The sequence below is a fragment of the Heptranchias perlo genome, chromosome 20, assembly GCF_035084215.1.
Source record: "Heptranchias perlo isolate sHepPer1 chromosome 20, sHepPer1.hap1, whole genome shotgun sequence".
Taxonomy (NCBI): Eukaryota; Metazoa; Chordata; class Chondrichthyes; order Hexanchiformes; family Hexanchidae; genus Heptranchias; species Heptranchias perlo.
In genome coordinates, this window is record NC_090344.1 from 40,842,195 (window position 1) to 40,966,534 (window position 124,340).

General features: G+C 45.6%; 1 protein-coding gene across 1 annotated transcript; it reads left to right on the top strand.

The window, feature by feature from the left end:
- Positions 1-13,045: 13,045 nt before the first annotated feature.
- On the top strand, positions 13,046-113,367 carry LOC137335735 (SMC5-SMC6 complex localization factor protein 2-like). Its single transcript, XM_068001062.1, has 18 exons — positions 13,046-13,641; positions 18,585-18,654; positions 21,796-22,829; positions 27,221-27,291; positions 33,093-33,215; positions 37,443-37,610; positions 42,454-42,556; positions 44,754-44,841; positions 46,351-46,492; positions 54,386-54,494; positions 67,620-67,796; positions 75,898-75,995; positions 84,441-84,528; positions 85,513-85,647; positions 109,340-109,417; positions 109,550-109,636; positions 110,271-110,339; positions 113,148-113,367. Exons 1-18 carry the CDS (start codon positions 13,081-13,083, stop codon positions 113,238-113,240), a joined length of 3,294 nt encoding a protein of 1,097 aa, XP_067857163.1. The 5' UTR covers positions 13,046-13,080; the 3' UTR covers positions 113,241-113,367.
- Positions 113,368-124,340: the final 10,973 nt, after the last annotated feature.

A 124,340-nucleotide genomic window follows, 5' to 3' on the forward strand; every position in this document is an offset into this window, starting at 1 on the left:
TTTGCCTGTCATGGTTGAATAACCTGCCGGACTCACTGTCTCGGCTTGTGCGTGAAGCACGCTCACTTGGCCGAGGTACCAGAGAGTGACTGTCTTCCCCCAGCACAAATCATCACCTTCAGGACAGGAGGCAAGTAAGTGCGGAGACGAGAGGCGAGCTTCATGCCATTCAAGTTGAACCAAATGCTCATTCCCGTCAGACGCGGGTTTGGGAGCTGCCTGTTCATCTCAACACTGCGCTGTTCTGTCAGTAACTTTAAAAACCTGTTAGCCAAATATGATCACTGAATTTACCATCTCGTTTTAGCCTGCACTTTGTTTTTTTTCTTAAAGTTGGGAGCCTGTGGCTTTAGATGCTGGAATATTCCACTGTGTACTTACTCCAGCTCAGAATCCTAACAAATCTTAAATGCTTGTAAGGGAAAAGGGTGAGTGTGTTTCGGGCAGAGGAAAAGCTTGTGCTTTTTTCCCTTCCAGTTCTCTCCCTTCTCATGAAGGTACCTTGCTTTGCTGGGTTAAACTTCCCTGATAGCTCTCCAGAACCTCACCCATACATGAGCCTGAACAGTGCCAGCCGGTTATTTGACCACGTAGGGCTTTGCAGCTGAGCCCAATCTCATCCTCGCCTGACTTTCTAGCAACAACCGCCAGAAATTGATCAGGAGCAAGGATGAAGGTGATTTTCACCTCTCTCCCCGAGCCACTGATGCTAATTTTAGCACCCTTGCTACCACAGCGGCCTGGATAAGCTAACTGTGCAGGCCAAGCATTGAACCTGGGACTTGCCCTATCTGATATATAGAGAAGGTATCTACTAACTGAGCCATCAGGGCACTCACATCCTGGTAATCCATTCAAGAATGGTTTGATTTTCTAACTGAGCGGGTGTCCTGCTCTTGGACTACTTTGTGAGCACTTTTTGAGGCAGCGGGACATGGCGGATAACACAATTAATATTGTATTGTGTTTTCTTCATTGACAAACCTGGGTGAAGGGCTGGGCTCATAGTGCAATGCACCACCAAAGTTGAGCAGAGAGGCAAAATCAGAAAGTAGCATTTGGGCAATGCCAAGTTTACTTTTTAAAAGTCTGCAGATTGTCGCAAGAAGGGGAGATGAGGAAAGTTATGCATTCCACAGTTTAGAGCTCTTGGGAAGACTTGAGTTCGAAGTAGAAGACTGTGTGAGTCACTATTTCAATACACGGAGGAGGAATAGGGTGTATTTGCAGTTCGGGAGGAACAATGAGCAGAGTAGTTTCAATGTAATTGGCCTGCAGTGTGCCAGTCACTAAGCAGGGGAACTAGTTCCATAGACTGGACTTCAAAACAGTCAATGGAATCTAGTTCTCTCAGCCGAGTGCTCAACCTGATAAAAGTTTTGCAAGTTGTCAGTTCTTCAGCTCTGAAAAATGGAGAAGATTTCTGTTAATAATTGTAGTGTAGCCTTTTGTGTGATATCCACCCATGCCTCCTTTTTTTTCCCCTGCTTATTCAGGTGAGGGATGTTAGTGCTGGGGAATGGAACATACTGCTCCAGTAATGTGCCTTTAGCCCCAACCTCAGGACAGTACACCCTACTGCATATATTGGCATAGGAGGGAGTGCAGCGTAGATTTACTAGAATGATATCTGGACTCCAAGGGTTAAATTAAGAGGAGAGATTACACAAAGCAGGGTTGTATTCCCTGGAATTTAGAAGATTAAGGGGTTATTTGATCGAAGTTTTCAAGATATTAAGGCTGAACTGATAGGGTAGATAGAGAGAAACTATTTCTGCTGGTTGGGGAGTCTAGGACTAGGGGACACAGCCTAAACATTAGAGCCAGGATATGCAGGAGTGAAGTTAGGAAACACTTCTACATGCAAAGGGTGGTAGAATTTTGGAACGCTCTTCTGCAAACGGCAGTTGATTCTAGCTCAATTGTTAATTTTAAATCTGAAATTGATAGATTTTTGTTAACCAAAGGAATTAATGGATATGGGGCTAAGGCGGGTATATGGAGTTAGGTCACAGATCAGCCATGATCTCACTGAATGGCGGAACAGGCTCGAAGGGCTAAATGGCCTACTCACGTTCCTGTGCATCAGTGTGGCGCTGTTCCCATTTCTCAAACCAACCGTCCTTGGCGCTGCCTGACAATGTCAAATCGTGCCAAGTTATGGGATTGGGACTGTTAAAATTCATCACCTGTTGAACCTTTACAGCCAACAGACACAGATTGTCATCATCCCATCAGTCTGGGCTAGATTTAAAGCCAGATCCCAGAGGTGAAAGGCCAGTGTAACACACTTGACCTTCCATTCTTGCTTCTACCCTGTTATCTTGAGGAAAATTTCCCAACGCAAGCTCGTGATGATTAATGCATCGGAATTCAACACAAGCCTCTTATTACAGTACTCTCTATATTCTCTATCACCCCTCAATTTTCTCAGACTAGGGTATAGTTCAGTGGGTCCTCTTGCACCTAACATCAAATGGTCAATCTTCACTTATTTGTTTGCTTCACTTTCATTTTTAATTTTCTATTCTTTTCCATTAGTCTCCCCTGAGTTTGCTTTTTTCACTGCCAAATGCCAGGTCCCTGACCATCCGGCCTCTTTGCTCACCATGGACCCTGAGTGCAGATACGTGGCAAGGTCCAAGTCCGCTCAGCCTCCCTGCTCTGCTATCTACTATCCGCCCAACCCACATTTTACCTCTCCTCTGAGCCCTGTCCCAGACCTGAGAACTTAAAAGTAATGAGTGAATTTAAAAAGCCAAGTGGACTTACAGTAGTATACACAGAGTCAAAGGAGGAAAACGTCAGAAGGAAAAGAGGAGCACAAAAGATGAAAAAGAACACAGTGAGAGAGAAGTGTGTGACAGCCATACAGAAAAAGTGAGTCATACAAGCAGTAGAGAGAGCGAGAGAGACTCACTCAGTGAGAGGAGACAGAGGGAAGGGCAGACTGACAGAAAGGAGACAGGAAGAAGTGAGAGACTCAAAGACGGACACATACACAGATGATGAGAGAAAGTGTGCGTCATATCGACAAAGAGACAGTGCAAGAATACAGACAGACGAGCAAAAAGTTAGTTACATAAAGAGGATAATCTGACGAAGGGGATAATCTCCGAAAGCTTGTGATTTTAAAATAAATTTGTTGGACTATAACCTGGTGTTGTAAGATTCCTTACATTTGTCCACCCCAGTCCATCACCGGCATCTCCACATCATTACATAAAGAGGGACACAGATTTTGTTCTCTTTGTCAGTGGATAACCAGTTCTGTATGTAACCCATGTGAGCCCTCGATTTAGATGCCAGACTGTACCTCACTTGTGGTGTTGTCTATTCTTAGTATAAGACATGCCTTTTACTCTGGACACTCGTTTACATTTGATAAAAATTCGCCTTCGTACACAGGACATGCCTCTGATCATGAGGTGTACTCCCTCTAGCTTTAAAAGGGACAACATTCCCAAAGCATGAATTTCAGACCTTGAGTAGCTCAACAAAAAAGCTTCTTTCCCAACTGGCTGATAGCGATGAAAGGCCACATTCAAATGGCCAGTCGAGGGGGAGAAACAGAATGGAAGGGCCCTGAAGCAAAGAAGCAACTCACAGAAATTCTTTTGTCAGCAATGAATAAAAACCCAGTGTTCAGTCACTAAAAATATCATAAATATCTTTGTTCAGATTTTCAGGAAAGATTTAGCAGGCTAAGTTGTCACTGTATTTAAACAAAGTTTTTTCTCCTGTTCCTCTGTGTTTGATACAGCATGACAGTTAATACCCAAGTTCCTGTGTTTCAGTATTGAAAGTCCCTTACAGACCAGAAGATCCCAGATTTGATTTCTGACCTGCGCTGAGTTGGACGATATAAGCTAGGACAGCAACAAGGATGTGACAATTAGCATCAGTACCCCGGATTAGGGAGGACAGGGTTCCCACTTCTGGTCACTATGTGGAGATCCCGTTTTTTAAAAAAAGTGCGCATGTGGACTGTGATGCCCTCCTTTGTCAAATAACCAGCTAGCAGCCACTTGGCTCCAACATAAAGAATAAGCACTCAGACGAGGCAACAGTTGGTGCCATGAAACCAAACCACTACAAGAGTAGGGAGGAGGAGAAGGAAAGAAAATTGTCACATTTGTGACTTTTCACTGTTAGAGAGAAATTCAGTTCTGCTCATTTTAACAATTTTTTTTGTATATTCCAAAAATGCAAGGAGAAAGCTGAAGTAAAGTACTGAGAGTTCACCTTCCCACAAAAAATCCTGCGCTCCATCCCTCAATGATCGCTGATCATTGCAGCTTTTAAATAATAGTATTTTATTTTGAAAGTCTTGATAGTAATGAAGTGACCTATTAAAGCTGCCTTACCTGGTGGTGGTGCACTGGGGCTGATTGGATCCTCCTTGGACTCTACAGAAGGAGAGACTGAGCAGTGCAGGCTATGAGTTCATGATGACTTTTGCAGGATGTGTATTTGCATGAGTCTTGTTTTAATTAGCTCGGGATTTTCCCCATTCTCTCTTCCTCATACTCAATCAGCTGGTCACTGCAGGGCCACCTGAACAATGCTGAGTCACTGTGATTTTGGAACAGTTCTCTCAGCCTGACTGTCTGAAATCTCTTTTCCCTTCTTTCCGACCTGACTCGCGCTGTGGATGTTTTCTTGACTGCCAGCTGCTCTCCGGTACCTTGCTCGATTGTCCATTTTTCACGTGTGATTACAGGAGTGTCAGGTGACTTCTTAAGGACATGCAGATCGGGTTAGATGAAATAGGGTGGGAGGAGTCTCGTGTGGAGCATGAACACTGGCTATCACCAGTTGTGGAGATGCCGGTGATGGACTGGGGTTGACAATTGTAAACAATTTTACAACACCAAGTTATAGTCCAGCAATTTTATTTTCAATTCACAAGCTTTCGGAGGCTTCCTCCTTCCTCAGGTGAACGATGTCGACATCTGTAAACAATTTTACAACACCAAGTTATAGTCCAGCAATTTTATTTTAAATTCACAAGCTTTCGGAGGCTTCCTCCTTCGTCAGGTGAACGATGTCGACTGGCAATGAGAACCCTGTGACTGGCAATGAGAACCCTGACTGACTTCCCCCCCTAGGCTCCCTCCAAGTATTTTCTCCATTTTCCTCCCTTGGGCTCCCCACATCATCTCCAACAGTGAGTACAACCAGGCAGCCTAGTCCCTCGCCTCTGCCAACGATGGTCTACAAGTGGGGCTGAGGCAATGGTGAGAGCAGCCATTGGGTGGGGAAACTTGCCCCCCCATTGTCCTGTCCCCTTCCCACCTTCCCTGCCCTTCTGATCAGTGACAGGTGCACTTGTGCTGCAGTGCTCCCTGCTGCTTAAACATTGTGGGAACTGAACGAATGGGGCAATCGGCAAGTCCTGTTTCTTCCACAAGAATAGAAAGTACATCCTTGTGAGATCACATTTGTGACACAATGAGCCTGGAGTTCAGTAAAGAATTTGAAACCACAGACCCATTCCTGAGCCATAGCTTCCCACGGTGGATCAATCCCAGGTGTGACATTTTCAGTCAGAAGCCTGATGCCTAAGATGTTACCAAGTGCGACAAACATGGATGTGGTTAGTAGCAGGTACGGTGGTGTAGCGGTTATGTTACTGGATGAGTAATCTGAAGGCCTGGACTAATAATCCCGAGTAAATGAGTTCAGATTCCACCATGGAAATTTGAGAGTTTGAATTCAGTATTTAAAATATCTGGAAACAAAATCCTGACATCAGTAGAAGTGACCATGAAGTTGTCAGATTGTCATAAAAACCCAACTGGTTCACTCTTGTCCTTTCGGGAAGGAAACCTGCCGTCCTTATCTGATCTGGTCAATAGTGACTTCAGTCCCACACCCATGTGGTTGACTTATAACTGCCCTCTAAAATGACCGAGCAATCCACTCAGTTGCACAAGGGCAAATTGGGATGGGCAATAAATGCTGGCCTGGCTAGCGACATCTGCATCCCAAGAATTAATTAAGAATATCTATCAGTGGCTTCCCCCCAAAGACTTAGCGAGTTTCTCCAGTGAGTAGCTGCAGACTGGGAATTTCTCAGGTTAATCCCTGGTCTACGATGAGTTAGCTGATCTCAATCTGTTGGGCAAATGGGGTACTGCAATTGGCCTCAGTGCCTCTGTGTTTGGGAGGAGGTAAAATCAGACTGTGTTCCTGCTCTTGCTTGCTATCCAGTGACTACTGTGTCAGCCTTGGCTCAATGGGTAGCATGCTCACCTCTGAGTCAGAAGGTTGTCGGTTCATGTCCCACTCTAGAGACTTGAGCACAAAATCCAGGCTGATACTCCCAGCGCAGTACTGAGGGAGTGCTGCACTGTCGGAGGTGTTGTCTTTTGGATGAGATGTTAAACCGAGGTACCATCTGCCCTCTCAGGTGGCGTAAAAGATCCCATGGCACTATTTTGAAAAAGAGCAGGGGAGTTCTCCCTGGTGTCCTGACCAATATTTGTCTCTCAACCAACACCTAAAAAAACAGATTATCTGGTTATTTTTTTTTTATTCGTTCACGGGATGTGGGCGTCGCTGGCAAGGCCGGCATTTATTGCCCATCCCTAATTGCCCTTGAGAAGGTGGTGGTGAGCCGCCTTCTTGAACCGCTGCAGTCCGTGTGGTGACGGTTCTCCCACAGTGCTTTTAGGAAGGGAGTTCCAGGATTTTGACCCAGCGACAATGAAGGAACGGCGATATATTATCACATTGCTGTCTGTGGGATCTTGCTGTGTGCAAATTTGCTGCTGCGTTTCCTACATTACAACAGTGACTGCACTTCAAAAGTACTTCATTGGCTGTAAAGGGCTTTGGGACGTCTGAAAGGCACTATATAAATGAAAGTTTGTTCTTTCTTTCACTGCTGGAAGGTGAATGAGTGTCGATGTTGGGTGAGGAGTGGATCAGGCTCAGTTGTGATGCTGTTGTCCTTCAGAGTCGCCACTGACAATCTGGAATCATAGATTTGCCAATTAAGTGAAATACCGTGACTCATGGAATTGTGCCCTGCAGGAAAAGACATTTTCCACAGAGAAAATTTACAAAGTGGAGGAGCGGGGGATGAGGCAAACTGTGCTTTAGGGGTTACAGAGGACATAAAAACAGCTTTAATTTTCTTCTCCCCTGCTCTTGTCAAGGCACTGATTCATGCTATGCTATGGTTGCTTGGGACCAGTCTCCCTTTAGTACCTCACAAGTGCCCAGTCGTCATGTGTGAGCCTCAACAGTGAGGTACTGCAATTATACTTGGGGCACAGAGTATGGGTTAAGTGGAAGTTATCTTTTTCTTTCTTTGTTTAATGTGTGCTCAGGAATGCACAGCTCTATTGTGTTCCAGTGTTAAATTACAGTGGGTCAGTCCACTATTATTTTGCAAGTGCACAAAGCATATTTCACAGCTTATAGTTGAAGAAGTGATGTTCTCACAACATATTCTCTTGGGAGAGCCAATGGCCAAACAAGCAGAGGCCATCATTCAGACGATGAACACACTGAACCTGAGGCAAGTGCCTGGCCTGAAGACAAGTACAAAGGTGAGCATTGAGATTAAATGTGAACAGCCTGAAGCTGTTGTGTATGAATATCTAGGTTTATGGTATGTATCAAGTGTGTTTGCTTGAGTAGCTTTAAAAACTATTGTTAATGCCAAAAAATCCAGTGACGTATTAGAATTGCAACAATAGTGAGGGAACTTGTGATAATTTTTGTATAGTACTGCAGGCCCTAAAAATGAAACCTAGAAAATGCAGGTGAGAAATTTGATCAATGTCTATCATTGTGCAAACCTACAACTGACCACACCAGTGCATTCAACAGCAGCAGCAGCTTGTATTTATATAGTGCTTTTTAACGTGGAAAACTGTCCCAAGAAGTCAGACAAAAATAGATGCCAAGCCAAAGAAGGAGATATTAGGAGTGGTGACCAAAAGCTTGGTCCAAGAGATGGGTTTTAAGGAGGGTCTTGTAGCTGGTGAGGTTTAGGAAGGAAACTCTGAAGCATGGGGCCTAGGCGGCTGAAAGCACGGCCGCCAACGGTGGGGCGAAGGGAGAGAGGGATGCATAAAAGGCAGATTTGTAGGAATGGAGAGTTCTGGGAGGGGACGTAGGAGTGGGGGATGTTATGGAGTTGGGTAGGGGTGAGGCCATGAAGGGGTTTAAACACAAGGATGAGCATTTTAAATTGTAGTTGTTGTTGTTTTAAAAAGCCTGGGTACTTTACTTTCAAATAAACAATGCTTAAGGTCACACTCAATGTCTTGCAGCCACAGATGCTCACCATAAAGTATCTACTCATTCAACATACATAGTTACTCCCCTTGCAAAAGAAGGTGTCGTTCGACAATAGACAGTGATTCAGGCCAAATAAGACCATTAACCCGTTATCTGCTTTAAGGAGGCTTTAATAGAGATAATAAGGTTGGGAGATCATAGAGTGTTTACACGCTGCACAAGCTGGAGGAGACAAGTACATGCCTGTTGGTTGCTATTGTTACATACCTCAACTGTGCTACTAATGTAAGTTTCAGCAGATTTTAAAGCAGTGATCATGAAAAATGGTAAGTACCGTCTGAGCAGCATCAACATGTGTAATTATAACTAGTTTAGTCTGATGTAGTATCCTCTGTGTTTCACTGTTGGCTGTGAGGTCGGAATCATGAAGTGATTCTCTAGGGCTTATGGTGTTGTTTGTACTCGTGATGGGGAAAACACGGTGACACATATAAAGCACACACTGCATTTTCATTCAAAAAGAAACAAACGTTTCATTTGAAAGGGTGAAGTAATTGCTTTATTTATACAGAAGGAATAATGAAATTAAAATGAGACATGAAGGTTTGAGACTGAATAGAATTTTTCCCAAACGTTACTTTGGAGGCCTCAATGGAAGACTGTGATAGCCTTTCAAACCCTGCTTTCTGTTGGTGTCTTGCTTTGTTTCTGCTGATGCTGCCTTCTCATCCTCCTCCAACTGGTCATTTATCTTATTACTGTTTGTGGGACCTCGCTTTGCAAATTGGCTGTCGCGTTTCCCTATGTTACAAGAGTAACTGCTCTTACCAAAAAAAAAAGTACTTCATTGGCTGTGAAGTGTTTTGGGAGGTGCTGTGGTTGTGAAAGGCGCTGGATAAACACAAGTTCATTCTTGCTGCTGTTCCTCATCCACAGACGACAGAGCTATGCTTCTAACCATGACTGTCTCTTGCTCTGCACTCTGCCACCTCCCTCTGCTGCTTAACTACCAGGTTTGATTTGAGTATTATTAACGCAGCCTGAGTAATTTCTTGCAAATCCACTTCATTGTTGCTTAACAAGCAAAAAAAAATGTGGAACTATGCGTGTTAACATATATTGTCTGTTTACTCCGAGGAATAAGTTTAAGTGACAAGAACAACTGCTTTTTTTGCTCTAACTTGCAATGCTGCACTTAAATGAACACTTAATGGGGGTGCTAGCTCAAACACACGCAGCAAATTAACTCCCTAAATGGCAGGAAACTTTTTGACAATGGCAGGCACCACCCCTAAGTCTAATCCTGACCTCACCCGCCATTGACACACGTGCCCTTGCCAACCGCAGTCATTGGATTGTGACTAGGGTTGCCAATTCTAGTGGACATATTCCTGGAGGTTTCATCACATGACCTCCTGTCTCCAACCACTCCGCACGCACACTACCGACATTGGTCGACCAACATATCCATCCTCACGTGCCCCACCTTCCTATGCCAGTCGGAAAGTGAATACTCTTCATTGTCCGATTGGATGATTCTTGACTGTCAGTCAAACAACCTTTTTCCCCGTGCCTGATATTTTTATAACAAAAAAAGTGCTCAAAGAATTTAAAAAATTTTTTTTAATACCCTTATGATTTTTCTCCAGGGATTGCTCCCAGTGGTGTCCTGGAGATTAATCTTTAATTCATGGAGACGCAAGGGCATCCCTGGGGGGTTGGCAACCCTAATTATGGTCTAGGCTGGAGTCTGGAACTAGGGGGGCATAGTCTCAGGATAAGGGGTTGGCCATTTAGGACTGAAATGAGGAGAAATTTCTTCACTGATGGTTGTGAATCTTTGGAATTCTTTACCCCAGAGAGCTGCGCATGTTTAGTCCCTTGAGTGTATTCAAGAGAGAGATTTTTGGACTCTTAAGGAAATCAAGGGAAATGGGGATCTGGCGGGTAAGTGGAGTTGAGGTCAAAGATCAGCCATGATCTTATTGAATGGCGGGGTAGGCTCGGTGGGCCGTATGGCCTACACCTGCTCCTATTTCTTATGTTAAAAAAAAATGTTCAAACATTTTTAATGCACTGATGATTTTTCTCCAAGGATTGCTTCGAGCAATGTCCTAGAGATTAATCATTAGTTCATGGAGACTCCAGGGCATTCCTGGAGGGTTGGCAACCCTAATTGTGGCCAGGAGCAGGAAACATGACTGACTTTTCTCCTCCCCAGCCCAGTGGTGTGGAGGCTGGAGTGAAATCAGCTATCAAATGGGCACCAACGGAGGATGGGATCTAGGTCCATCCTGGTCTATATATGGCTGAGCACCCACACTGGCTGGGTGTAATCACACACACGCAGCCATTATGGGAAGGAGTGGGGGGAACCTCTCCTGGACTACACGCCATGAATGGTGTGGGGTTTGCTCCCACCCATGGGGCATTTTGCTATTCTTGAGCAGACCCACTGGGAGACGGCCAGGTAATGCGGGGGTGGGGGAGGGGAGCTGATGGCTCCTTCTTTCACGGTGCGCAGACGCACTCGCGCGCCGAGTCGCGCGCTTTGAGCGCGCATTTCAAACCAGGCGCGCGCGCGCTCGCGGCCACCCTCTTCGTTGCCGGGAGAAACGGCCGCAGGCGGGGAGCGGCGCCATGGAGCGGGTGAGGACAGGAGACGCACAGTACACGGCAAATAAGTGGCACTGGAGAGTATTTCTTACCGTGTCATTGGCAGTCAGCAACCCGTAGTCGTTATTTTAATGCGTCAGTGACCTTTATTGTAAAGTATTGGAAATATATAAACGGCCGATAAAGAATGTTCGATTGTAAGTCACTGTTAGAAATAATTGTACATGATTCCAGTTGATCTCAGATATTGTCGGTAGAATATTTTCTTCAGCTGGAGTTTGCAGCATCTGTGAGAATCTTTACCTCCCCAGAGGCATTGGTTTGGCCAGTCTGCTTCCTTCTCCCCATCAAGTTACTTAGTCTCTTTTACTGGCCCAAATCTTGCTGGAAAAATAACGGCCAGTTCACGGTGCACGCCGTTATGAACGCACGAATCGGCCAGCAGGTTCAGGCGAAGAAGAGGTACGACCTGAGTTGGGAATCGCCACAACTTGCTGGTCGATTTGCCTCGCACCAACGGCAGGGCACACTCAACCTCCCCATTATTTTTAAGAACTTGCTGGATTTGCACATTAAGCTCGCCGCAGAGAGTTAGGGCTGGTACTTAACAGCGTAAGTACCCTTTTAATGCCATGATGTTTGTTAATGCAATGCCAATCAAACTCTCCTGCCCAGAAGGGGAACAATTTAAACTGTTGCGTCTCATTCCTGCATTTGGTAAATCCTTCTTAAAGATTTGAAAAATTTAAATTAAAAAAATTTCTTTTCCTTTCTGTTTTTTTTCTCTTTCTTAATCCAATCGTTCTTTCCCACTTTATTTCTCTTTCTTTAGCTGATTTGGCTCTAATTCACCCACGTTATTTTTTGGAGAAGTGAATCTTTTTTGCACCAAGGATGATACCAGGACTGAGAGGATATACTTCTTGGGAAAGGCTGAACAGGCTGGGGTTCTTTTCTCTGGAAAAGAGAAGGTTGAGGGGTGACCTGATAGTGGTCTTGAAGATAATGATAGGGTTTGATAGGGTAGACGTAGAGAAAATGTTTCCACTTGTGGGGGAGTCCAAAACTAGAGGTCATAAATATAAGATAGTCACTAAGAAATCCTAATGGTGAATTCAGGAGAAACTTCTTTACCCAAAGAGTGGTAAGAATGTGGAACGTGCCAGCACATGGAGTGGTTGAGGTAAATAGCATAGATGAATTTAAGGGGAAGCTAGATAAGCACATGAGGGTGAAAGGAATAGAAGGATATGCTGGTAGGGTTAGATGAAGAAGGGTGGGTGGAGGCTGGTGTGGAGCATAAACGCCACCATATACCAGTTGGGCTGAATGGCCTGTTTCTGAAACTTGATGTAACTCTGATACACCCTCCTTCTGTTCCAAGAACAGGAGGGAAGTTCTCCCAGTATCCTGTCCAATATTCATTCCTAAACCAACATCACTAAATCAGATTATCTGGTCATTATCACATACTCTTTGTGGGACTTTGCTATGACCAAATTGGCTTCCATGTATCCTACATTACAACAGTGACTGCACTTCAAAAGTACTTCATTGGCTGTAAAGTGCTTTGAGGTGTTCTGAGGTTGTGAAAGGCACAATGTAAATGCAAGTCAGTCTTTTTCTTTCTTTCGCCCTGTTTCTTCAGTTGTTTTTCTAATTCAATCGCTTTCTTATTTAGTCTTTATTTTTCTTCTGCAGTCTCTTTCTCTTTCTGTTTCTCTCAGTTGTTCTTCCGCTGTCTCTTATTTCTCCCAGTTTCTCTTGGATCCCCTTACCGTCTTTGTTTTTTTCCCGCAACCTTTTTCTTTCTCCTCTTATCATCTTTGTCTGTCTCTCAATTAATGCATAGAAGTTTTGCTTTCCAACATTGTATCACCACAACCAAGGTCTGATCGATGCTTTGATTCTTCATAATTCTAATGGAGACAGCGAATAATTGTACTTTCCTTTTGTGTCTTTGATGTACAGTGATTATTTGCCTCTATAACTATAAACACTAAAGATTTGCATTTTGTATTGGTAGCATTTTGCAATTTGAGCTTTAGTTCAGTATAGGTAAGGTTCGGGGTGCATTACTCTACTTCCTTTCAGAATTCCCAGTACACCTTCAGGCAAATCCCAGAAGAAATGGATTCAAAAGTTAAGAAGACATTGAGTTTACCCTCGTCAATTTCTTTGAAGGATGTTTCATTTAAACCATTGATGGAGAGCGCACTTAGAAAAGAAAGCAACCAAAGCATGCATGATCGTGGAGATGGGGCCAGATATTCTGGTTGTTGCTCTCCACAGTTACAGGCAAAGAGCCTGCTGCCACTTCAGAGGGATTGGATGGAAGAAACAACTGAGAAGCTGGATATTGAAGCCATGAAGAAACCTCAGCCTCTGGCAGCACCCAGCAAGATTACAAAAAACATTAAGGTGATCAGACCTAATTCTAGTTTGGAGAATAACTCAACTTTGAGTCCAATTAGAGGACTTGGGACTTCAAGGAGGAGATTGAAGTTGGGTTCCTACCACTTGGCCCCATGTTCTTCTCAGGACACCAGAGAGATCTTTATGGATATGCGTTGGTATGAGATCCCACTCTCTTCCCCAAGGAAGCATGAAACTGGTTTATTGAGTGAAAGATTTCAGACAAGCCTTCAGGAATACAAACGGCAAAGAGAAATAAAAAGACAGAGAGAACCTACATGTTCTTCTTGTTACCTTCCTTTGGTGTCGTCCGAAGGAATAGTCCCAGGGACCAGTTTCCAAACTGACGAGGTAAGCAAAAATACAGCAGAAGGTCCCAGCTTTGATTTCAGATCTGTGCTGAGGTAGCTGATCTCAGCAGGGACACCAGTTCGGGTACTAGTATTGGCCTAATCAACCCTTGGCGAAGGAAGGGAAGATCAGTCAAGGCTGCTGGTTCTGATTGCAATCCAGTGACCCCAACTGGAAAGCTTGAGTGAGTGTCCAGTGAGGAAAGGATTCAGCTCGTCAGCATTACAGTCCTGGTTGAATAGCTTGCCATCCACCACTAGCTGTCCAGGCTCATATGTAAAGAATGATCACCTGGGCAAGGTACCAAAGGGCTAACAGTACCTGTAGAACCATACCCCACTAGATTGATGCCTTCAGGAGAGGAGCAGAGAAAATTGGGAGGGAAAGGAATTAATTGGCAAACAAGAATATATCTGCAGGTCATTTGTTTAAAATTGGAATGATGGAATAATTTTTAATAACTTAAGAAAGGCCTGCATTTATCTAAGTTGCCTCTCAATTCTGTGAGAAATTGAAAGTTTGTTTTCAGCTTATGTTCCCAATTTCCTAAAGTTTCTTTACTACCTCTATAACGGGAGGAGGAGGCTCTGCAAACATCCCCATTCTCAATGATGGCGGAGTCTAGCACGTGAGTGCAAAAGACAAGGCTGAAGCGTTTGCAACCATCTTCAGCCAGAAGTGCCGAGTGGATGATCCATCTCAGCCTCCTCCCGATATCCCCACCATCACGGAAGCCAGTCTTCGGCCAATTCGATTCACTCCACGTGATATCAAGAAACGGCTGAGTGCACTGGATACAGCAAAGGCTATGGGCCCCGACAACATCCCAGCTGTAGTGCTGAAGACTTGTGCTCCAGAACTAGCTGCGCCTCTAGCCAAGCTGTTTCAGTACAGCTACAACACTGGCATCTACCCGACAATGTGGAAAATTGCCCAGGTATGTCCTGTCCACAAAAAGCAGGACAAATCCAATCCGGCCAATTACCGCCCCATCAGTCTACTCTCAATCATCAGCAAAGTGATGGAAGGTGTTGTCGACAGTGCTATCAAGCGGCACTTACTCACCAATAACCTGCTCACCGATGCTCAGTTTGGGTTCCGCCAGGACCACTCGGCTCCAGACCTCATTACAGCCTTGGTCCAAACATGGACAAAAGAGCTGAATTCCAGAGGTGAGGTGAGAGTGATTGCCCTTGACATCAAGGCAGCATTTGACCGAGTGTGGCACCAAGGAGCCCTAGCAAAATTGAAGTCAATGGGAATCAGGGGGAAATCTCTCCAGTGGCTGGAGTCATACCTAGCACAAAGGAAGATGGTAGTGGTTGTTGGAGGCCAATCATCTCAGCCCCAGGGCATTGCTGCAGGAGTTCCTCAGGGCAGTGTCCTAGGCCCAACCATCTTCAGCTGCTTCATCAATGACCTTCCCTCCATCGTAAGGTCAGAAATGGGGATGTTCGCTGATGACTGCACAGTGTTCAGTTCCATTCGCAACCCCTCAGATAATGAAGCAGTCCGAGCCCGCATGCAGCAAGACCTGGACAACATCCAGGCTTGGGCTGATAAGTGGCAAGTAACATTCGCGCCAGATAAGTGCCAGGCAATGACCATCTCCAACAAGAGAGAGTCTAACCACCTCCCCTTGACATTCAACGGCATTACCATCGCCGAATCCCCCACCATCAACATCCTGGGGGTCACCATTGACCAGAAACTGAACTGGACCAGCCATATAAATACTGTGGCTACGAGAGCAGGTCAGAGGCTGGGTATTCTGCGGCGAGTGACTCACCTCCTGACTCCCCAAAGCCTTTCCACCATCTACAAGGCACAAGTCAGGAGTGTGATGGAATACTCTCCACTTGCCTGGATGAGTGCAGCTCCAACAACACTCAAGAAGCTCGACACCATCCAAGATAAAGCAGCCCGCTTGATTGGCACCCCATCCACCACCCTAAACATTCACTCCCTTCACCACCGGCGCACTGTGGCTGCAGTGTGCACCATCCACAGGATGCACTGCAGCAACTCGCCAAGGCTTCTTCGACAGCACCTCCCAAACCCGCGACCTCTACCACCTAGAAGGACAAGAGCAGCAGGCGCATGGGAACAACACCACCTGCACGTTCCCCTCCAAGTCACACACCATCCCGACTTGGAAATATATCGCCGTTCCTTCATCGTCGCTGGGTCAAAATCCTGGAACTCCCTTCCTAACAGCACTGTGGGAGAACCGTCACCACACGGACTGCAGCGGTTCAAGAAGGCGGCTCACCACCACCTTCTCGAGGGCAATTAGGGATGGGCAATAAAATGCTGGCCTCGTCAGCGACGCCCACATCCCATGAACGAATAAAAAAAAAAGGTCCCCTATGAGAAGTGTCTCTTTCAGATTGAAGACCTCCAGCTTATCCAGTTGTTCCTCGGAAATAGCTCACACCTCCCAATCCAGGGGATTAGCCTGATTGCTGTCTGCACTGCCTGAATGGCCTCCTTATGTCAGCACCAAAACTGCAGCAGTGCTCCACCCGCCACCGATCCAAATTACCCCAATACCACTGATAGTCTGGCTCTCAGAGACAAGTGCCCCTCTACATTTTCACACTTGAAGTCAAGTAATCATCTCCCAGCTCTGCTGATTCTCAGCCGCCGTATGAGCAGAACCTCGGTGCTTTACCGCCCGCCCCCCCCCCCCCCCCCCCAACCGACTCAGACAGGCAGTTTACTGCTTGTGCACCCTCAGAAAAGAAAAGCTTTGGTACTTTAATGATTCCTGGAACTGTTTCCATCACTGGAACACTTTCGGCATCTTACTATTTCCGTAGTATTCTCACTGAGTTTTTAAAATATTTACACTGAAGCACCTGTTCAACGCTGTTTTCTGTCTTGGGCCTATGAGGTCTTGGGGTATTTTGGAGTAGTGCCTCAATTTGCACCTTTTTTGAGGTTTGGGTCAGGTGAGCATGCGTTAAATGCAAACCTCAAAAAAAGGTGCAAGTTGAGGCAATGCTCCAAAATACCCTAAGACCTTATAGACCCAAGACAGATAACAGTGTTGGGCAGGTGCTTCACCAGTGTAAATGTTTTTTTAAAAACTCAGAGAATAGCATGCAAATAATAAGATGCTGTGGTGTCTGCTGGCCGTGAGGTTAGAGAGCCTACCTTGGATAAGAAAGGTCCTAGGTTCAAGTCCAGGTTAGGAATAAGATGGGGCATTCCAGGAAAGGTTAGTTTAATAAATTAATTTCGTGGGGGTAAGTGAGCTGAAGACTTGTTTGAGGAAACAAGATTTAAGGTGATTGGCAAAAGAACCAAAGGTGACATGAGGAAAAACTTCTTTACACAGCGAGTAGTTATGATCTGGAATGCGCTGCCTGAAAGGATGGTGGAAGGAGATCCAATTGTGGCTTTCAAAAAGGAATTGGATAAATACTTGAAGGGAAAAAATTTGCAGGGCGACAGGAAAAGAGAGATGAAATGGAACTAACTGGATTGCTGTTACAAAGAGCTAGCATGGGCTCGATGGGCCGAATAGCCATCTGTGTTGTAACAATTCTATGATTCTAATGCTCTCTCTATACTGTCATATCAAATACTCGCAAATCAGGTACAGCAAGCTCCCTCTACACTGCTCTAATAACAAGCCTCAGCCTCTAACTTAGTAGAATGCCTCCTACTGCACCAGTGTGACTATTTCCATCAGCAGTACAGCCAAGCATACAACATATATAAATACACTTGTTGTCTCTTGGTGTGGCAAGTCAGCTGCTGCAGTGCAAGTTTGCATTGCAAGGGCTGGTTGATTCGATGCCCCAAAGGATCTGGCCAGGAAACTATTGCACTCCATTCACTGACTTTGTATTTGATACAAAAACAGAAAATGCTGAACACACTCAGCAGGTCAGGCAGCATCCATTGCATTCCTTTGTATTTGATGCTGTTGCTTCATTCCAGGATCAAATTCTTTGCTGCCAGTAAAAGGGGAAATTGGAGGGAGAGAGAGAGAGTGCCTCTGTGAAGTAGAGAGCTGGGGTTAGAAACAGAGAGCATCTCTGTGAACTGGGGGAGAGAGAGAATGCCCCTGTGATCATTTGGCAAGCTCGCAGAGGGCTGCTGGTGCCAGTGGGACTGTACTCTGGTATAAGTTAATGCCTTCGAGGGGTTGGGAACTGGGAAAACAAAAGTTCAAAAATAAAATAAAATGACGAAAAAACATGCCAGGAGAAATTGTCATTCAACTCATGAAGCTTACTCTTTCTGTAATTGGGCTTCTGTGGCCTCTAATTTCTGGATGGAAAGTCCTTGATAAATACTTCCTGATTCCAAAAGCAATTGAGCAAAACTCCAGAATATTCATCCCTCTGCATTAATTCATAGAATGATACAGCATCGAAGGAGGCCATTAGGCCTGTCGTGCTTGTGCCGGCTCTTAGAAAAAGCGATCCCATTAGTCCCATACCCCTGCCCTTTCCCTGTCGTCCTTGCAAATATTTCCCTTTAATTGAGTTCTGCTGCCTTGTGTTCTACCCTTGATTCCTTTCTTGCCAATTTACTTCCTCCTTTCCTTTTCAGTGAGGGACGGATCAATGGATAGTGGGTGGGCTCCAGTACTCTCTCCACCTGTGGCTATTCCTCGTTTATGCGTCTCGACAGTGAGTAATGTTAAGGCTGTTTACCACGGGCGCATCATTAGCCAAGCCCGATCCTGTCCACTTCCAGGCTGATCTGCTGAACGGAGAGATCAGGAGCAGGCACCTTGGCAGATTGTCCTCTACTCCTATCACAGCTGAGATAAGCTAACTCAGCATGGACCTGAAGATTGTATGGTTCAGCAACTCATTAAATAAACCCACTGAATGATCGGGGAGGGGAGGGGATTTTCTATTTCAGAATCAGATTACTTTTTGTCTGTTATGCTCAAGAGAACATTGTCACTTGTTTTACAGACTGTAAGCTGTGGCTGTATGAAAACCATCAAAACCAAGATCCATTTTCTCCAAAAGGCTCAGGAAACAGGTCAGCAATATTTTAAATTGAATTGAAAACAGCCATATTATTTTTCGTTCATTAGATTTTACTTCCTTCCCACTCCTCGGCTGAGAAGTTCGTTAAGCCACAGACCCCCTAGCCCCAAACAAAAATCTATTCATCTTCGTGTTGAAAATTTCAATTGACCCAGGATCCACAGTCTTAGAGGAGTGAGTTCCAGATTTCCATGACCCTTTGTGTGAAAAACTGCTTTGATTTGACTGCTAAGTGGCCTAGCTCTAATTTGAAGATTATGCCCCCTTGTTCTGGATTCCCCCACCAGAGGAAATAGTTTCTCTATATCTACCCTATCAAATCCCGCAATCATTCATAGAATCATAGAAGTTACAACATGGAAACAGGCCCTTCGGCCCAACATGTCCATGTCGCCCAGTTTATACCACTAAGCTAGTCCCAATTGCCTGCACTTGGCCCATATCCCTCTATACCCATCTTACCCATGTAACTGTCCAAATGCTTTTTAAAAGACAAAATTGTACCCGCCTCTACTATTGCCTCTGGCAGCTCGTTCCAGACACTCACCACCCTTTGAGTGAAAAAATTGCCCCTCTGGACCCTTTTGTATCTCTCCCCTCTCACCTTAAATCTATGCCCCCTCGTTATAGACTCCCCTACCTTTGGGAAAAGATTTTGACTATCGACCTTATCTATGCCCCTCATTATTTTATAGACTTCTATAGGATCACCCCTTAACCTCCTACTCTCCAGGGAAAAAAGTCCCAGTCTGTCTAACCTCTCCCTGTAAGTCAAACCATCAAGTCCCGGTAGCATCCTAGTAAATCTTTTCTGCACTCTTTCTAGTTTAATAATATCCTTTCTATAATAGGGTGACCAGAACTGTACACAGTACTCCAAGTGTGGCCTCACCAATGCCCTGTACAACTTCAACAAGACATCCCAACTCCTGCATTCAATGTTCTGACCAATGAAACCAAGCATGCCGAATGCCTTCTTCACCACCCTATCCACCTGTGACTCCACTTTCAAGGAGCTATGAATCTGTACTCCTAGATCTCTTTGTTCTATAACTCTCCCCAACGCCCTACCATTAACGGAGTAGGTCCTGGCCCGATTCGATCTACCAAAATGCATCACCTCACATTTATCTAAATTAAACTCCCATCTGCCATTCATCGGCCCACTGGCCCAATTGATCAAGATCCCGTTGCAATCCCAGATAACCTTCTTCACTGTCCACAATGCCACCAATCTTGGTGTCATCTGCAAACTTACTAACCATGCCTCCTAAATTCTCATCCAAATCGTTAATATAAATAACAAATAACAGCGGACCCAGCACCGATCCCTGAGGCACACCGCTGGACACAGGCATCCAGTTTGAAAAACAACCCTCTACAACCACCCTCTGTCTTCTGTCGTCAAGCCAATTTCAAACATGTTAATTAGATAACCTGTCTACCATCTAAACTCAAGGAAATACAAGCCATGTTAATGCAACCTGTTCTCGTAATTTAATCCTTTAAGCCCTGGTGTCATTCTGATTAATCTGCTGTGTACCACTTACAAGGCCAATATGTTTTTTCTGAGGTTCGGAAACTGAACGTAGTATTCCAAAATGAGGTCCGACCGAGGCTCTGTCTAACTGAAGCATCACTTTCTCACTTTTGAATTGCAGCCCCCTTGCGATAAAGACCAACATTCCATTAGCCTTTTATGAGTACTTTTTGCAACTATGCACTAGTTTTTAGTGATTTATGTGCATGGACAACTAAATCCCTTTGCTTCTCCACAGCTCCCAGCCTCTTGCCATCATGCAAATATTCTGATTCGTCTTTGAGATCAAAAGTAGATGACCTCACACTTCCCCACATTGAACTTCATTTGCCATAGTTTTGCCCGCTCTCTCAGTCTGTCCATGTCCCTTTGAAATGTCCTGCTCCCTTCCACACAACTTACTGTGCCTCCCAACTTAGAGTCATCTGCAACCTTGATTGTACAACTCTGTTCTTTTCATCCAAGTCATTGATGTATATTGTGAAAAGCTGAGGCTTCTGTACAGATTCCTGGTCTTAGGGCACTAGACAACTTTTGCATGACTTTATCTGAATTTTGCATTATTGTTTTGGCTATATACAGCTGCATGAACAACAACACTTGCATTTATGTAGCAACTGTAACATGGGAAAATGGCACTGCACAGAAGTGTAATCAGAAATAAATGGATGCCAAGCCAAAGAAGGAGATATTTGGAGGGTGACCAACAGCTTGGTCAAAGAAGTGGGTCTTAAAGAGGGTCTTAAAGGAGGCGATGGAGAGGCGGGGCTTAGGCAGGGAATTCCAGAAGGTAGGACTGCAGGTTTTTTTTTTCACTCTTTAGGTTGGTGGAGCAAAGACCAGGGGAATGATCAAGATTGGAGAGAGTAAAGGTTTTTCTGGGGACATGGACATGAAAGGTGAAGGTGAGGGAGCGGTTGATCAGATCAACAAGTGCAGAAGTATCGTGGTAAATGTCGGGGCAATAGTTTAGCATTCCATTGATTGATCCTGTACAATGATTGAACATGTTGAGTGTTGAATCTCTAAAACCCACTAGATCTCTTTCAACTTCACCTGTAGCTATTTTAACGCCAACAATATCAGACATTGAACTGGAAGTAGATTGTCAAGAGTAAAGTGCACAAGACTATGAACTTTTTTCAAACGTTATTTTTGGGTCCAAGTTTTACTCAGTACAAACATGGCACTGCTACATGGTCAGTGCTACATCAGACAATGCATCTACACACTGAGTCACTAGAGGACCTCCGTAATCCAGATAAATTTCAAGATCCAATTTGAATATTTTTCATCTTTGACCTGTCCTGTCCTGAAATGTCATCTGTCCACTTTTGGCTGAAACAGAATCAGTCCCAATTTCCAAGTTCATGTTTAAACCCAGTCATCATTTACTGCACAAGGCAAAGGTCTATTTCACAAGTAAAAGACTAGCATGAAAGAGGCATTCCTTAAGTTTAAACTAACTTTTTCTTAGTTATTGAAACATCTACTGCTTAGAGCCTTGTGTTAATCCTGGTGAAGAAAAATAATCACAGATTGAAATATTAAAAGGAACACTTAGCTACAGAAATCTTTCTTTACTTTCTGCAGAAATCCATTCAAATCTTCTTCCAAGGAAATCTCATGTCACAAGGATATCCAAGTGTTCTTCACCAAAGGATCAATTGGAAGTCTGTGATGAGGGATCGAAAACACATCAGATACAGTCTGTGAATCCCAGATCTCCAAGGACCACAACTCAATCCAGACTGCCATCAACATCAATTGGATCTTTGGAACTTGCACTTCCCAAAAGTGTGCTGAAGGTTCTCCCTAAGGAAGCAAGCCTTTGCAGGAAAAGAAAAAGGAATTCACCTCACACGACTAGCAAAAAGAAAGGGATCTTAGAGGCATTTTGTTCAAAAGTAACTCCAGGAAGAACGGAGCTTGCTATCCAGGATGATAACATGAAGGTTGACTTCGACGATGGAAGCAACAGAAGCTGTGAGACGTTCATGAGAGGAAAGAGTGGTGACACAGAAGAGCTGAAAGTCTCAGATGCTGTGGTTGGAAGGGAATTTCCTGCACAGTGGTGCCCTCCAAAAATGCATTTTCTTGCTGAGAGAGAAACCTCCAATTTAGCACGTCCCAATAAGAAGAAAACTGTGAGTTGTGATTCTCATGGAGAACTGAAGGTCTTAGGAAGGTCCATATTGGAAGAAAATTGCCGACAACCTTCTTTGGCATACAAAACTGGCATCTCTCAGGAATGGAGCTGTGGAGACCACCAAAACTCTACGTCACGCGCTGATGCTAATTGGAAACCTTCTTTCCGTACCATAGAGGCTGGAGTTGAAAAATATCGACCAAGGCTGCTGATGCCAGAATCATTGGCTGTATCTTTGTGGCATCAACAGACAGATTTCCAGGATGCTTCAACCAACCAGAATGATTGTCGAGCGAAGTGTTCTGATGACTGTAAAAGTTCTGCAGAAGGATTTTCTTGTAACAGTGAGGAAGATGACGATTTAATTTTAGTGAAACCTGAAGACATTTTCACTCCAGTGGTGAAAACTGGAGCTGACTTCTCAGATCAGCCCAAGGAATCTTACAGATTTATCACAAGTTCTCCAGTAATGGAACTAGTAAGTTGCATTAATAACTCATCTGATTTTCCTTCAAATCAACAAATGTCTGTATCTTTTCTGATGGTTTAATGGGCAAATGCATGCTTCATTGTGATCACGACCCATACAGACAAAGAACGTCTAATGTCCAGTTTCTGGTTGTCTGAAGTTGGCTGATCTCAGCTGGGGAACTGTTGGCGTGCCGCAGTTGGCCTGTTTATCCAGGGATCCCAGCTGGAAAGCGTGTGCATGGAGATGTTGGGTGAGAACAGGATTGGGTTCAGCTGTGGTGCCCCCATGGTTGGACACCCTGGTGACTCTCACTGATGATGCTTACAAAGGAGGGATGGCCACTTAGTGGAGTACCAGAAGGCTGCCAGTGCCTGTGCAGCTATACTTCAACAAGGGTTAGTGAGACTAATTTTTATCTTGAGGTCTGAGTCCGTGTTAAGTAGGAAGAACTGGTACAAAGCCTGCCTGAAAGGTCAAATGCAAATAGTGCTCGATTTCCAGTGTGAGATAATTTGCATAGTTAGCTGCAGCACCAGGTGCAGACTCAGAGGTCGAATGAACACACAAGTGGTGGGAAAGGAAAAGTACATGTAAGTAGAAAATTTAAGGGCTAGGGGCAATTAAAGGGGGGGCTCTAGGGAGGGGAGGAGCTAAATACGATTAAAATCACTGAGGAATTGGTACTTAGTAAATTAATGGGACTCAAGGCGGATAAATCCCCTGGACCTGATGGATTACATCCTAGGGTCTTGAGGGAAGTGGCAGTGGGGATTGTGGATGCTTTGGTAATAATTTTCCAAAATTCTCTGGACTCGGCAAAGGTCCCGGCAGATTGGAAAACTGCTAATATAACACCCTTATTTAAAAAGGGTAGTAGACAGAAGGCTGGAAATTATAGGCCAGTTAGCCTAACATCTGTGGTGGGTAAAATTTTGGAGTCTATTATTAAGGAGACAGTAGCAGAACATTTGGACAAACATAATTTAATAGGACAAAGTTAGCATGGCTTTACGAAGGGGAAGTCATGTCTGACAAATTTGCTTGAGTTCTTTGAGGACCTAACGTACAGGGTGGATAAAGGGGAACCAGTGGACGTAGTGTATTTAGACTTCCAGAAGGCATTCGACAAGGTGCCACATAAAAGATTATTGCTCAAGATAAAGAATCACTGGATTGGGGGTAATATTCTGGCATGGGTGGAGGATTGGTTATCTAACAGGAAGCAGAGAGTTGGGATAAATGGTTCATTCTCGGACTGGCAACCAGTAGCCAGTGATGTTCCGCAGGGGTCGGTGCTGGGTCCCCAACTCTTTACGATCTATATTAACGATTTGGAGGAGGGGACCAAGTGCAACATATCGAAGTTTGCAGATGATACAAAGATGGGAGGGAAAGTGGAGAGTGAGGAGGACATAAAAAACCTGCAAGGGGATATAGACAGGCTGGGTGAGTGGGCGGAGATTTGGCAGATGCAATACAATATTGGAAAATGTGAGGTTATGCACTTTGGCAGGAAAAACCAGAGAGCAAATTATTTTCTTGATGGCAAGAGACTGGAAAGTACTGCAGTACAAAGGGATCTGGAGGTCCTAGTGCAAGAAAATCAAAAAGTTAGTATGCAGGTGCAGCAGGTGATCAAGAAAGCCAACAGAATGTTGGCTTTTATTGCTTGGGGGATAGAATATAAAAACAGGGAGGTATTGCTGCAGTTATATAAGGTATTGGTGAGACCGCCCCTGGAATACTGCATACAGTTTTGGTGTCCACACTTAAGAAAAGACATACTTGCTCTCGAGGCAGTACAAAGAAGGTTCACTCGGTTAATCCTGGGGATGAGGGGGCGGACATATGAGGAGAGGTTGAGTAGATGGGACTCTACTCATTGGAGTTCAGAAGAATGAGAGGCGATCTTATTGAAACATATAAGATTGTGAAGGGGCTTGATCGGGTGGATGTGGTGAGGATGTTCCCAAGGTTGGGTGAAATTAGAACTAGGGGGCATAATCTTAGAATAAGGGGCTGCTCCTTCAAAACTGAGATGAGGGGAAACTTCTTCACTCAGAGGGTGGTAGGTCTGTGGAATTTGCTGCCCCAGGAAGCTGTGGAAACTACATCATTAAATAAATTCAAAACAGAAATAGACAGTTTCCTAGAAGTGAAGGGAATTAGGGGTTACGGGGAGCGGGCAGGAAAGTGGACATGAATTTAGATTTGAGGTTAGGATCAGATCAGCCATGATCTTATTAAATGGCGGAGCAGGCTCGAAGGGCCGATTGGCCTACTCCTGCTCCTATTTCTTATGTTCTTATGTAAAGGGAATGGTCACAGTGGTGACAAAAATTCATAAAGCCTCACATTCAAATGTTTTTTTAAAGTTCTCCAATCAGCAGCCTTTTGTCAAAGTTGAAGGGATAGGGGATTGGGAAGAAGGTGACTGGCAAACATGAAAGGAAATGGAAGACTAGGTGCACATCCCAGTTTCAAGCATCGTTGAAACTTAACAGTCGATGCATGTGCCAATTCTGTGGTGCATGGTCAGTGCAGGTGCCCTTGCAGCTGATGGCACAGTTCAGCCTCTATATTGCTGACCCAGCCCCTGAGAAGGCAGCACCCCATGGTCATTGGTATCCTGTTATTTCAGGGCAGAAGCGGCCAATCAGGCAACACGTGTGTCCTGATCACCCTGGCAACCCTTCTGTCATATAGTACAAGGTAAAGCATAACATGTCGTGATTGGAGTGCTTCTAAAGAACCATCCAGCATTATGGTTAGTAAGGGATTCACTTGCTTTGGAAAGAGGAGCCTCTACCAGCAGTGCGTCTACCAAAGTGGACATTCTGTGTCTCTTTCTGCAGAGGTGAGTGTGTAGGTGCTGGTGGGAGGGCACAGATCACCTCTTGGGCTGCCCCTGTAGGTCCTTCTCTTTTTCTGAACACAGCAGCTCAGAAGATTACCAATGGGAAACGTGTTGATCCCAGGAATTAGAATGGTTGGAGGGAAAAAAATAGGAACAATTGCTCATGAAAGAACAGGAAAAAGTCCATAAAAAGGCCCAAAAATAGCCACAAAACAGACACTTTTAATAACATCCCTTCTGAAGGTCTGCCCCAGCAACCATGAATGTCACGTTTCTTGTGGCATACTGTGGACATGGTGTCCAGCGTGTCTGCAGGTTGGAAAATGGCCCAGAGGATTTCCAGACCCCTTCAACTTGTAACTTCTACCCCAGGCTTAGCCAAAAAGTGGAGTGGGGCTGAAACTAGGTGGATCTGATTGCATCCTGTCTACACCCATTTTTATTTACTTTCCCCTCTCTTGTTTTTTTTTATCCTTTGCTATCCTCTCTGAAAGATACTGGGGCTGAACTTGGTGTCCATTGCACCTGGTCTGAGAGGGAGGAAAAAGTAAATCAAGACACAAGAATTCTGAACAACAGGCCTGCTTAGAAATGGATTTACAATTTAAGTAAAAGGAATTTAAAGTTAAGTTACATAAGCTCTGCACAGCCAGGATCTAATATCGTCCTGAATTCTTGGATAACACAGAGACAACATTAAGAAAAGCAATTAACGATGAGTTACTTGTGCACGTTGAACAAGATGGTGGTGGTTGTACATTGGGGTATCAGTGCGCAATAGCCGTGGCATACTCTGATGTGGATTAATGGCCATGGAACTCATGCTGCTGAGTTTATGGTCTAAGCCACATTGCTGCAGGGGACCACTGAGCAGGACCCACAAGTAGGGAGGACAGGCATTCCATGGGCTGCTCTTACAAACTTCCAACTGCCTACTGGAGGTCTGGAAAGTGCCCCATGAGATTGGAGCCCTGGGGAGCTTCCCCTGATCAGTGAGTGGGCGAAGTCACCAACCAACATAACACTAAGCCTTACAGGCTACAGATCTCTGGTTGCATTCTTGGTCAATGTATGAGTCAGCTGATCTGACAGAACAGCAGTCAGGCTGGTATAATGGCCTAAGTGCTGCTATTTTAAGGAGGGGAAAATTGAGTTGAGATTTCTGCTCTGAATTCCTGTGACTCTTGCTGGGAGGTATCTGGATGTCAGTGAGATCAGGATCAGGGTCAGCTATGATGCCCTTTACAGTCAAATTGTTGTGAAAGGGTAATTGGCTTTGTTAAAGGAATGGACACAGGTAGTTAGAAGAATACATTAAGGCGTTTATTACTAATAGTACACTGTGTGATTTCATTCCATCACTGTGTAGGCTTAAATCTAAAGAATTACTACTTGGATGTGGTATAGGAGGATTACCAGTGCCCATGGGCCTGTGCCCCGTCATGAGCCCACACCATCATGAGAGGAGGGGAAAACATAGGCAGAAAAACAAATGGTGATTTCAGACAAAAAAAAATCAAATGTGTTTCTTTTGAATCAGATTGCAGAATCTACTGGGCAATACTTGAACAATTTTGATTGTCTACTCAAGGAAAAAGAAGAGCAGATGAGGTAAGCTTCATCACAATAGTGACAGTGCACAGAGAAAATTCCAGCTCTTCTTCATCGGAAGAACTTGCAAGGCATTCGGAAACCCAACACTGGACCTCCTGCACATCCAGCGTCTTTTCAATCGGGGTGAGAGGGGTGCAAATCATGGAGCACTGTCTCTCCAAGATAATGCCTTCCTTGTAGCATCTTCATTCTACGAATGAAAAAGTCTCCCCCAGACTTCGCCCTGACCCCACAAGGAAGGTAGTGTTTCTGCTTCAAGTTTGCTGATTTTCCATTCACTCAGTCCTGCTTGAATTGAAATATTTTATTCATCTGGGAGACGAGCCAGTTTCTTTGAAAGTGTACTGATGTCCTGGTTTTCTCCCCATTTTACTACTGTTCTGGTACTGCCTGGTCATTCAGTTCCTGCAGCCCAAGAGAGTGGGGAGGCTGCCAGCTCTCAGGCCTCCAACACAGTGGCTGTGGGAGCAATACAGCGACTTGGTGAAAATTTTCCTCCACTCAGCGTCCCAACACATTGCTGGAGTTGAGCCAGGCTGGACTCAACCTTTCTGGGGAAACGATGTGGTGTACAGCACCTTCAACAATGTTTTTTGACATTGGTTCACATTGACACCAGAAAACACCGAAAGCTTTGTCCAGGAATTGGAGCAGCAGTTCATTTTCCCTCAGTCTGGAACAAGTTCTTTGCTCCTTGCATGTCGATATACGGTTGTTCTTGATTCCCTTATTTTTCTTCATGTTGGATAATTAGCGGTACACAGGTCTTCATTTCATTGCTCTTGCTAACAGTTAGCATTAGAGATTTTAAAAAAAACTGGACCATTAACATTGTTTTTTACAGTTAAGTAGAGTTATGGTGGCGAGATTAGCTGCCCTGTATATATTCTGGGAGTGTAGGGAACAGCAGACCCTGTTGAAATTAACCACCTCCCCTTGACATTCAACAGCATTACCATCGCCGAATTCCCCTCCATCAACATCCTGGGGTGTCACCATTGACCAGAAACTTAACTGGACCAGCCATATAAATACTGTGGCTACAAGAGCAGGTCAGAGGCTGGGTATTCTGCAGCAAGTGACTCACCTCCTGACTCCCCAAAGCCTTTCCACCATCTACAAGGCACAAGTCAGGAGTGTGATGGAATACTCTGCACTTGCCTGGATGAGTGCAGCTCCAACACCACAAGCAGCTCGACACCATCCAGGACAAAGCAGCCTGCTTGATTGGCATCCCATCCACTACCCTAAACATTCACTCTCTTCACCACCAGCGCACAGTGGCTGCAGTGTGTACCATCCACAGGATGCACTGCAGCAACTCGCCAAGGCTTCTTCGACAGCACCTCCCAAACCCGCGACCTGTACCACCTAAAAGGACAAGAGCAGCAGGCACATGGGAACAACACCACCTGCACGTTCCCCTCCAAGTCACACACCATCCCGACTTGGAAATATATCGCCGTTCCTTTATCGTCGCTGGGTCAAAATCCTGGAGCTCCCTTCCTAACAGCACTGTGGGAGAACCTTCACCACACGGACTGCAGCGGTTCAAGAAGGCGGCTCACCACCACCTTCTCGAGGGCAATTAGGGATGGGCAATAAATGCCGGCCTCGTCAGTGACGCCCACATCCCATGAACGAATAATAAAAAAAATCCTCTGTATATTTTAGGGAGTACTATCTGTGTTCAGAGTGGAGAGAATAGCAGCCCCACTAAAAATTATAGAGGAATACCAGGCGCAGCGATAAGAGTACTCTTTTACACCTTTACAGTTTCACTAGAAATACAAAAAAATCTTCACAAATGTATTTATGATGTCATTGCAGAGTGGCCAGAGCATTTCTTAAACCCTTCCCCATATACGTTAGAAAGAATAGAAGATCTGTATATATTTTATAAGCTCTGGCCTCTGGCGCATCCCCTCTTTCTTCACCCCACCATTGGCCGTGCTGTCAGCCGCCGTGGCCCTAAGCTTCAGAATTCCCTCCCTAAACCTCTCCACCTCGCTCTCCTTTTAAAAACCCTCCTTAAACCTACCCCTTTGACCAAGCTTTTAGTCACCCCTTCTAATACCTCCTTCTTTGGCTAGTTGTCAATTTTTAAGCACCTTGGGATGTTTTCCCCTTGTCAAAGGCTTTATATTAAATGCAAGTTATTGTATATATATTTGCGTTGTGCTTCAAAGCATGAGATTCAACCATTCAAACCTTTATACTGAGCGGCGTTGCTTGTGCTATAGCAGCAGGGGGCAGTAAATGCAAGGGCAAATGCCCTATCCCAAGTTTCCTGCCAGTCCCGGATTGTACAGAAATTACAAAACAGAAACAGGCCAGTCGGCCCAACCAGTCAGTGTTTGTGTATATCCTTCACACGAGCAGTAGTTCTAATCCCATGTGTCCACTCTGTTCCCATATCCCTTTCCTTAATTGTTGAAATCACCAACTCTGATAGTGCATTCCACAGCCTCACAATCCTATGTGTGAAAAGATTTCTCCTGCTCTCTGTCCTAAATCTCTTACATTTACTCTTCTATCTATGTCCCCTTGTTCTTGGCCCCTCAATCACTGGAAGCTGTCTGTTTGTATCCACTCTGACCCGTCCCTTCATGATTTTAACACCTCCATCAAATCGCCCCTTAATCTCCTTCGTTCTCATGAAAGCAACCCCTGTTTTTCAAGTGAATTGTTGGTCATTCATACAACGAACAGTTCTGGAAGCTAGCCAAGCTCGTGTGACTGGATTGTACTATTGTTGGAGCCACCTCATGGACAGTAAACTGTGAACACGTGCTTCACCACAGCAGCTTCATTTGAGATTCTTAATAATAATCGGCACTGTAGTGATACACCAGTTGTGCTCTCCTCATTTTTGTGTGCAGTGCACTTTGTACCAACTGCCTCTTCTGGTGTCTGTTGGAGCTGGCCAGTGGAAATGGAAGCCCATGCTTTTCTCTGGAATTCTCTCCCTAAACCTCTCTACTTTTCTCTTTTGCTTTAAGACCCTCCTTAAAACCTACCTAATTGACCAAGCTTTTGGTCACCTGTCCTAATATCTCCTTATGTGGCTCTGTGTCAAATTTTGTTTGATAATCACTCCTGTGAAGCGCCTTGGGATGTTTTACTACGTTAAAGGCGCTATGTAAATGCAAGTTGCTGTTGCTTCCAACAGTACTTCTCAGGATCCATGATAATTTGGGTGCTGGATGCCATGGGAGGTTGAGAGTTCAGGCAGTTTATATATTGATAAGATTGCTAGAAATACCATCAAACTACTTTTAAATGCAATTCATTTAACATTAAAATTCAAAACACCATTCTACTATCAGTGGCTTGTATCTCAGCTTGTGACATGTCAGAAAGGTTAGATGTTACACTGCTTCACTTACTTGCCACCCCATGATTTAGTAGGAAAATGCCCAATGTGGTACTGCGCCACATAGACCAGGAAGGTCCTAGGTTTGGTAGCTGGTCAGTGTTGAATTAGTTGACCTTAACCAAGAAGCCATTTGGAAGACTCTAATTGATTGCCCTTAGCGTTTCTGGGCGAGGGGCAGGAGTATCAGTCAGCACCCTTGTTAGAAAATATGTGTGTATGGACAGTCGGTGAAGACAGAATTCATATGATAGTCAAAATAGTCCGTCAGTACTCCCTGTCCCAGGTTACTTGTGGTAAGTTGGAGGCTAGAATCCAATTGATGGATTCAAATGGCATGTGCATGGGTTAAAACTGAGAGATATGAAGTGTCTTATCCCACTTCTCTTTTGCTTTCTTTTAAGCATAGCACCAACCTTGTATACAATATAAATTAAAACTGATGTGTTTGTTAGAAGAGTGCTCTGAATTACCAGGGTTTTTTTGGAGAGTTTTCTAACAAATTGATTATAATCTTGGGAAAGGTTTTTTCGAGCGTTTTCCCCCAATTCACTTACCGATTGGCGTAGGAAGTTGGGGGGATACCAGCTGAGATCAATTAGCTCAGCACAGACCAGGAAGCTGAGACATGGGCCTGTTGGAATTTTGAAGCAAACCCCAGCCAACTACAGTTTTTGTGATCAATGCTGTATTAGGTACATTCAGTGGCATTTTCCTCTAGAATTCTTGGAAAGAAATCTCCAAATCACCACTGGTTCACTGCCACTTCTGCTGTTTCAGTTGCAGGAAAGAGCTGTTCATCTCAGTTGACCTTGTCACTCTACTGCAACAAACGAAACAAGTAAGAAATATGAAGTTTTTTTTAAACAGAACCAACCCATCCACATGCCATTTGAATCCGTCAATTGGATTCTAGCCTCCAACTCACCACAAGTGACCTGTTAAGTTTGTTAAAAGAACAGTACACTCTTTAATCTAACCCATCGCAGAATGGTTTTGACAAAAGCCCAATAGTTTGTAGCCCCTTGACGTTACACACTGCTGACACACACAGTTTCTCTGATGGACTACTACAACAACGATATGGTGCCTTTAATGTCTAAAGAAGTGTTTCAAGTTGCTTCACAGAAGCGTAATCAGACAAAGTAGGATGATGAGCGAGATATTCGGAGTTAGTCAAGTCATCAACACTGGTACTGAGCCATATAGACCAGAAAGTCTTGCGTTCAGTGGGCAGTTCATGGTGAGTTTGCTAATCTCATTTTAGGAAAGGAACAATCAGCAAGCTTCTTGCTCCTGATCACTGTCCAGTGACCCCAATTATTAAGTATGTGGACATTGAATGAGGACGGGATTGGACTCTGATTGTGATGTTTCAAGCAGCTTTGTGGCCTGTCTCGTCCTTCCTGTCACGCTTAAAAAGCGTGGCAACACTCACTGCCCTGTGTCGCATATTAAAGTGTTGGTGTCTATGCAACTGTACCGCAGGAAGCGTGAGCACATTCAGAAGATATTGGAAGAGCAAAACAAGACCCAAAGCTGGAATTTTGCTAGGGCTGTATGTAAAAGGGTCGTACCCATTGCTTGAGTTGGAACCCAGCACACAGCAGCTAATTGTCGTTTTTCTGATCAACCCAGGTGCTTTTACACTCCAGGTGTGCTGCCAATGGCAAATGTGCAGTTGGCTTGGTCGCCTTGGCTCAGATGGTAGCTTTCTCACCTGAATCAGTAGGTCGTGGACTTGGCGCATAATGTCGGCTGACACTCCCAAGTGCTGAGGGAGTGCTGCCTTGTTCGAGACGCCATCTTTTGCATGAGGCATTAAACCGAGGTCCCTTCTGCATGCTTAAGCGAACATAAATGGTCCTATTGCATCATTTGAACAAGAGCAGAGAGCAGTGTCCTGGTCAACATTCCAACACCCCAAAAAAAATGATCCTGTCATTCATTCATTTGCTGTTTGTGGACCACATTGGCCACTGTATTTGCCTATTTAATAACAATAACTGCACCTAAGTAATTTGTTGGTTGTAAAATGCTTTGAGACATTCTGAGGATGTGATCAGGCGCTTTCTAAATGCAAGTTCCTTTATCCCAATTTTTGCCATCATTGGCTGCACCCCATAGTGTAAACACCCTGACATTTGAGTAACCAGTGGCATTGCAGGCACATAATGATATGGGTTAAGGCCTTTGGATTCAATAAAGTAAGTGCAGGGAGCTGGTCTCATGCTTTTGTACTCTGTCATTACATTATACAGGGGAGCCCAGCAGAACTGAGGAGACCAGCTCCTGACACATAGTGTAAAAGTGGGAGAGCAACAGATTCACTCTCCCAAAGCAGGGTCATAGAAGCCCGTAAGTATAAAAGCATATACAAAAACACTAATCAGTCACTGCTTGTTGGTCCACTCTTTCACAGCACACAGCAGGAACTGGAGAAAGAACTGCATGGAAGAACCACTCTCAGCCCGACCGATGATCCCTTCATAAGAAACCAAATTGAGATGCAGACTACAGAGGAGATGCTTGCCATGCAGCACAGGTCAGGGAAGCGGTTGTGAGCCAGCTTTGGTGCACTATCAGGGAAAACTAATGTTGTATTTCTTTGAACGGGGTCCCAGTCTCAGAACTACTTGCGTGTTGGAAGGACCGTCTCGACACTTTGTGATTTTATTCGGGTGACAGGGAAACACCACAGGCAGCGAGTGTCTGTCATTGCTCAGCAGTTTTAGTATCAACAGGTCTTAGCAAGGGCAGCTGAAGGAGGCCTACAGTTGGCTTCAGAGCCCCTGGGCTAGGGACAGAAAATATCAACCAGAGTTCCCAATTCATAATCTAATGATTCCTGCTCGAAAGTGCATGTAGATTTATATCAGGCAAGGGACTGGATCATTTGTGATGCCCTCCCCGAAGTAAATAGTAAGCCAACACTAAGAGCTGGATTCTCTTCTGAATTACTTGTTTTGGCGTGGACTTGGAGCAAAATGGCTTTTTCTTCAATTTCAAAATATACTTCATTTCATAAAATTTTAAGATACACACAGTTCAATATAAAAAGACACAATTTCAAGCAGTATGGTTCAAACCAATACAATGCAGATCGTGAACACTATGATCTCATTATTACAGTTTAAAACACAGTACATATCTTCTAATACATTCTGTACAATACAAAGTGGGGTGGCCTTACATGGTTTTCCCCATAGAGCCTTTGCGTCGGCTGCTTCAGTGCGACCCACAGCATGTACCCCTGGACCTTGGAGTGTGCCAGTCGGCAACACTTACTCGTGGACAGCTCCTTCAGCTGGAAGTCCAACAGGTTTCGGGCGGACCAAAGGGCCTCCTTCACCAAGTTGAATGTCTTCCAGCAGCAGTTGAGATCCGTCTTGGTATGCGTCCCGGGGATCAACCCGTAGAGAACAGCGTCCTGTGTTACCAAGCTGTTGGGGATGAACTGGGACAGATACCAACGCATCTCTCTGCACACCTTCTGTGCGAAGGAGCAGTCCATCAGGAGGTGGATGACGGTCTCCTCCCCGCCGCAGCCTCGAGGGCAGCTCACGGTAGTGCTGAGATTCCATGCGTGTTGGAAGGACCGCATTCGGGGGGGCCCTTACCACCATCCAGGCTACATCCTGGTGCCTATTAGTCAGTTCTGGCGACGAGACATTCTGCCAAATGGCCCCGAAAGGCAACTGCCTTAAATCCATCCAGTAAAAAAAAATGCACCGGAATTATCCTTCCAAAAAATCGCAGTCCCCATTAAGGCCCACTGGGTGCCTGATCTAGCACATGAAAATCGGGTCAAGGGGTGTGGCTATTTCTCTTAGCTTCCACCCCAAGCTCTCCTGCCCTCAAATAATTACCATCACTCTACAAGTGGCAGTAGGCGCTTCAGTAAGGTTTCCCTGAAGTGAATACTGCACCGAGGATGCCATTTTGTGTGCTGCTGCCGAAGGTTGGTGGGGTTTTTTTGCATGCATATTGATCTCTTTAGAAAAACAATGAAGAGCTCATTATAAGTTATCTAATAGATCCTGCTGAGCACCCTACTTTCCTTCTTGGCTCCCCATTCGTTGACATTATAAATGGTTCCCTCCTTTCAGATACTGTCCTTCCCTTTTTAAACAGCTGCCATTACCCTCAGCTCAAAAAAAACCCACCTTCGACCGCTCTATCCTTGCAAACTTCCACCCCATCTCCAATCTCCCTTTCCTCTCCAGTCTTCGAATGCATTATCATATCCAAAATCCATGCCCATCTTTCTGGCAACTCTTTTTTCACCTGTCCTATTGGGTCTCCGCCCCTGCCACTGCACTGAACGGACAAATTATGTCTTCAGTGACTGCAACCGAGGTGCACTATCTCTCCTTGTTCTCCTTGACTTCTATGCAGCCTTTGACATGGTTGACCGACCATCTTCCACAAACGCCTCTCCTCCATCGTCCAGCTCAGTGGGACTGCCCTCACTTCGTTCTACTCTTACCTATCTGATCATAGCCAGAGCATCTCCAGCCTTACACCATCATCTCTGGAATCTCCAAAGGATCCATCCTTGGCCCCTACCTCTTCCTCATCTACATGTTGCCCCTTGGAGAAACATCATGTGTAAACATGGGGTCAGCTTCCACATAGAATGGTTACAGCACACAAGGAGGCCATTTGGTTCGTTGAGCCCGTGCCGGCTCTCTGCAAGAGAAATCCAGCTGGTCCCACTACCCCGCCCTTTTCCTGCAGCCCTGCAGTTTTTTTTATTCAAGTATTTATCCAATTCCCTTTTGAAAGCCATGATTGAATCTGCCTCCACCACTCTTTCAGGCAGAGCATTCCACATTATAACCATTCGCTGCGTTAAAAAAAAGCTTTTACCCATGTCGTCTATTGGTTCTTTTGCCAATTACCTTAAATCTCTGTCCTCTGATTCTCAACCCTTCCGCCAATGGGATTAGCTTCTCTCGATCTACTCTGACTGGACCCCACATGATTTTGAATACCTCTATCAAATCTCTTCTCAACCTTCTCTGCTCTAAGGAGAACAATCCCAGCTTTTCCAGTCTATCCACGTAACTGGATCCCTCATCCCTGGAACCATTCCAGTAAATCTTTTCTGCACCCTCTCAAAGGCCTTCACATCCTTCCTAAATTGTGTGGCCAAGAATTGGACACAATACTCCAGTTGTGGCCGAACCAGTGTTTTATAAAGGTTCTTCATAACTTCCTTGCTTTTGTACTCTATGCCTCTATTTAGGAAGCTCAGGATTCCATATGCTTTTTTAACCGCTTTCTCAACCTGCCCTGCCATCTTCAGCGATTTGTGCACATATAACCCCCAGGTCTCTGTTCCTGCACCCCTTTTAGAATTGTACCTTTTAGTTTATATTGCATCTCCTCGTTCTTCCTACTAAAATGTATCACTTTGCACTTCTCTGCATTAAATTTCATCTGCCACGTGTCCGCCCATTCCACCAGCCTGTCTACGTCCTCTTGAAGTCTTTCACTATCCTCCTCACTGTTCACTACACTTTCAAGTTGTCTGTCATCTGCAAATTTTAAACTTGTGCCCTTTACACCCAAGTCCAAGTCATCAATATATATCCAGAAAAGCAGTGGTCCTAGTACCGACCCCTGGGGAACATCAATGTATACCTTCCTCCAGTCCGATAAACAACCATTTACCACTACTGTCCATTTCCTGTCACTCAGCCAATTTCGTATCCATGCTGCCACTGCCCATTTTATTCCATGGGCTTCAAGCTTGCTGACAAGCCTATTATGTGGCATTTTATCACAAGCCTTTTGGAAGTCCATATACACCACATCAACTGCATTGCCCTCATCAACCTTCTCTGTTCCCTCATCAAAAAACTCAATCAAGTTAGTTAAACACGATTTGCCTTTAACAAATCCATGCTGTCTTTCCTTAATTAATCCACACTTGTCCAAGAAATATGCCCTGAAGGCACCCAGCTCAACCTCTCTAACTCTTCGCTTGACACCCTCTACTGCCTTTGTGATGTCGTACTCTGACATCCAGTCTTGGATGAGTTGCAGTTTCCTCCAGCTAAACACTTGGAGGACAGAAGCCATTGTCTTTGGCCGCCACCACCAACTCTGTACTTTGCCACTGATTCCATCCCCCTCCCCAGCCACTGTCTCAGGCTGAACCAGACTGTTGGTAACCACAGTATCTTATTCGACCCTGAGCTGAGTATCCGACTCCAATTCCTCTCCATCACAAAGATTGCCAACTCCCACTTCCATAACATTGCCTGCCTCTGTCCCTGCCATGCCCATCTGCTTCTAAAGCCTTCATTCATACCTTGTCACCTCCAGAGTTGACTCATCCTAGTGTTTCAATCCCTTTGTGGCCGAGCCCTTCCTTAGAACCCCTGCCCCCTAACTCGGACTCTGGCCTCTTGTGCATCCCCCTATCACTTCGCCCGTCATTGGGGGCCGTGCCTTCACCTGTCTCGGCACTACATTTTAGAATTCCTTCTGCCTCTCCACCTCCCTCTTGATCATCCCTTTTACAATCTACCTCTTCGACCTTGCTATTGGTCACCCCTCCTGATATCTCCTCTTTGGCTCAGCGTCCATTTTTCTGATGACACCTCTGAAGCACCTTGGGACTTTTTTTTAACGCTAAAGGTGCTTTATAAATAGATATGTGTGTACAATATGATTGATCAGCTAAAAGGTCATGTGGACATTAACTGTAGACATGATTAAAAGAATCATTATGTTTCCTTTTCCCACTGTCTTCATGTAGAGTATTTGTGGAAAAGTTCTCAGTCCATATTGATGAAATCCCAGCTGTGCACCCAGGACAGGATATTTTCAGACTCCCCCAAGCCTTTCAACTCTTTAATGAACACACCCTCAGATTGGAATGCAGGGACATAAGCCCTCGACATCCACTGGAAAAGCTTTTCTTCAGGTACGATGTGTCCTAGATATATTGCAGGTGATTTCACAAGACTTCTTTCGCAATAGGAAGGCAGGTCTTGAAGTCAGCCATCGAGCACTATTGGCCTTTCACTGACCCACTCTCCATTCTATGCCTGGAACGGAGCCTCGCATAGTCACCCCTATAGTGTATCCAGGAATGTTCATTGAGAAACCTTTGTGAATGGCCAATGCTCATGGTAATACAAGGTGAATCAGGAAGCAGTAATCAGCCAAAAGCAAGCTTGAGATTTAAAAGCCTGAAGATTGTCAAATGAAGGGAAGACTGAAGAAGGAAGAATGATGATGCATCAGCTTTTTAAGACTTTGGGAAAGAATGAGCTAGATTAAGAGACAGTGTGATAAGTCTTCAATACAGTGAGAATGCAAGGAGGGGAAAGACTGTGTAGGATGGCACATTTGGAAGAGAGAAAAGTTCAAAGGGGCATTGGTCCTAATAGTGACTAAAATATATATGGAGAGGAGACAATGGAGAGAAGCAGGAGGCTGGAGTTGAGAAAGCGACTCTTGCAGCTGACCAGCTTTTTTGCTGTACCCTGTGTAAGAAGAGTTTCCCTGATACGGACATAGCAGTCAAGTATTGTATAGACTTGGGCTTTATTGAGAAGTGCAACAAATCAAACGACACATTTGGGTTCAACCATTTGAGCTATCCTGAGAAGGGAAATTTAATACCTGGTGAGGATATGGGGTCTAATGTGTAAAGTCTCTGTGTCTAATCTCGCAGCCAGTCAGTTTTACAAAGTTGTCAGTGCTCTTATATGCAGCAGTAACATAATACTCCAACTGGGGGAGCATGGTAGCTGTGCATAATTCATTTCTTTGTAAAGTATGAAACCAGCAACTTAACTGGGTTAAAGTTCGGTTTCCCTTTCAGCCACTCTTGCTTTATTTTCCAGTTACAGTTTTATTGAGCTGAGAATCCCTCTTTTAAAGTACCACCTTTAATGTTTTTCTCCCCTCCCAAATGTGCTCACTGTGACTCTGGTATCTTGCCAAGGGCTCCCTGGTGCACTCTGCCCAAGTAGTCATTCTACAGTGTCAACTAGAGAGTGAGTGTTGTTTGGCTGTTAAACCATGGGGGTCATCACAGCTAATCCTGTCCTTGCCTGACATCTACACGCGGGCATTTCCAACTGGCGTCACTGGATAGCAATCAGGAGGGAGACCCCTAGCTGGATACTCTCCATCCCTCCATGCTTGTCTTCACTTGGCTGATTTAACTGATTTCAGCTAAGGTATGGGTAGGGGTGCTGCATTTTTCCTTAATTCTCCGAGATTAGGGGAAAATCAGCCAGTATTTCTGCTCCTGATCGCTATCCAATGATTCTTCCTGGAAGTGTGCATTTGTGGGTGTCAGATGAGCAAAGAATCGGGTTAGCTGTGGTATTGTCCAAGGTCAAGTAGCCTACCAACAGCCTGTCAAGGCTCACAAGTGAAAAATAGCCACTTGGATGACAGCAACAACAATGATCTACGTTTATATAGGGTCTTTAATGTTGCAAAACAGTCCAAGGCACTTCACAGAGGTGTGAGGAAGAAATGGACACCAAGCCAAAAAGGGAAATATTAGGAGGGGTGATCAAAAGCTCGCTCAAAGAGGTGGGTTTGAGGTGGGAGATATTTAAACAGGGAATTGCAGAGAGTGGGACAAAGGGAGAAGGATTGCTCAAGAGGCTAGAGTCCAAGGAATGGAGGAATGCCAGGGGAGGAGGAAATTGTCAGGCTGGAATAGGTTACAGAGATAGGGAAGGGCAAGGCCATCATAGGATTTAAACACAGGATGAGCATTTTAAATTTGAAGCATCGGAGGACCGGAAGCCGATGTACTTCAGTGAGAACGGGTGATGTATGAGGATGACAGTGCGCGATAGTGTACGGGCAGCAGAGTTTTGGATGAGCTGAAGTTTACAAAGGGTGGAGCATGCGAGACCGACCGCAAATGCATTGGGATGATCGAGTCTGGAGGTGACAAAGTAGTGAAGGGTTTCTGGTGCCCATGTAAGCATCTCGCATCAGGGAGTCGAGGCCTTCAGGAGAGGGGAGTTGATTAACTTTATGTTGCCACTGAGCCTAGTAATTGCTGAGGTTTAAACACAACGTTAAACTTCATCATGCCCAGGAACGAAACCTTTAGTGATTCTCTTTTGATTTAATCGCACGTTGTTAATATTCAAGTTAGTCCACACCGCCCCCCCCCCAACACCAAGTTTCTTTTTCTCCTGGAAGTGCTGATTATGACAGGTTCCACAGGCACTGGCTACCCTCCTCCCCTGTACCAAGCAGGATTCTTCATATGCGAGTCTAGGCTTCTATCCTCCATGAACTTGAGCTCATCCAAAACTCTGCTGCCCGTATCCTAATTTGCACCAAGTCCAGTTCTCCCACCATCCCTGTGCTCGCTGACCTACATTGGCTCCCGGTCCAGGAATGCCTCGATTTTAAAATTTTGATTCTTGTTTTCAATTCCCTCCATGGCCTTGCCCCTCCCTTTATCTGTAACCTCCTACAACCCTCCGAGATCTCTGCGCTCCTCCAATTCTTGCCTCTTGAGCATCCCAGATTTTAGTTGCTTCACCACTGGTGGCTCTGCCTTCAGCTGCCTCGGCCCTAAGCTCTGGCATTCCCTCCCGAAACCTTTCAGCCTCTCTACCTCTCTCTCTCTGCCTTTAAGATGCTCCTTAAAACCTACCTCTTTGACTAAGCTTTTGGTCACCTGTCCTAATGTATTATTATGTGGTTTGGTGTCAAATATTGTTTGAAAATCGCTCATGTGAAGCACCTTGGGACATTTTACTACGTTAAAGGCACTATATAAATGCAAGTTGTTGTAGGCTATTCCACTATATGGGGCAGCACAACAGATCGTGGTCCTATCCTTGCCTGATAGCCATTCTCTCACACGTTCCAACAGGGATCACCGCGTACCAGCAAGGGTCACTGGTTAGCATCAGGTGACCAAGTGACATTCTTCAACTGTGATCCTGGACAGTGAATGTTGGCGGGCTTTTGGACTGTGTGAGTGGCTCACTTCCCAAACCCAATCCTGGCCCAGGAGCATCAGCCTTGGGTTATTTTATGCTCTCCCTAGCCCAGAGTCACTGAAGCTGATTTTCATTCCCCTCCTGCCAACCAGCTCAAGCCAACTAATTCAGCCTAAACAGGTATTTGAACCTAACAACACCTCCCTGGTCTGTTTGTCTGCATCCTTCGCCATGGTGCATTTCTAAATAGGCCATCGAGGGAACTACAGTCAAAACATTGAGTTGCACTTTACTGTTAAAATTGGTGGAGTTGAATGAAGCAATTTGGGGGCAGAAACCACGTAATACTTTGCTGGGAACTTTGATCAAAACCTTCAGGAGCATTGGTGTCTGAGGTTTTGGTGCTTTCATTGCCAGTGATCTGAAATGTAAAAAGAAAGCTTTGTTTCAAATTGGATTTTTTTAAATGTGTCTGGTTAATGCTGTTTCTGAACAGAAATATAAAGGAATCTTTCACAGTAACTATAGGTGCATGTCAGCTCAGGCTGTTTGAGATTGTGTTGTACTCTGCTGACTCAGCTGATGCAGTCACACATTTTTCTCTGATGTTTTGTATCTGCCAACCATCCAGATTTGCTGGGATGGTCACAATTTTTAGCTTAACATCCTGACTGTATGAATGATTGCCCTGAATGAAGCAAAGCAACTGGAAAGGAAAGGAAAAGAACGCTGCATTTATATAGTGCCTTTCACAACCTCGTGATGTCCCAAAGCACTTTACAGCCAATGATGTACTTTTGAAGTGAAGTCAGTGTTGTAATGTAGGATATGCGGCAGCCAATTTGTGCACCTCAAGGTCTCACAAATGGCAATGAGATACCTGAACAGCTAATCTGTTCTTCAGTGATGTTGGTTGAGGGATAAATTGGCTAGGACACTGGGGAGAGCCCCCCTGCTCTTCTTTCAGTAATGCCACGGGATCTTTTGTGCCCACCTGAGAGGGCAGATGGGACCTCGGTTTAACATCTCATCCAAATGACGGCACTCCGACAGTGCAGCACTCCCTCAGTACTGCACTGAAGTGTCAGCCTAGATTTTGTGCTCAAGTCTCGAGTGGGGCTTGAACCCATAACCTTTTGACTCAGGTGAGAGTACTACCACTGAGCCAAGGCTGACACCTAACTGGCTACAAATCTGTATTCCAACATGCCGTCGCCATCCCAAACAAAATAAAATTCTGCCCTTTTCCTCCTTCCATTCCTGGAACTGCTGACTTTCTGGGCAAGATGCACGGGTATCATCTGCCCTCCTGTACCTTGCCCAACTGGCGATTCTTCCTGTATGTGCCTCAACAATAAGTGTTGGTGGGCTATTCAACCATGGGGTATTGCAGTTGAGCCTGATCCTGTTCTCATTTCACCCACACACACTTTCCAAGAGGAGTGAAACCAGGCTAATTTTCCTTCCCCCTCCACCACCAGCGCTGAAACACTGAGGCGATTTGCAGCTACTTCAGCACAGACAATGGATCGAGCCCTGACATCTTCAGCTCGGGGTGGCTCAGTGCCACACTGGATGGCATATTTACCAACTGAGATATCAAGTAGCTCAAACGCTTGGAGTATTGTGCACAGTTCTAGTTTCCATATTGTCAAAAGGATATAGAGGCACTGGAGAAGGTGCAAAAAAGACTTACAAGAGTAATACCAGAACTGAGAGGTTATACCCATCAGGATAAACTGAATAGTTGACCGGTTTTGGGTATGTTTTTTCTCAGTATCTCACATTGAAGGATTGACTTCTTACGCTGTTGTCCTCTATCCTTTTCAGTTCTTCTCCAGCTCAGCAGATATCATTTGCGGTTGATGGTTTTGTAAGTCTCACGTACGGGTCACGACCATGTCCGCAGCCAGTATTACAGTGGCTGTTCCAGGTGAGGAGTTTAATCTTATTGTTACAGGTTACTCAATACTCACAGAAAAGAGTCACCTCACAATTTATAGCACCATAAAACCCTTTGCATGTGCTGAAGACTTGAAAAACCACATTTTTGGTATATATAATAGAATCATAGAAAGTTTTCAGCATGGAAGGAGGCCGTTCGGCCCATCGAGTCCGTTCTGGCTCTATGCAAGAGCAATCCAGCTCGTCGCACTCGCCTGCCCTATCCCTGTAGCCGTGCAAATTTTTTCCTTTCAAGTATTTATCCCGTTCCCTTTAGAAAGCCATGATTGAATCTGCCTCCACCACCCTCTCTGGCAGTACATTCCAGATCCTAACTACACGCTGTGTAAAATAAAGTTTTTCCTCATATCACCTTTGGTTCTTTTGCCAATCGTTTTAAATCTATGTCCGCTGGTTCTTGACCTTCCTGCCAATAGGAAGTTTCTTTCCATCTACTTCGTCTCGACCCTTCATGATTTTGAATACCTCTTTCAAATCTCCTCTCATACCTTTCCTAATGCTCCCACCGTGCCTCAGCATCTGTTCCATGTTTTATTTTACCTCCTCTGTGAAGTGCCTTGGGATGCTTTCTACATGCAAGTTGTTATTTTTTTGGGAAAAGAAACCCAGGAACATTACTTTCATGCTTTGACATTAGTCAAATGCTTTGATTAGATTATGGCCTGAATCTCTCGCTGAGGTATTCTATATATAGACCATTCAAACCTATCAATTAGATTCCAGCCGGTACTGTCTTAGAGGTGATCTTGTAGAGGCAGTGGCCAGTATAGAAAAAGTAAATCAGGGTAATTACTTTAAATTGAATTTTGGCAGTAGGACATTCCAGCTTGTATCTTACTCCCTAGTAACCGTTACTCTTATCTATAAACCACCCAAACCCCTAAATTAGATTCCAGCCTGTAACTCACTCCTGGGTATTGTTATTCTATACCACTAACAACAACCTATATTTTTATGATGCCCTTAAAATAAAAAGAAACCACAAATGGAAATAGACAGGGAAATGGATGCTGTGTTGTGAAAGAAGAGATTTGGATCGGTAACCAAAAATCTGGATTAAAAAAAAATGAGTTTTGAGGAGGTTTTAAAATAGGTCAGAGAGGGAGCCGCAGTGGGATTTCGGGAGGGAGTACCAGTGAGGCAGACCAAGGACCAAGGTGGTGGAAGGCTCTGCCTCCGTTGGTGGGGCAAAGGGAGAGCGCAACACACAAAAGGCCAGAGTCAGAGGACCGATGTGTGTGTGGGGAGGGAGGGAGATTACAGTGGGGCAAGGCCATGAAGAAATTCCAAGATAAGTGGCTGTTATTTCCACGGTAGGTCTCCAGCAGGGGATTGGTGGAACCCCCGGAGAACGGTGTAAATGGCTGAAGATGCCTGTTTGCACCGTTTCTCCCGGGTTACCCCCAATCTTTCATTAAATTTACGGTAGAAGATCGGGTGAACCCCATGGAAATTCTCCCCCGCGGAGTTGAAGTTTAATATATCGAGGGATAGAGAGCGTGTGTAGGTCTGCGAAATGATTGGGAGAATGGGATTTAGTGCAGCCTAAGGGCGGCTACTTTTTGAAATTTGTGGAGAAGGGGAGACTAGAAAGCAATTAGAACATACCTCTTTCAATCACACAGGAAATGTCCACTACTGGTCTGTAGAACCCAATAGTACTGGGCGGGTCCAGCACTGAGTTTACACCATGCTAAAGTGCATGAAAACGGCTTTGGGATTGGCAACGGGAACGGGGCAGTACGTATCGTGCTGCCATTTGCAACGCCTTGCCGCCCTTTGGGAATGAAAATTGGTCCCCATAATTCATGGGCAAGCAACGAAGAAACAGAATTTTTTGATGTCCTTGGAAGCCCAATTTGCATATAGGTATGAGGCTATCCCTTGTTTCAGGAGGGCCCTCTGGCTGCCTCTGTCTGAACCCGGACAAAAATTGGCCCCTGTGATTCACAGGCAGGCACTGAACAAACCAGGAGCAGTTCAAACAATGTCATCAGGGTCCATAAAACCATTGAAAGGTTGCAATTCGTAAAGGAAAGTGAAATTGCACATGTGGAGAGGAGATGTGGTTTATATCACATTAAATGAGCCTTATATTGTTTGTAATATATCATGGAAGATGTTTCAAATGTTATTCATCCGTTGCTTTCCTTTTGCTTTCACAGTTGATGTCAGTCCACACCAACAGTTTTGTCTCGTTACGAGCTTTCAAGGCCCTTTGGGAAGTTAGCACAGAGGCAATCACACAAGCTGGTGAGCGGTTTTGCTTTCTACAACGATTCCTGTGCTGTGACAGGGCTATCAACTACCAAACATCAATAGAATGTCAGAACCAATAATCTACAAACAGATTTTTTTTAAATTCAGTTTATTTCCTGAACGAGTCATATGCAATTATCTTATTCCATTTGATTTTGTCAGTAAACTGTCTGTGGTCAAGATCTTGGGGTAATTAACTCCCCCAATGCAGGGCTCCACGTGATAAAAGTAGATATGAGGAATTTAGGTGAAGGGATCAATATGCTTCATACAGGCATGCTTGTCACTGACTGTACTGGGGGCGTAACTGAAGTGATGTCTGGGGTCCCACCAGGACCACCAAAGTGATGTCAGGATGGAGGGTGGGCAAAAGAAATGTCTGATAACCCCTCCCATTGGAGGTTGTTGTCTGAGCCGGAATGGGGTGGAGACAGTTTCCACTTGAGTTCCCTGCCCTTCCACCCGCACTATACCAGATTTCTACCTCCAAAACAGCGGAATTCATCGTTCATAGTTATTACTTACGTGTTGCTAATAGGGTGATGGCTCCTTGTACCACAAATATTATTAGACATTTCCCACCTTATAAACATTCAAGCATTGGGGGACTGGGTGATGTTGTGGATTAGTCACTAACTTTTCATCTCTACAACAAAAGTCTCATCTATCTGCTGGCTGTAAGCGGTTCTACATGAAAGGAATGGAGCAATCTCATTACAATTCCTGGAGGCTTTGGTCCATAGCAAAAAAACAGCCCCTAAATTGGCACTAAATTCCGTCCTGCTATCGGAAATGGGAAAGGATCACACTCGTGCATTAGAGGATGGTCTTTTGAGGTTAGGCTGGGGAATATTGTTGCATCAAATTAGAAGGAAGTTTACTTTGCATCTAACTATACAATACCTGACATGGAATTATTTGATGGTGACACTGGGTGTCCAAAGTGGAAAGTGTTCCATTCCTCAGCACTAATATGCTTCACCTTGACAAGCACAGAATTCGCATCTTAGAGCTCCTGAATGTTTTTAACCATTAAGTGGGAAGAAGAGCCAAGGTCCATCGTGCGGGAATCCACCAATACTTTGAAGAGTAGGACAAAAATTGAGGTAAATGGAACAGTAGTGATTACAAGCCTGGAGATTGGAGGAGGTAGGCAGTACTGAGGGAGGTATGGTGTTGCATGGTTTCGAGGTTCTGGGAAAGAAATTAGAATTAGGAGGCTGTAAATTAGGAGGCTACAACAACTGTAATAGTATCAATAAGATAGAGAGAGAAAAGACAGGTTGCAACACACAGAGCGATTGGAGGTAAGAAGAGAATGACCAGCAATCAGATGCTACATTTTGACACAATATTCAGGAGTTCAGTCCAGAAAAATTTTCTTTTACCGTGGTCTTAAAAACTGATTTAACAGCAAAATAAAATATGCTTAATTAAGCCAAAAAGAAAAAAAGATGCATATGAGTGTGTTGTTGTCATCTTTTTGACTCCCTTTTTTCCTAGCAAGTACTGCAAACAGAGAAACCGAGCTTTGGAGTCCAAGTGTGCAAGAAATTGTCACTGCGTTTGTCAACCTGGGGGCGAGTTTCACTGCCTTATTCCCACTCACTCATCTTCAACCTGACTTCACAATGGCAGACCTAAAGTAAGTTTCACCAAACATTATCTTATCAAGCACTTCAGCAAGGGCAAGATGCAGAGTAAAGCTCCCCCTAAACCCCCAAGAATGCTCATCCGGAGGGATTCAATCCATGAAACCTCAGTATGGTGTCACAATTTTCACCTGGGATGGTCATAAAGTGCTGACCACCATCCCCTGATCCCCTGGCTATCATCTTGTAATAGTTGCTTTTATTTTGTTGCAATATTCAGATTGTCGCTGTACGTACTTTTCTGCTCTCTTGGCAATCACTTCTGTTACTCGGAGAGGAATGGGAACTGGCTCATGTCCAGCTGTGCGTGTGTTAAAAGTCTCCATCACTCCCCAAATTCAAGCTGTTGAAAAAGTATAAAAATGTTATCTTGCTTTTCCTCCCCCGTCTTAGAGATGGAAATCTCTTGTTATTTAGTTACGATTGCACGAAGAGTTGTGTGGAAAGCTGCTGCCTGATTTTCATTGGCTCCATTTGACTGAAGCATTGCTTTAACGCATGAAATACAGCTGTGTTAACATCATACATCATAATAATGTCAAAGAGGACCAAGGGAATGTGATCAAACCAAACAAATGTTTCTGCAGTCATTGGCATTAGGTGGAGTTCAATGTACTGTGCTCCTTGCAACAAAGCTTTATTTTGATCATTCCCAATCAACATGTAGCCCTGGGTGAGGACTTTAAAGAACCTTTGCCCCTTGGTACCATATAGGCCTGGCTTTAGAGTTATTTACCCTAGCACAGTTGGAAGGCGTGTGTGTGGATAAAGGGTCCCCTGTCTCAAGTATCATTTTGTTGGTCGTTGCACCACTGCCTCAGTACTGGCTTAGTGCCGAAGGCTGGTTCAGAATCCATCTGATCAATACCCAGGCCAAGAAAGATGCCGATCTACATTATTTCATGTGGAGTTGCTTTTTGAAGGCTCTGCCCAGTGTGGGGCCTTTAGGGAAGGAAAATAAAGTAAAATTCAAACCTCATGGCAGGATCTTTTGCTATTTTCCCCCTTCCTAATTTGAAGAACTGCTTCCATTTTCATTGGCTTCTCCTTTAACTGAGGGCTCTGAGATGCATCCTTCTAGTTTTGGATTGCGACCACTTGAAAATCTCAGGACAGCAGAGTTAAAATAGAACAAGCTCCAATTCCTCATCTTTCCTTCACAACAAAACATTTGACCTCTTTTCAGCAGCTAACCGCATGTTATAGAATCATAGAAAATTTACGGCACAGAAGGAGGCCATTCGGCCCATTGTGTCCGCACCAGTCGAAAATGAGCCACCCAGCCTAATCCCACTTTCCAGCACTTGGTCCATAGCCATGTTGGTTACGGCACATCAGGTGCACATCCAGGTACTTTTTAAATGAGTTAAGGGTTTCTGGCTCTCGCACCCTTTCAGGCAGTGAGCCAGACTCCCACCACTCTGAGTGAAAAATTGATTTGACATTGTTGAATCTCCATAAAGTCAAATCATCAACTTAATCTTTATTTCCTTGTGTATGCCTGCCTCCCGCAGAGGCCATTTTCTTCATGACAAATTGTTGGACTAATCTTTTCTTGTTTGGGCAGCAAGAAAAGCCCCGGCTTATTTTGGTCTAAATGGTTGTTCTACCCTTCCCCTATGAACTTGGCAACAAATGAAAGAAGGTTTGCCAAATACTTCTTGATGAATCAAGTACTTCTTTAAAAGACAGACCGAGGTGGTTATGCCAATGTGTTGTTGAAAAAAATGCGTTGCCACTAAGACATACAGACCAAGTAGTCTCTGGTTCAACCTATTGTCTGTGCTGAAATAGATGATCGTAGCTTGAGTAACATTTGATTGCTCTGCTTGACCTGGGCTGAACAGGGGTGGGGAAATCAGCCAGAGTTCCCAGACTTCTGCTTGTGGACAGGATTAGAATCAGCTGGGATACCCCCTCTCTACCCCCTCCTCCCCCACATAGCTGAACAAGCTGCCTACACTCACTCTGGACTTGCACATGAGGAATGATTGCTTGGCTGAGTTACTGGTGCTGTGGACTGTACCCCCGTGTAAGTCAGAGCTTTCAGTAGAGCTGGGGGAGAAAATCATAAAAATGTCTCCAAATGATTCATAACTGCCAAAAAGAGAAAGAAAGAGTAGGTAGCTTTATGGACCACATCCTTCTTGACTTCATTCTTTAATTTATTAAGTTGTAAATTACAACAATGCATGGTAAATAAATCCATTTTTACTGGAGAAACACAATATCAAGTGTGGTATGCTGATACTGTTCTGAGTAGAAGCCTGCCTGGTGTTGACGAGAAAGACAGATGCTCAAGGTCTCTCTATTGCAACAATCTATCATGCACTCGGTCTTGTCAGGGCCTGACAAAGAACTGTTTCTTCTGATAGTGTGATTGGAACTGTTTAGCTCCACTGGCTTTGTATGCAGTCAGCACAATGCTCCAGAGACTGTTAGGGGGTAATTTTAACCCTCCAGGACTGATGGTGGGGAGATTAAAATGTCAAAAATGGGAAACCCGCCTCCAATGTGCCCACTTCTGGAGGCGGGTGGCGGGCAACTAACCTGCTTTCTGGAGGCGTGTCCCTAATTTAAATATTGTAATGAGGCTGCTTGCCTCAAATTTTAGCTGTGTTTCAGATTTAACGCTTGTGGGCTGGGCTTCTCAGGCCTTGGGAAACCTGGCAGCTGAAGGTAGGCAAGAACAGCTGGATCCAACAAGTTAATGCCTTTCTAGCACTGCTTGTGGGCCAGGAGTGCTTCATCCCGACCCACCAAGCAAACTTGTTAACCTCCCCTTCCCCCTCTACCCTACCTTCAATCTGGCCAGCTGCGGCAAGAAACAAAGTCCAAAAATTTAAATCAGCTCCTGCCGTTAAATTCGGCAGGACCTCCGGGAAACTCGTACTTCCGGGTTTCCCGGCCGCTACACCTCCCCACTGCTTCCTCCCCTTAAATAACGGGGCCTGAATGTCAGAAAGACATTTGCCACAGTTGTTACAGGAACAGTAGAAGGCCATTTAGCCCCTTGAGCCTGTTCTGCCATTCAATTAGATCATGGCTGATCTGTACCTCAACTTGATTTACCTGCCCTCATTCCATATCCCTTGACAACTTTACCAAATAACAATCTATCAATTTCAGTCTTGAAAATGTCAATTGACTCAGCATCCTCAGCCTTTTTGGGGAGCGAATTCCAGATTTCCATTACAATTGTGTGAAAAAGCATTTCCTGAGTTCCATTACAAGTGTATGAAAAAGCGTTTTCTGATTTCACTCCTAAATTGCCCAGCTCTAATTTTAAGATTATGCCCTCATGTCTGGATTCCTCCACCAGAGGAAATAGTTGCTCTGCACGCCCCTGTAGAATCCCATGATCATTTTAAATACCTCAGTTACATCACCCCTTAACCATCTAAACTCAAGGAACACAAGTCATGTTTATACAACCTGTCTTCATAATTTAATGGAAGAACTTACATTTATGTAGTGTCTTTCATGAACTCAGGATGTGGCACTTTACTTGGAAGTGTCGTCGCTGTTGTATTGTAGGAAATGCAGCAGCTAGTTTGCGCACAGCAAGGTCCCACAAACAGCCATGTGGTAATGACCAGACAATCTGTTTTAGTGATGTTGGTTAAGGAATAAATATTGGCCAGGACACCGGAGAACTCCCCTGCATTTCTTCGAATAGTGTTTTGGGATCTTTTATGTCCACCTGAGAGGGTGAACGGGGCTTCGGTTTAACGTCTCATCCAAACGACGACACCTTCGACACTGCAGAATCCCCTCAGTACTGCACTGGTGTCAGCCTGGATTATGTGCTCAAGTCTCTGGAGTGGGACTTGAAGCTACAACCTTCTGACTCAGAGGCAAGATTGCTACCCACTGAGCCACGGCTGACAGCTGGTGCCATTCTGGTGAATCTGCTCTGTACCCGTTCCAGGACCAATATATCTTTCTTGATGTACCTTTTGGTGCCAAAAGTGAGCACCACATTCCACTTTTGAGTTCCAACCCTGTTGAGATAATAGCCAGCATTCCATTTGTTATTACTTTTTGTACCTGTGCAGTAGCTTTTAGTGATTTGTGAACATGAACACCTAAATCCTTTTACTACTCCACAGTTCCTAATCTCTCTTCATTGAGAAAATACAATTTTCATCATCGACTTAAACTCTTCCTCCTTTCTCTGAGTTGTCCATATTTTCCCAATGACAGGAGAACTGGTGCTTTTTGGTAGGTTATCAATCACAGGTCACAGGCCAGGGACTGGTCGACGTGCCGATTACTAACATTTTTTCTTCATTACAGGCATACTCCATCACCCCTGGGTTTCTACACAGGGAAGTATATTTTAGCCAAGGAGTGGGGGGAGTGACATCACCAAGCGCAATGTTCCTTTAAGATGTCATGACATCGTGAAATTACCTGGTAGATACCACTTGGCACGAGGAATTGCATTGCCACGAGGAATTGCATTGCCACAGTGGTGGTGTTGGTGCTCACCTGGATTGAATGCTGGTTCGTCCCCAATTACCTGATTGGTAATGATGAGGATCCCCTAGCCCCAGGCTGAAGCTCCCCCCAGGAAAGCCGTAGGATCTCTTCCCCCCAAGACCAACGGGAGCCAAGATGTCACCCAGTAACAGAGACAATGGCAGATTCCTAGATGAGTATAATTGGGTGCCATCACTGACTTCAAGACCACCTCTGACCAGCCTCAGTCTGAACCAATCCTATCAGGGTGCCACCTCAGTGGCTGTTCCAGAATGACGAGCTCATATCTGTATTTCGAATCCATAAATTTTTCTGTTCTTCAGGCTGCCACTGGAATTGTTGCTCTTGTCTTTTCTCCAATCCCCAGTCACAGTTACAGGTCCCAGATACCATCCCTCCCCCTAGAAGCCAAACTGGGACTCAGAGTCCTATTGCGATGTTAGAGATGGGTTGGTGGATGGCCCGAATGGCTATTCAAAGTGCCACTCGGTTATGCTACATGATGGTTTGACACTTTCAATTCCAGGGTCACTCAGCACTCAATTGTGCAGCCCCAGAAATTCCTGCTCCTGGGTTGAAACCTTTGCTCCAGATTTGTCGAAAACCACTTCCATCTACTCTGGAGGAATTTTTTGCCCTTTTCCCTTTTGGCCGCGGCACAGATTTTCATAAGTAGCACTAGTTCTAGGTGGAGTAAATGAGATTTACTGGGTCCTTAAGAGTCTGAGCTGATCTCTTGTATGTACGTCTTGCTGTCATCGTATCAGATGCTTAGTATCACGATGAGGGGCCCAAATCCCCTGCTCCCAACAGTTATTCCAGAACCTGAAATTACTGAGACCGGTTCCAGCAGAATTCTCTGGGTCATTTTCCATTAACTAGCCCAGGGGCACGAAGGCCAATTGTGACAACCCTACCATCACCCACATGAGATCAATTAACTCAGCATAGACCCAAGATCAAACTTGGGATGATCCTGGTCTGTGTTGCTCTGTGCCTTTATCCGTTGAGCCATCATTTGTGCTATTTTTCATTGTTTTCTACATTGCGCATTTGAGGAATTGGGACCACACACAAATGCCCCCTGAACTGATGAAAAAAAGTTAAGAGCTACCATCCTCGGGTGAATATGGATTTATCTATCATAAGATCAAAAGTATTGTTTAGATTAGGTTTTTTTTGGCAAGTAGCATTGATCTTATGAAGAAGCTATTGTTTGATAAGTCATGACACAAATCTTGAAGCATCACAGGCCATCTGCTCCCACAGATTTATCTTGTATAAATTAGTTTACGGGGAACAGCCTCAGACATCTGCCACAAGGCTGTGTTTTATGCATGGAAAGATCTTCATAGTTGCAGAATTTTCCAGAACTAGAGCAGGAAAGGGTTCGTGGTGCATTGCCTCCCCTGGAAGTTTAAATGCTGCAATAAAAATCCCACTTCATCTGCTTACAGGTAGCACTTTTTATTCTGGGAATGGTTTCCCTCCTTGTTGGTCATTTTTCTCCCGTGTTGACCTGGAGACTCTGACCCACAGGTCCAGGTCCATGGTTACTGGACACCATCCAGCAAGTAATCCAAATGACCATTCTTCATGTATCAATCCAGACAGTGAATGTCAACAGGTGTTTGATTCTGGACTGTTCCCCCATAGAGGACATCACACCCAAGCCTGATGCAGTCCTCACCCATAGTGCATATCTGTTCAGCATAGGATGAGGGTCAAACCTGGACCCTTCCTGGTCCATATTACTTAGTTACACCTCTAGATAATGTCATTCTTCTCTGACACTGGACTCTCCACCCCATTCAAGATGCAACTATCCCCGAACGTTTACTCTTGCTGATGTGGAGATGATCAGAAGAGCACTCCCACTGATTTTCCTTCCTCCTTTAGGGAATTCTTGTGGCCTCTGCCATTTTCACCTCCCCAAGTCGGTAATGATGAAATTGTGAACCCAGTAATGCATTGTAGGTGCTAACCCACATCCACCCATTAGGTAGTTGAGAGCCTGTTGGGGTTGTAACACCCTGTGACTGCAATGCACTGTTTGCTAAAGCCTCCATTCAGTCCCTGAATGTTCGGCCTCAATAAGAAGCCAGGTGGATGGCAAAATTCATAGTAATGTGTAGAGGAATATGAAAATGCTTTCATCGGGTAAGAGAACTAGACTGGTGACCAAAAAGAAATGTGTTTTTTGTTTGAAATAGAGAAGAAATTTTAATAGATGTTGAATCTGTGGGGCTTTGCAATTTCCTTAGGCAGAGATACACATCTGTTAAGGCCCCAAAGCAATTTTTTGCCATTAGTCTTAATTTCTTTTACAGATGCAAGAGTTTATTTGTGAATGTTCATTATAGCTTCAGACAAACCTTATTTGTCTTTTTTTATTGAACCGACAATCTCTGTTAGTTTCTGCTTCATAAGCAAAAGAAAAACCTGCTGATGTCTTTTGCAGCCTCTGTATTCTTTTTCTTATTTCCAGTTTTGCCCCTTCATTTCCTGGAGGCATTGACTCTTGCTGGGGTACAGAATGGGACTAACTGGATTGCTCTTACAAAGAGCTGGCATGGGCTCGATGGGCCGTGTGGCCTCCTTCTGTGCTGTAACCTTTCTATGATTCTGGTGATATTTTGCTCAATTGACTGTCTCTCACATGTGAGCCTTGTGCCTTTCCCTGGATTCTCAACCTTTAAGTCCTGGTTAAAATTTCCCTGTTCAAATATTTTGTACCTTTTGGCTTCATGAAATATAAACCCTTTTAGCACAAGTCGGCAGGCTTTAAGACTATGGTGACATGACATGAGTACAATTTGGTTCTCAACCGATGTCCACCTTGCCAGCGGTGGGGGGGTCACTGGATAGCGATCAGGAGTGGGATTCCTGGCTGATGTTCCCCTTCCTGTCCCGAGCGCAGTCCGTTATAGTGCTGCTCAGTCATCCCACAGATTGGTGATTGAATCTGGGATCTTTACCATTTTAATGGCTCAGTACCACACCAGCTGCTGCATTTACCTATTGATTCATCAGGGACACTCTTTAATTGAAATGTCACATTAGCCAGCAAAATAATTTTAATAGGCTTTCGGATGAGTAGAGAGTAGTATTTCACTACTATTTATCCCGCCTACTTTTTCTGTAAAATTACCAAAGCTTGGCATTTCACAACCAGTCCCTCCTCCCTGTATTGTATCAGACATGAGCTGATGCACAGTAGAATCCCCAGCACCCATTCCAGCCAATATTTCTTGCTTTATTCTTTTCCCATGTAGATAATGGCTAATTACAGACAGTTATAAATTATACTACCAATGGCAGGTATAAACGGGGCTCTTGCAGATCCTGTGCTGCGACTGTGCGTCTGTTCATTTCCTGACATCTTACTTTAATTGCTTCAGGTCACTCCGGCCCCTTGACAAGATTAATGGAACAGGAAATGAGAGTCTCGGAGCAGCGGAGCCGATCTTTAAGAGTCTGCCGGTCACAAACCTTCTGAATGTGTTCAAGGTATGTATGTGCTTACAGGGCACCCTCCACTGTGGGGCAAACTGAGTACAAAATCTATTTTGACAATTATTTTTTTGATTTCCCAATTTTCTCCCCACCTCCTCCGTAGGCGCCAATTCTTGCTGGGATACTACGGTGCACCAGGCATGATCGGCCATTCAGTACGTTCATTGTTTAGGTGTGAGTGTTGTGAGCTTTTTGACGAAAGCTCAGCTCAGCTCAACTCTGTCCTCACCCAGCATCTGCACTTCCAATCATGTGTCACTGAATAGTGATTAGAAGTTAAATAACTGGCTGATTATTTAACCTCCTTAGCCTAGTGACACTGAGGTCAATTTTAGGGCTGCAGCTGAGGAAAGCTAACTCACTCAGCACAGACTGGGCATGAAACCTGGGACCTTAATGGAATATATGGTTTATACTACATTGGGCGGTGTCTTTACCCTCTGCACCATCAGGAAAACAATATTTAGCTGGTAGAATCCCAAGGACCATTTAGCTAGCGGAATTCCAAAGGAAATAGAAGTACAGAGGAGCCCAGAGGCAGAAACTTCTCGGGTCCCCAGGCATCATGCATCTCCAAAATGAAAAAATGGATCAGTCATTTGGCCCATCTCCATTCAGGAGGCACATACTCCTCTCAAGGGACAAAATTCAGTTAGCAGTTTCATGTCTTGAGACTTGTAGTTTGGTAGGGAAGCAGTAACATTTCCAGACACAAGTCAACAGTACAAAGAAAATAATAGATACCTGGATGTGAGTTATAGGCTGGAATGTAATCGAGGGGTTCGGGTGGTTTACATTTAAAATAGCGTCTATACGGGAGTGAGTTACAGGTTAGAAATTGGTCGACTACTCAGATGAGATTTGACTTAAGCCTTGAAATCATTCCACAGGAGTTATGGTATATTCTTGGGCATGGCCTTGATCAATTTTGAATCTTTTTTGTTACATTAGTGGCTCTTGGTGCAGATTGCAGCAGCCACTGTTTCTTGATGGCGTTGAAGTTATGACTAAATAAAAGTCTGACAAACAAACTGTTTTGAGGGGTTAACAAGAGTGATGTGGATTTAACATAATAAGGATTTAAAGGACCCCTTCTCTACTGTGTAATTAGGCAATAAGAAATGACAAGGTATGTATTTACTGTGGCTTATGAGCAACTTTCAGCACAAGGCCAAGCAAGCTGGCAAACACTCCTTGGTCACTAAACATCACATAAACACATGCCGGCTCTTTTATAAATGCATTTAGATTATAGGTTTATGCTTTTACTGTTTGTTAAAAGTTAATGCCTTCTTATTCGCTGTGTCTGTGTGATCTCTCAAACTGACAGCAGCAGACCTTTTAATGAAAGGTTTGCAAGTTGAAACTGCAAAGTTGTATTCTCAATCCATTTGAACTTCCCTTGGTAGCTGGCTGCAACTTAAAAGAATTTTTGAGGGTTTTGCTGTGTCAGCTTCGTGTTGGTTCTCAACGTGTGTGTTTGTCTTGTGATTGAACACAAAAGGCACTGACTGGTTCAATCTTGTATGAAGAGGTCACTGCTGCAACTAATGCTTAAGAGATTTGGGTCTTTTCTGTCCAACCTTTCTTGCCGTCACTTCTGCCCATTAACCGCACTACATCCTGTGCAGCTCACACACACCTGGACAACCCACAGTCGGAAATCTGATGGGAAATGCCCAGTCCAGCAAATAACACCCAGATTTGACTGTATTGATCGGTCTTTGGACCTTTTATTGCCCCTTTTCGATACATTGCCGAGGGTAACTTGGCTCACGATTGCTTCATTTTACTGAGAGTCAGGGTTCCTTGCATTCAATCAGCATCTATAAAGAGGATGTGTTCACTTTGAAACTTCACCTGAGGTCAGGTTGCAAATCAGCATAATTTTTGCCAATGCAAGTAGGCTAATTACATTAACTTATTCAGCGCAGAAAATTTACATAAATGTTCTGTGCATCACTTGTCAGTGGTTGCATCAATGGCATAGGTGGAATTCTGTTTGATTTTAAGGATGATATTTCCAAAAAATATTTTCTCCCTTGCTCTCCCATCCCATACATTGTCTATTGACAAGAGAAAGAGCAAGCAACCTACTATTTAGCCTCTGCTGCTACAATCTCATTGGGGTACAGTAGTGTAGTGGTTACATTACTGGACTAATAATCCAGTGGCCTGGTCTAATAATCCCAAGAGTTCAAATTCCACCATTGCAATTTGAGAATTTGAATTCAGTTTAAAAAATGTGGAATTACAAAGCTGGTATCAGTAAAGGTGACCATGAACCTGTCAGATTGTCGTAAAAACCCAATTGGTTCACTCATGTCCTTTAGGGAAGGAAACCTGCTGTCCCTACCCGGTCTGGTGCAGAGTGACTCCAGTCCCACACCAATGTTGTTGACTCTTAACTGCCCTCTGAAGTGACCTAGCAAGCCGCTCTGTTATGTGAAACTGCTTTCAAGCTAAAGGCCCACCACCACCTTTTCAGGGCAACCAAGGATGGGGAATAAATGCCAGCCTTACTAATGATGCTCGCATCCCAAGAATGAATTTTTAAAAAGAAAGTGGGTACTCGGTAAGGCTGCCACCTTTGTTTAGTCCAAAAGCAGACAGAGGGTTTAGCTACATTTTTAACAATGTTGTGGACATGAGCAAAATTGGCCTAGTCGTTGTTAGTTGGAGCGATTGAAAACTAGGCCTTAGATGTTTGGTTTTCATTCTCAAACATACCGGGTAGCTGCCCTAAGAATAAGACGTCTCATTTGACAGTGGGCAGATGTGCACCCTACTCCTAGGAGAATATGAGGCTGGGGGAAGAGTGTGATAAAAGGGACATGATAGGAGCTGTAGATGAGGGGAGATAATGTAGGAAGTGCCAGAGTGTAAGGTATTTGCAATTTAATACCGCAACTCAGTCTGATCAAAAATTAACAGATCCCGTCGATCTCTGGAACAGTAGCCATGTCCGAGCTTATTTTAAACTGATGAGGAAGATCCACACATTTGTGACACAAGCTCTCCTGGCTCACCCATTGAATAACTGCCATTTGGGTGAGATACCAGAGGGTTGTTGGTACACATGGGATCATACTCCAGCGTGGGCCAGTGCCTTCAGGAGATTAGGAGAGAGAAATGGGAGAAGAATTGGGGGAAGAAGAGTGACCATCGTGTTTCCAGACTTCGTTATGGCCAGGCACCTCGTAATGAGTTTATAATTAATTTTTGTTTCCAATTGCTTATGTGGTGCATGCAGAGACTGAAAGATAAGGTTATTATACGGACTTATCCTGAAGCATTCCGCCAATTGAATTTCAGAAATAGTTCAAATATAATAATTTCTGTGGGGAGATAAAAATAAATGTTAATTCTCTGTGCAGAAGAGTTGGCAGTGGAGCCACAAGGCTGTGCAGGAAAGCTGAGTGAAGGGATATCATTTAACAGATTACTGCACGGTACAATGAGACTGAAGTCCGATTTATCCACTTCCTGTTTATTGTTTTGGTTTATATGACGTCTTTCTTTGAAAATAACATACTTCGTGCAACAAATACAGACACAAAGTAAAACTGAGAAAGTTCGTAATCAGATGTAAAAAACAGAAAATACTGAGAATACACAGCTGGTTAAGCAGCATCCAAAAGAGAAAAGATGGGTTAATATTTCAGGTGACAACCCTTCCCCAGAACCGGTGGGTCTGCACCTGAAATATGAGTTGGAATAAGGTGCTACATAAATAGAAATATTTATTTTAGTACTCATTGTCGAAGGCTAACCCATGAAGAATAACCACATGATAATGTACCTGAGTGCACTCGGCCCTTGTGGAACCGAACCCCAGAGAGGAGTCAATGCCTTCAGGAGAGGAGGGGAGAAATTGGCAGGACTTCAATTATCCCAGTAGAGATTGGCAGGGGCGGGGTGGGGGGGGCGTGGTTGGTGGGGGTGGAAACAGTGTAAAGTACATGGAGGGAGAGAAATTCCTGAAATGTGTGCAGAGAACTTTCTTGATAAGTGTGTTTCCAGCCCAATTTAGAAGAAAGCAGTGCTGGATCTAGATCTGGGGAATGAAGTAGAGCATGTTTCAATGGGACAGCATCTGGAAAACAGTGATCACAATAGAGTAGTTATGGAAAGGGACAAGGAACAATAAAATGTGAAAATATTCAACTGAAAGGGGGCTAATTTCAGTGAGTTGAAAAGGGATCGGGCCCAGGTGGAGAGATTAGAGAAGCTCGGATTGTTTTCCTTACAGCAGAGATGATTAAGGGAAGATTTAACTGAGGTGCTCAGAGTTAAGAGGGGTCTTGATAAACTGTTTTCACTGGCAGGAGAGTCATTCACCAGAGGTCACAGATTGGATAATTTTTTTATGCAGTGAGTTGTTATGATCTGGACTGCACTGCCTGAAAAGGGTGGTGGAAGCAGATGCAATAGTAACTTTCAAAAGGGAATTGGATATATACTTGAAAGGGAAAAAATTGCAGGGCTTTGGAAAAAGAGCAGAGGAGTGGGACTAATTAGATAGCTCTTTCAAAGAGCCGGCACAGGCACAATGTACTGAATGGCCTCCTTTGCTGTTTGATTCTATGAATTGGCAAACAAAAATACAGCCTTAGTATCCTTAAGCCAGGAGGAAAAATTCAGCCACAGTTCCACTTTCCAGTGGGTCCTGCACATGTGGTTAATAAGTGAAAACCAGATTGGACTTTATTCTGGCACCCCTAACACATTATACTCTCTTGTGGTATTAAAAGACTACTCTGGCGCCTGCCCCTGCTGAGCTCAAATCAATCAAACCATCTTAACTAGAATGATAGTGAATAACGAGTGAATGATTACCGAAATGTCCAAATCAACGTTCATTGTCCAAAGCACACCCCATCTTATAGAAGTTACAGCATGGACACAGGCTATTTGGCATGTATCTGCCTCATGAGCAATCAACAGCCGTCCAATGCCCCCGCCCCCCCTCCACACCCCCCCCCCCCCCCAGAACACTCTGTTGCTTTGACTCTGGCCTCTAGTCCCCACCCTTCACCCCCACCATTGGCGGCTGTGTCTTCAGCCGTCCAAGCCCATGCTCTGAAATTTCACCCCAAGTTGCTCCACCTCCCACTCCTTCTTTAAGATCCTCCTTAAAACCCACCTCTTTCACCTCTTCTAATATCTTTCTTTGGCTCGGCATCTATTTTTGTCTGATTACGCTTCTGTCAAGTGCCTTGGGATGTTTTTCCACATTTGAAGGCACTATTTAAATGCAAGTTGTTGTCAGTGTTATGAACACTGCCTGTCGGATGACCTGTCCTCTACAATTGCTCTGCCTCAGATTTTAAGAAAGAAGAGTTTGACTTTAAGAACTGGGGAGATACGATCACACTGCCCCTCCCAAGTTTTCCCTGCTTCTATTACTCTACCTCTTCCCTGTTTCTCTTTCCTAATGCTATCTTTCTGTCTTTCCTTTCTCTCAACACTATCATTCTCTCTTGTTTTCTCTTCCTTTCTCCCCACTTTGTCTTGTCACTTCTCGTCCTCTCATTTTCTTTCATTCCCTGCTCTCCCTTTTCCCTGTATCTCTATTCCTTTCTTTCTTTCCTCTTCCTCTCTGTCCCCTTTCTCTTTCTCTTTCTCTACCTCTTTCTCTCTTGCTTTTCTTTGTTTGTCCCTATTTCTCTCTGTCTTACTGTCTCTCCTCCCTCCCTTTCTGTCTGTCTCTCCCCCTGCCCCCCCCCCCCGCCCCGACCACCACTCCTGTGTATTTCTGTCTGTTTATCTCTCACTCTCTCTTTCACTTCAAGCTGGTCCTTCTCCGTTTTTCCTCTGTGGGTCAGGATAAAGGCTGCACTTTACATTTATTCACAAAGAGTCTTATGCCCTGATACAACTTTATGCCTTTCTGTTTTGTAATAAGAAAATGCAATTAATATGATCTGCAGTACAAAGAGACACAAACACTCAACGAATAATCAAGTGATCTGGTACTTCAGAGATGGAGCGATCTCTACTCAGAGTGGGATCAATACGTAAGAAGAAGGCTTCTTTCAAAAAGCGGACATCTGAACTGCACTAATATTTCTGGTGTTATCAACAGCTGGACACAGACAAACCCCAAATAGCTTTTCATCTTGCCCACAATTACAGCCACTTCCTCTTCAAGACAGTAGTTGAATTCTCTGCACATGTTCTGTGCAATTAAGAAGATTACAGACAACTTTGGAGCAAAAAAAGACTAATGTCCTGTGTGAGTAGGTTATCCAGCAATACTGTTTATTTAATGCAGCTGCATCATTGCCTTATTTTTTTAAACCAACCATCTGTGTATAGATTTAAAGAGTGGGTGACTCAACCAGAGATCATTTATACAAAGAGACAGCTATCTCTTTGGTGTAACCCGTGGGATGTAAGAAAATAAGAAATATGAGCAGGAGTAGGCCATATGGCCCCTGGAGCCTGCTCCGCCTTTTCAATAAAATCATGGCTGATCATCTACCTCGACTCCACTTTCCCGCCCTATTCCCATACCCCTTGATTCCCTTAGTGTCCAAATATCCATCAGTCTCAGTCTTGAATGTAATTAGCGACTGAGCATCCACAGCTCTCTGGGGTAGAGGATTCCAAAGATTCACAATTCTCTGAGTGAAGAAATATTTCCTCATCTCTGTCCTAAATGGCTGACCCCTCATCTTGAGACTATGACCTCAAGTTCTAGACTCTCCAGTCAGGGGAGTCCAGCCTCTCAGCATCTACCCTGTCCCCCTCATCTATATATCTATCACCTTATCACATTTCTTATAAACATCACAAAGTGCTCCATGTACCATAACTGTTGCTATATAGACACGTGCAGAAACCATGTCGTACATAGCAAGGTTCAACAAAAGGCAATGAGATGAATGGTCCGTTAATCTGTGTTTGTTGGTATTGGTTTAAGGAGGAATGTTAGCCTGGATAGTGGGACAGTTCCCTGCTCTTCCCCTGCTGAACTGGCATGCGGGGCCCCGGTTTTACGTCTCTGGCAATGCAGCACTCCCTCAGTACTGCACTAGAGTGTCAGCCTAGGTTAAAGTGCTTGTACCCTTTTAGAGAGGGAGTGTGCCCTTTAAGATGGTGATGTCCTGCTGACTGCAGCAGATTTTAGACAGAAGTGATGGCTAAGTAGAAGATAGAAACACAGATTTGTCTGATAAAAGGACATCTGTTGCATACTGATGAAGCCACCTTCTTTGTAGCTATTTCCACTAATGATGTTACTGCTTCACTGACGTGAAGTGCAGTATTTCCAAAACCTTTCAAATTAAGATTTCATTATTTATGAGTGCTTCAGTGTCAAACAACTTGGTAATTATTTTAGCTTTTGAATATATGTATAAATATAAAGTAATAACTAGAAAAAACAGTAAGCTGTCCCCACAGTATAATCATTGGGCGCTAAATTGGGCAGTGTAGCGCCCGTTGTTTCGGCGCTACACGGCTTCTTCCACATCCAAGATGGGATCTTGGATTCGCACGCACGTTTCCACGGTGATATGCGCCAGACGCCATTTTGGTATAGGAGTAAGTGCAGGTGCACATAACGAACGCTGGAATCATGTAAAGTTGGGAGAAAATGGCTTCAATCAGTGTACAATGCTGATTTAAAGTGATAGACCCCATTTTGGGACTTAACGCTCAACTCAATGCACAGTCTTAACACCGACCATCTGAACGTGTCTTAGAGAGCCTGGAGGAGCCTCTCCCCCCACTGGTGCTATTTAAAGGGACCATGCAGGATTTGCAGGTTAGTGGCTGGATTATTGCTTCTAGATGCCGAGACATTTGTAACTGTTTCTGGAGGTCTGCTAGACTTGAATACTAGGACTAGGGGACATGGCCTAACATTTAGAGCCAGAACGTGCAGGAGTGAGGTTAGGAAATGCTTCTACATGCAAAGGGTGGGAGAAGTTTGGAACGCTCTTCTGCAAATGGCAGTTAATGCTAGCTCAATTGAGAATTCTAAATCTGAGATTGATGGTTTCTGTGAACCAAGGGCATTAAGGGTTATGGGGCTAAGGCGGGTACGTGGAGTTAGGTCACAGGTCCAACCTGATCTGATCGAATGGTGGAACAGGCTCAAGGGGCAAAATGCCACTGCCACTTGCTGCCTCCTGATATGTGCCAGCTTCTCCTGCAGGAAAGTGGGACGTGTGTCTGGGTGATGTGCCTATCATGATTGAATAGCTGCCAGTGTGTGTGGCCTGTGAGTTGTGGGTGGGCGGCTTGCAACGGTGGTAATGTGTAAGGGTGAGAGGGTTGAGTACTGATAGAAAGAGTTTGTTGGTAAGTGGGGTTTGGTGCAGTTGGTAGGAGATGCCACTTGACAGTTGACCTCACTCATCTTGACCACTCATGTCAAAGCATTGAACTTCTTCCTGTTCTGCATCCATGTTCATGATGCTGTGTGCCTGGCATTGACTTCATCCCCTACTGCCTCCTGCTACCTTTTGGGTGTATGTCTGGAGGGCCTCTTGCTCCCCCGCGGATAGAGGATGTCCCTCCTGTCCACCTCTTGCACCAAGGCCTCTGGTGCATCAGCAGAGAACTTGGTGCACGGACTCTCAGATCGGCAGATTGGTGAGGTCTGGCATGCAGATTGGAGGATGTGGGATTTAGTGGTGCGCAACCTTTATTCAATGTTTTAACATAACTCATCAGTATGAAAAACAGGGATAGGACCTGCATCTGTGTTTTACGTGTGCGTTGTCTGATCTCCGTTCAGACTCTGTGCAGACAGCAGACTGTTATATTCAGTAAATAACAGGTACCAGCTACCTTTAAGAGATTTCTAACAGACAGCCTGCCTTTAAGAGATTGGAGCTTCCCTCTGATGGTGGAAAGTGCAAATTGCATGGAATCCTCGTTCAACGCTGATTTCCAATGCAGATTGCAGTAAGTCCTCAGGCCTGACAAAAATCACGTCCTGCCTGCGCACGGACCATTGGGTGTGGGGTAATAGCGGATCGTGCTACTCCCGCCCAAAAACAAGCCGTATCCAATTTTCCCCCCAATGTCTCTTCTCTGTATTCCTCTCCTCCAGGCACTGGCTCTTGGCTTGGGTTCCACAGGCACTGGTCACCCTCTGGTACCTTACTTAATGGGCTATTCTTCATGTGTGAGTCTAGACAGTGAGCATAGGCAAGCTATTTAACCATAGTAGGCATCACAGCTATGCTCAATTCACAAACCTGCAGCTTCAGCTGTTGTCACGGGATAGCAGTTAAGCTAAAACATCCCGCACTGATTTTTCCTTACTTTATAGTGGGATGGTCAACTGCTGGCCCAGGAAGGACAAAGTTCAGTCAATGTTCCCGATTGCAAGTGCCACTGTGTGCATTTCATGATGTGGATTTATTGCCAGTGTTCTGGTTTCTGCAATACAAAGCACATGTGTTGCACATCATCAGTGAGGACTCCTGCTGGGCTGCAGTGTTTATGCTAAATCCCAGTCAGGTATCAAGAGAGTTTCCTGCTTCTGACTGCACCCAACCACCACCCCCCCCCCCCCTCAAACATATCATCTCCCTGCTTTATACTGTGATTTAGAACAATTAGATTTGGCTTTGTTTTTCTGCGAGATGAGACCTTTTTTTTGCTTATTGCTATAATACAGTGATCGGAACACGACAAGAATGTGGGTCTTGATGTCTCTGCAAATGCACTGCCCTCTGTGACACTGGCCCATACAAACTAGGAAAGTTCCAGGTTTTGACGAGTTGGCTGATCTCAACTGGGAAAACAGTTGGGTGTTACACTTCGCCTGTTCGAAGGGCAGGGGGGTTCTCCCCAGTGCCCTGGCCAAAATTTATCCCTCAAACATCATCACTAAAACAGATTATCCAGTCATTATTTAATTGCTGTTTGTGGGACCTTGCTGTGCACTAATTTGGCTGCCATGTTTTCAACACAATGATTACACTTCAAAAGTATTTAATTGGCTGTAAAGTGCTTTGGCACGTCCTGAAGTTGTTAAAGATGCTACAGAAATGCAAGTTCTCCCTTTTCGTTTTTTCTTTTTCTTTTATTTCTCTCTTTTATCACATTTTTCTTTTTCTTTGTATCTTTCTTTGTCTCTTCTTTCTTTCCTTCTGCTGTTTCTTCCTCTTTCCCCCACAGGTTAGGGAAAATCATCCAACTGTTGATCATGTTCCATTGATCCCTGCTGGAAGTGCTTGCGTGTGGACAGAAAATGGCTCTGCTGTGATGTCCCACTAACCTTTTCTGTCTAGGATCACACAAAAACTGCCACTTGGTTGAGGTCCTGGTGGGATTTTGGCACCATTATAACCGTACCCAGTAAGAACCAGCATCTTCAACAGAAAGGAGAGAATATTGAGAAGTCTCCTATTTTTAAATCTTTCGCTGGTACTGTGGATTTCTTTGTGCTTGACTGAGATATAATCTTATAAAAAGTTGATAGCCTGTTTCCTTGATTTTTAAGGAGAAGCTATCCCTGGGGAATAGGACAGAATTAGTTGTTGAATTTCCATTTAAGGTTTGTTTCTGAATGCAGTTCTGATCAGGCAGGATTTTCATTTACAATTTGTATAGAGCCCCTTTGTTTCCTGGGTTTGGCTGACAAGTTGGAGGCTGCACTTACCCTGAAACAAAAGTCATTAAATACAACACCCAGAAAATGTGGCATCAGTCACATTTTGTGAAATTTCACCTTCGTACACGTTTCTCTGTAATAAAACGAAAGAATGTGAGCTCTTCCCAATTTTATTGATGTGGAGAACATAAATGGTATCAAGGGACGATAACATGCGTGCATGGAGAGAGAGGAGATTGAGGGACATGGTTAAAGGGCGGATAGGTGTGGTTGCTGTAACAAAAAAGAACAGGCTTGTTGTCTCATGGCCTTTTCCTGATCTCAGAAAACTCTTATCCTCCAACAAATGACCCAAGGGAAAGGCAAGAGCCCTTAGGACAGTGTTGAGAAGGGAGCTATCCCTGCTGGTATGTGGGTTGTTGGTGAAGGACGTGATCGGGCTTGGCTTTGAGGCTCTTCCTGGCGTAATAGTGTGGAAACAGTCAATGTTTATGTTGACGATTAAAGAATGACCGCTTGGATGAATGCTGGAGGTCTCCGATGCCCCTAGATTGGTGCTGCAACAGTGATCAGTGCCTGCAGGAGATGTGGGGGGAAGTAAACAATCAAGTGAACAGTCAGACGTGGTGCAGATACTGAGAATCATTGTGATCAGAATATAATCACCGGCTGCTGAGGTCCCAAAGTACTTAGTGATCTTGTATTACTTGGCCCAGTGGTAGCATTTTCACGTCTGAATAATAAGCCCATGGGTTTTAAGTCCCACTCCAAGCCTTGAACACATAACCTAGGCTGACACTCCGGTGCAGTACTGAGGGAGTGCTTCGTTGTCAAAGGTGCTGTCTTTTGGATCAGACATTAAATTGAGGTCCTGTCTTTCGTTCAGTTGGACATAAAAGATCCCATGGCACTGTTCAAAGAATAGCGGGAGTTTTCCCGGTGCCCTGACCAACATTCGTCCCTCAACCAACATCGCTTAAACAGATTATCTGGTCATTCCTCTTATTGCTGTTTTTTGATGTGGAGATGCCGGTGATGGACTGGGGTTGACAATTGTAAACAATTTTACAACACCAAGTTATAGTCCAGCAATTTTATTTTAAATTCACAAGCTTTCGGAGGCTTCCTCCTTCCTCAGGTGAAACCTGAGGAAGGAGGAAGCCTCCGAAAGCTTGTGAATTTAAAATAAAATTGCTGGACTATAACTTGGTGTTGTAAAATTGTTTACAATTGCTGTTTTTTGGACTTTGCTGCGCATAAATTTGGCAGCCCGTGTTTGCTTACATAACAGCAGTCACTACATTTCAAATGTAATTCATTGGCTGCAAAGTGATTTGGGTCATACTGAGGATGTGAAAGCTTCTATATAAATGCAGGTTCATTCTTTCTTTCTTGTTAGTACAGTTCTGTTCTGATTAAATGGATAACAATTTAGAGCTGGGTAGAGATAAATTACCAGTGACAAGATAAATGTGCCAATAAAGCATTTGCATGGTAGGTCCAAATAACTGTCCTGGATTTAAACAAGATAACCACAAATTGGAAAGGTGGCTTTACATACAGTAAAGGGGTTAACTGTTTCAGGAGATCGTAAAATAAGAGCCATGCATATTTTGGCTGCTCTGTTTACGGCTGTAATCTCTGCTGCCCTCTCAAGGGCCTCCCCGCTTTCTCCTCCTTCGTACTTCAGGGGCGTGTGAAGGAAGAAGAAAGTAAGATTACCTATCTTGTAGAGTCGTCTTCATTCTTTGAATTGCAGGCACCCTCTACGCGTGGCCTGCTTAACTGCCTGACCCCCAGGGTCTTGTGTTCACAGGGACATTCTCTTTCCTCAGGTACCTCTTAAGATAATATTGAAAGGAGTATCTGTGTGGACTATCTGCCTTACACAACAACAACAACAACTTGCATTAATATAGCGCCTTCAACGTAGTAAAATGCCCCAAGGCGCTTCACAGGAGTTTTATCAAACAAAATTTGACACTGAGCCACATAAGGAGGTATTAAGACAGGTAACGAAAAGCTTGGTCAAAGAGGTAGGTTTTAAGGAGCGTCTTAAAGGAGGAGAGAGAGGCAAAAAGGTTTAGAGAGGGAATTCCAGAGCGAGTGCTGGAGCGATTAAAATCGGGTATGCGCAAGAGGCCAAAATTGGAGGAGTGCAGAGATCTCGGAGGCTTGTAGGGCTGGAGGAAGTTATGGAGATAGGGATGGGCGAGGCCACGGAGGGATTTCAAAATAAGGATGAGAATTTTAAAAGCGATGAGAATTTTTATAGACGACATGGAACCAGGGGAATCGCACAAGCAGCATTCCTTAGCATCCTGGATGAGGTACCGGGTTGTCGACACTTATGAAACTGTATCCTAAGTACAAGTCAGAATCTTCTATAATATAGCATTTTTCCCCCCAAATAAATGGATTGTTGTGACAATAAGCAGAACTGTGGGATAACTGCGACCTCAGTCCAAGCATTGGGCCTGTGGTTGAAGTGGACCTGGATATACAATGTGCGACTCTTTGTTCTCTCTCTTTTGCAGTTTCTGACACTGTGCGCAGCAGCCAAACCTCACTGGTACTCGGATGGGGAGCTGTTGCTGTTGATCGTAATGCTGTGCCAGGCAAGCCTCGATGCTAGACTGTGCAATGTTCCCAGTGTGGATCTCCAGGGCCTGCTGCAGAGAATGCTGGATGACATTCAGGAATGGGACAAAGTGGTAATCATGCAGGTTCACTGCAAAGTAAAAAGTTGTTTTCTAAGCTCTGTCTGGGTGAGTACCCTGCAGGGTGTGGTACTAGGGCTGCCCAACCCTCTAGGATTGTCCTGGTGTCTCCAGGAATTGAAGATTAATTAATTTCCATGACACTGCTGCGAGCAAAACCCCGGAGAGAAATCATAGGGGTATTAACAAAATTGTTTTTTTTTTCATTTTCTTTGAACACTTTCGTTTATTAGTTATAAAAATATTGGAGATGGGGGAAGAAAGGTCGTTTGACTGGCAGTCAAGAATCATCCAATTGGGTAATGAAAAGTCTGTTCACTTTCTGATTGGCCGTGGGAAGGCAGGGCGCCGTGAGGAAGGATGTATGGTTGAATACAGGAGGTCATATGATGAAACCTCCAGGAATGCATCGAACCAGAGTTGGCAACACGATGTGGTACTCAGCTGTTCAGGCTAAGACAGGCTCAGGTTCAAATCCTGGACTGTACTGAATCAGCTGATCTCAGCTAGGTTGTTGGTAGGGCCGTACAGACTCCTGGGCTGAAAGAGAAAAGTTAACCTGAGTGTGAGTCTGCCTACATGCGCACACATGCATGCAGATGTCAGGGTAAGAATAGAATTGGACTCGATAGAGGAAAGCCTGCGAACCCAGGCAATCTAGGTTCACACAGGACAAGTGGACGTTTGGACTAGGTGCTAGAGAGATGTGAGTACCTGTGGGAACACACTCCAGCAATAGACAGTGTCTTCAGAGAAGGGAAGAAAACTGAAAGGGAAAAATATTTTCTAAAAACATTGACAACGTATCATCACACAAGACTGTGATTTATATAAAATCAGAGACTCATCCCATAACCATGGTCTTGCAGTTCCTAACAAGCTAAAATATAAGCTCTAACTAAATATAAGATAATCACTAATAAATCCAATAGGGAATTCAGGAGAACCTTCTTTACCCAGAAAGTGGTTAGAATGTAGAACTTGCTACCACATGGAGTAGTTGAGGCAAATAGCATAGATGCATTTAAGGGGAAGCTACATAAACATGAGGGGGAAAGGAATGGAAGGATATATTGATAGGGTGAGATCAAGTAAGGTGGGCGGAGGCTCATGTGGAGCATAAACACCGGCATGGACCAGTTGGGCCGAATGGCCTGTTTCTGTGCTGTACATTCTATATAAGCTGAGGTGAGGAGTGGTATTGGCAGAGGACTGTGATCAGCTGACCTGCCTGCCTCCTTCACTTGACACGAGGTTGTGATGCAGCAAGTTCGCAGGAGGGTACAAAAATCCCATGACCTGTGTTGTCGTACCAACCAATCTGGCCAGCCTCAAGATAAATACCACTGCTGACCACAGATATGTGAAGTAACAAAGTGCCATTTGTTCCCATCAGAAATCTAGTTGCACTCATGACTGTAGCTACATTGACCCAGTGTATTCCCAAGCCATCTTTCTGACTGCAGCATAGACATGCCCCACGCCCCACTGAACTGTGGGTCCACTAGCTGGCGATGTACAGCTTCAGCAGTTACTGCTCGCTTTTCTGTAATTTGGTCATGGCAGGCACCAAATTCTGTATGTACCCAAACTCCAAGTAAAGCCTTCCAGTTGTTGTTGGCCTCAGACTCCCAATGTCCCCATCTGCCTTCAGCGTTAAGAAGGACAGCTTACAATGTGCCAGCCACCTTCTTGTTCTAGATGCCCTAGCCTGCATACCTCAGTACCACACCAAGCGTTGCATTTACTAAGTGTGCAGCCCAGAATGGTATTTCTATCTGTCCTTGAGTAAAACATTTTTCAGAGCCACCTTTCCTGAAAATTGTGCTTCAAATTTTAGTATCACATAATTCTAGATTCTAGACACACAAGATTCTCGAACGGTCCCAGTGGATTGGGAGGTAGCAAATGTAACCCCACTGTTCAAGAAAGGAGGGAGAGAGAAAACAGGGACCTAAAGGCCAGTTAGCCTGACGTCAGTCGTTGGCAAAATGCTGGAATCCATTATTAAGGAAGTGGTAACAGGGCACTTAGAAAAGTCACAATATGATAGGCAGAGTCAACAAGGTTTTATGAAAGGGAAATCGTGTTTGACAAATTTATTAGAGTTCTTTGAAGATGTAACTGGCAGGGTAGATAAAGGGGAACCAGTGGATGTGGTATATTTGAATTTCCAAAAGGCATTCGATAAGGTGCCACATAAAAGATAACGCAAGATAAGGGCTCATGAGGTTGGGGGTAATATATTAGTATGGATAGAGGATTGGTTAACGGACCGAAAACAGACAGTAGGGGTCACCGGGTCATTTTCAGGTTGGCAGGCTGTAACTATTGGGGTACTGCAAGGATCAGTGCTTGGGCCTCAGCTATTTACGATCTATATTAATGACTTAGGCAAAGGGACCGAGTGTAATATATCCAAGTTTGCTGACGATACAAAGGTAGATGGTAACGTAAGTTGTGAGGAGGACACAAAGGGCTCGAATTTAGCAGGCCTGCGGGTTCCCAGTGGGTGGTCCTCCGGGAGCGTGGAAAACGCGGACGGCTAATCGTGTGCGTCCCCCACGCGATCGCGGGATAATTGACCTGATTAAGCCCTGCTTCCGGGTTCTCCGCTCCCCAGCTGCGTGCCGGCCGGCTGCGCATGCGCAGTACCGTCGACGCGATGTAGGAGCTCCACTTAAAGGGGCAGTCTCCCAAAGCCCCTCCTGCTGCAAGCAAGAGGTTTGAGACGATGGCTCAGCAAAGGGGAAAGGCTGCGCCCCGTTTTTCAGACCTGGCACTGCAGCTGATGCTGGAGGGCGTGAGGAGGAGGAGGGAAACGCTCTTCCCAGAAGATGGACGCAAGTTCCCTGCCGCCGCCACCAGGAAGGCATGGGCAGAGGTGGCGGCGGAGGTGAGCAGCAGGGGCAACACCCCAAGGACTTGGGAGCAGTGCCGCAAGCGCTTCAATGACCTGACTAGGTCTGGCAAGGTGAGTACACCAACGCACCCTCCCACATCCCGTCCCCACCATCACGCCAAACAGATCACTACCCCTCCTGCACAGCCACCACTGCGCTCCATCAGCAATCCTCACAGCCACTCATTCACCATCCTCGCCGTGCACGCAAGTACCCACCGTCCCTGACCCCACCCGAACACTACCACACACCCCAATCCCCATGCAATGGGACGGGCACGTGGCCCACGCATCCTCCCATCCATCCGCGCCACGCTCAACCCAACCACACCGATGCTCGATGCGTCTCACGATGCAATACGCACCCACTCACACATCTGTGTTTTGCCTTCACAGGAGAAGAGAAGCAAGAACAATCGGGAAAGGGCACGCACCGGAGGTGGGCCGCCGCAAGTGGTGGAGCTCACCGACGTCGAGGTGGAGGCGCTTGACCTCGCCCGCACGCGACATTGCCTGTCGGTGGCTGATGGCGAGTGTGTCGCTGCCGAAACGGCCGGTAAGGGAAAGCTGACACTCAACACCCATGATCGCGAGTTACCGTATCATCACCTGCCATCAGGCGCACTGTCAAGTTGGTCCACATGCCTCAAAGTGCCCTCTGTTCTCTTGCAGGTCCGTCTGTGTGTGAAGCGATCGTGGAGGGCGATTCCTCAGAGGACATGGCGGTCTCTGAGGGTGCATCGTCACATCAGAGCCAACCATCCACCAGCGCAGAGACACGCACCTCGGTGGGTCCCCCTCGGCAACTAGTTGGGGTAGCACTTGGTGAGTCACCGCGCACGAGTGAGCATGAGCAGACCCTGGTGGCAGGGGCAGCCGCGGAGGGTCCGCGACGGAGGGAGCACTCATCTCCAGGCTCTGCTCAGCCGGACCCAGATGCTGAACCCAGGGGGCCACCAGTGAAAAGGAGAGTCGTCGAGGGGCACCAGCTAATTGCTGAGGTACTGGGAGAGGTGCCGCGCGCATTGTCCACAATAGCGCAGGCGATGGAGGAGTCCAACTCCTGCATGTGGGCATTGGTGGCGCAGGCACAGGAGGGTACCGGCAACACAGTGTCGCGGGTAGGTGCGGGACTGTCTGCGGTGGAGGACAGGCTGGCCTCCCTCGAGCGTCACGCACAGCTCCAGATTGAGTCCATGCAGGCCCTGACAACGTCTGTACGGATTCAGGGTGAGCAACATTCCGCCGCCATCAACAGGCTGACGGATACACTAGGGGTGGCCTTGCAAGGCCTCACACATGCCATCCAAACTGCCGTCCAGCAGGGTGGAAGGGGTGATGTGGGCCGAGGCCAAAAGAGGGATGATGGTGACCGGGGACATGGAAGCAGGGACGCTTCTCAAGGCGCCCCCACGTCCCACTCGTCGCCCACCTCTCAACCAGTACCCGCAATGGTGCCTCCTCTCCAGGTGGCCGAGTCTGCCCCTGCCCCGGTGCAGGAGGAGCAGTCTGTGGAGGTGCCGTCACGGGCACCGAAACCCAGGGGCCGTCCGCCAAAAGCATCTACCCAGTCAAGGCAAGAAGACGAGCAACCTGCCACTACCTCTGCTGGAGCCACAGGGGTAGCACCACGTAGGGGTTCCCGGAAAAGAATTGCAAAGGCGTTATAATCACAAAGGGAATACACCAGGGTGTCTATTAATTTGTACATTTTTTTTTATATAATGTCACATTGGAGATATTAAATACTCTATTCTCACCACTCCTGCCACCTCTCGTCCATTCTTCCGCGGCTTGTGCAATAGGTGCGTTCCGTGGAGGCCATCATGACGGCGAACACCTGCTGCCACCCATTGGGCACACTGCTGTGGGTGCAGGATTACTGGCAGCACTCTTCAGTGGAGGGGGCTGGTATGGCCGCTCGCATGTGCAGGTGAGGAGATGCGAGCGCCTCGCAGTGTCTGACTCTAGGAGAACCGTTGACGTATGAGTGCCTCCCTGGCCCGGCGACCATCCCGGTGAGTCGTGGTTCGGCGCATGGGTCGTCCACTATCCTCTGGCGCCTCCTCCTCCTCCGCCTCCTCCTCCTCCGCCTCCTCCTCCTCCTCCTCCTCGCCCTCGCCTTCCTCAATGTGGGTGGCGGGTGTGGATGGGGCCTCCTCCAGCGGCACCCCTCTCTGTTGGGCCATGTTGTGCAGGGCACAACAGACAACTGATTCGTCCCACTCTGAATGGTGTGTATTGCAGCGCTCCCCCAGAACGATCAAGGCACCTGAAGCACATCTTGAGAAGCCCTATGGTCTGCTCAATTGTAGACCTGGTAGCAGTGTGGCTGTCATTGTACCGACGCTCCGGCTCGGTGATGGGGTTCCTCAGAGGTGTCATGAGCCACGTGTGTAGGGGATACCCCTTGTCGCCGAGGAGCCAGCCGTTGCCGGCGTTGGGTGCCTGCAGGATGGGCGGGACGGCGGACTCCCTGAGGACGAAGGCATCGTGGCAGCTGCCGGGGTATCTGGCGCACACGTGTAGGAATCTCTGGCGGTGGTCACAGATGAGCTGGGCGTTCATGGAGTGATACCCCTTCCTGTTGATGAACAGCCCTGGCTCATGCGGAGGTGCCTGTATTGCGATGTGGGTGCAGTCGATTACACCCTGCACCCGTGGGAAGCCGGCCATGGCATGGAATCCAACCGCCCTCTCCATCTGGCTGCGCTCGTCCATGGCGAAGTTGATGTAGTGCGAGGCCCTGCGGAACAACCCATCGGTGACCTGCCTTATGCACTTGTGTGCAGAGGACTGACAGACCCCGGTGATGTCCCCGGTGGCACCCTGGAAGGAACCGGATGCGAAGAAGTCGAGGGCAGTGGTGACTTTGACGGCGACAGGTAGGAAGATGCTGCTTGGTCCATCAGGGAGCAGCTCGTCGTTAAGGAGGCTGCAGATGTTGGCGACTACCTGGCGATTGACTCTGAGCCGACGTATGCACTGCTCCTCGGAGAGGTCCATGAAGCTGAGCCTCGCTCTGTACACCCTGTGCGGAGGGTAGTGCCTCCTGCGACGCATCTCTCTGTGCGGTTGCCCTCCCTCCTGCTGTGCAGGTGGGTGTGCCGCAGCACCGTGTTGGGGGGCCCCACGTCTCCGAACCGGACGGCGTGGACTGCGAGGCTGCTGGGGCTGGTCATCCTGTTCGTCCTCCGACGATGTCAACGCACCACCCATCTGGCAGGTGTTGGTCTGAGGGGTTGTGCAGTGTGGGTGGGTGTTTCCTCGGACTGGGGCTGCGGTTTCGTGTCGGTCTGTCCTCTGGCTTGGCGGGGGGTGGTGGAGGGCAGGGGTTGCCCTATGTGACGCGGTGGCCTCCTGCGTGGGTGAGGGCTCTCCCCTGTGGAGCGCACCTTGGCACCTGCCACAGGCTGCTGGCTGCAACACGCCTGGTTGGAGAGGGACTGTTTCCCCCAGTGTGTGAAACTCACTGCCTTGAACCTAAAATCCCACACTTCCTCTTTTGACAGCTGCTTCAGCTCATTAACTGACCACAACGAGCAAGGTAAGTACTCTCAAGTGGAACCCCGCTGGCTTTAATTGCCTGCGGGATTCCCACCAGCGGGGCTTGCGCGTGCAGCCCCGCACGTCAGTGCGGTACCCGGAAGTGGCCGGGATTTAGTCGCGATCCGGTCACGTGACCGGATATCGGGATTTTCGGGCCCGCCCCGCTGGGAACCCGCCGGAAACACGATCCCAAAATCGAGCCCAAAGAGTCTGCAAAGGGATACAGACAGGCTAAGTGGGTGGGCAAGAAGGTGGCAGATGGAGTATAATGTGGGGAGATGTGAGGTTATTCATTTTGATAGGAAGACTAGAAAAACAGAATATTTTTAAATGGTGAGAAACTATCAAATGTTGGTGTTCAGAGAGATCTGGATGCCTTTGTACAACAAGCACAGAAAGTTAACATGCAGGTACAGCAAGCAATTAGGAAGGCAAATGACATGTTGGCCTTTATTGCAAGAGGGTTGGAGTGCAAGAGCAAGGAAGTCTTACTACAATTGTATCGAGCTTTGGTGAGACCATCGTACAGTGCACAGTTTTAGTCTCCTTATCTAAGGAAGGATATACCTGCCTTAGAGGCGGTCCAACGAAGGTTCACTAGATTCATTCCTGGGATGAGAAGGTTGTCCTATGAGGAGAGATTAAGTAGAATGGGCCTATATTCTCTGGAGTTTAGAGGAATGAGAGGTGATCTCATTGAAACATATACGATTCTGAGGGAGGCTTAACAAGGTAGATGCTGAGAAATTGGTTTCCCTGGCTGGAGAATCTAGAACTAGGGGGCATAGTTGCAGGATAAGGGGCTGGCTATTTAAGACTGAGATGAAGAGGAATTTCTCCACTCAGAGGGTTGTGAATCTTTGGAATTCTCTACCCCAGAGGGCTGTGGATGCTCAGTCGTTGAGAAAATTCAAGGCTGAGATAGATAGATTTTTGGACTCTGGGGGAATCAAGGGATATGAGGATCGGGCAGGAAAGTGGAGTTGAGGTCGAAGATCAATCATGATTTTATTGAATGGTGGAGCAGGCTCGAGGGGCTGAATGGCCTACTCTTGCTCCTAATTCTTACGTTCTTAATTGTTTTGTTTTGACTTGGGAGAAACAAAATGAACAATCTAATTATAAAAGAACTGCAAACTAATAAAGTCTGACAATGAAAAGTGCACACACCAGGATAAACATCACAACTAAGAGCAAGCACACCAATAAAGACAGCGATCCATACCTCAAAGAACCTCGTGCAAAAAAAAACATGCGACTGAAGTGATTGCACTAAAACCAAACATCGTAGGGCAGGGATCAGCAACGCACACCCCCATTTGCCAAGGGATTACCTCTCGCGTCTATGGAAGTATATCGAGTTTCCTCTGCCCCAATGTAGCATTTTAAAAAAATCTTAAGTAATGAAAGCACAAGACAACAGACTAATACTTCCATTTCTGTTGTAACCCAACCTTTGGATTTGATGCTGCAGTATTAATAGGGACAACATACGTACATAGGTTAATGGCCACTGTGTCTGCCATTTTGTTCTGTTCTCAGCCCACTCACCAATGTTGTACACACTATGTTGTATGATTTAGCTATGTTTTAAGTAGTGAACGCTTAGTTTGTTTTAACATCTGTTGTGCATTTTTTCATCAGATGGCTGAGCTTTGTGCAGCTCTGAGCAGCCTCTCAGCGCACCACCACGATTTGCTGAATGTAGTCAAGTCACTACCAGATACCAGCATCAGAGGAAGGTACATCAGTGATGGCTTTTCAGATTCTGTAAATAAAAGCTCCAACCTTGGGCTCAAAAATAACCTTACCCCCAACTATTAAATTGAAATATCTACCCGTATCTATTTTTATTTTGAACATTGCACATCCGTTGACCTCCCAACTGACCATTGTGTTTCAGATGCTTGAGGTTAAATGCTAAATTGTAATGCTTTCCTATTTATATCCTTGCACTCCACCACCTGGTTTGCATTGCTTGCAGTTGAGAGGAGGGAATTGTAGCCTGAGGATAAGTGGCACAGCCAAATATCAACTCAACTCAAGCAGATGGCCTCAGTCAGATGTCCTACCACCATCTGGTGAGGTTTTTTTACTTTATTTTGCCTATGTTAGGTACAGTTGTTTTTTTTTCCCAGATGAATATTTAAGGGTAGAGCCATAATCAGGCCTTCCCCTGGAGAATTTTTTCAAATTTCTATTCAATTTAGTAGGCAGCGGCTGAACGCAATAAAAGAAGATTCAAATTGAATGTAGCTTTTACCGTGGCTGAATTCGACTGAGCTGTGTAAACAGAAGGTCCCAGGTTTGATCCCAGGTCTGCGCTGAGATAGCTGGGTTCGGCTAGGGCAGCAGTTGTTACAATAGGCTTTGGTGGCCTGGGTGAGGGTATGGAATAATCAGCCAGGTCTCCTATTCGTGGTCACTATCTAGTGACTCCTGCTGGAAAGTACACGAGTGGATATCTGATCGTCCCCACTGCCAAGACTCACAGTCTCACTCATGAAGAATGACCATCTGGGGGAGATACTGGAGGACTACCAGTGCCCGTGAAACTTCACTCCAACAGGAATCAGCACCTTGGGGAGAGGAATGGAGAATGCTGGAAGAATAGCTTTTACAAGGAAAGGACACATAGGAACAGGAATAGGCCATTCAGCCCCTTGTGCCTGCTCCGCCATTTGATAAGATCATGGCTGATCTGTGATCTAATTCCATATACCTTTGGCCCATATCCCTTAATACCTTTGGTTGCCAAAAAGCTATCTATCTCACATTTAAATTTAGCAATTGAGCTAGTATCAATTGTCATTGCCGGAAGAGAGTTCCAAATTTCTACCACCATTTGTGTGTAGAAATGTTTTCTAATCTCACTCCTGAAAGGTCTGGCTCTAATTTTTAGACTGCGCCCCCTACTCCTAGAATCCCCAACCAACAGAAATAGTTTCTCTCTATCCACCCTATCTGTTCCCCTTAATATCTTATCAACTTGGATCAGATCACCCCTTAACCTTCTAAACGCCAGAGAATACAACCCCAATTTGTGTATTCTCTCCTCGCAACTTAACCCTTGAAGTCCGGGTATCATTCTAGTAAACCTACGCTGCACTCCCTCCAAGGCCAATATGTCCTTCCGAAGGTGCGGTGCCCAGAACCTCTCACAGTACTCCAGGTGTGGTCTAACCAGGTATAGCTGCAGCATAACTTCTGCCCCCTTGTACTCTAGTCCTCCAGATATAAAGGCCAGCATTCCATGAGCCTTATTGATTATTTTCTGCACCTGTTCATGACACTTCAATGATCTATGTACCTGAACCCCTAAGTCCCTTTGGACATCCACTGTTTTTAACTTTTTACCATTTAGAAAGTACCCGGTTCTATCCTTTTTTGATCCAAAGTGGATGACCTCACATTTGCCGACATTGAATTCCATTTGCCACAGTTTTGCCCATTCACCTAATCTATCAATATCCCTTTGTAATTTTATGTTTTCATCTACACTGCTTACAATGCCACAAATCTTTGTGTCATCGGCAAACTTAGATTTGAGACTTTCTATGCCCTCATCTAAGTCATTAATAAATATTGTGAATAATTGAGGCCCCAAGACAGATCCCTGCGGGGTTCCACTAATCACATCCTGCCAATGTGAGTCCCTACCCATTATCCCTACTCTCTGTCGCCTTTCGCTCAGCCAACTTGCTAACCAGGTCTGTACTTTTCCCTCGATTCCATGGGCTTCTATCTTAACTAACAGTCTCTTATGTGGGACTTTATCAAATGCCTTCTGGAAGTCCATATAAATAACATCCATTGACATTCCCCTGTCCACTAGTTTAGTCACCTCTTCAAATAATTCAATCAGGTTTGACAGGCATGACCTACCTTTCACAAATCCTTGCTGGCTCTCTCTGATTAACTGAAAATTCTCGAGGTGTTCAGACACCCTATCCTTAATTATAGACTCCAGCATTTTCCCCACAACAGATGTTAGGCTAACTGGTCTATAATTCCCTGGTTTCCCTCTCTCTCCTTTCTTAAAAAGCGGAATGACGTGCAATTTTCCAATCTAGAGGGACAGTTCCTGAATCTAGAGAACTTTGAAAGATTATAGTTAGGGCGTCTGTAATGTGCTCACCTACTTCCTTTAAAACCCTGGGATGGAAACCATCTGGTCCTGGCATTTGTCACTCTTTAGTGCTGTTATTTTCTTCATTACTGTTGCTTTACTTATGTTAATTTTATCGAGTCCCTGTCCCCGATTCAATATTAGTTTTCTTGGGATTTCCGGCATGCTATCCTCTTTTTCTACTGTAAATACTGACGTAAAGTAATTGTTCAACATGTCCACCATTTCCCCATTGTCAATGACAATATCCCCACTTTCAGTTTTTAAGGGGCCAACACTGCTCCTGACCACCCTCTTTTTCCCAATAAAACTAGAAAAGTTCTTCGTATTGGTCTTGATATCCCTTGCAAGTTTCTTTTCATACTCTCTTTTTGCAGCTCTTACTATCTGTTTTGTGACCCTTTGTTGATCTTTGTATCTTTCCCATTTGCCAGGATCTGTGCCATTTTTTGCCTTTTTGTATGCCCTTTCCTTATGTCTTATACTGTCCCTTACCTCTTTAGTTGTCAATGGCTTTTTTTTTGGCAAGTAGAGTTCTTGCCCCTCAGGGGTATAAACCAATTCTGTATCACATTAAATGTTTCTTTAAACATTTGCGACTGATGATCAGTCGTTTTACCCATTAACAGATTTGCCCAGTTTACTGTGGACAGTCTCTGTCTCATCCCTTTGAAGTCGGGCTTACCCAAGTCTAGAATCTTAGCAGCTGTTTCACTTTTTTCCCTTTCAAACACTACAATGAACTCGATCATGTTATGATCACTATTGGATAGATGTTCACGCACAGTTAAGCTGTTAACTAAATCTGGTTCATTACTCATTACTAAATCTCGCATGGCTTTCCCCCCTGTTGCCACTCGGACATACTGCTGTAGAAAACTATCCCGGACACACTCAAGAAATTCACTACCTTTCTGACAGTTGCTAGTCTGCTTTTCCCAATCTATGTGAAGGTTAAAGTCCCCCATTAAGACCACTATGCCTTTCTTACATGCTTGTCTAATCTCTGCATTTATACAATCTAGCACTTCAGAGCTGCTGCCAGGGCTCCTATATACAATTCCCACAATAGTCTTCGATCCTTTCCTATTTCTCAATTCAACCCATAAGGTCTCTGTTGGTTGCATACCCCTCGTTATATCCTCCTTTATCATTGAAGTGATTTCATCTCTAATCACTAAGGCTACTCCTCCCCCTCTTCCATTTTCCCTATCTCTCCTGTAGACCTTGTAACCCGGTATATTTAGTTCCCAATCCTGACCATCCTGCAGCTATGTCTCAGTGATAGCTATCATGTCATACCCTCCAATTTGAATTTGAATCTGTAGTTCATTTAATTTATTCCTTATACTCTGTGCATTTGTATATAGAACTCTTAGTTGGGCCACACACCCAAGCCTGACCTTCAGCTTTGATGCTGGGTTAATTGCTTTACGCCTTCTAGTTTTCACTTTATCTGTAGTGCCTAAAGTACACTTTCTTTCTGCTGCTCTACGCTTTTCCCTTTCACTTGTTCTTGAACAACTGTTTGTACTATTTGTATTGTAAATTTCCCCTGGGTCTTCCCCTCTCTTGCTGCTCTCAACTTTACTCCCTTCTGACTCCCCGCTCAGGTTCCCATCCCCCTGCCACTCTAGTTTAAACCTTCCCCAACAGCACGAGCAAACACCCCCGCGAGGACATTGGTCCCGGTCCTGCTCGGGTGTAACCCATCCCGCTTGTCCAGGTCACACTTTCCCCAGAACCGGTCCCAATGTCCCAGGAATCTAAATCCCTCCCTCCTACACCGTCCCTGCAGCCATGCATTCATCCGGTCTATTCTTCTATTCCTATACTCACTAGAACGTGGCACTGGTAGTAATCCTGAGATCACTACCTTTGAGGTCCTGCTTTTTAATTTATCTCCTAACTCCTTAAATTCACCTCGCAGGACCTCATCCCTTTTTGTTACCTATGTCGTTGGTACCGATATGGACCGCGACTACTGGCTGTTCACCCTCCCCCCTCCAGAATGCCCTGCAGCCACTCCATGACATCCTTGACCCTAGCACCAGGGAGGCAACATACCATCCTGGAGTCACGTTTGCGGCTGCAGAAACGCCTATCTGTTCCCCTTACAATTGAATCCCCTATCAATATAGCCCTGCCACTCTTATTCCTCCCCTCCTGTGCAGCAGAGCCACCCGTGGTGCCACAAACTTGCCTCTTGCTGCTTTCCCCTGATAAGCCATCTCCCCCAATAGTATCCAAAGTGTTATATCTGTTTGAGAGGCAGATGGCCCCAGGGGACTCCTGCTCTACCTGCCTAGTCATTTTACTCTGCCTGGCGGTCACCCATTTCCTTTCTGCCTGCGTAATCTTTACCTGCAGTGTGACCACCTCACTGAATGTGCTATCCACAATAGTCTCAGCATCGCGGATGCTCCACAGTGAATCCACCCGCAGCTCCAGCTCCGAAATGCGGTTAGCCAGTAGCTGCAGTTGGACACACTTCCTGCACACGTGGTCGCCAGGGACACTAGTTGTGTCCATGACTTCCCACATAGTGCAGGAGAAGCATATCACAGGTGCAAGCTCTGCTGCCATGACTTGCCTTAGATTTACACTCTCAGACTCTCCTCCCGCTCTCGGTGTCTCCTTTTATGCTGTGCTCACCTCTCAGACTCTCCTGCCTCACCTGTGATATCGCACAGTAGTTTTCTCTTGTTGCAGGTCTGCTGCTTTTATCCCCACTCTTGGTCTTCTGCTGCTCAGGTCTGCCGCCGCTCTGCGGAAAAAGTTAAGAAAGGCAAGGCAAAGCAGCACCTCCTTCCCCCACTTCACCGAACTCCCACACTCACCAAGCTCTCAGTTGACCACTCAGTGCTCCGTTGCACTCATCTGGTTGTAGCAGCTCTGCTTGTTATGCTATGAATCACTCCCTCCCTTTGTCCCACCATTGGTGGTCGAACAGTCACTCATTTTGGTCCTGCTCTCTGGAACTCTCTCCCTAAACCTCTTTCTTCACCTCTTTCCACTTGTACAAATCTTTTCAAGAACCATCTCTTCAACCAAGCTTTCCATCACATTTCCTACTATTCCTCTTCCTTCTTCAGCATTCATTCCCAATCACCAACTGTAAAGCACCTTGGAACTATATCCTATGTTAAAGATGTCATGTAAATTTAAGTCGTTGTTGAATCCCCACTCTGAGCTAAAGATTGTGGCAGTGTGACTGTGGGGGGGGGGGGGGCAGGGGGGTAATCCAGAAGGCAAACGGAATATTGGCCTTTATTTCTAGGGGGATGGAGTATCAAAACAGGGAAGTCATGCTACAACTGTGCAGGGTGCTGGTGAGACCACACCTGCAATACTGCGTACAGTTCTGGTGCCCTTATTTAAGGAAGGACATACTTGCATTGGAGGCAGTTCAGAGAAGGTTCACTAGGTTGATTCCGGGTATGGAAGGGTTGTCTTATGAGGAACGATTGAACAGGTTGGGTCTATACTCATTGGAGTTTAGAAGAATGAGAGGCGATCTTATTGAAACATACAAGATTCTGAAGGGACTCGATAGGGTAGATGCTGAGAGGATGTTACCCCTCATGGGGGAATCTAAAACTAAGTGGCATAGCCTCAGAATAAGGCGTTACCCGTTTAAGATGGAAATGAGGAGGAATTTCTTCTCCCAGAGGGTCGTGAATCTTTGTAATTCTTTACCCCAAAAAGCAGTGGAGGCTGAGTCATTGAATACATTCAAGGCTGAGTTAGACATCAGCAAGGGAGTCAGAGGATATGGGGAAAAGGCGGGAAAGTGGAGTTGAGGTAAAAATGAGATCAGCCATGATCTCATTGAATGGCGGCGCAGGCTCGAGGGGCCGAATGGCCTACTCCTGCTCCTATCTCTTATGGTCTTATCTCAGGAATCAATCTAGTGATGCTTCGTTGGACCAACTCTAAGGCAAGTATATCCTTCCTTAGATAAGGAGACTTCATCAAGATATATAATGTATTAAATGATGCGGGTAAGGTGAACCCAGAATATGACTTTAAGTCTGGCCAATCTGGATTTCAATTTTAAATGAATGGAAAAGTACGTTTAAAATAGATACAAGAAAGACTTTCTTCTCACAACAGGTGACAACTGTTGGATTAATCTGCTACGCAGTCCAAGACACTAAAAGTGTCCAAAATGCACTCTAATGTGAGGCTGGGCGAGTGGAGTTTTTGAGCGATAAATTTCAATGGGTTGAATAGCTCTTATGTTTTATTGTTAATTTTTGTGAATTAGTTGTACAAAGAAAGGGCGAGGCTTGAACAGTTTCAGAAGTGAATAGTATGAGTGGTGTTTCCTCCCTAGAGAATGGGCGTCACAGCCATTGTTGGTTATTAAACAGTGCACTGGGATTCTTTGCGCTGTAGCAAAGGGACAACCCATTTAAAGTACAGGAGCTGTGAACTGCCTGGCACTCTGCATTGTTGCCATCTTAACAAGAACAGCAAATGCAAACTAGTGCAGGCCATTTCTGTTATATTTAATTAGCCTCTTAGATGCCTGAGGCAGAGCGATCATTCGGGGAGCATGGACAGCCACATTCTTCCATTCACTTTTGAAGAAAAAGGCACCACCATAATTTTGCAACAAGCACAACTTTCTTGTCTCAGGGATTTCTGTCACGGTGCCTGTTTAAGTTGCTGGAACATCTCCTAACGCTTGGGGAAACATTCATAGAAGAAATAATGAATAAACTGAGTTTTATTTTTCAATAATAATTGCAAAAGAGTGAACACATACATTTGACAGTGGTGATGTTTTACTGTCAGCTTTTGAAAAATGTTCTTATGAAAATAACAGTGCAATTGCTCAGATTTTCAAACATTTTTCTTGGCTTACTCAAGCTCTCAATTCAAAGCTTTAAAGTTAAATCTTATTTTTAAATATCAATTATTGTTTCTTATCCCACCCCCCCCCCCCACCCCCAAAATGTTTTCCCCTTTCTGAAATGTGTTGACTTTAGCTTGAGTACAGTGCCAAAGTGGCCATTCTTTGTGTGAGCCGAAACAGATTATTCAACAATGGTGTGCATCACTGCTGACCCCAATGTTGCATCTCACCTGATATCCAAACATGATGTGGAGATGCCGGTGATGGACTGGGGTTGACAATTGTAAACAATTTTACAACACCAAGTTATAGTCCAGCAATTTTATTTTAAATTCACAAGCTTTCGGAGATTTTCTCCTTCCTCAGGCAAACATTTGCCTGAGGAAGGAGAAAATCTCCGAAAGCTTGTGAATTTAAAATAAAATTGCTGGACTATAACTTGGTGTTGTAAAATTGTTTACAGATATCCAAACAGTAATCACGTTTCTTTTTTCCCCACTTTTTTTTATTACTTTCAAATATATATTTTATGAAAGAGTACATTTACATATACATATGTATTGTAACCATTTTTAATAATCCAGAATATTCAAGAATAGGCCCAAATGTGGTGGCAAGCTTGACCGCAGTTCCTCATGCTGGGAGTTTTCATTCAAGCACTCAAATTTAGTTTTCCCAATGGCCTAATGGACATAAGTGTCTGTGCTCAGTTAGATAATGTAAGCCCAGGGCAGCAGAAGAGGTGCTGAGATTGGTCACAGGACCCCTGATCTAGGGAGGGGGTGGGGAAAATCCCATTCTGCCCACTCCTGATCATTAATCCTTGCTGGACGTTGGGTGAGGACAGCATCAGGCTCAGCTGTGATACCCGTGGTTGAATAATTCGCTGACACTGTCTTGGCTCAAATGAAGAACGGTCACTTGAGTGAGAGACAAGAGGAATGCCGGTGCCCCATTGTAATTGTAGCCCAGCTTGAGTCAGTGGCTTCAGAAGAGGAGCCAAGAAAATCGAGAGCTTCCCAGAACAATATAGCAGAGAAAGGGGAGCTGATTTCTTCAGGTTAATTTTACTTTGATAAATGCCAGTTCTTGCAGCCATTTCAAGTGACACGGTGTTTCTTTTATTAAAAGAAGTCTTAACATGTTGATTTTTTTAACTTTACTTTGAACGCAACTCCTTTCATCATCTGACAGGCAGCTGCAGAGACACCTGAGCCTTGCAGTCATTGGGAAGCTGGTTGGAAGGAAGGATGAATGCAAACCAGCACAGGGTGATGTGCAGGTGAGTGGCAGCAATCAAAGGGAATTGGGCTAGGTTCCTGCTGGCACCTGTGGCAATACCTGTCTTTTCCTTCGCTGTGCATATATGATGGGGTGGGGTTAACTTCAACATTTTTGTTCCTTATTTATCCCCTCCTGTTTTGAACATCCTGACTCTTAAAGATTGACAGTAAATGTTGATAGGCAAATCAGTCATGGGGGAATCATGCCTTTTATCAACTCAGTCACTGCGGAAGGTGGGGGGGACGAGGGGGAAGGTGTTACCCATTTCTCCTTTTAGCGAATGGTAGCATCCATTTGCAGATCTCTACCCACTTTCCACTGCACTTTTCTTCAGAATCAACACAAACAGACAGATTTTCCCCTGCAGAGCTCCCAGTATTAAGATGCCAGTCTGCTGCTTGCTTGCTTTCTTTCTTGGTTCCAGCCATTTTCCACACGCTGCTGGATTCCCATACTGTGTGTCTGTTTTTCATCTAAGGTGGAGGTGGGATATCCTAAAAGGCACAGGCTTTTTCGGAAGTTATTTGTTACCTTCATAGCCTTCTCCCTCACCCCCGCTGCATAAAGAGCACTCCACCCTCACAGCTTCAATTCTCTTTTCTCCACACTGGTGAAAACATTCAGCTTCGATTCTATGATACTTATTTGTGTTGACGTTCTGTCACATTATAGAGGGGTTAGATCAGCCAGGCTTCCTCCTCCTCATCACTTTCCGGTGACTCATGCCAGAAAGTGCATATGTGTGGCTGTCAGATGAAGACACCACAGTCAAACAACCTGTTCTCACCGTTGAGATTCAGACATGAAGCATTGCCACTTAAACAGATGGCTATCTATGGAACCGTAGTCTAGCAAAAAAAAATCAGCACCCTTAGGGGAGGAAAGGAGAAAATCTGGGTGGGCATAGAGAGATGTTTGAGATATGAGCATTGACAATTGCAATGAATTGTTTTGACCTTTTTGACTCTTGCTTGTGTTCCAGATCTCAGCATTATGCCACTTTCTGAGACGGATGAAGCCAGCCTGCATTGTGAAACGCCTGGAAGAGAAAGGCCAAGCATTGGAGGAGCCGAGAAAATCCAGTCACCTCTCCACCCATGCAAAGTGTGACAAGGAGGTAATCTGCACAAAGGTGTCAGTGCCACCTACAAACTCCACATCCCATTCTCCCCTGCCATTCCCCAGTAGGGAACTTATTCTATGTAAAGGAATGCCTACCCCAATGGGTAGTGATTGTTAGACACAATGGAATGAACAGGCATCTCAATAGCCCCACTCAATTTTACTGTCGCCAACTGTCAGCCTGGCCCAGTTGTCAGCACTTTTGCTTTTGAGTCAGAAGGTTGTAGGTTCAAACCCTGCTGCAGGGCTTAAGCAGGTAATCTAGACTGACACCTCCGTACCATTCTGAGGGTGTGCTGCCCTGTCAGAGGTGCTACTCTTTGAATGAAATATTAAACAGGCTTTGCTTGAGTGGATGTTGAAGATCCCATGGCATGATCTGAAGTAGGGCAGGGGGTTTTCCTGGTTTCCCAATCAACAATCAACTAAAAAACATAGTAACTGGTCATTCATCTCATTGCTGTATGTGGGATCTTGCTGTTGGCAAATTGCTGCTGCAGTGCATTTCAATGTAATTGTAGGTGAAATGGGCTAATAAGTGCTATATAAATGCATGATGTGGAATGTTCCAATGATGGGGTAGATTTAATTAGTTTGTGCTCCGGAGCACACATCAGGAGTCTCTAAGCAGAGCTCGTTGGGCCCCTCAGGAGCTTCCATTTTCTGAGCTCCAGTCCCCAATATATGAGCACAAATTTACAACTCTACCCCCGACCAAAAGGGTAACTATGAAACTGGCTCAGAGGGAGCACCGGCTTTCTGAGCAGGCAGAGCACACTGCAGATTGCATCTTCAGGATTTTGTTAAAACTTTCCTTGTTACCAGTACGCTGTCATTTCCACGCACAGGCACATAGCAGCCAACGTTCCAACAGTTAATTTTTTTTTTTCCCTCTTTATACCTCCACCAATTTTCTGCCCTCCTCTCTTGCTGACTCGGGCTGAGGTACAGTTCTAGCTGCCTTCTGGTGCCTAACTTGGCAGCCGTTCTTCACGTGTGTGCCGAGTCGCAGTGTGAACTGTGACATGGATTTGCAGGCCGGTCTCTTGCCTCGCCTTGTACTTGGTGGGGTTTTCGCAAGGCGAGTGGGCTCACAGCTCACCCTCACCCTGTTGTCAACCCGAGATCCACACCCTTGCACCTTTGAACAGAGATTACCGGATAGCGATTCTAAAGAGGGGTCCTTGGCCAGCCTTGCCCTCGGGCTGTGAGGCCAATTGTTAATCCCTACCACCACCCTGACTGAGATCACCAAACTCAACACAAACAAGGGATCAAACCTAGGTCCTTCCCGGTCTGTCAGAATTTTGAATAGATTTATTAACCCTTCACTGTGACTTACTCCTGCACTAGTATTCTTTCCTTTCAGTCATGATAAATCTGGCCTATGCCCCCTATAGAGGAGCTAGAATTCGCCTCAGCATCTCCCACCCTTGTGCTTATGAGGAGAAATTCCTATGGGTACGTACATGTGGCCGTCAACTGAATACAGGATCAGGCTCAGCTGTGATGTTCCCAATGGGTAAATAGGCTCCCGTAATTCACTTAGGAGAGGTAGCAGTCAGCCCCTTCGGAAAAGAAGAGGAGAAAAGGCCTCATCTGATTGCAATGATTCAAGAATCTCCTGTGGTGTTGCTCACAAAGGGTGAAACAGAACCAGGCTTGGACTTTCGGAGCAGAGCACAAGCACCGAGTCCAGGAGAGTAGGGAAGCCTGATGTTGGATAATAGGGATACACGACAGGGACGTGCCAGTTTGGAGGCAGGGGCCACTTTGAGTGCGCAAGAAGCGGCAAGAGGCTGAGAAGAGTGATGCCAGCACCCGACCATTGGGGAAATTGGGTCCAATGTTAACCCAGCAGCAGAGAAGCTGGACTGAGAGTCAACCCAGGAACAGGCACAAACATGGCTGTTTTCTTTATCGTAATCCTTGCATCTGATTGCGTGATATTTTCACATGGTTTGCAGAGAGCTTGCTCAAAGCAACACTCAACACTTAAGACAGTCAACGTTTTAATAATGGATGTGTGAAATGTAAATATAAGGAAATGTCTTGCTGTTAATTTAACAAGTCCAGGCAGCAATGGCAACAGACAATGCTAACCACACTGCCATTTAATTGATGAAATGTGGATGTTCTCTGTGATAGTGGCTTTTACTGTGAGTGATGTAGCTTCCACTTACTCATATTGGTGTGGACAGATGCCAGGTTCCGTGTGCCTTGGAAACTATTGCCGTAAATTGATGAGTTAAGATGCCACAGCTGGTAATTGACAAGCTGCCTGTGCCTTCCAATGTGCTCACTCACTCTATGATGAAGCACGCTCACTGTCCTCAACTGTGTCTCCAGATCTCAACCGTGACCCTCTGGGGAGCTCAGGCTGCTAGGGGCTGAATGAAGAGTGAGTAGCCATGATGTGGAGATGCCAGTGATGGACAGGGGTGGACAAATGTAAGGAATCTTACAACACCAGGTTATAGTCCAACAGTTTTATTTGAAAATCACAAGCTTTCGGAGGCTTGATGAAGGAGGAAGCCTCCGAAAGCTTGTGATTTTCAAATAGAACTGTTGGACTATAACCTGGTGTTTTAAGATTCCTTACAAGAGTGAGTAGGGCAGCCTTAGCTTAGGGGATAGAAGACCGAGCCAAGGAGGGGAGAAAAAGAAGTGATATAAAAATAGGAAAGTAGGTAACAGCTTGTTACCTAATGTAACCATATTTCTAGTTTTTCCTGTTTTTCTGGCACGGATCCATTCTTGGAGTTCTGCAGTCTGGGTTGTGTAATTCAATTCTCTATTGTATTATTGGTCTTCAAATTGTCTTACTTTAAACATACAAGGTATAGCCTGGAGCATGTACAGGCGCTTTATCCAAGGCTTCCAATTGTCAGTGGAAAGAAAGAAAATGAACGAAATGTACTCACTGTTGTAATGCACGCAAACATTGCAGCCAATTTTCACACTAAGGTCCCACAAACAACAATGAGATAAATAACCAATTAAGCAGTTTTAGTGATGTTGGTAGAGGGTTAAATGTTAAATGTTGGCCAGGACACCGGGAGAACTCACCTACTCTTGTCCGAAATATTGCTGTCACATCTTTCACATTCACCTTGGGGGGAAAACAGGGCCTCAGGGCTTGGTGTATGGCTTGAACTCACGACCCTCTGGCTCAGAGGCGAGGGTGCTACCCACTGAGTGAAGGCTGACAACTGTCATATTTTTAGGATTGTAAACAATTTTACAACACCAAGTTATAGTCCAGCAATTTTATTTGAAATTCACAAGCTTTCGGAGGCTTCCTCCTTCCTCAGGTGAATGCTGTGGAAATGAAAAATTTTAGGAGGTAGTTGCTTCTTGTGACTCACCTATTTCTAACTGGCTTCATGAACAACTCTTCTGTTAAAGGAACAAAAATAGAAAATGGTGAAAACGCAGCAGGTGATGCAATATCTGTACGGAGAAAGGAAAGGTTAACATTTTGGGTGTGGGCCCTTCAGTACAGATTAACAAAACAAGAGGAATGAAGAAGAGAAAATCACAAACAGCTGCACAGGAAAAGAAATAGGATGACCTGTAAATAGCTTAAGTGGAGAACAGGAAGTAATATTAGTGTGAGACAATAGGAGGCATAATGAGAGAAGAAAGAAAAGACATATGAGAGACAGAGAGTGTGTGAATAGCTGAAGAAGTGAGAGATAAGCAGGTAGAAAGGGAAGTTTAAAAAATTGCCAAAGCAGAGCAGGAGCCTGGTAAAAGAAAAAAGCTGGTCGACACCAAGAGTGCAGACCACCTCGCCAGCACAGTGTTCTGATGGTGGGGTGGGGGTTCCCAACCCAATCACCAATCCACTCCTCCCACTATCATCAGAAACGTCAGCACAAGCATCCCACAATGCAAGCACGTCCTCCCAAAGAGAGAATGGGAGCTATGGTTAATCTCTGAAGAATTAAAGTCAATATTAAGGCTAGAGGATTGCAAAGTGTCTACTAGAAAGATAAGGTGTCATTCCTCGTGCTTCTGTTGAGCTTCATTGAAACAGTTTGGAAAGCCAAAGATAGAAAGGTCAGAATGGGGGTGTGACAGAGAATTGAAGTAGCAAGCAGAAGGGAGCTCAGGGTCACACTTGCGGTGGTGTTTAGCAAAATGGCCACCTAATCTGTGTTTGTCCACCTGTTGTAGATGAGACCGCATCATGAGCTGCCAATACAGTGTACCAGGTTGAAGGAAGTACAGATAAATTGCTGTCCTGCCCAGAAGGAGTGTTAGGGGTCCTAACATTCCTTCTGGGTGTTCGGACACCCAGAAGGAGTGAGGTAAATGGGCAGGGGTTACATCTCCTGCATTTGCATGGGAAGGTGCCAGGGAAAGGAGAGCAGGTGGTGGGGTGATGGAAGAGTGAACCAGGGTGTCACGGAGGGAACGATCCCTTTGGAAAAGTGAGAGGGATGGGGAACACGTGTTTGGCTTTGGGATCATATTGGAGGTGGTGGAAATGGCAGTAGATAATCTATCACATGTCGAGGGTGGTGGGATGGAAGCTGAGGACAAAGGACCACACCCACATTAGATCTGAAATTTAACAAGTTGAAAAAATATTTTGAGCAAAATGAGTACAGTGTTGTCAAGTTCAAATGTAAAGCGGTTTTATAGTGTCGCTTATTTAGTTTGAAATCCAGGAGACTGATGCCCGTGGGTTGGCTTCCTTGTTTACACTGCTAAATCCAACTCCTTTATTACTGTAGCAGAATAGTGGATATAGTTTCATGATTGGGCTGCTGGGTTAAGAGAGCTGGGTTTAGTCGTGCAAATCCCAGGTGCTGTCTCATGGCACGCTGATCTCCCAGAATCTAAACTGAATAAGCCCCAGTATAAATGTGGCTTAAAAAGGCAGGTGTGTTGTGTGTTTGACCCAAGTGGTTGCAGGAAGCACAGCAAGATTGGAAGAAATTGTGCTGGGTACTGCTTACTGTATAAACGCACTGCCCAGTGTGCAACCGAGCCATAGAAAACAGGACGGTCCTAGTATCTGTTGGTGGCCTGGGGGCAAGGAAGTGGATCAGCCAAGATCCTTGCTGGAGAAGTGCGCTGTACGTGGGTGCTGGATGAGGACTGAATCTGGCTTGGCCATTGTGTCCCCTGTAGTTGAATAGCCAGCTGACACTCAGTGTCCAGCCTCATATGTGAAGAATGGTCACTCTCGTTAGGCATTGAAAGGTGGAACTGTACTCCAGTAAGAGTCCGAGCCTTCAGGAGAGCAGATGATGAAAGGAGAATCATCTCTGCATTTTATCTGGAGCTGCCCTTTACATATGCTACTGCCAAATTGATGCATTGATCTAGACACTGACGCACAGTCCCCCATCAACAAGGTTCGTTGTCCCTATTAATTTGATGCCTCATCCAGTGTGTATGATCGAATTACACCCAAGTCAGATTCTGTATCTTTGATGTTTCTGAAGGTTATCCTATAGTCCTTTTTCCTCACTTGTTCCCACCTAGTAATATGAGACTTTTTTTGTTGCGTGCATTGGTGCAAATCTGCATCAAACCAAGTTAATTATCAGCACTCGCATTGTTGAATCAAACCTGACTATAAAAAGTCTTTTCTTCTCTCAATATAAGAGCTTTCAGTGCAAAAGGTAATTGGATCTTCAGTCCACCATATTCAGGCTGGGTTACACACAATCAGACCAAGATCCTAATATAACTTGGTGCTCAACAAAAGAAGGCATAATTATCACTCTTTGAAGTATGTTGTTTTTAAAGCAGTGACAACCTAAAATGGGAGGCGCCCCTGATGGCTTTGTGAGTTTGTCCAGGAAGGTCCCAGGTTTGATCCTCAGTCTATGCTGAGTTACCTGATATCAACTGGGGTGGGAGTAAGGATCTGCAGTTCACCTCAGCATTTCGGGGCCAGGGAGCAGAGAAAATACGGAAGGATTCCTGCTCCTGATTGCTAACCAGTGACTCCCTCCCACCCACTGGAAAGTGAGTGTGTTAATGCCATGCGATCATAGGATTGAGCTTGGCTGTGACCTCTTCCACATTCATGGAGCCCGCCGACACTCGCCCATTTGAGCGAGGGACTGGAGGCAACTGCAGCCCGTGGAACTGCACCCAAGCAAGGGAAAAGAAAGAAAGGACTTGCATTTATACAGTGCTTATCACAATCTTTAGATGTCCCAAAGCACTTTACAGTCAAAGAAGTACTTTTGAAGTTGTACTGTAGAAAACACAGCAGTTAATTGTTTTCAGGAGAGATGGGGAGAAAATTGGAGAATCATGTGGATGCTTGGTGATGGGCATATTTTGTTGTCTGCTATATGTGAGCTGTTTCACTGTATAATACAGCCACACCTTGTATTTATATTGCATCTTCAACGTTGAAAAATGTCCCAAATTGCTGCACCAAAGATGCTGAGCCAAAGGAGGAGATATTTGATGGGGTGACCAGAATCTTGGAGAAGAAGTTTTTTTTAATGGAGTGTCTTAAAGGAGGAGGGTGAGCTGGAGAGGCACAGGCATTTAGGGAGGGAATTCCAGAGCATTGGGCCTCGGCTTCTGAAAATACAGCCATCAATGGTGGGGCAGAGCAATGGAGAGAGGCACAAGAAGCCAGAATCAGAAGAATGGAGAGGTATGGGGTGTTGTAGAGTTGGAAGAGGTAACAGAGATAAGGAGGGGAGAGGCCCTGAAGTGATTTAAAGACAAGGATGAGAATTTTAAATTGGAGGCTTTGGGAGACTGGGAGCCAATATAGATTAGCAAGCAAAGGGGGAGTGGGATGTGCGGGATAGGACACAAACAGCAGTTTTGCATGAGCTAAAGTTTGTAGAATCATAGGTTACAGTACGGAAGGAGGCCATTCAGTCCATCGAGTCCGTGCCAGCTCTACGCAAGAGCAATCCAGCTATTCCCACTCCTCCGCCCTATCCCCGTAGCCCTGAAAATTTTTTCCTTTCAAGTACTTATCCAGTTCCCTTTTGAAAGCCATGATTGAATCTGCCTCCACCACCCCCTCTGGCAGTGCTTTCCAGATCCTAACCACTCGCTGTGTAAAAATGTTTTTCCTCATGTCACCTTTGGTTCTTTTGCCAATCACCTCAAATCTATGTCCTGTGGTTCTTGACCCTTCCGCCAAGGGAACAGTTTCTCTCTATCTACTCTGTCTAGACCCTTCATGATTTTAAATACCTCGATCAAATCTCCTCTCAATCTTCTCTGTTCCAAGGAGAACAACCCCAGCTTCTCCTATCTATTCACGTAACTAAGGTCCCTCATTCCTGGAATTCTTGTAAATCTTTTCTGCACCCTCTCTAAGGTCTTCACATCTTTCCCAAACTGCGGTGCCCAGAATTGGACACAATACTCCAGTTGTGGTCAAACCAGTGTTTTATAAAGGTTCATCATGACTTCTTTGCTTTTGTGTACTCTGCCTCTATTTGTAAAGCCCAGGATCCTGTATGCTTTTTTAACCGCTTTCTCAACCTGCCCTGCCACCTTCAACTATTTGTGCAGATATGCCCCCCAGATCTCTCTGTTCCTGTATCCCTTTTAGAATTGTGCCCTCTAGTTTATATTGCCTCTCCTCATTCTTCCTTCCGAAATGTATCACTTTGCATTTTTCTGTATTAAATTTCATCTGCCACATGTCCGCCCATTCCACCAGCCTGTCTATATCCTCTTGACTTCAGTCTATCACTATCCTCCTCACTGTTCACTACACTTCCAAGTTTTGTGTCATCTGCAAATTTGGAAATTGTGCCCTCAACACCCAAGTCCAAGTCATTAATATATATCAAGAAAAACAGTGGTCCTGGTACCGACCCCTGGGGAACACCACTGTATACCTCCCTCCAGTCCGAAGATAGAGGATAGGAGGCCAATCAGGAGAGCAGTGGAATAGTCGAGTTTGGAAGTGGCAAAAAGTGGATGAAGATTTCAGCATCAGATGGGCAGACGTAGGGGCATAGATGAGTGATGTTATGGAGTGGACGTAGGTGGTTTTTGTGATGGAGAGTACCTGGAGTCCGAGGTGGCTTTGTCAATGATCAAGAGCATGGAAGTAGAGAGGCCATGAGAGATGGTGAGCTCAAGGGGATGGCTAAGAATAAGGATAGAAGAGTTTATATGGAGGGAGAAGTTTAGGAAAGACAGGAGGCCAGTGAATTCAGAGGCGAGAGCGAGGACAAGGGGAGCAGAGATGGAGTTTGAAATCACCAAGGACGAGGAAAGGGAGACACTTGGGGTGGAGCTTGGGAGAGTGGTAGACAACAAGCATTTTAAAGAATGGATGACAGGGTTGAAGCAGGGTGAGGTGCTTCAAAGATGAGAAGATGGGAGAGGGGTCAAGGAAGAGATGAAAGTATGACTTGCGGATCAGGGCTACATTACCAATGCAGTGGTTTGGGTGGGACAGGTGGTGTAAAGTGTAGCCAGGCAAGGAGGTAATGGTAAGGGGCGAGATGTTGTCACCTGTGAATCAAGTTTCATTCAAAACCAGGATATCAATACAATCATGCACAATGAGGTTGTTGACAGCAAAGGCGTTGTTCACAAAGTGAATGGACATTTAGAGATGTGGGCACATAATATAGGCTGACACTTCAATACAGTACTAAGAGACTGCTGCACTGTCAGTCGTGCCATGTTTCAAATGAGACATTTAATCAAAAGAAAGACTTAAAGACTTGCATTTATATAGCGCTTTTCATGGCCTCAGGATGTCCCAAAGCGTTTTACAGACAATGAAGTATTTTTGAAGTGTAGTCACTGTTGTAAAGTAGGAAATGCAGCAGCCAATTTGCGCACAGCAAGGTCCCACAATCAGCAATGTGACAATGACCAGATCATCTGATTTTTTTTAGTGATGAGGATTGAGGGATAAATATTGGCCACGACACCAGGGATAACTCTCCTGCTGTTCTTCGAATAGTGCTATGGGATCTTCTACGTTCACCTGAGAGAACAGACGGGGCCTTGGTTTACCATCTCATACAAAAGATGGCACCTCCAATAATGCAGCACTCCCTCAGCACTGCACTGGAATGTCAGCCGAGATTTTGTGCTCAAGTTTCTGGAGTGAGACTTGAACCCACGACCTCCTGACTCGGAGGCGAGAGTGCTATCAACTGAGCCATGGCTGTGGCTTATCAAGGCCTCATCTGTTCTGTCAGATGGACATAAACAATCCCATGGCATTATTTGAAGAACAAAGGAGTTCTGCTGTCCAAGTCAACATCAATAGCAGCAAAACCAATTGAGGTTCAATTTCTGTGGGGGGCTCTCCTGTTTACACCATTTCTCCGGGGTTTCCACAGATCTTCCGCCAATGTTAGGTCAGACAATTGGGAGAATCCTCATGGAAATTCAACCCCATTCATTATCGGGTTATTTATCTCTTTGTGTGGGACCTTTGTGTGCACCATTTGGCTCCTGTATTTGCATATATTACTACAGTTCAAAAGCACTCAATTGACTGCGAAGCACTCTGAGAAGTGAAAGGCGTGATATAAATGTAGGTTCGTTCTTTTTCTTGGAGAGAAATGCAGAGAAGGGAAGTGAGTGTTGATATATGTGCACAATCCAAATGGGCAGTGATAGGAGAGTTGGGATAGGCAAATAAGACAGGAAGCAGGTTGGTGAGGTTTGGCCCCCAATCGGTGAGAAGGTCAGCAAGAGAGGAGGATGAAGTTTTTGTGATTGCTGCTCAGCAGGAGGCCATCAATAGGTGCGTCAATGGACCCTTGAAAGAATGCCGATGGAGGACAGCCATGGGCTTAGTCAGTAGGAATTCAAGCCTGGGATGGCAGCAGAGGGAGTAGTAGCTGGTTGCGGTAGGGATTGGGGGGACCAAAGTATCTCAAAGGAGAGAAATGAAATGTGGCACAGTTTTTTAATTCACTGTCGGGATGCGTGCAGTGGCCCTGAAATGGTGGTGGTGAGCTATTTTCATGAACCGCTGTTACTCTTCGTAGCTGTTTGATACAACTGAGTGTCTTGCGCAGCCACTTAAGAGGGCAGTTAAGAGTTAACCATGTTGATGTGGGAGTGGAGTCACATCGAGGCCAGGGTAAGGACGGCAGGTTTTGTTCCCTAAAGGACATTAGTGGGTTTTTAAGACAATCGGACAGCTTCAGGGTCACTTTCACTGATACCAGCTTTTTTTTTACTATGAGCACATTTTTAAAAATCTGAATTCAGATTCTCAAAGTGGGATTTGAACTCACACCTGGATTAATAGTAGAACCATAGAAAAGATACAGCACAGAAGGGGACAATTCGGCCCATCGTGTCCGCGCCGGCTCAAAGAACAACCAGGTGCCCATTCTAATCCAACCTTCCAGTGCCCGGTCCGTAGCCCTGCAGCTTACAGCACTTTATGTGCAGGTCCAGGTACTTTTTTAAAGAGTTGAGGGTCCTTGTCTAATCTTCTGGATTATTAGTCCAGTAACATCACCACTACGCTACTGTACCCTTATGAATGATAGGCAGGGAAGGAGAGTAAGACTCGAGACAATAAAGGAATATAATAGAATTACATAGAATTTACAGCACAGAAATTAGCCATTCAGTCCAACAGGTCTGTGCTGGTGTTTATGCTGCACATGTGCCCCCTTCTACAGCCACCGCCGCCCCCACCCTGCCATCTAACCTTATCAGCATATCCACCTATTCCTTTCTCCCTCGTGTTTATCCAGCTTTCCCTTAAATGCATCTATGCTATTCGCCTCAGCTGCTCCTTGTGATAGTGAGTTCCACATTCTTGACACTATTTGGGTGAAGAAGTTTCTCCTGAATTCCCTATTGGATTTATTGATGACTATTTTATATTTGTGGCCCCTTGTTTTGGTCTCCACCACAAATGGGGTCTGGAATGGCAGCCAAACTAGGCACACGAATGGACACACTAGCTCATTTATGCATAGGTGCTAGCACTGGGGGAGGGAGGAATGAGGCAAACATACCTACCGTTGATGTGTTGCCATGGATATGCACCCCCCCCCCCCCGAACTCCAAATCCTGAAACGTCCCCGTATGCCACTCCTCAGTTCCTTTTAATAACAATAACAACTTGGATTTTAACATAAAAAAGGTGCTTCACAGAGGTGTATTGGGGAAAGAATGGACGCCGAGTGAAAGCAGGAGCTATTACGAGGGGTGACCAGAATCTTGGTAAAAGAAGTGGTTTTTAAGGAGTGTCTGAAAGGAGGAGAGGGAGGTGGCGAGGCGGAGGGGTTTAGGGAGGCAATTGCAGAGCGTGGGACCTTGGCGGCTGAAGGCACGGCCGCCAATGGTGGGACAAAGGGATGGGTGGATACACGAGGCCAGAATTAGAGGAATGGAGAGTTCGGTGAGTGCTGGCAGTTTATCGGGCTGGTGGAGGTTTCTGAAATAGGGAGGGGTGAGACCTTGAAGGGTATTAAAGACAATGATAGGAATACCGGGTTACACTGTACGTTTGTGCTGTGGAAGGATAGAAGCAGGTAACACCTCCAGTGGTGAAAATCAACGCTACAGGGCTGGTGACCAAAAACTATTTAAAACACCTTTAATGTGCTGGTTTTACCCACAGGAAGTAATGTTTCCCAATGCAGGGTAGCACATTAATTGCATAGCTGTTAACACAAAGGAGGCGTTAATGGCTACCCTAATCCAGTCAAGGAAACAAAAGAGCATTTAAACCACATACATTTATCCAGTGTTTGCTGCAATACCACATTGTGATGTGGTGACAAAAAGCTGTAAATCATAGCAAAATCTCCACCTGGGAACTGGTTCTCCCAGGTCAATGAAGTGATTCTGAAGTGAATCAGTGGAGCACGGCGCCTCTTTGACACTGGTGCCTCCCAGCTTCCTATGTGTGTGTGTCTCGTGTCTGGTAGAAAAACTAAATGAACTGGACACATTTGCAGATGTACTCTGGGTAGGGGACTTCAATGTCCATCACCAAGAGTGGCTTGGTAGCACCACTACTGACCGAGCTGGCCAAGTCCTGAAGGACATAGCTACCAGACTGGGCCTGCGGCAGGTGGTGAGCGAACCAACACGAGGGAAAAACCTACTTGACCTTGTCCTCACCAATCTACCTGTTGCAGATGCATCTGTCCGTGACAGCATTGGTAGGAGTGACCACCGCACAGTTCTCGTGGAGATGAAGTCCCATCTTCGCACCGAGGACACCATCCAACGTGTTGTGTGGCACTATCACCATGCTAAATGGGATAGATTCAGAACAGATCTAGCAGCTCAAAACTGGGCATCTATCAGGCGCTGTGGGCCATCAGCAGCAGCAGAATTGTATTCCAGCACAATCAGTAACCACATGGCCCGGCATATTCCTCACTCTACCATTACCAACAAACCAGGGGATCAACCCTGGTTCAATGAGGAGTGTAGAAGAGCATGCCAGGAGCAGCACCAGGCATACCTAAAAATGAGGTGCCAACCTGGTGGAGCTACAACTCAGGACCACGTGCATGCGAAACAGCGGAAGCAACATGCTTTAGACAGAGCTAAGCGATTCCACAACCAACGGATCAGATCAAAGCTCTGCAGTCCTGCCACATCCAGTCGTGAATGGTGGTGGACAATTAAACAACTAACGGGAGGAGGAGGCTCTGCAAACATCCCCGTCCTCAATGATGGCGGAGTCCAGCATGTGAGTGCAAAAGACAAGGCTGAAGTGTTTGCAACCATCTTCAGCCAGTGGATGATCCATCTCGGCCTCCTCCCGATATCCCCACCATCACGGAAGCCAGTCTTCAGCCAATTCGATTCACTCCACGTGATATCAAGAAACGGCTGAGTGCACTGGATACAGCAAAGGCTATGAGCCCCGACAACATCCCGGCTGTAGTGCTGAAGACTTGTGCTCCAGAACTAGCCGTGCCTCTAACCAAACTTCCAGTACAGCTACAACACTGGCATCTACCCGACAATGTGGAGAATTGCCCAGGTTTGTGCTGTCCACAGAAAGCAGGACAAATCCAATCCGGACAATTACCGCCCCATCAGTCTACTCTCAGTCATCAGCAAAGTGATGCAAGGTGTCATCGACAGTGCTATCGAGCGGCACTTACTCACCAATAAACTGCTCACTGATGCTCTGTTTGGGTTCTGCCAGGACCACTTGGCTCCAGATCTCATTACAGCCTTGGTCCAAATATGGACAAAAGAGCTGAATTCCAGAGGTGAGGTGAGAGTGACTGCCCTTGACATCAAGGCAGCATTTGACTGAGTGTGGCACCAAGGAGCCCTAGTAAAATTGAAGTCAATGGGAATCAGAGGGAAAAGTCTCCAGTGGCTGGAGTCATACCTAGCACAAAGGAAGATAGTAGTGGTTGTTGGAGGCCAATCATCTCAGCCCCAGGACATTGCTGCAGGACTTCCTCAGGGCAGTGTCCTGGGCCCAACCATTTTGAGCTGCTTCATCAATGACCTTCCCTCCATCATAAGGTCAGAAATGGGGATGTTTGCTGATGGATTGCACAGTGTTCAGTTCCATTCGTAACCCCTCAGATAATGAAGCAGTCCGTGCCCGCATGCAGCAATTCCTGGACAATGTCCAGGCTTGGGCTGATAAATGGCAAGTAACATTCGCGCCGTACAAGTGCCAGGCAATGACCATCTCCAACAAGAGAGAGTCCAACCATCTCCCCTTGACATTCATCAGCATCACCATCGCCAAATCCCCCATCAACATCCTGGGGGTCATCATTGACTAGAAACTTAACTGGACCAGCCACATAAATACTGTGGCTACAAGAGCAGGTCAGATGCTGGGTATTCTGCGGCGAGTGACTCACCTCCTGACTCCCCAAAGCCTTTCCTCCATCTCCAAGGCACAAGTCAGGATGTGATGGAATACTGTCCACTTGCCTCGATGAGGACAGCTCCAACAACACTCAAGAAGCTCGACACCATCCAGGACAAAGCAGCCCGCTTGATTGGCACCCCATCCACCACCCTAAACATTCACTCCCTTTAACACCGGCGCACTGTGGCTGCAGTGTGTACCATCCACAGGATGCATTGCAGCAACTCGCCAAGGCTTCTTCGACAGCTCCTCCCAAACCCGTGACCTCTACCACCTAGAAGGACAAGGGCAGCAGACACACGGGAACAACACCACCTGCACGTTCCCCTCCAAGTCACACACCATCCCGACTTGGAAATATATTGCCGTTCCTTCATCGTCGCTGCGTCAAAATCCTGGAACTCCCTTCCTAACAGCACTGTTGGTAGAACCTTCACCACACGGACTGCAGCGATTCAAGAAGGCAGCTCACCACCACCTTGTCAAGGGCAATTAGGGATGGGCAATAAATGCTGGCCTCGCCAGCGACACCCACATCCCATGAATGAATTAAAAAAAAGGCTGGCAGCCAAGTGGACCTAATTTTTTTTAAGAAAACAGGTGTTCTCGGCCACTGGCCTCCATGAATCCAGCAAATTTTCTCGGGTATTGCCATGGTCAGCAGCCAGCAGCATTAGCATAGGCCCTGTGCAATATAAAAGCACCTATATTTGTTGGTCAACCATAACAAGAACTTGCGTTTAAATTGCACGTTTAATGTCTATATACATCCCAACGCACTTCACAAAGGCTTGAGGAAAATGGAGGTTGAGCCATTGAAGGTAACATTGAGAGGTGACCAAACACTTGGTCAAAGAAGTGGGTTTTCCAGGAGAGTCTTAAAGGAGGAGAGAGAATTGGAGTCGCGGAGAGATTTAGGGAGGGAACTCCACAGCATGGGACCCAGGCAGATGAAGGCAGTACCGCCCATGATGGGTAAAGGGAGGTAATGCACAGGAGGTCAGAGTCAGAGGAACGGGGGGTTCAGGCAGGTGGGGTTGTTGGGCTGGAGTACATTAGTTATAGGGAGGGGCAGGGCCATGAAGGGATTTGAACACATGGATGAGAATTTCAAATTTGAGGAGCCACTGTAACTGAAGCTGTTTGGATGGAATGGGCAATAAATTCAAGTGAAAGACGTCTTTATTTTATGCTTCTTTATTGGCTTGATTGATTTGAACATAAAAAACACAATTTGTAACTTAGTATTGGTATAGAGAAGTCCTTTGACTGTTTGTTAGATGTGGTTTCCACCAGTAGTTTGTGTTTATAAATTGTGAGCGGTGCGGTTCAGTACCGGTGAGGAAGCACGGCGCTTGGGGCTCGCGGACACAGCTTAGATTCCCCACACTGCTACTTTCCTGATCTCAGCTAAGCCTCAGTAATGAGGCACCTCTGCCATGTTATTTCAGAATCTCAGGCTCTTCCCTACAGGTCTGTAGTATAATCGCAAAATATGACTTTGTAACAACAGTATGTGCACAGTTGTTCCAGCACTGTCACCAGTTGCTGAGCTTGTCCCACTTCCAGTGAAAATGGTTCTGTGCTGTAAATGGGGAATTATTTGCTTTCTGTTCCCATCTTGTAAGCTTTGAAACTGGTCGTGGGAGGCAATCTGGGAACAGATGTTTTAAAACATAACCCAACCACTAAAAGAGCAGGGACACATCGGCAGCAAGTGCTCAGACATCTGCCTTCTTAGAACATTATGCAGATGAATGCAGTCCCCTTTTAAGACTGTACATAACGGCACTTCTGATGCTGAGAGCAGACTGGGTATCATCTTTGAAACATTAATAGCAGAGTTCTGTTTCATTTATCAATGAATGAGCCTCTGTTACACAACATCTCAGATCATGGTCAGGGCAGTCCACAGTGCGCACTGTACAGGATGTGCTGCCCTATCATTACTAATCACTAATGTGTGTGCTGCAACTCTCCAGGGAGGATGGGGGATGGTTTTGTTTGCAACACGGCTTTCATGCAGAGTCATCAGAGTCGCTTTGCACAAATTCATTCGTAATTTTTTTTTGAAGCAAAGAATTCTCCTGGTTTTCTCCTCCTGTCTGCTGACTCTTACTGGGGTACAGATCCATTGGTGCCGGCAGCCTCCTGTGTGTCTCATTCTTCACGTGCGCCCTGAGGCAGTGAGTGTTAGCAGGCTGCTTGACCACAGGCATGCCTGATGCTATCATCATAGTGCACACGCACATATTCTAGAAAGGAATCACTGAATAAAGACCAGAAGGAGTTTCCCCCTCCCCAGCTCAGAGACACTGTGGCTAATTGTAGCGTGTCCCTACTGTTAGAGTCATAGAGTTATACAGCACGGATAGAGGCCCTTCAGCCCATCGTGTCCGCGCCGGCCATCAAGCCCAGTCTAATCTAATCCCATATTCCAGCATTTGGTCCGTAGCCTTGTATGCTATGGCATTTCAAGTGCTCATCCAAATGCTTCTTGACTGTTGTGAGGGTTCCTGCCTCCACAACCCTCTCAGGCAGTGAGTTCCAGACTCCAACCACCCTCTGGGTGAAAAAGTTCTTTCTCAAATCCCCTCTAAACCTTCCGCCTTTTACCTTGAATCTATGCCCCCTAGTTATAGAACTCTCAATGAAGGGAAAAAGCTCCTTAGTATCCATCCTATCTGTGCCCCTCATAATTTTGTACACCTCAATCATGTCCCCCCTCAGCCTCCTCTGCTCCAAGGAAAACAAACCCAATCTTCCCAGTCTCTCTTCATAGCTGAAGCGCTCCAGCCCTGGTAACATCCTGGTGAATCTCCTCTGCACCCTCTCCAAAGCGATCACATCCTTCCTGTAGTGCGGCGACCAGAACTGCACACAGTACTCCAGCTGTGGCCTAACCAGTGTTTTATACAGCTCCATCATAACCTCCTTGCTCTTATATTCTATGCCTCGGCTAATATAGGCAAGTATCCCATATGCCTTCTTTACCACCTTATCTACCTGTTCCGCCGCCTTCAGGGATCTGTGAACTTGCACACCAAGATCCCTCTGACCCTCTGTCTTGCCTAGGGTCTTCCCATTCATTGTGTATTCCCTTGCCTTGTTAGTCCCTCCAAAGTGCATCACCTCGCACTTTTCCGGGTTAAATTCCATTTGCCACTGTTCCGCCCATCTGACCAACCCATCTATATCGTCCTGCAGACTGAGGCTATCCTCCTCGCTATTTACCGCCCTACCAATTTTTGTATCATCAGCGAACTTACTGATCATACCTTTTACATTCATATCCAAGTCGTTAATGTAGACCACAAACAGCAAGGGCCCCAGCACAGATCCCTGTGGTACCCCACTGGCCACAGGCTTCCAGTCACAAAAACAACCTTCGACCATCACCCTCTGCCTTCTGCCACTAAGCCAGTTTTGTATCCAAAGTGCCAAGGCACCCTGGACTCCATGGGCTCGTACCTTCTTGACCAGTCTCCTGTGCGGGACTTTATCGAAGGCCTTACTGAAATCCATGTATACCACATCCACTGCGTTACCCTCATCCACACGCCTAGTCACCCCCTCAAAAAATTCAATCAAATTAGTCAGACATGATCTTCCCTTGACAAAGCCATGTTGACTATCCCTGATTAATCCTTGCTTCTCCAAGTGGAGACTAATTTTGTCCTTCAGTTACTGTGCTGAGTTAGCAGAGCTGAGATCGGCTAACTCAGCACAGACTGGGATGGAAGCCAGGTTCTTGCTGGTTGACATGGCTGGATGGTGCGTTTACCAATGGAACCAAAAAGAGACTTGGGAATTCTCAAGTTAGTCCATAAGATGGACTTTTTCTGCGTGGAATCACAGGGGGCCCATATCTTGAAACAACATGGTTTCTGATAAGGTGGGAAAGCTGAGAGTTAAGGGCGTGAACTCTATGCACAATTCTCTGATCGGGAGCAACACATGGCTCCTGTCTCCCTGCACCCAGTTGGCCTCCAGCTGCGGGAGACCAGCAGCTGACTTACATATAAAAACAAAAGGTCTTAAAAAAGCTTTTAGTACGCATGTATACAAAAAGAGCTCGCAATTACCAGTGTTTTTTTTATTCGTTCGTGGGATATGGGCGTCGCTGGCGAGGCCGGCATTTATTGTCCATCCCAAATTGCCCTCGAGAAGGTGCTGGTGAGCCGCCTTCTTGAACCGCTGCAGTCTGTGTGGTGACGGTTCTCCCACAGTGCTGTTAGGAAGGGAGTTCCAGGATTTTGACCCAGTGACAATGAAGGAATGGCGATATATTTCCAAGTCGGGATGGTGTGTGACTTGGAGGGGAACGTGCAGGTGGTGTTGTTCCCATGTGCCTGCTGCTCTTGTCCTTCTAGGTGGTAGAGGTCGCGGGTTTGGGAGGTGCTGTCGAAGAAGCCTTGGCGAGTTGCTGCAGTGCATCCTGTGGATGGTACACACTGCAGCCACTGTGCACCAGTGGTGAAGGGAGTGAATGTTTCGGGTGGTGGAAGGGGTACCAATCAGCGGACTGCTTTGTCCTGGATGGTGTCGAGCTTCTTGAGTGTTGTTGGAGCTGTCCTCATCCAGGCAAGTGGACAGTATTCCATCACACTCCTGACTTGTGCCTTGTAGTTGGTGGAAAGGCTTTGGGGAGTCAGGAGGTGAGTCACTCGCCGCAGAACACCCAGCCTCTGACCTGCTCTTGTCGTCACAGTATTTATATGGCTGGTCCAGTTAAGTTTCTGGTCAATGGAGACCCCCAGGATGTTGATGGTGGGGGATTCGGCGATGGTAATGCCATTGAATGTCAAGGGGAGGTGTTGAGACTCTCTCTTGTTGGAGATGGTCATTGCCTGGCACTTGTCTGGCGCAAATATTACTTGCCACTTATGAGCCCAAGCCTGGATGTTGTCCAGGTCTTGCTGCATGCGGGCTCGGACTGCTTCATTATTTGAGGGGTTGCGAATGGAACTGAACACTGTGCAATCATCAGCGCACATCCCCATTTCTGACCTTATGATGGAGGGAAGGTCATTGATGAAGCAGCTGAAGATGGTTGGGCCTAGGACACTACCCTGAGGAACTCCTGCAGCAATGCCCTGGGGCTGAGGATATTGGCCTCCAACAACCACTACTATCTTCCTTTGTGCTAGGTATGACTCCAGCCACTGGAGACTTTTCCCCCTGATTCCCATTGACTTCAATTTTACTCGGGCTCTTTGGTGCCACACTCGGTCAAATGCTGCCTTGATGTCAAGGGCAATCACTCTCACCTCACCTCTGGAATTCAGCTCTTTTGTCCATGTTTGGACCAAGGCTGTAATGAGGTCTGGAGCCGAGTGGTCCTGGCGGAACCCAAACAGAGCATCGGTGAGCAGGTTATTGGTGAGTAAGTGCCGCTCGATAGCACTGTCGACGACACCTTGCATCACTTTGCTGATGATTGAGAGTAGACTGATGAGGCGGTAATTGTCCGGATTGGATTTGTCCTGCTTTTTGTGGACTGGACATACCTGGGCAATTTTCCACATTGTCAGGTAGATGCTAGTGTTGTAGCTGTACTGGAAGTTTGGTTATAGGCGCGGCTAGTTCCGGAGCACAAGTCTTCAGCACTACAGCCGGGATGTTGTCGGGGCCCATAGCCTTTGCTGTATCCAGTGCACTCAGCCGTTTCTTGATATAACGTGGAGTGAATCGAATTGGCTGAAGACTGGCTTCTGTGATGGTGGGGATATCGGGAGGAGGCCGAGATGGATCATCCACTCGGCACTTCTGGCTGAAGATGGTTGCAAACACTTCAGCCTTGTCTTTTGCACTCACGTGCTGGACTCTGCCATCATTGAGAATGGGGATGTTTGCAGAGCCTCCTCCTCTCGTTAGTTGTTTAATTGTCCACCACCATTCACGACTGGATGTGACAGGACTGCAGAGCTTTGATCTGATCCGTTGGTTGTGGAATCGCTTAGCTCTGTCTATAGCATGTTGCTTCCGCTGTTTAGCATGCATGTAGTCCTGAGTTGTAGCTTCACCAGGTTGGCACCTCATTTTTAGGTATGCCTGGTGCTGCTCCTGGCATGCTCTTCTGTACTCCTCATTGAGCCAGAGTTGATCCCCTGGCTTGTTGGTAATGGTAGAGTGAGGAATATGCCGGGCCATGTGGTTACTGATTGTGCCGGAATACAATTCTGCTGCTGCTGATGGCCACAGCGCCTCATGGATGCCCAGTTTTGAGCTGCTGGATCTGTTCTGAATCTATCCCATTTAGCACGGTGGTAGTGCCACACAACACGTTGGATGGTGTCCTCAGTGCGAAGACGGGACTTCGTCTCCACGAGGACTGTGCGGTGGTCACTCCTACCAATACTGTCATGGACATATGCATCTGCGACAGGTAGATTGGTGAAGACGAGGTGAAGTAGGTTTTTCCCTCCCCACCTGCCGCAGGCCCCGTCTGGCATCTGTGTCCTTCAGGACTCTGCCAGCTCGTTCAGTAGTGGTGCTACCGAGCCGGTCTTGGTGATGGACATTGAAGTCCCCCACCCAGAGTACATTCTGTGCCCTTGCTGCCCCTCAGTGCTGCTCAACAATTCATCAGCTGAGGGAGGACGGTATGTGGTCATCAGAAGGAGGTTTCCTTGCCCATATTTGGCCTGATGCCATGAGATTTCATGGGGTCCAGAGTTGATGTTGAAGACTCCCAGGGCCACTCCCTCCTCACTGTATATCACTGTACCGCCACCTCTGGTGGGTCTGTCCTGCTGGTGGGACAGGACATACCCAGGGATGGTGATGGAAGAGTCTGGGACGTTGGCTGAAAGGTATGATTCTGTGAGTATGGCTATATCAGGCTGTTGCTTGACTGGTCTGTGGGACAGCTCTCCCAATTTTGGCACAAGTCCCCAGATGTTCGTGAGGAGGACTTTGCAGGGTCGACTGGGCTTGGTTTGCCGTTGTCGTGTCCGGTGCCTCGTGGTCCTTCCGGTTTTATTCTTTATTATGACTTTTTTAGCAAGATTTTACAACTGAGTGGCTTGCTCAGCAATGTGGGCAATTAAGAATCAACCACATTGCTGTGGGTCTGGAGTCACATATCGGCCAGACCGGATAAGGACGGCAGGTTTCCTCCTCTGAAGGACATCAGTGAACCAGATGGGTTTTTACGACAATCCGATAGTTTCATGGCCACGATTACTGATACTCGTATTTTAATTCCAGATTTTTATTTCATTAATTGAATTTTAATTAATTGAATTTAAATTCCCCACCCGCGGTGGCAGGATTTGAACTCATGAGTCCGGATTATTAGTCCAGGCCTCTGGATTACTAGTAAAGTAACATAACCACTATGCTACCGTGCCCGTGTAACAGAACTATTCCTGCTTCGCAGCTGGGGGATCAGTGCAGTGTGAACAGCCAGCTCCAAAGTCTGACTGCAACATCTGCCTGAGGCCGGCCATTTCACTCTTGTTAGAAAAAAAATAATCCTAATCAGAATCCATTAAGTTCTCCTTGGCTCTCAATTCCTTGGAAAGGAACTGTGAATCGAGTGGAAAAATGCACAGAACTCTGCTGCACATCTGTGAGTCCAGTGAAGCATTTGGGCTGCTGATTTCTTGTGTTGCTCCCATCTGCATATTTAAAGAGATGTAAATTGGTTGGGCTCTGGCCTTTCACCTTTGGAGCCTGGATTCAAATTCTACACAGAATGGGGAAGGGGATGAAAGTCTCCTGTCTGCCTGCTGCTGCTGCTCAAGGTCCTAAAGAAAGACGTGCATTTATGTAATGCCTTTCATGACCTCAGGACGTCCCAAAGCACTTTACAACCAGTGAAGTATTTTTGAAGTGTCGTGACTATTTTATGATGTGGAGATGCCGGTGATGGACTGGGGTTGACAATTGTAAACAATTTTACAACACCAAGTTATAGTCCAGCAATTTTATTTTAAATTCACAAGCTTTCGGAGGCTTCCTCCTTCCTCGTTCACCTGAGGAAGGAGGAAGCCTCCGAAAGTTTATGAATTTAAAATAAAATTGTTGGACTATAACTTGGTGTTGTAAAATTGTTTACAATTGTGACTATTTTAATGTAGGAAACGCTGCAGCCAATTTGCGCCCAGCAAGGTCCCACAAATAGCAATGTGATAATGACCAGATAATCTGTTTAAGTGATGTTGGGAAGAACGCCCCTGCTTTTCTTTGAAATCGTGCCATGGGATCTATTATGTCCACCTGACAGGACAGACGGGGCCTCGGATTAATGTCTCATCCGAAAGACGGCACCTCCGACAGTGCTGCAATGGAGTGTCAGCCTTGATCATGTGCTCAAGTCTCTGGAGGGGAACTTGAACCCACATCCTACTGACTCAGACGAGAGTGTTACCAACTGAGCCACAACTGCCATATAGGGCATGATTTTAACGGTGAAAAATGGGTGGGTTGGGGGCGGGGGGGGCATTCAAAATTTCAACCATTTCAGAGCCACGCCCAACCCGCCCATTTCGGTTTTTCACCAGAGTGGGACGAGTGGCGGGTGATCAACCCGCTCCCAGGAGGCGGGCCTTAAAACATTCCAAGGAGGCTTTGGGACTCCATCTTCCCCACAGTTTCCGATTTCAACCCCGGGGGCTGGGATTCCTGGGCCTTTTTTTATGCCTCGTGAAAAGAGGCGAAAAGGCCCGAGAGTAACAGGTGCCTTTCTGGCACAGCTTGTGGGCTGGGAGAAGCAGGAGTGCTTTCCCCAGGCCCAACAAGCCTACCTGCAGCAGCCTACCTGCAGCGCCCCCAATTGCAGACCCCTGACCGTGATCCCCCCCAAAGATTGCAGACCCCTGCAATGACCACCGATCCTGGCACCACTCACCCCCTCCCCGTGTCTGAACCCCGAACCCTCCCCCCATAACTGACAAGCCTATGCCACCGTATGCCCCATGCCAACCTATGCTCCTCATGCTTCGCCCCCCCCCCCCCCCCAGCCACCATCCATACAAACAAAGACTTAGCTGAACACATCCTCTCCCTGGCTGGTCTCCCATCTGACTGAGACCAGCCTATCAATCAGGCTGGTCAGTCGGACGGCAAACCAACAAAAAAAATAAAAGACGTCCTTGTGTCAAAATCGTAAGGACATCTTGCCGTCCGCAATTTGACCCCCCCCCCCCCCGCCCCCTTCCTGGCTCGGGGTCAAAACCATGCCCATAATGTCAGTCATAAAATGAGTTCTGGCAGTCTCAATCCAGTTCCTAGTAAGCATACAATCATCTGTATAATTTAACATTAAGTGTCAATCTCACTTATAAAGCCAACAAGGTGATTGGTGAGGGAAATAGAAATCTCAAACTGGTGCGGTAAGGGCTACTCTTCTGATGTTATAGTTAAGGTGCATTGGCAGTGTAGAGGGAGCTCTGCTGAGCATCTAACTACAGCATTTGATTTTGAAATAGTTGATGGGGCAATGTCGAGGGAGCTTTACTCTGCACTTATCCTGTACTGTACCTGACTTAGAAGTGCTGATGGGTCGAAGTATTCTGTATCAAACTGTTGTGTGCCTGACCTGGGAGTGCTTGATCGGAAAGTGTAGAGTGAGGTACAAATGGCTTTGGCAGCTCTGTATGAGGGAAGGTTACAATCGGCTGGGACTCCTGCTCTTGGTTGCTGTCCGGTGTCTCCCTGGATGAATGGCTTGTTGACATTCACTGTCCCACCACTTGGATGAGGCAATGTGCCCCACAGAACCAAATCCCAGTTTTTGGGTAGGAGGGGAGAAAATTGCAGCCGGGTGTGGGGTGGGGCTTAAAAACCTGCAAATGTGTGTAGTATGAAAAGGAACGCTCCCATGTTGGGTGTAAATGTGTATCTCTTCCTTCACCAGGTGTACTATTTGTGCTACAACCTCCTGACACTGGTGAATGTGGTTGTTGGAACAGAAACTTTACCTTCTAGCCATCAGGTATGTGCTGTGATCCCCTTGAACATCACAAAATGTAATTTATTCTTACTCACCAAACCAGATGTCTGCTTTTCCCCTGCTGACACCGAGCCTTGGCTGTGAATTTAATGGGACAGGCTCCTCTTTTTGCAGAAAGACCTGGAGCAGCTTTGTCAAGAGTTAGACAGACACATAAAGAGCAGCATCAAAGAGGATCTAAAATTACTCTACAGAAGCAAGGTAGGTACACACTTAAAGAGAAAGAAAAGCCTGGGGGTGGGTGTGTGTTTGTTCAAAGTTCTGCACCAATGTCTATTAAAATGGTGTAATCAAGTTTCTTTTCTTTCAAATGCCAAACTTCTCACCCCCACAGATGCCCATTGCGTTGGGTATTCTCCCCTCTCGAGCACTCCAGTTGATAGCATTGATAATGAGAAGCCCAATGCCCATTAATTGGATTGGGGGCTACAATTTCAGATCAGTGTGAGAGCTGATAGGGACCACAGGTAAACACACTACTGGGTACCTGCCGGTTTCATGCGTTTCTGGTACCAGACAACACTACAGCACCTCAGAAGCCAGTCCACAGTGATGGCTCCCACTGTAGTCAGTTTAACTGCTCCAGGACACCTTCCCATCTGTGATATCATTGGGCTGGTCTGGGGGTGTGGGTTCACCCCATGCCAGGTCTCCATGGGGGTGAGAGACGTGATTATTTTTTTTTAAAACATTTGTAATATTTTTGCACTCTCATCTCTTTTCACTGTAAATGGGGGAGCACTTTGAACTTTCCTTCACCATTAAAAAAGATTGCGCATTTGATTGTACAGGTTTGTATCTCATGGACTTCCCGTCCTGCTCTCTCATATTGCAGGTGAAGGATTTAGCAGCCAGGACCTACGCTAAGTGGCAGGAATTGTTAACCCGGAACAGAGCCTGGAAGGTAATTGCTTCAGCTGTTAGCAGCTCATAATGTGGGAGCAATGATTCAGTCCACCATCATCCTCCAGATTGGAATGCACACTACCTTCAGGGCTAAACCACGGAGAAAAATTAATCAAATGTGTTTTTTCATTCGTTCATGGGATGTGGGTGTCGCTGGCGAGGTCAGCATTTGTTGCTCATCCCTAATTGACTTGAGAAGGTGGTGGTGAGCCGCCTTCTTGAACCGCTGCAGTCCATGTGGTGAAGGTTCTCCCACAGTGCTGTTAGGAAAGGAGTTGCAGGATTTTGACCCAGTGACGATGGAGGAACAGTGATATATTTGCAAGTCGGGATGATGTGTGACATGGAGGGGAACGTGCAGGTGGTGTTGTTCCCATGTGCCTGCTGCCCTTGTCCTTCTAGGTGGTAGAGGTCACGGGTTTGGGAGGTGCTGTCGAAGAAGCTTTGGTGAGTTGCTGCAGTGCATCCTGTGGATGGTACACACTGCAGCCACAGTGTGCCGGTGTTGAAGGGAGTGAATGTTTAGGGTGGTGGATGGGGTGCCAATCAAGCGGGCTGCTTTGTCCTGAATGGTGTCGAGCTTCTTGAGTGTTGTTGGAGCTGCACTCATCCAGGCAAGTGGACAGTATTCCATCACATCCTGACTTGTGCTTTGTAGATGGTGGAAAGGCTTTGGGGAGTCAGGAGGTGAGTCACTCGCCGCAGAATACCCAGCCTCTGACCTGCTCTTGTAGCCACAGTACTTATGTCGCTGGTCCAGTTAAGTTTCTGGTCAATGGCGACCCCCAGGATGTTGATGGGGGATTCGGCGATGGTAATGCCGTTGAATGTCAAGAGGAGGTGGTTAGACTCTCTCTTGTTGGAGATGGTCATTGCCTGGCATGAATGTTACTTGCCACTTATGAGCCCAAGTCTGGATGTTGTCCAGGTCTTGCTGCATGTGGGCACGGACTGCTTCATTATCTGAGGGGTTGCGAATGGAACTGAACACTGTGCAATCATCAGTGAACATCCCCATTTCTGACCTTATGATGGAGGGAATGTGATTGTGCTGGAATACAGTTTTGCTGCTGCTGATGGCCCACAGCACTTCATGGATGCCCAGTTTTGAGCTGCTAGATCTGTTCTGAGTCTATCACATTTAGCACCGTGATAGTGCCGCACAACACATTGGATGGTGTCCTCAGTGCGAAGACGGGACTTCATCTCCACGAGGACTGTGCAGTGGTCACTCCTACCAATACTGTCGTGGACAGATGCATCTGCAACGGGTAAATTGGTGAGGACGAGGTCAAGTAGGTTTTTCCCTCCTGTTGGTTCGCTCACCACCTGCCGCAGGCCCAGTCTGGCAGCTTTGTCCTTCAGGACTCGGCCAGCTCGGTCAGTAGTGGTGCTACCGAGCCACTCTTGGTGATGGACATTGAAGTCCCCCACCCAGAGTACATTCTGCGCCCTTGCTACTGTCAGTGCTTCCTCCAAGTGGTGCTCAACATGGAGGAGGACTGATTCATCAGCTGAGGGAGGGCGGTAGGTGGTAATCAGCACGAGGTTTCCTTGCCTATGTTTGACCTGATGCCATGAGATTTCATGGGGTCTGGAGTCAATGTTGAGGACTCCCAGGGCCACTCCCTCCTGACTGTATATCACTGTACCGCCACCTCTGGTGGGTCTGTCTTGCCGGTGGGACAGGACATACCCAGGGATGGTGATGGAAGAGGCTGAAAGGTATTATTCTGTGAGTATGGCTATGTCAGGCTGTTGCTTGACTAGTCTGTGGGACAGCTCTCCCAATTTTGGCACAAGTCCCCAGATGTTAGTGAGAAGGACTTTGCAGGGTCGACTGGGCTTGGTTTGCCTTTGTCGTGTCCAGTGACTAGTGGTCCGTCCGGTTTTATTCTTATTATGACTTTTTCTCGTGAGATTGTATAACTGAGTGGCTTGCTGGGCCATTTCAGAGGGCAATTAAGAATCAACCACATTGCTGTGGGTCTGGAGTCACATACAGGAAAGCAGGTTTCCTTCCCGAAAGGGCATTAGTGAACCAGATGGGTTTTTACGACAATCCGGTAGTTTCATGGCCACCATTACTGGTGCTAGTTTTTTTAATTTCAGATTTTATTTAATTAATTGTATTTAAATTCCCCAGCTGCTGTGGCAGGATTTGAACTTATGACTCCCGGATTATTAGTCTAGGACTCTGGATTACTAGTCCAGTAACATATGCTACTGTATCCCAGTTTGCAGAATGGTGTTTGAAATCGGAAAGTGTTCCATTCCCCAGAGTTTCTTTCACCATATTATCTTGTTGGGGATAAATATTCCCCCTTCCCCAAAAATAACAAGCTGTGAGAGATTGCACAAAAGATTTCCTACCAGGCTCTGATTTGCTCGGTGGATAAATATACTGCTAATTGCAATAGTGCCCCAGCCGTACAAACCAGGAGGGGACAGTGGGAGGGTGCTACAATCAGCTGTCATTGCTCCTGGGCTAGGGAAGGGTCAAGTCAGCTCGAGTTTCTTGATCCTGGTCACTCTCTCATGACTGCTGCTAGAAAGTGTGTGCATAGCTATTGGATGGGAAGAGGATAACCTGCCTGCACTCATGGTCAAGGCTCACATGTCAAGAATGGTCACATAAGTGAGGTACCACAGAGCTGCCAGTATCAGGGTCAGCATCTCTCGGCGAGGGGATTTTACTGGAACATAAAAACAGACGGGTTTGGGGTTCCGTCGAGAGTCTGATTGATTTTTGCGTCAGTTACATGCTTAACAGTAATGGTGGCGGGGGGGTGTTATGTTTACACAGAGTGGAGACTGTCTAAAGCATATAATGGATGTCGTCAGACTCAGTGAGGACGAGGAAGATACTCATGCAGTCTTAATTAAGCTGGACCAGTAGGATCCACAGTGAGGCACTTCCCCGCAGAAACACCCCATGCTTCCAAACGGACTCCTTAATTTATGACCGGCAGCATTTCACATCCAGGGAGCGCTCTACAATTTTTCAGAGTGTATATATAAAAAAATAAAGATATGATTTTATTTTTTAAAATATAATTTTGAGAAACTCATTTATTTTGACTCAATATACTTTCTTTGCATTTTCAACAGTGCTCAGACTAAACATGAACACCAGGGATTTATCGACAATCCTTTTTTTATATTAAAAAAATAGGGGAGCCCATCTGATGGCTCACTTGGGTATATGCATATTCTATATGGTATTGAGCCATACTGACCAGGAAAGTTCAATCCTCTGTGTACACTAAATCAGCCAGTCTCAGACTGATTGGTGGTGGAGATATCTGGTTCCCTGAAGCTCAGCTCAGTGTTCATGTACTGGCTGGTTCAACCTGGACTGTCCCTTGGCTCTTCAGATTTATACTTGCAGCAGCCGACTATCCTTTGGGCTGAGTTCGCTTGTCTCAGCCAAGGTGGTACCTTGTTACCATGCCTTTATTGCCTCTAGTCTTGACTATTCCAATGTTCTCTTGGCTGGCTTCCCACCTTGCACCCTCCATAAACTTGAGCTCACCTCAATCTCTGCTGCCCATATCCTAACTTGCACCAAGTCCCGTTCACCCATCACCCAAACGCTCACTGACCTACATTGGCTCCCGGTCCAGCAACGCCTCAATTTTAAAATTCTCATCCTTAGTTTCAAATCTCTTCATGTCCTTGCTCCCTCCCTATCTCTGTCACCTCCTGCAGCCTTGCAACCTTTAGAGATCTCTACGCTCCTCCAATTCTGGCCTCTTGCACATCGCCAATTTTCATCGCTTCACCATTGGTGGCCGTGCCTTCAGCTGCCTCGGCCCTAACCTTTGGAATTCCCCGCCTAAACCTCTCAACCTCTCTCTCCTCCTTTAAAACCTACCTCTTTGACCAAGCTTTTGGTCACATCCTAATATCTCCTTATGTGGCTTGGTGTCATATTTTGTCTGATAATGCTCCTGTGTAGCACCTTGGGACGTTTCACTATGTTAAAGGTATCAGAAACTGAATAGCCAGACAGTGAAGGACTGAATACTTTTAGTTGCTTCTAAACTTTATTTGCTGGGATTCACATTGCACCCAATGCATCCCTCTTCCCAAGCCTACTCCCTTATATATGGGAGCCAGAGAGTTCTTAATTGCTCATGAAGCTGAACATAATCATTCCTCAATTAATGCAATTCATTTATATACAATTAGCAAAAGGCGCTATATAAATGCAAATTGTTATAGGTATTGTGGTGGTTGAAGACTCCTCGGGTAGGGTAGGGAAAAATCAGCCCTGGTTCCCAGTCCTGATCACTACCCAGTGACCCTTGCTGTGGATATCAGGCTCGGCTGTAATACTGCTGACAGTTGAATAGCCTGACAACGCAAACTGTCTAGGCTCATACACAAATCGTGGCCACAGAGGGTGGCAAGTGCAAATGACACTGTGCCCCAGCAATGCTTTGCATCTTCAAGGAATCCGCCAAGAAAACCAAAAGGATAAAAGAAAGTTTTCACTAAGTCTCCCACATATAAAGCAAGCCACTGGGTTGTATCAAATCTCAGAGCAGAGAAGGTTAAGGGGAGAACTAATTGAGGTATTCAAAATTATGAGGGGTTTTGTAGAGCAAGTTGGGAGAAACTGTTTCCTCTGGCAAGTGGGTCGGTAACCAGGGTAATTTTTTCACACAGGGGTGTTAAGATCTGGAACCCACTACCTGAAAGGGTGGTGGAAGCAGATTCCATTGGAACTTTCAAAAGGCAATTGGACACGTACTTGAAGAGGACTAATAAAGAGGGTTATGGGAATAAAGCTGGAGTGTGGGACTAAATTGGACAGCTCTTTCAAGCAGCCGGCACAGGCACGACAAGCCGAATGGCCTCCTTCTGTGCTGTAAGATTCTATAATTCTTAGTGGTTCAAGACGAAGGATACCACTATGTTCTCAGGGCCACTAGGGATGGGCAATATAAGCCGGCCTTGCCAGTGATGCCCACATCCCGAGAGTGAATAAATAAAAGAAAGCTTTCTTTTCAACCAGTTGGCACCGATCTTGGGAAATCCTATTGCTTTCAGCCTGCTTGCTGTTTGCTTATTTTCCCCTTTTAATGAACAGACCATTAACACAATGTGAAGCCTTTGTGATGTGAATGTGGTTTGTAATGGTACATTAATGGAGCAGACTACAGAACAAAAGTCAGTGACTATCAGCAGGGGTGTACTGCAACTGAAAACAAAGAGTATCCCTCTTATCAGGACTTCAGGGTCACAGAGCTGAATGGGCGGCAGGCGAACGTGTTAAGTGCTTTTTACTTTGCAGTTGTGATTCAGGAGAGCAGCCTGTATAGGTCTCCCAGCGTCACCCTGCCCCATTTACATTCCCGTCTGAATCAGATCCTGGGCAGGAGAGGGCCGGTGAATTTTCAAAGATGTGAACAAGACTCCAGGATCTCTACTGTCACTGAAGCGAGGTGAGTCAGCACTTTTGCATTTCTTCATGCAGCTGATGGTGGGCAAACCGTGTGTGTGGTGTTAGCACCTTTAGGTAACCAAACTTGGCCCTACCTGGCATAGCCAGAAGCGCTTTACAGCAAAGGTGCTGGCTCCCACAAGTGAAAATCGTCCATTCTGGTTTGAAAATAAAACCAATCATGTTTGTCATGGTACTGTGCCAGGAAAAAAGAAAAAGGAAAGACTTGCCTTTCATGACATCAGAATGTCCCAAAGTGCTTTACAGCCAATGAAGTACTTTTGAAGTGTAGCCACTGTTGTAATGTAGGCAACGCGGCAGCCAATTTTGTGCACAACAAGATCCCACGGATAGCAGTATGATAATGACTAAATAATCTGTTTTAATGATGTTGGTTGAGGGATAAATATTGGCTAGGAAGCTCTGCCTGATCTTAGTTCGCTGATGTCGACCAAGGCAGCGGTTGTGGAGCTACAGTTCACTGAGAACTCAATGGTTTTTAAAAAAAAGACCAATCAATAAACTACCTGGATAAGGAGGGGCAAGACCAAACTGTAGTGTTCTGGTCAGGCTGCACCTTGAGTACTGTATCCAGTTTTTGCTACCGAGTAACAAAGATATTGAAGCGCTGAAGAGAAGAGCCACAAGGCTGATCCCCAGTGTCAGGCGGTCTGAATTATGAGGAAAGAACTAGAGAAACTTCGGCTTCTCAGTTTGAAAGTGAGACATGTGTGAGATGATCTTGGAGAGGGATATGAGATTGCTCAGGGGATGGAATCCGGAATTTTACATTATACTAAATAGGATAAGTGGACAGTAGTAAAAGTAAATTCAGGGCTCATGTCAAGATAATTCTTCTTCACATAAAGAGTGATGAACATGTGGAACAGACTTCCACATAGAATAAGTGGAGGCAAAAATGTAGGAATTTAAAAAAAAACAATTGGATACTGAAAATGGGAGGACCAATGAGTTTTTTGGGTTGATAAACTAAGATGGCTCAATGGGCTCCCTCATCTGTAACTTATCTTTTGACACAGCCAACATGTCAAATGTACTTTTTTTTTTACTCCCTCTCCCCTCTTCTTGTTGGAGTAGAGTTCCATGGGGCACCACTCAATCTTGGTACCTCATCCAAGGGGCGATTCATTGTTGGTCAGCCTAGACAATGTGATCTGTGACCATGGGAGAAGGACAGCTGCTCCTGTCACCACCCAGAGACAGTGAACTCCCCCTCACCTTTACCCTGGTGCTCTGAGACCATTAATATCAATATAATTCTGCCAATGGACATGAAATTCACTGGCCGTTAACCAGGGGTTGACAACACGAGGTGCCAGTGGAGGCCAGGTGGTATGTTGCGAAGAGGGAGCAGAATTGGGCAACCCAGTAGTCAGTCCTACGGGGCAAGCACTCGCATTCCAGTACCAGCTGATTATGAAGCAATACATACGGGCAGATCTGCAGCCTGTGTCCTTGGTCAAGGATGGTTCAGAAAACAGCAAAAATATAATCAATAGGAGACACCTTGTTAAACAATGTTCTACAAAGTCATTTAGTCCTGATGGGAGTGGAACTTGGCACTGATTGTTGTTGAACGGAAAATGGATTGTCTCTCAGCCAGGAGGATTTTTATTCCCCAGTGTTCTCCCTTCCGCTCATGAGGGCACTGAGGTACAGTTCCACAGGCATTGCCAATTTCCAATACCTCCTCCAAATTTGGACAGCGAATGTCAGAGAAAAGAAAGACTCGAAAGTTATAGCGCCTTTCACGACCTCAGTTCATCCCAAAGCGCTTTGCAACCAGTGAAGTACTTTGGAAGTGTAGTCACTGTTGTAATGTCAGAAACGCAGCAACCAATTTGCGCACAGCTAAGTCCCACAAACAGCAATGAGATAATGGCCAGATAATCTGTTTTTTTGTAGTGATGTTGGTTGAGGGATAAATATTGGTCAGGACAACAGGGAGAACTCCGCTGCTCTTCGTTGAAAGTGTCGTGGGATATTTTACGTCTGCCTGAGAGGGCAGACAGGGCCTCGGTCTAACGACTCATCTGAAAGACGGCACCTCCAGACAGTGCAGCACTCCCTCAGTACTGCACTGGGAGTGTCAACTTAGATTTTTTGTGCTCAAGTCTCTGGAGTGGGACTTGAGACCTTCTGACTCAGAGATGAGAGTGCGACCAACCCAAGTCACAGCTGACACCTGAGTATTAATCCATTTTGGGGGACGTCATGGCTGAGCCTCACTGTAATGTGCATGCATAGGCACTTCCAGCAGGAGCTGCTGTATAGTGACCAGGAGCTGGAGTGCAGGTCAGCTGCTCCCTCTTTTACCCAGGAGCTGTGAGACCAATAATATCACCCGTACTGCCATCCAGGGTGAAATCCATCGCTGCATCGACCAGGAATTCAATTGGAGACCGTACTGGTCTGTGTCGTTCATCTTTTCATTGCCTTCAGTAACGAGAGACATCGGGGGAGCATTGGCAGTCTGTTCAACCATAGGGAGCAACAGGTGATGGTGAAGCTGAACCTGCCCTTGTCTGCTGTCTGCACAAACATATTTTCCAGTGGAGATCGCTGAACGATCAGGAACAGGAACTTTGGCTGTTTTCTTTCCCCTCTGCTTATTTGGGTGGGGTGTTGGAGCCGCTGGCTCCTACATGCTGATCTCACACAGCCAGCGAAAACCTTGCCAGACCCACTAAGGCTGGCTATTTGCAAGACCCAGTAAAAACTTGCACTCTACTATACCCAATATAAAAGTAATTTAACTTAGCATCTAACCCGTGCTGCGCCAGCCCTGGGAGTGTTTGATGGGACAGTGTGGACGGAGCTTTACTCTACATCTAACCCGTGCTGTACCTGCCCTGGGAGTGTTCGATGGGACAGTGTAGAGGGAGCTTTACTCTATATCGAACCCGTGCAGTATCTGCCCTGGGAGTGTTTGATGGGACAGTGTAGAGGGAGCTTTATTCTGTATCTAACCTGTGCTGTACCTGCCCTGGTCTTGCTTGATGGGTCGATGTAAAGGGAGCTTTGCTCTGTATCAAACCGGTGCTCTTCCTGAGCCTGGAGTGCTTGATTGGGCTGTGAAGAAGGAGCTTCACTCTCTGTCTAATGCATTCTGTTCCTGACCTTGGAGTGCTTGATACTGACGCTGAGTATGAAATATGTTTGATTCCTCAGCACTAACAATCTTTATTTTGAAGAGCACAAAAGAACATCAAAATTATAAACTGAAACTGAGACGAGCCAATGGTTTGTGATGGGCCTAAGAGCCGATTCATGACTACAACCATCAGCAGGCACTGTTTTATACAGATCCTAACAAGCTGTCAAATATGTAAAAATGCAGTGTTGCCCTGGAGACTTCCTTCAAAGGGCACTAATACTCTGCTGCTGCTGCTGCTTCTCTGAATATAGATATATTCATCGATAATGGGAGAGACACGCAGTTTGCATTGCACAGGCCCTGTGTGATCGAAGGGATATATGATTCCCAAAACAGATGAGAAGCAGTTGTAAGAAAGTCACCATAGGCAATACATCACTATGACATTGCCTTGGTAACATTCATACGTTTATCACCAACTTTTACATTAATCAGTATCTGCCAGGCTTTTTGTATTTGACTTTTCTTCTGAGGTTACAACAGATCATGACAGTCAATGGTCTGAAAAGATAGGAGTTGTGGGGGGAAGCTGGCAAGAGGCAGACTTCCCCAGTAGCCAAGTGGTCAAAGGCAACGCCTGCTGTGCTGAGCCATACAGACAAGGAAGGCACCAGTTTCCGTCCCCAGCCTATGCCGAGTTAGCTGCATTGGTCTGAGGCTGTGGTGGGCACCATTCCCTGTAAGCTGTGTGCGTGCCCGACCGCACAGCAGTCCGTTGAGTGCCCCGCACTTCGCCACTTCATCCACGCACAGCCAGGATAAAAAGCGCGGTCAGCGGAAGGCCTGAGAACGGAGAGGAGCGATAGGATAAAAAGCGCGGTCAGCAGAAGGCCCGAGAGCGGAGAGGAGCGATAGGATAAAAAGTGCAGTCAGCAGAAGGCCCGAGAGCGGAGAGGAGCGAGAGGATAAAAAGTGCGGTCAGCAGAAGGCCCGAGAGCAGAGAGGAGCGAGAGGATAAAAAGTGCGGTTAGCAGAAGGCCCGAGAGCGGAGAGGAGCGAGGGGATAAAAAGTGCGGTCAGCAGAAGGTCGAGGAGCGAGAGGAGAGGGTACATGCGGTTTTTACACAGTTGGCGTCAACTCACATGAGCAGAAATTGAAAGAGTGTCTTCACAGGTCAGCAGGTAGGCGAGTGTCACTTTTTTTTCTCTGCCTAAATCAGGCCAGGGGTTTAACTGAGCTTAAATCAATAACATAAACTAGATAAATTAATTCATTAATAAAACTAAAATGTGGGGAAATGTAAGGTTATTCACTTTGAATAGAAGAATCGAAAAACAGAATTTTTTTAAATGATGAGAAACTATTAAATGTTGGTGTTCAGAGAGACTTGGGTGTCCTCGTACAAGAAACACAAAAAGTTAGCATGCAGGTACAGCAAGCAGTTAGGAAAGCAAAAGGCATGTTGGCCTTCATTGCAAGTGGGTTGGAGTACTAGAGTAAGGCAGTCTTACTACAATTGTACAGGGCTTTGGTGAGACCTCACCTGGAGTACAGTGTACAGTTTTGGTTTCCTTATCTAAGGAAGGATATACTTGCATTAGAGACGGTGCAACGAAGGTTCACTATGTTAATTCCTGGGATGAGAGGGTTGTCCTATGAAGCGAGGTTGAGTAGAATGGGCCTATACTTTCTGGAGTTCAGAAGAATGAGAGGTGATCTCATTGAAACGTATAAAATTATGAGGGGGCTTGACAGGATAGCTGGAGAGTCTAGAACTAGGGGGCATAGTCGCAGAATATGGGGTCAGCCATTTAAGTCTGAGATGGGGAGGAATTTCTTCACTCAAAGGGTTGTGAATCTTTGGAATTCTCTACCCCAGAGGACTGTGGATGCTGAGTCATTGAATATATTCAAGGTTGAGATGGATAGATTTCTGAACTCATGGGGAATCAAGGGATATGGGGATCAGGCAGGCAAGTGGAGTTGAGGTCGAAGATCAGCCATGATCTGATTGAATGGCAGAGCAGGCTCTAGGGGCCGTATAGCCTACTCCTCCTATTTATTACGTTTAACTAAACTGTTCCTTATCCCCAAATTCATGCTGACTGATACAGACTCTGGGTCTCAATCAGGATGTCCCCATTCCTCTGGTGACCGTGTTTACTTCTGAGATTTCTATAACCAGTTTTGTTTAATTAAAAATCCTTGACAGCTCGCCTTGTTACAATTATCCATTATTTTGTACATTTGTTCTGTTTGTTATATACCCTGAATAATGTTTTCTAAAAAGATCTTCTATTCAAAGTTGTGATTTTTTTTTACAGTGGTGCACAAACTCAAATTCATTCCACACGTGGCCAAAAAAAAATTAGAGGGAACATTGGTGGTGGGGGCTGCAATTGGCCTCGCCATTCCTTAGATTGGTAGGAGAAACATAAATTGTCATCCCTGCTTCAGTAATCCTTGCTGCAAACTGTGTGTGGAGATTGGGATGAGAACTGGGTTGAGTTTGGCTCTCTTGGTGTTTAAGTCGAAAAGAGTGCTGAAACTCGGGGTGTAAGTTCACGTCCAGACTCATGATTGGGTGCAAGAAGGAGGCTGTGCCTGTAGAACAAGACCCAGCCTGAATCAGCACCTTCAGGAGAAGACTGTAGTCAGTAGTATATTCAGCCCATGGAACAATCAGTGTCGAGGAATATGTTCAGTGTACAGTATGTTCAGTGTATGGTACATTTGGTAGACGATATATTCACTGTGTTTAATAAGAATACATTCACTGTACAGTGCATCCATGTTGAGTACATTTAGTGCACAGTATGTGCAATGTTAAATCTATTCAGTATAAAATATCTTCAGTGTACAGTACATTTAGTCTGGAGTACTTTCAGTGTAGTGTACATTCAGTGCAGAGTGAATTCAGGAATGGTATGTTCAGTGCAGAGTACATTTAATGTAGCAGTTCATTCAGTGCAGGGTACATTCAGTGCAGGGTACATTCAGTGCAGGGTACATTCATTGTAGAGTATTTTCAGTGTAGGATTCATTCAGAATATGATGTATCATCGTACGGTATGTTCGGTGCCAATACATTCACTATATGGCGCATCCATGTAGAGTACATTCAAAGCAATGGGAGTACATTCAGTATAGGAGATGGTCAATATTCAGTGCAGCATGTATTCAATGTAGAGCACATTCAGAGGAGGGTGCATTCAGTATAGAGTACATTCAATGCACTGTATGTTTGTACCATAATTTGCTTTCCGAGATGGCTTCCTTTGCACCGACAGTACTCTGCACATTATCCAATCTGTGCAGTCTCATGTATCTGAAGCGACAGGCACTGATGTTTTTTTTTGTAAACTATAACTTGTTTCTGCGAGTCTGACTGTACCAGAATTCAATAATATCTGCTCCATTCAGTTCAGTTTGCTGCATATGTCACTGACTTTTATTTTTTGTCATTGCCTAAGCTTAGTGGTGCTATGTTTTTTTCCTCCCCATTCATCCCCCATCCTCTCCTGAAGGCACTGACTCCCTGCTGGGTCTATTGACAGCCCATCTGTGCCTCACCCAAGATGCCATTCTTGAAGTGTGAGCCTGACTGGTGACATTCCCCTGTGCATTTTACATCAGGAGTCACTGGATGCTGAGCAGGAACACTGGCTAATTTTTCTCTCTAGCCCAAGGGCACTGTGGCCAATTGAGATCAGCTAACTCAGCAATATCTTCAAGCTCAGTAGCATATTGATTTTACCCACTGAGTCTCGGGGGGAGGAGCTGGTACTGATATCTCTCCAATCAATTTTCTGCCCCTGACACAGCTGTGAAACGGTCCTTATCAAAGTCACAAATGACGTCCTCTGTGACTGTAACCGTGGTGCACTATCCCTCCCCATCCATCTGTTGTAGGGAAGTTATTGGAATCTAGAATTAAGGAAAGCGTGACTGAGCACTTAGAGAAATTTGAGCTGATTGGAGAGAGCCAACATGGATTTGTATACAGGGTTGGTCATGTCTAACGAACCTATTTGAAATTTTTGAAGAAGTAACTGAGGGGAATGTCTATGGATGTAGTTTTGATGGACTTCCAGAAGGCATTTGACGAGGTTCCACATAAGATTCTGTTAGCTGAAATTAAAGCTCATGGAATTGAAGGCAAATTATTGACCTGGTTTGGAGATTGGTTAGGGGGTAGAAGACAGAGAGTAGGGATCATGGGTATGTATTCGAATTGGAAAGAAGTGACTGTTGATGTCCCACAAGGGTCTGTGTTGGGGCCTTAACTATTCACTGTATTTGTTAATGACTTAGATAGCACAATAGAGAGCCATATATCCAAGTTTGCTGATGACACAGAGATTGGTAGCATAGTAAGGAGTGTAGACAGGAAATTACGAAGAGACATTGATAGATTAAGTGAATTGTCAAAACTGTGGCAGATAAGTGTGAGGTCATCCATTTTGGACCAAAAACAATAGATCCGAGTATTTTTTAAATGGTGAAAAGCTAGGAACAGTGCAAGTCCAAAGAGATTTAGGGATCCATGTACACATCACTAAAATGTAGCCATCAGGTACAAAAAATAATCAAAAAGACTAATGGAATGTTAGCCTTTAGAACTAGAGGGGTAGAATATAAAGGTGAGGAAATTTTGCTACAACTATACGAAGCCCTGGTTAGACCACACCAGGAGTACTGTGTACAGTTCTGGGCACTGCATCTTAGAAAGGATATATTGGCCTTGAAAGGAGTGCAGCGCAGATTCACCAGATTATGACCAGGCCTCCAAGGGTTAGATTATGAGGAGAGATTACATAAACAGGCTTGTATTCCCTGGAAATATAGAAGATTAAGGGGTGATTTGATTGAGGTTTTTAGAATTTTGAAAGGAATTGATAGGGCAGATAGAGAGAAACTTTTTCCACTGGTGGGGGAGTCTACAACAGGGTGACATAACCTTAAAAAATCAAAGCCAGGCCATTCAGGAGAGAAGCTAGGAAACATTTCTTCATGCAAAGGGTGCAAGAAGTATGGAACTCTCTCCCACAAAGAGCAGTAGATGCTAGCTCAATTAATAATTTGAAATCTGAGATAGATAGATTTTTGAATTAAGGGATATAGAGCCAAGGTGGGTGGATGGAGTTAGGATGCAGATCAGCATGACCTCATTGAATGAGGGAACGAGCTCAAGGGGCTGAATGCCCTGCTCCTGCTTCTATGTTCTCGACCTCTCTCTAGCCTTTGACGTGAGTGACCACACCATCCTCCTCCAATGCCGCTCCTCTATTATCCAGCTGAGTGGAACTGCCCTTGCCTGGTTTCACTCTTACCCATCCAGCCAGAGAGGCTCCTGCAATGGCTTATCATTCCACCCCAGCATTGTTAGTTGTCGGATCTATCCATGGTCCCCTCCTATTTCTCTTCA

What these genes read in the sequence shown, in the direction of transcription:
- LOC137335735 (XM_068001062.1), top strand. Translation starts at nt 13,081, where the DNA reads ATGGAGAGCGCACTTAGAAAAGAAAGCAACCAAAGCATGCATGATCGT. An exon ending in GAAAAAGAAGAGCAGATGAG is followed by an intron (nt 27,292 to 33,092) that starts GTAAGCTTCATC and finishes ACTCTTTCACAG; the next exon opens with CACACAGCAGGAACTGGAGA. An exon ending in AGAGGCAATCACACAAGCTG is followed by an intron (nt 44,842 to 46,350) that starts GTGAGCGGTTTT and finishes CTTTTTTCCTAG; the next exon opens with CAAGTACTGCAAACAGAGAA.